The following is a 144,179-nucleotide window of genomic DNA, read 5'->3' on the forward strand; positions in this document are numbered from 1 at the left end:
GACAGGACAGACCTGGTGGGGGTAGGGTCACACCAGTGGGACCCAGTGGGGGGTAGGGGAGCATGCATGCAGAGGGGAGCTGACAGCACACAGAGCAGGGGCAGGGTGGAGCGGAACCAGGGGCAAACTGAGGTGAGCCATATCTCGTTTACTGGTTTTATAATACAAGTACAACATATTATTCTATACAACATGAACTGTACCATTATGTAGCATCATCCTTCTTCATAGGCGGATTAGCCATAGGGTTTGCAGAGAAGATTCCCAGTGGGCCGAAGCACCCGTGGGGCCTGTTTTGTTTGAGGACATGTGGTCATTTTTATAGACATAATGAATAAGATGCAAAATAATTTGCATATATGAAAATACTTTGCCGCTGATTGCAGATGATCTAGTGTATGCCCTGTCTGCCTGCTTGGCTGACATATAAGATTGAGTGAATAGTAATTGGGATAAGGTTGGTGTAATAAGCAAGAAAATATATATTTCTAAGGAATGATATGGGCCCTCATTCCGAGTTGTTCGCTCGCTAGCTGCTTTTAGCAGCATTGCAAACGCTAGGCTGCCGCCCTCTGGGAGTGTATCTTAGCATAGCAGAATAGCGAACGAAAAATTAGCAAAACTGCTACTAATTCTTAGCAGTTTCTGAGTAGCTCCTACTGACCTACTCACAGATTGCGATCAGCTCAGCCCGTTTAGTTCCTGGTTTGACGTCACAAACACGCCCTGCGTTCGGCCAGCCACTCCCCCGTTTCTCCAGACACTCCCGCGTTTTTCCCTGACACGCCTGCGTTTTTTCGCAAACGCCGGGAAAACGCTGAGTTGCCACCCAGAAACGCCCCTTTCCTGTCAATCATTTACCGAACAGCAGTGCGACTGAAAAGCGCCGCAGAAGCCACAGCAAAACTGCTAAGTTTTGTGTTAAATAACTAAGTGCATGCGCCCTGCGTGCCTTGCGCATGCGCAATTTGCAACAAATCGCAGCATAGCGAAAATTGGCAACGAGCGAACAACTCGGAATGACCCCATTAGTTTCCTTAATTCTGAAGGTGTATCATATAATGTGATCATAATATTTAATTTTATTTCTTTTTAACTTCCCCCTTGATGCTGGACATGCCCACTATCTGGAAAGTTTTGGGGGGAGGGTGCTGCTGCCATGGCCCATGGCTAGTCCTTACACCTCTGGTGCTGCCCATGTGGGGCCACTAGTTCAAATTTTTCCAGGGCCGCATTTTGTTTCCAATCTGCCCCTGTCCTTCTCGTATGTGCCTCTCACTGGCAAGGCATGCTGGGTGTTATAGTTCCACCACATTCTGAAAGCCAAATAATGCCTAGTAATTGGTTGCTATGGGCAACTTCTCCACTTTATATCTCGCAAAGGTTTGATACATCTCCCCCGAAGAATGCTCCCATTATCATAAAATATATGCTTTAGTATGTTTGAAGTTGGAAACTGTATAACTGCATTGATGCAATTGATGGGAACTTGAAATATCTACAAACAGGAAATATTTATATTAGATGTCGACCATATAACACATTCAGTATAAATCAGGTATGAACAAAACAGAAAAAGTTCATGTGAATTACTACTGGATTTCTATTGTGAGTTACAGGTGAGATAAATGTGACAAAAATGGTGACTGTCCTCAGAGATCCAGAACATACAGTCCTGAAGCCTGGGAACCAAACTGCTGAGTGCTATTCCTATCTCAAGCCAGTGAACCAGACTCCTTCACAATACCATAGTCTAATGGGTAAATGCACTAAGCCTTGGAGATTGATTCCTTTTTTTTCACTAAAATCCCAGGTCCGGCCATGGATTTGGAACACGGTTTCAATTCGGGTGAGACCTAGGGCAGACCCTATTCCCACTGCCACTCCAACCCGGGTTATTTTTTGGAGTGAGCTGTTCCCACTAACAAAAATCCCAGGTTGATGCGTGTTCACGTGCAAAAATATGGGATTTTGAAGGCAGTGGAAAAGGGGTCTGATAAAGTGGAGAGAGATAGAGTACCAGCCAATCAGCTCCTAACTACCATGTTACAGGCTGTATTTGAAAAATAACAGTTAGGAGCCGATTGGTTGGTAGTTTCTTTCTCTCCACTTTATCACTCTCTGAAGTTTAGTATATGTACTGTATTTCAATGCTATACTGATTTATTTGTATGTTTACTCAGATGTTCCCAGGGTCGGACTGGCCCACATGGGTACAGGGGAAACCACCGGTGGGCCCCACTGCCTGAGGGCCCACCTCCTCCTCTATGGATCAGGTCCCGACTGTGCACTTGAATTGTACATTATACATATTATCTACAGTGCATTGCTGTTATTAATCTGGTACATTATCATGCATGCACTAGCAGTATTTACTATATATATTTATCATGGGGCCCAGACCATGTTAGCAAAGCCTCTTTGGCAGCTGGCCACACTCCTAAGCATGGACAGTTACCTCTGCATTCTCCCGGTGGGCCCTCCATGCCCCAGTCCGACTCTGGATGTTCCCATCAGTTCCTAAATATCCACAAATCAGGGTTCAGTACTCGGACCATTGTTGTTTAACATATTCATTAATGATCTAAGAGAGGGACTGGAAAGTACATTGTCAATTTCGCAGATGATACTAAGCTATGTAGAGTAATTAATTCAGACAAGGATGTTGAGTCTCTACAGAATGACTTATCTAGACTTGAGGTCTGGGCGGATAAATGGAGAATGAGGTTCAATACAGACAAATGTAAAGTTATGCACTTTGGGACTAAGAACAATCAGGCAGCCTATAAACTAAATGGGGAAAATGTAGGGATAACAGTAGTTGAAAAAGATTTGGGAGTGCTCCTCGACAATTAACGTGGTATCAGTACGCAATGTCAAAATGCAGCAACAAAAGCAAATAAGGTGTTAGCATGCTTAAACGGGGAGTGGAGACAATGGATGAGAGTAATCCTGCCACTGTATAAATTATTGGTGCGGCCACACCTGGAATATTGTGTACAGTTCTGGGCAGCTCACTATAAAAACGATATCTTGGAACTCGAAAAGGCGAGCCACCAAACTGGTTAAGGGGTTAGAGGCACTGGATTATGAGGAAAGACTTAAAAGGTTAGATATGTTTACACTGGAAAAGAGGCGACTGAGAGGGGACATTATTCATATTTCTCTGACGTCCTAGTGGATGCTGGGGACTCCGTAAGGACCATGGGGAATAGACGGGCTCCGCAGGAGACTGGGCACACTATAAGAAAGATTTGGTACTACCTGGTGTGCACTGGCTCCTCCCTCTATGCCCCTCCTCCAGACCTCAGTTAGATTTCTGTGCCCGGCCGAGCTGGATGCACACTAGGGGCTCTCCTGAGCTCCTAGAAAGAAAGTATATGTTAGGTTTTTTATTTTACAGTGAGACCTGCTGGCAACAGGCTCACTGCAACGAGGGACTAAGGGGAGAAGAAGCGAACCTACCTACTTGCAGCTAGCTTGGGCTTCTTAGGCTACTGGACACCATTAGCTCCAGAGGGATCGACCGCAGGACCCGTCCTTGGTGTTCGTTCCCGGAGCCGCGCCGCCGTCCCCCTTACAGAGCCAGAAGCAAGAAGATGGTCCGGAAAATCGGCGGCAGAAGACTTCAGTCTTCACCAAGGTAGCGCACAGCACTGCAGCTGTGCGCCATTGCTCCTCATACACACTTCACACTCCGGTCACTGAGGGTGCAGGGCGCTGGGGGGGGGGGCGCCCTGAGCAGCAATAAAATCACCTTGGCTGGCAAAATAACCACAATATATAACCCCAGAGGCTATATATGTGGTAATTACCCCTGCCAGAATACAGAAAAAAGCGGGAGAAAAGTCCGCCGAAAAAGGGGCGGAGCCATCTCCCTCAGCACACTGGCGCCATTTCTCCCTCACAGTTCCGCTGGAAGGAAGCTCCCTGACTCTCCCCTGCAGTCTACACTACAGAAAAGGGTAAAAAAGAGAGGGGGGGCATAAAATTGAGGCGCAGTAAATATTATAGCAGCTATAGGGGACATAATTCAGTTAGTCCCTGCATTATATAGCGCTCTGGTGTGTGCTGGCATACTCTCTCTCTGTCTCCCCAAAGGGCTTTTGTGGGGTCCTGTCTCCTTTAAGAGCATTCCCTGTGTGTGTGTGCGGTGTGTCGGTACGGCTGTGTCGACATGTTTGATGAGGAGACTTATGTGGAGGCGGAGCAGATGCGTATAAATGTGATGTCACCCCCTGCGGGGCAGACACCGGAGTGGATGGACTTATGGAAGGAATTACGTGCAAGTGTCGACTCCTTACATAAAAAATTTGACGACATGCCAAATGCGGGACAGCCGGCTTCTCAGCTCGTGCCTGCCCAGGCAATCCAAAGACCATCAGGGGCTCTAAAACGCCCACTACCTCAGATGGCAGACACAGATGTCGACACGGATACTGATACCAGTGTCGACGACGATGAGTCAAATTTAATGTCCACTAGGGCCATTCGTTGCATGATTGAGGCAATGAAAGAGGTTTTACACATTTCTGATATAAACCCAGGTACCTCAAAAAAGGGTATTATGTTTGGGGAGAAAAAACTACCAATAGTTTTTCCCCCATCTGAAGAATTAAATGAAGTGTGTGAAGAAGCGTGGGCTTTCCCTGATAAAAAATTGGTGATTTCAAAAAAATTACTAATGGCGTTCCCTTTCTCGCCAGAGGATAGGTCACGTTGGGAAACTCCCCCTAGGGTGGATAAAGCGCTCACACGTTTGTCTAAAAAGGTGGCACTACCGTCTCCGGATACGGCCGCCCTAAAGGAACCTGCTGATAGAAAGCAGGAGGCTATCCTAAAGTCTATATATACACACACTGGTGTTATACTGAGACCAGCTATTGCTTCAGCGTGGATGTGCAGTGCTGCTGCTGCTTGGTCAGATTCCATGTCAGAAAATATTGACACCCTGGACAGGGACACTATATTGCTAACCGTAGAGCATATAAAAGACTCAGTCTTGTACATGAGAGATGCACAGAGGGAGAGCTGCCGGCTGGCATCTAGAATAAGTGCATTGTCCATTTCTGCTAGGAGAGGCTTATGGACTCGGCAGTGGACAGGGGATGCAGATTCTAAAAGGCACATGGAAGTTTTGCCTTATAAGGGTGAGGAGTTATTCGGGGATGGTCTCTCAGACCTTGTTTCCACAGCAACAGCTGGGAAGTCAGCATTTTTGCCCCATGTCCCCTCACAGCCTAAGAAAGCGCCGTATTATCAGGTACAGTCCTTTCGACCCCAGAAAAACAGGCGGGGAAAAGGCGGGTCCTTTCTGTCTAGAGGCAGAGGAAGGGGAAAAAAGCTGCACCACGCAGCAGGTTCCCAGGAACAAAAGTCCTCCCCCGCTTCTTCCTAATCCGCCGCATGACGGTGGGGCTCCACAGGCGGAGCCAGGTACGGTGGGGGGCCGCCTCAAAAATTTCAGCGATCAGTGGGTTCGCTCACGGGTGGATCCCTGGATCCTTCAAGTAGTATCTCAGGGGTACAAGCTGGAATTCGAGGCGCCTCCCCCCCGCCGTTTCCTCAAATCGGCCTTACCGACAACTCCCTCGGGCAGGGAGGCTGTACTAGAGGCAATTCACAAGCTGTATTCCCAGCAGGTGATAGTCAAAGTACCCCTACTTCAACAAGGACGGGGTTACTATTCCACACTGTTTGTGGTACCGAAACCGGACGGTTCGGTGAGACCCATTTTAAATTTGAAATCCTTGAACACATACATAAAAAGATTCAAGTTCAAGATGGAATCGCTCAGGGCGGTTATTGCAAGCCTGGACGAGGGGGATTACATGGTATCCCTGGACATCAAGGATGCTTACCTGCATGTCCCAATTTACCTTCCTCACCAGGAGTATCTCAGATTTGTGGTACAGGATTGCCATTACCAATTCCAGACACTACCGTTTGGACTGTCCACGGCACCGAGGGTGTTTACCAAGGTAATGGCAGAAATGATGATACTCCTTCGAAAAAAGGGAGTTTTAATTACCCCGTACTTGGACGATCTCCTAATAAAGGCGAGGTCCAGGGAGCAGTTACTGGTCGGAGTAGCACTATCTCGGGAAGTGCTACAACAGCATGGCTGGATTCTAAACATTCCAAAGTCACAACTGGTTCCTTCCACACGCTTACTGTTCCTGGGGATGATTCTGGACACAGAACAGAAAAAAGTGTTTCTCCCGCAGGAGAAAGCCAATGAGCTGTCATCTCTAGTCAGAGACCTCCTAAACCCAAAACGGGTATCGGTGCATCACTGCACACGAGTCCTGGGAAAAATGGTGGCTTCGTACGAAGCAATTCCATTCGGCAGGTTCCATGCAAGGACCTTCCAGTGGGACCTCTTGGACAAGTGGTCGGGATCGCATCTTCAGATGCATCAACTGATAACCCTGTCTCCAAGGACCAGGGTGTCTCTACTGTGGTGGCTGCAGAGTGCTCATCTTCTAGAGGGCCGCAGATTCGGCATACAGGACTGGGTCCTGGTGACCATGGATGCCAGCCTTCGGGGCTGGGGCGCAATCACACAGGGAAGAAATTTCCAGGGACTTTGGTCAAGTCAGGAGTCACCCCTACACATAAACATTCTGGAACTGAGGGCCATTTACAATGCCCTAAGTCAGGCAAGGCCCCTGCTTCAAAACCAGCCGGTTCTGATCCAATCAGACAACATCACGGCAGTCGCCCATGTAAACCGACAGGGCGGCACAAGAAGCAGGGTGGCGATGGCAGAAGCCACAAGGATTCTCCGATGGGCGGAAAATCACGTAATAGCACTGTCAGCAGTGTTCATTCCGGGAGTGGACAACTGGGAAGCAGACTTCCTCAGCAGACACGACCTACACCCGGGAGAGTGGGGACTTCATCCAGAAGTCTTCCTACTGTTGGTAAGCCGTTGGGAAAGGCCACAGGTGGACATGATGGCGTCCCGCCTCAACAAAAAGCTAAAGAGATATTGCGCCAGGTCAAGGGACCCTCAGGCGATAGCTGTGGACGCTCTAGTGACACCGTGGGTGTACCAGTCGGTTTATGTGTTCCCTCCTCTGCCTCTCATACCAAAGGTACTGAGAATAATAAGAAGGCGAGGAGTAAGAACGATACTCGTGGTTCCGGATTGGCCAAGAAGAGCTTGGTACCCGGAACTTCAAGAAATGTTATCAGAGGACCCATGGCCTCTACCGCTCAGACAGGATCTGCTACAGCAGGGGCCCTGTCTGTTCCAAGACTTACCGCGGCTGCGTTTGACGGCATGGCGGTTGAATTCCGGATCCTAAAGGAAAAGGGCATTCCGGAAGAAGTCATTCCTACGCTGATAAAAGCCAGGAAAGAAGTAACCGCAAACCATTATCACCGCATTTGGCGAAAATATGTTGCGTGGTGTGAGGCCAGGAAGGCCCCTACAGAGGAATTTCAGCTGGGTCATTTTCTGCACTTCCTACAGTCAGGAGTGACTATGGGCCTAAAATTGGGTTCCATTAAGGTCCAGATTTCGGCTCTGTCGATTTTCTTCCAGAAAGAACTGGCTTCACTGCCTGAAGTTCAGACTTTTGTAAAGGGAGTGCTTCATATTCAGCCCCCTTTTGTGCCTCCTGTGGCACCTTGGGATCTCAATGTGGTGTTGAATTTCCTAAAATCACATTGGTTTGAACCACTTAAGACCGTGGATCTGAAATATCTCACGTGGAAAGTGGTCATGTTATTGGCCTTGGCTTCGGCCAGGCGTGTGTCAGAATTGGCGGCTTTGTCATGTAAAAGCCCTTATCTGATTTTCCATATGGATAGGGCAGAATTGAGGACTCGTCCCCAGTTTCTCCCTAAGGTGGTATCAGCTTTTCACTTGAACCAACCTATTGTGGTGCCTGCGGCTACTAGGGACTTGGAGGATTCCAAGTTACTGGACGTAGTCAGGGCCTTGAAAATTTATGTTTCCAGGATGGCTGGAGTCAGGAAGACTGACTCGCTTTTTATCCTTATGCACCCAACAAAATAGGTGCTCCTGCTTCTAAGCAGACTATTGCTCGCTGGATTTGTAGCACAATTCAGCTGGCGCATTCTGCGGCTGGATTGCCGCATCCTAAATCAGTGAAAGCCCATTCCACGAGGAAGGTGGGCTCATCTTGGGCGGCTGCCCGAGGGGTCTCGGCTTTACAACTTTGCCGAGCTGCAACTTGGTCAGGGGCAAACACGTTTGCTAAATTCTACAAATTTGATACCCTGGCTGAGGAGGACCTTGAGTTCTCTCATTCGGTGCTGCAGAGTCATCCGCACTCTCCCGCCCGTTTGGGAGCTTTGGTATAATCCCCATGGTCCTTACGGAGTTCCCAGCATCCACTAGGACGTCAGAGAAAATAAGAATTTACTCACCGGTAATTCTATTTCTCGTAGTCCGTAGTGGATGCTGGGCGCCCATCCCAAGTGCGGATTGTCTGCAATACTTGTATATAGTTACTGCCTAACTAAAGGGTTATTGTTGAGCCATCTGTTGAGAGGCTCAGTTATATTTCATACTGTTAACTGGGTTTAATATCACGAGTTATACGGTGTGATTGGTGTGGCTGGTATGAGTCTTACCCGGGATTCAAAATCCTTCCTTATTGTGTCAGCTCTTCCGGGCACAGTATCCTGAAGTCTGGAGGAGGGGCATAGAGGGAGGAGCCAGTGCACACCAGGTAGTACCAAATCTTTCTTATAGTGTGCCCAGTCTCCTGCGGAGCCCGTCTATTCCCCATGGTCCTTACGGAGTCCCCAGCATCCACTACGGACTACGAGAAATAGAATTACCGGTGAGTAAATTCTTATTTTTTTTAAATACATTAAGGGACAATACAAGGATTTATCAAACAATTTGTTTATAAAAAAAAAACTACATAGGACACAAGGACACCCCCTGAGGTTAAAGAAAAAAGATTCCATACACAACGGAGAAAAGGTTTCTATACAATAAGAACAGTAAAGATTTGGAAATCTTTGCCAGAGAAGGTAGTATTGGTGGACTCAATCAAAAAGTTTAAAAATGGATTAGATAAATTCCTATCAGAAAAAAATATCCAAGGATACAGCATAAAATTAAGAGTAAAAAAAAATAAAAATTATGGTACAGGTTGAACTCGATGGACATTTGTCTTTTTTCAACCTCAACAACTTTGTAATATGACAAACTGAAAAATGCTTCAATAACTTTTTTTATCATAATTGGGAGCATCATACTTGCTTACCATCCCGGAATGGCCGGGAGGCTCCCCAAAAATTAGGTGCCACTCCCGGACCCCCAGAAAGGCAGGCAAGTCTCCTGCAGCAGCACAGCCCCCTGCAACACCCCTTCGGCCACCCACTTACAGACCACAAGTGGGCGGTCTAAAAGGTACCCGATGGCACGATTTGTGTTGTATCGTGTCATCAAAGCGCTCCCTTACCCCGCTGTGCAACGCGTATAATAGCGGCATTGTTTAGTGGGGCATGGCCATGCTGACATGACTGCAAATACCACACCCCTATGCTGTATGCCGCATCACACCCACCCTCTGCAGCGCCGAGCTAACTGCCCTCTCCCGGATAGGGCAGCCAAAATGTCAGCAACCCTGTAATGAATTTTTGGGGTGTGTGCAGTCATCCCAAAGCTATGCAGACTCAACAACAGGAGCAGACACACTACGAATCACGTGCCAAGCGAAGCCCACCCACGCTAGTCTCCGGACTCTAGCCCTATCTGGGATTCCTCCGAAACTCTGGACACCTCTTTGAGTGGCAGCATGGCCTGGCAATATCACTGTGGGCCACCCTCCCCCCTTAATGTGGTGGAGGGCAGTGGCACGTGCATATGGGGCCAGACTCAGCAGCAGCAGCAGCTCCAGACAGGACCAGGCGAGGTAAGTAAAATAATGCCCCTTTTACACCTAAATCCCGGGCTCAGCTCAGGACAATGAACACGGATTTCAAGCCGTGTCACTAGCCAGGTCTAGCCGTGTAGTGACTTGCGGGGGTCATTCCAACCCCATCGCATGCTGCAGTTTTTTGCAGCCATGCGATCTGGTCACAGCAGCGCATGCGCGTCGTTGCCCACAGCGACAAGAAGAATGAAGAAAGCATTCGCAGCAAGAAGATTAACAGGAAGAGGCCGGCCGGGGGTGTCAACTCACCGTTTTCTAGGAGTGACGAAGAAAACGCAGGTGTGTCCGGTCGTTTGCAGGGAAGGATCCTGACGTCAGCTCCAAGAAGATTTTTCGCAGCGGCTGAGTAAGTCTTGCTGCTCTCTGCACAAGCGATTGCTCCCCTGCACAGCCCAAACCCCCTTCCCTGTAGGTGGCGATTACCTGGTCTCAGCAGTGCAAAAAACGGCCTTCGTGCGACCAGGTCGGAATGAGGGCTTGAGTCCCATTTACACCATAGGCTAGACCTGGGATATTGCCGGGGTAACCTCTGTCGGTGCTTGAAGATAACATCATCTCCAAGTGTGGGAATGCGTCATCTCCCGATGTACTGAATGGGACCCGGGTCGATGCGTTCACACTGTCCTGTAACCCGGGTCCATCTCGGATTCCTATGTTACCGGACCCGGGTTAACCCTTTTACACCAAGCTGCGACCTGGGTTAACTGAGCAATAACACAGGTTTTTGAGATAAAATGGGTATAATGTGTAATAATAGGATTTTAATACCTACCGGTAAATCCTTTTCTCTTAGTCCGTAGAGGATGTTGGGGATGCTTCAAGAACCATGGGGTATAGACGGGATCCGCAGGAGACATGGGCACTATAAGACTTTGAATGGGTGTGAACTGGCTCCTCCCTCTATGCCCCTCCTCCAGACCTCAGTTATAGGAACTGTGCCCAGGGAGACGGACATTTCGAGGAAAAGGATTTATTTAATGTTTTTTAAAACTAAGGTGAGATACATACCAGCTCACACCTCAAACACGCCGTACAACATGGCATTCAACAACAACGCATGCAACGGCATGACCAACATCAGTCACAGACTGACTGAACTTAACATGAGCGGAATCATAACCAAACTGCAGATACAGCCCGCACTGGGACGGGCGCCCAGCATCCTCTATGGACTAAGAGAAAAGGATTTACCGGTAGGTATTAAAATCCTATTTTCTCATACGTCCTAGAGGATGCTGGGGATGCTTCAAGAACCATGGGGTTTATACCAAAGCTCTAGAACGGGCGGGAGAGTGCGGGTGACTCTCTAGCACCGATTGACCAAACAAGAGGTCCTCCTCAGCCAGGGTATCAAACTTGTAGAACTTTGCGAAGGTGTTTGATCCCAACCAAGTAGCAGCATGGCAAAGCTGTAATGCCGAGACCCCTCGGGCAGCCGCCCAGGATGAGCCCACCATTCTGGTAGAATGTGCTTTCACCGATTTCGGTAACGGCAATCCTGCCGTAGAATGAGCCTGCTGAATCGTATTACAGATCCAGCGCGCAATAGTCTGCTTGGAAGCAGGAGCCCCAATCTTGTTGGGATCATACAGGACAAACAGAGCCTCTGTTTTCCTAATCTGAGCCGTTCTGGCGACAGATTTTCAAAGCTCTGACCACATCGAGAGACTTCGATTCCGCCAAGGCTTCAGTAGCCACTGGCACCACAATAGGCTGGTTCACGTGAAACGATGAAACCACTTTTGGCAGAAATTGCTGACGAGTTCTCAACTCCGCTCTATCAGCATGGAAGATTAAATAGGGGCTTTTGTGAGACAAAGCCGCCAACTCAGACACCCGCCTTGCGGATGCCAAGGCCAACAACATGACTACTTTCCAAGTAAGGAATTTTAACTCAACCTTACGCAAAGGTTCAAACCAATGAGATTGCAGGAACTGCAATACCACATTAAGATCCCACGGTGCCACAAGAGGCACAAATGGAGGTTGGATGTGCAGTACGCCCTTTACGAAGGTCTGAAGTTCTGGAAGGGAGGCCAATTCTTTCTGAAAAAAGATTGACAAAGCCGAAATCTGTACTTTAATGGAGCCTAACCTTAGGCCCGCATCCACACCTGCTTGCAAAAAATGGAGCAAACGCCCCAGTTGAAATTCTTCTTGGTGTGAATCCAAGAAGGAGCTTTCTTGGATTCACACCAAGACACATATTTCCTCCAAATACGGTGGTAATGCTTTGCCGTTACTTCTTTTCTAGCCTGAAGAAGAGTGGGAATGACTTCACTGGGAATACCCTTCCGGGCTAGGATTTGGCGTTCAACCGCCATGCCATCAAACGCAGTAGCGGTAAGTCTTAATAACAGGTCCTCCCGAAGAGGAAGAGGCCAGGGATCTTCTATGAGCAACTCCTGAAGATCTGGATACCAGGCCCTTTTTTGGCCAATCCGGAACAATAAGTATCGCCTGAACCCTTGTTCTTCTTATAATCTTTATCACCTTTGGAATGAGTGGAAGTGGAGGGAACACATATACCGACGGAAACACCCACGGTGTCACTAGGTGATAATTGTGATTCCTTGCTTGCGCAGCAGAACCATCATTTCCGCCATTACTTTGGTGAAAATCCTCGGAGCCGTGGACAGACCAAACGGCAACGTCTGAAATTGGTAATGACAATCCTGAACAGCAAACCTCAGGTAAGCCTGATGTGGAGGATATATGGGGACGTGTAAGTAGGCATCCTTTATGTCGACCGACACCATAAAATCCCCCTCCTCCAGACTGGAGATCACTGCTCGGAGAGATTCCATCTTGAATTTGAATTTTTTTAGAAAGAAATTGAGGGATTTTAGGTTCAGAATCGGGCTGACTGAGCCATCCGGCTTCGGGACCACGAACAGGCTCGAATAAAAGCCTTCCCCCTGTTGTGATGGGGGTACCGTGACAATTACTTGATTTTGACACAACTTTAGTATCGCAGCGCACACTACCTCCCTTTCGAGAAGAGAAGCTGGCAAGGTCGATTTGAAAAATCGTTGAGGGGGCACATCTTGAAACTCTAATCTGTACCCTTGGATTACTATTTCTAATATCCAAGGATCCAGGTCCGAGTGCACCCAGACCTGACTGAAAAGTTTGAGACGTGCCCCCACCGGTGCGGACAGAGGAGCCCCAGCGTCATGCGGTGGATTTGGTGGAAGCCGGAGAGGACTTCTGCTCTTGGGAACTTGCCACAGCCTGTGACCTTTTTCCCCTTCATCTTCCTCTCGCAGCAAGGAAGGAGGACCCTCGTCCTTTTTTGAATTTATTGGGCCGAAAGGACTGCATCTGATAGTGGGCGTTTTCTTCTGCTGTGCAGGGACATAAGGTAAAAATGACGACTTACCCGCGGTAGCCATAGACACCAGGTCAGTGAGGCCGTCACCAAACAGGACACTACCGTTAAACGGTAACGACTCCATCGCCGTTTTAGAGTCAGCATCAGCATTCCACTGATGTATCCACAACGCTCTCCTTGCTGAGACTGCCATGGCATTGGCCCTTGATCCCAAAAGGCCAATATCCCTTACAGCTTTTTTTAAATATGCTGCAGCGTCCCTGATATGACCCAGAGTCAAAAGCACGCTATCCATGTCTAGGTTATCTATCTCAGATGACAAGTTATCTGCCCACTTTTCAATAGCGCTACTCACCCATACCGAAGCAACGGTAGGCCTGAGTGGCGAACCCGTAGTGACATAAATGGATTTTAGTGTATTTTCCTGCTTACGATCCGCAGGATCCTTTATGGCTGCCGTGTCAGGAGACGGAAGCGCCACCTTTTTGGATAGACACGATAAAGCTTTGTCTACCGTGGGGGTTGACTCCCACTTTTCCCTGTCTCCAAAGGGAAACGGATATGCCACTGGAATTCTTTTGGGAACCTGTATCTTCTTGTCAGGAATTTCCCAAGCCTTTTCAAAAAGAGCGTTCAGTTCATGAGAGGGAGGAAACGTTACCTCAGGTTTCTTTCCTTTATACATACAGACCCTAGTATCAGGAACAGCAGGGTCCTCTGTTATATGCAACACTTCTTTTATTGCCACAATCATGTACTGAATGCTCTTAGCCAGTTTAGGATTCAATCTGGCATCACTATAGTCGACACTGGAATCAGAGTCCGTGTCAGTATCCGTTTCTGCTATCTGGGTAAATGCACGTTTCTGTGACCCCGAAGGGGTCTGAGCTTGTGACAGTGCATCCTCCATGGATTTCCTCCATGTCTGGTTCTTATCAAATCTCTTAGTCAACCGAGCCACATTTGCATTCAAAACACTCAACATATTTACCCAATCATCCGTCGACGGTGCCGACACGGTCACTCCCACAGTCTTTTTTGTCCCCACTCCAGCCTCCTCCTGGGAAGAGCACTCAGCCTCAGACATGTCGACACACACGTACCGACACCCACAACCACACTGGGGCTATAGGAGACAGACCCACGACAAAGCCTGTTAGAGAAACACAGAGGGAGTTCTGCCAGCTCACAACCCAGCGCCTAACCCGGGACTGAAGCAAGTAAAAGACTGCCCAGACCTGTTAGTGCTTTTATAATTAAATAATTAGCACCAAAACTCTTGTGGCCCCCCCCCCCCCCCCCCCCGTTTTGCACCATGTTACTTGTACAGTAGTGTGGGAGGCCAGGCTCAGCGTCTCTGCATCTTCTGTGAAGAGAAAATGGCGGTGGTCAGAACTGTGAGGACTAAGCCAAGCCCCCTTAATGGCGCGCTTCAGTCCCGTTTAAATTACACATTTATACTGGCGGGGGTCCGTAATTAGTGCCCAGGCACTGTTTACACATCTGCCAGTGCTATTTGAGGCTCATATGCTGTCCAGGGCGCCCCCCCCCCTGCGCCCTGCACCTTGCAGTGCCGTTCTTATGTTGGAGCATGGCGCGCAGCGCGGCCGCTGTGCGGTACCTCAAAAGCCATCTTCTAACATCACTTAAGTCTTCTGATCTTCCTTTACTCACCCGGCTTCTGTCTTCTGGCTCTGCGAGGGGGATGACGGCGCGGCTCCGGGAACGAGCAGCTAGGCGCATCAAGTGATCGAACCCTCTGGAGCTAATGATGTCCTGTAGCCTAAGAAGCAGAGCCCTTGAACTCAGAGAAGTAGGTCTGCTTCTCTCCCCTCAGTCCCACGATGCAGGGAGCCTGTTGCCAGCAGGTCTCCCTGAAAATGATAAACCTAAGTCTTTTTTCTGAGAAACTCTGGAGAGCTCCTCAGTGTGCATCCAGTCTCACTGGGTACAGAATCTAACTGGAGTCTGGAGGAGGGGCATAGAGGAAGGAGCCATTTCACACCCATTCAAAGTCTTATAGTGTGCCCATGTCTCCATGGATCCCGTCTATACCCCATGGTTCTTGACGTATCCCCAGCATCCTCTAGGACGTATGAGAAATGGGTATAAGCATGGTCTAGGCAGCACTAAGGCTGGGTACACAACATAACATAGTGTCTCAGCCGATCTGCTGGCTGACATATTGCGTTGCCCGTACACACTGAGTGTTGCACTGGTAAGATGGCTGAATGCATATGGCATCAAAGATCAAACACAATGAGCCAAATGTAATAGAGTGAGCGTTTCAAAAAGTGAGAGATTTGGTAAGGTTTTGCAGTTGTTTTTTATTTTATTTTTTTAAGTGGCAATCATTTACACAGCTAGATCAACCTGGTTTTGCAGTGTAAATGATTGCCACTTTTTAAAAAAAAACTGAAAAACCTTACCAAATCTCTCACTTTCTGAAACTCTCACTCTATTACATTTGGCCCATGATCTTCTGATTGCAGTACGGCCAACCAAAAGATATAGGTGGTGATTCCGAGTTGATCGCTAGCTGAAAATGTTTGCTGCGCTGCAATTAAGTAAAAAAACGACACTTCTGCGCATGCGGCGCAGTGTGCACGCGCGATGTACTTTCACAACAGGCAATGTATTTTTACACAAAGTCTAGCGAAGCTTTTCAGTCGCAATGGCCGCCGCAGAGTGATTGACATGAAGTGGGCGTTTCTGGGTGTCTACTGACCGTTTTCAGGGAGTGATCGAAAAAACTCAGGCGTGCCAGGAAAAAACGCAGGCGTGGCTGGCCAAATGCAGGGCGTGTTTGTGACGTCAAATCCGGAGCTGAATGTTCTGAAGAGATCGCAAGCGCTAAGTAGGTCTGGAGCTACTCTAAAACTGCACAATTTTTTTTTATACGCTCTGCGATCCTTTCGTTCGCACTTCTGCTAAGCTAAAATACACTCCCAGAGGGCGGCGGCTTAGCATTTGCACGACTGCTAAAAACTGCTAGCGAGCGATCAACTTGGAATGACCCCATTGTGTATGAACTGCAGGAGTGCACAATCGGCTATACACACTGTGCGATTTGGTCAACATGTCGTTCTCATTTGGACAGAAATTACATATCGTGCCGAGATCATTCAGGTGTATACCTGGTTTAAGGCTGAGTACACATAAGGCCGATATCGGTATGTTTTGTGTATCAGAACGACAAATCATGCATATAATCTGCATATAATGTGTACACCAAACTGCGAGCTCTTGCAGTTCGCATGCAACATCTTCTGGTTGGCCACACTGCACGCCCATTGAGAAGATATTGTGTGCAACCCGCTGCAGTTTAATGAAGGTTTAAGATAAGATTTTATCAGCAAAGAACCATTTACTTCTGTAATAGCTGGGAGGCAAACTATGAGAAACAATTGTAGACCTCCTTTAAAAATATGTCTTGATATGACACAGACCTGCTGTAAAAGAACTTAAAGTACATTGTATTGCATTGGTTACATGCAATCTCACTCCTTACCATCAGACGGCGCTATGCAATAAAGAAAAACGGAAGTTCTTTCTCGTTCTTCTTTGTAGCGACGGTTATCTCTGCGGCTCCGGAAGCAGGAGGTCCTTTCCATTGCTGACGCAGCCATGGTGAGACTCGTTCTATGCTGTTCTGTAACTTTATCCAGCTCCATCCTCCGCTCTCCCCGCGTTCCTTGGGCCGCAGCTCGTTCCGTGACCTCAGACGTGTCCTGCCGATAATTGTTGCCCGTGTATCTCTCTGCAAGGGTTTGGGTGTTAGGGATGGGGCGATCTGATCCGCCATTGCCCCTATAGCAGAACCTGTGTGGGATGGGTGTTTGCACCATGGGACCGTGCTGTAGGTGCTTATGATCCCGTGCGGGATGTTGTTTTGTAGTAACATTGTCCGTGTGCTGCGCATAGAGCGGGATCCTGGGAGCAGTGCTGGTGATAGCCTCTGCTGAGTAACTCCTATACTATTGGACCTGCAGCCTACATGGGGAACAGTGTGCGCTTCCTGTAACATGCTGGGTGTAGAGCGGGTACTTGGGAGCAGTGCCGGTGATAGCCTCTGCTGAGTAACTCCTATACTATTGGACCTGCAGCCTACATGGGGAACAGTGTGCGCTTCCTGTAACATGCTGGGTGTAGAGCGGGTACCTGGGAGCAGTGCTGGTGATAGCCTCTGCTGAGTAACTCCTATACTATTGGACCTGCAGCCTACATGGGGAACAGTGTGCGCTTCCTGTAACATGCTGGGTGTAGAGCGGGTACCTGGGAGCAGTGCTGGTGATAGCCTCTGCTGAGTAACTCCTATACTATTGGACCTGCAGCCTACATGGGGAACAGTGTGCGCTTCCTGTAACATGCTGGGTGTAGAGCGGGTACTTGGGAGCAGTGCTGGTCATAGCCTCTGCTGAGTAACTCCTATACTATTGGACCTGCAGCCTACATGGGGAACAGTGTGCGCTTCCTGTAACATGCTGGGTGTAGAGCGGGTACTTGGGAGCAGTGCCGGTGATAGCCTCTGCTGAGTAACTCCTATACTATTGGACCTGCAGCCTACATGGGGAACAGTGTGCACCTCCTGTAACATGCTGGGTGTAGAGCGGGTACCTGGGAGCAGTGCCGGTGATAGCCTCTGCTGAGTAACTCCTATACTATTGGACCTGCAGCCTACATGGGGAACAGTGTGCGCTTCCTGTAACATGCTCGGTGTAGAGCGGGTACCTGGGAGCAGTGCTGATGATAGCCTCTGCTGAGTAACTCCTATACTATTGAACCTGCATGGGGAACAGTGTGCACCTCCTGTAACATGCTGGGTAAAGAGCGGGTACCTGGGAGCAGTGCTGGTGATAGCCTCTGTAAGTAACTCCTATACTATTGAACCTGCATGGGGAACAGTGTGCACCTCCTGTAACATGCTGGGTATAGAGCGGGTACCTGGGAGCAGTGCTGGTGATAGCCTCTGTAAGTAACTCCTATACTATTGGACCTGCAACCTGCATGGGGAACAATGTGCGCCTCCTGTAACATGCTGGGCATAGAGCGGGTTACTGGGAGCAGTGGTGTTCGCGAGAAACCTTGCATGAGTATCCGCTATAGTTTGCATGGGGGTCACTATGTGCCTCCTATAAAATGCTGGAGCCTGGTGGCGCACATTTGTCCTTGGATAAACTAATGTGCTCTATATAGACTAGCTCACAGTACATAACAAGTGTATAATAACTACCAGCATAAGTCATTGTCTTTGCACACTAGTTTTGTGCGTGCATTGGTATAAAATAGATATCATATAACCCTTCTATTTCCTAAAGGCTCGCGGACCCAAGAAGCATTTGAAGCGTGTTGCAGCGCCCAAACACTGGATGCTGGATAAGCTGACCGGTGTCTTTGTGAGTATCTACATGTACTTAGAGAAAGCGATTCATATAGTTTGTTTGGATCGATTATATGCATATAGTAGTGGGTGTGTTCTGCCCATATGTTGGTTATTCTATGTCTATATTTACTTTACAAATAAAAATGTTACACACCAATTTATATAATGTGATTGACCTTTTAGGACTCTTGAGTTACTCTTAAATATGATAATTTGGTAAGTTTTTATTAATGACATATCTTTATTCCAATTGTTTTAACTGTGTTGAATACCAAGAATCTAAATTAGTACTCCACATTGCATGATGTTGGACTAACTACTTCAGTATACTTAATGGCTACTAGTATTTGTCTGTGCAAACAATTGCTATCTGTTGTATCCTATAGATTGTAAGCTTGCGAGCAGGGCCTTCCTACCTCTGACTGTTATCACCCAGTTTGTTGTTATTTCAAATTGTAAAGCGCAACGGAATTTGCTGCGCTATATAAGAAACTGTTAATAAATATTATCTTACAGGCTCCACGTCCGTCCACTGGTCCCCACAAGCTTAGAGAGTGTTTGCCCCTGATCATCTTTCTAAGAAACAGGCTGAAGTATGCTTTAACTGGGGATGAGGTCAAGAAGATTTGCATGCAGCGCTTCATTAAGATCGATGGCAAGGTCCGCACAGACATCACATACCCTGCTGGATTCATGGGTGAGTTGCGTGCATTTACAGCATTTTAGTTACTGTACTGGTGTGTTTTTTTTTATATATATATATATATATATATATATATATATATATATATATATATATATATATATATATATAAAATATATATATATATATATATTATTATTATTATTTTCTCCTTCATCCTAGAGGATGCTGGGGACTCCAAAAGGACCGTGGGGTATAGACAGGATCCGCAGGAGACATGGGCACTTTAAGACTTTAAATGGGTGTGAACTGGCTCCTCCCTCTATGCCCCTCCTCCAGACCTCAGTTAGAGTCTGTGTCCAGAGAGACTGGACACACACTAGGGGAGCTCTACAGAGTTTCTTTAGAAAAGACTTTCTGTTAGGTTTGTTTTCAGGGAGCACTGCTGGCAACAGGCTCCCTGCTTCGTGGGACTGAGGGGAGAGAAGCAGACCTACTTCTGTGAGTTTAAAGGCTTTGCTTCTAGCACGGCTGTCCAAGAAGGTGGCTCTCCCGTACCCGGACACGGCTGCCCTAAAGGATCCTGCGGATCGTAAGCAGAAAACTACCTTGAAATCTATTTGTCACTACGGGTACACTGCTCAGACCTGCAGTGGCATCAGCATGGGTGAGTAGTGCAATTGAAAAGTGGGCAGTTAACTTATCATCTGACTTGGACACCCTGGATAGGGATAGCGTTCTTTTGACGCTAGGTCATATCAGGGACGCTGCAGTCTATCTAAGGGAGGCTGCGAGAGATATTGGTTTCTTGGGTTCGAGGGCCAATGCCATGGCAATCTCAGCTAGGAGAGCATTATGGACTCATCAATGGAATGGTGATGCTGACTCTAAGAGGTTTATGGAGGCGCTGCCGTATAAAGGTGGTGTTTTGTTTGGTGAGGGCCTCGCGGACCTGGTATCCACAGCTACCGCGGGTAAGTCATCTTTTCTACCGTATGTCCCTGCACAACAAAAGACGCCTCCTTATCAGATGCAGTCCTTTCAGTCTAATAAATTCAAAAAAGGACGAGGGTCCTCCTTCCTTGCTGCTAGAGGTAGGGGAAGGGGTAAAAAGTTGCCGGCTGGGGCAAGCTCCCAAGAGCAGAAGTCCTCCCCAGCCGCTGCCAAATCCACATGACGCTGGGGCTCCGCTGCTGGAGTCCGCACCGGTGGGGGGCACGTCTTCAGCCCTTCAATCAGGTCTGGGCTCGTTCGGCCCTGGATCCTTGGGTGCTAGAAATAGTGGTCCAAGGGTACAAACTGGAGTTTCAAGACGTGCCCCCTCACCGATTTTTGAAATCGGCCTTGCCAGCTTCTCTTCCGGAAAGGGAAGTAGTATGCGCTGCGATACAAAAGCTGTGTCTGCAGAAAGTTATTGTCACGGTTACCCAGTCACGACGGGGAGAAGGTTTTTATTCAAGCCTGTTCGTGGTCCCGAACAGGCCAATTCTGAACCTAAAATCCCTCAATTTCTTTCTAAAACAATCCAAATTCAAGATGGAATCTCTCCAAGCAGTGATCTCCAGTCTGGAAGGGGGGGATTTTATGGCGTCAGTCGACAATATTTCCTCCACATCAAGCTTACCTGAGGTTTGCTGTTCAGGATTGTCATTACTAATTTCAGACGTTGCCGTTTGGTGAAAATCCTCGGAGCCGTGGAAAGACCAAAGTAATGCGGAAATGATGGTGCTCCTGCGCAAGTAGGGTGTCACAATTATCCCGTACTTGGACGATCTCCTGATAAAGGCGAGATCAAAGGAGCAGTTACTAAAAAACGTGGCGCTCTCCCTGACAATGCTGCAACAACATGGTTAGCTCCTAAATTTGCCAAAGTCACAGTTGGTTCCGACAACACGGCTGTCATTCTTGGGCATGATCCTAGACACGGAACTGCAGGAAGTCTTTCTCCCAGTAGAAAAAGCTCTGGAAATCCAGTACATGGTCAAGGAGATTCTGAAACCGGCAAGAGTGTCGATTCATCAATGCACGCGGGTGCTTGGGAAGATGGTGGCAGCATACAAAGCTATTCCGTTTGGCAGGTTCCATGCCAGGGTGTTTCAGTGGAACCTGTTGGACAAGTGGTCCGGGTCTCACCTGCACATGCATCGGAAAATAAGCCTATCCTCCAGGACCAGAGTATCTCTCCTGTGGTGGCTCCACAGTTCGCACCTCCTGGAGGGACGCAGGTTCGGGATCCAGGACTGGGTCCTGGTGACTACGGATGCAAGTCTCCGAGGCTCGGGAGCAGTCACACAGGGGGAAAATTTCCAGGGAAAATGGTCAAGCCAAGAAGCTTGTCTGCACATAAACATTCTGGAATTAAGGGCCATCTACAACGACACTTCTACAAGCGGAACATCTTCTTTGCGGTCTGCCCGTCCTGATTCAGTCGGACAACATTACAGCAGTGGCGTACATAAACCGCCAGGGTGGAACAAAGAGCGGCGATGGCGGAGGCCACAAGTTCTCCGCTGGGCGGAGAAACATACAAGCGCTCTGTCAGCGGTCTTCATTCCGGGCGTGGACAACTGGGAAGCAGATTTACTCGGCAGACACGATCTTCATCCAGGAGAGTGGGGTCTGCATCAAGAAGTCTTTGCAGAAGTGACAAGTCATTGGGGAATTCCTCAAATAGACATGATGGCGTCTCGCTTCAACAAGAAGCTTCAGAGATACTGTTCCAGGTCAAGGGACCCTCATGCCAGTGCAGTGGACGCCCTGGTGACACCGTGGGTGTTTCAGTCGGTATGTGTTCCCTCCAATTCCACTCATTCCAAAGGTGATAAGGATCACAAGAATAACGAGGGTTCAGGCGATACTCATTGTTCCAGATTGGCCACGCAGAGCCTGGTATCCGGATCTTCAGGAATTACTCATAGGAGATCCCTGGCCTCTTCCTCTAAGAGAGGACCTATTACAGCAAGAGCCGTGCATGTTCCAAGACTTACCGCGGTTGTGTTTGACGGCGTGGCGGTTGAACGCCAAATCCGAGCTCGGAAGGGTATTCCCGGTGAAGTCATCCCCACCCTACGTAAAGCTAGAAAGGAAGTAACGGCGAAGCATTATCACCGTATTTGGAGAAAATGTGCTTGGTGTGAATCCAAGAAGGCTCCTACGGATGAATTTCAGCTGGGTCGTTTTCTCCATTTTTGCAAGCAGGTGTGGATGCGGGCCTCAAATTTGGCTCCATTAAAGTGCAGTTTTCGGCCTTATTGATTTTCTTTCAAAAAGAATTGGCCGCCCTTCCAGAGGTTGACTTTAGTGAAGGGAGTACTGCACATCCAATCTCCATTTGTGCCCCCGGTGGCACCATGGGACCTTAACGTGGTGTTGCAGTTTCTTATGTCACACTTTGAACCTTTACGAAAGGTTGAGTTCAAATTTCTCACTTGGAAAGTGGTCATGCTTTTGGCCTTGGCGTCCGCAAGGCAGGTGTCGGAATTAGCGGCTTTGTCTCACAAGAGCCCCTATTTGATCTTCCATGAGGATAGAGCAGAATTGAGAACTCGTCAATTTCTGCCAAAGGTGGTTTCTTCGTTTCACATAACCCAACCTATTGTGGTGCCTGTGGCTACTGAAGCCTTGGCTGTTTCAAAGTCTCTCGATGTGGTCAGAGCTTTGAAAATTTATGTAGCCAGAATGGCTCGTATTAGGAAAACGGAGTCTGTTTGTCCTGTATGCTTCCAACAAGATTGGGGCTCCTGCTTCTAAGCAGACTATTACACGCTGGATCTGTAATGCGATTCAGCATTCTCATTCTACGGCTGGATTGCCGTTACCGAAATCGGTGAAGGCCCATACTACCAGGAGGGTGGGCTAATCTTGGGCGGCTACCTGAGGAGTCTCGGCGCTTCAACTTTGCCGAGCAGCTACTTGGTCGGGTTCAAACACTTTTGCAAAATTCTACAAGTTTGATACCTGGCTGATGAAGACCTCATGTTTGCTCAATTGGTGCTGCAGAGTCATCCATACTCTCCCGCCCGGTCTGGAGCTTTGGTATAAACCCCATGGTCCTTTTGGAGTCCCCAGCATCCTCTAGGACAAAAGAGAAAATAGGATTTTAATACCTACCGGTAAATCCTTTTTAGTCCGTAGAGGATGCTGGGCGCCCGTCCCAGTGCGGACTCTATCTGCAGTACTTGTTCATAGTTATTGCTTTTGTTACACAAAGGTTGTGGTTTTGGTTTCGATCAGCCTGTTGCTGATTTTTTGGTTCATGCTGTTAACTGGTTTTAGTTAAATGCCATGTTGTACGGTGTGTTGTGGTGTGAGCTGGTATGTATCTCACCCTTGGTTAACAAAAATCTTTTTCCTCAATGTCCGTCTACCTGGGCACAGTTCCTATAACTGAAGTCTGGAGGAGGGGCATAGAGGGAGGAGCCAGTTCACACCCATTTAAAGTCTTAAAGTGCCCATGTCTCCTGCAGATCCCGTCTATACCCTATGGTCCTTTTGGAGTCCCCAGCATCCTCTACGGACTAAGAGAAAAGGATTTACCGGTAGGTATTAAAATCCTATTTCTCTAACGTCCTAGTGGATGCTGGGGACTCCGTAAGGACCATTGGGAATAGACGGGCTCCGCAGGAGACTGGGCACTCTAAAGAAAGATTTAGTACTATCTGGTGTGCACTGGCTCCTCCCTCTATGCCCCTCCTCCAGACCTCGGTTAGAATCTGTGCCCAGCCAGAGCTGGGTGCTTTTAGTGGGCTCTCCTGAGCTTACTAAGAAAGTATTTTAGTTAGGTTTTTTATTTTCAGAGAGCTTCTGCTGGTAACAGACTCTCTGCTACGTGGGACTGAGGGGAGAGAAGCAAACCTACTAAATGCAGCTAGGTTGTGCTTCTTATGCTACTGGACACCATTAGCTCCAGAGGGATCGAACACAGGTACCTAACCTTGATCGTCTGTTCCCGGAGCCGCGCCGCCGTCCCCCTCGCAGAGCCAGAAGTACAGAAGCAGCAGAAGCATGAAGACATCGAAATCGGCGGCAGAAGACTCCTGTCTTCACTTAAGGTAGCGCACAGCACTGCAGCTGTGCGCCATTGCTCCCGCAGCACACCCACACACTCCGGTCACTGTAGGGTGCAGGGGGGGGGGGGCCCTGGGCAGCAATTAAGATACCTGATGGCAAAAATATGCATATATACAGTCAGGCACTGTATATATGTACGAGCCCACGCCATTTTTACACATAAGAAGCGGGACAGAAGCCCGCCGCTGGGGGGCGGGGCCTTCTTCCTCAGCGCCATTTTGTGTTCACAGCTCCGCTGGAAGGACGCTCCCCAGGCTCTCCCCTGCAGTATACAGGTGCAATAGAGGGTAAAAAAGAGAGGATGGGCACATAAATTTAGGCGCAGAGGTATATAAAACAGCAGCTACTGGGTAAACACTAAGGTACAGTGTAATCCCTGGGTTATATAGCGCTGGGGTGTGTGCTGGCATACTCTCTCTCTGTCTCCCCAAAAGCCTTTGTGGGATCCTGTCCTCAGTCAGAGCGTTCCCTGTGTGTGTACGGTGTGTCGGTACGCCTGTGTCGACATGTTTGACGAGGAAGGATACGTGGAGGCAGAACAAGTGCAGATAAATGTGGTGACGGTGCCGACACCTGATTGGATGGATATGTGGAAGGTGTTAAATGATAACGCAAGCTCATTGCATAACAGATTGGATAAAGCTGTAGTCTTGGGACAGTCAGGGTCTCAACCCATGCCTGATCCTACAGTGCAGAGGCCGTCTGTCTCAAAAGCGCCCACTATCCCAGATAGTTGACACAGATGTCAACACGGAATCTGACTCCAGTGTCGATGACGATGATGCAAAGTTGCAGCCTAAAATGACTAAAGCCATCCGCTACATGATTGTAGCAATGAAGGATGTATTACACATTTCTGAGGAAAATCCTGTCCCTGACAAGAGGATTTCAGAGAAACTCAATCAGATGCAGTCCTTTCGGTCGCATAAATCCAAGAGAGTACGGGGATCTTCCTTTCTTGCCAGAGGTAAGGGCAAGGGGAAAAAGCTGCCAACTACAACTAGTTCCCAGGAGCAGAAGTCCTCCCCGGCTTCTACTAAATCCACCGCATGACGCTGGGGCTCCGCTGAGGGAGTCCGCTCCAGTGGGGGCACGTCTTCGACTTTTCAGCCACGTCTGGGTTCAGTCACAGGTGGTTCCCTGGGCAATAGACATTGTTTCCCAGGGTTGCAAGCTGGAATTCGAAAAGGTGCCTCCTCGCTGGTTTTTCAAATCGGCCCTACCGGCTTCTTCCCCAGAGAGGGAGGTAGTTTTAGCAGCAATTCAAAAATTGTGTCTTCAACAAGTGGTGGTCAAGGTTCCCCTGCTTCAGCAGGGTATGGGGTATTACTCAACCCTGTTTGGTCCCGAAACCGGACGGTTCGGTCAGACCCATTCTGAATTTAAAATCCTTAAACCTATACTTAAAAAGGTTCAAGTTCAAGATGGAATCGCTCAGAGCGGTCATCGCCAGCCTGGAAGGGTTGGATTATATGGTGTCCCTGGACATAAAGGATGCATACCTTCATGTCCCCATATATCCGCCTCATCAGGCGTTCCTGAGATTTGCTGTACAGGATTGTCATTGCCAATTTCTCTAACGTCCTAAGTGGATGCTGGGGTCTCCGTCAGGACCATGGGGAATAGCGGCTCCGCAGGAGACAGGGCACAAAAATAAAGCTTTAGGATCAGGTGGTGTGTACTGGCTCCTCCCCCTATGACCCTCCTCCAAGCCTCAGTTAGGTTTTTGTGCCCGTCCGAGCAGGGTGCAATCTAGGTGGCTCTCCTAAAGAGCTGCTTAGAAAAAGTTTTTTAGGTTTTTTATTTTCAGTGAGTCCTGCTGGCAACAGGCTCACTGCATCGAGGGACTTAGGGGAGAGAATTTCAACTCACCTGCGTGCAGGATGGATTGGATTCTTAGGCTACTGGACACCATTAGCTCCAGAGGGAGTCGGAACACAGGTCTCACCCTGGGGTTCGTCCCGGAGCCGCGCCGCCGACCCCCCTTACAGATGCTGAAGATTGAAGGTCTGGAAACAGGCGGCAGAAGGCTCTTCAGTCTTCATGAAGGTAGCGCACAGCACTGCAGCTGTGCGCCATTGTTGTCACACACTTCACACCAGACGGTCACGGAGGGTGCAGGGCGCTGCTGGGGGCGCCCTGGGCAGCAATATATAATACCTTTTATGGCAAAAGAATACATCACATATAGCCATTGAGGCTATATGTATGTTTTTAACCCATGCCAAATGTCTAAAACTCCGGGAGAAAAGCCCGCCGGAATAGGGGGCGGGGCTTATTCTCCTCAGCACACAGCGCCATTTTCCTGCTCAGCTCCGCTGTGAGGAAGGCTCCCAGGACTCTCCCCTGCACTGCACTACAGAAACAGGGTAAAACAGAGAGGGGGGCATATTTTGGCGATATTTTTATATATTTAAGCGGCTATAAGGAACAACACTTATATAGGGTTGTTCCCATATGTATTATAGCGCTTGGGTGTGTGCTGGCAAACTCTCCCTCTGTCTCCCCAAAGGGCTAGTGGGGTCCTGTCTTCGATAAGAGCATTCCCTGTGTGTCTGCTGTGTGTCGGTACGTGTGTGTCGACATGTATGAGGACGATGTTGGCGTGGAGGCAGAGCAATTGCCGATAATGGTGGTGTCACCCCCCAGGGAGTCGACACCGGAATGGATGGCTTTGTTTATGGAATTACGTGATAATGTCAGCACATTACAAAAATCAGTTGACGACATGAGACGGCCGGCAAACCAGTTAGTACCTGCCCAGGCGTCTCAGACACCGTCAGGGGCTGTAAAGCGCCCTTTACCTCAGTCGGTCGACACAGACCCAGACACAGACACTGAATCTAGTGTCGACGGTGATGAAACAAACGTATTTTCAAGTAGGGCCACACGTTATATGATCACGGCAATGAAGGAGGCTTTGCATATCTCTGATACTACAAGTACCACAAAAAGGGGTATTATGTGGGGGGTGAAAAAACTACCTGTAGTTTTTCCTGAATCAGAGGAATTAAATGATGTATGTGATGAAGCGTGGGTTAACCCAGATAGAAAAATGCTAATTTCAAAAAAGTTATTAGCATTATACCCTTTCCCGCCAGAGGTTAGGGCGCGCTGGAAAACACCCCCTAGGGTGGATAGGGTGCTCACACGCTTATCAAAACAAGTGGCGTTACCGTCTCCTGATACGGCCACCCTCAAGGATCCAACAGATAGGAGGCTGGAAACTACCTTAAAAAGTATATACACACATACTGGTGTTATACTGCGACCAGCCATCGCCTCAGCCTGGATGTGCAGTGCTGGGGTCGTCTGGTTGGATTCCCTGACTGAAAATATTGATACCCTGGATAGGGACAGTATTTTATTGACTATAGAACAATTAAAGGATGCTTTCCTTTATATGCGAGATGCGCAGAGAGATATTTGCACTCTGGCATCGAGAGTAAATGCGATGTCCATATCTGCCAGAAGGAGTTTATGGACGCGACCGTGGTCAGGTGATGCGGATTCCAAACGACATATGGAAGTATTGCCGTATAAAGGGGAGGAATTATTTGGCGTCGGTCTATCGGATCTGGTGGCTACGGCAACTGCCGGAAAATCCACTTTTTTTTACCTCAGACCCCCTCCCAACAGAAAAAGACACCGTGTTTTCAGCCGCAGTCCTTTCGTTCCTATAAGAACAAGCGGACAAAAGGACAGTCATATCTGCCTCGGGGCAGAGGAAGGGGTAAGAGGGCAGCAAGCAGCCCCTGCCCAGGAACAGAAGCCCTCCCAGGGTTCTGCAAAGCCCTCAGCATGACGCTGGGGCCTTACAAGCGGACTCAGGAACGGTGGGGGGTCGACTCAAGAATTTCAGCGCACAGTGGGCTTGCTCACAGGTGGACCCCTGGATTCTGCAGGTAGTATCTCAGGGTTACAGGTTGGAATTCGAGAAGTCTCCCCCTCGCCGGTTCCTCAAGTCTGCTTTGCCAACGTCTCCCTCAGACAGGGCGACGGTATTGGAAGCCATTCACAAGCTGTTTGCTCAGCAGGTGATAGTCAAGGTACCCCTCCTACAACAGGGAAAGGGGTATTACTCCACGCTATTTGTGGTACCGAAGCCGGACGGCTCGGTAAGACCTATTCTAAATCTCAAATCTTTGAACCTGTACATACAAAAATTCAAGTTCAAGATGGAGTCACTCAGAGCAGTGATAGCGAATCTGGAAGAAGGGGACTTTATGGTGTCCCTGGACATAAAGGACGCTTACCTGCATGTCCCAATTTGCCCTTCACATCAAGGGTACCTCAGGTTCGTGGTGCAAAACTGTCATTATCAGTTTCAGACGCTGCCGTTTGGATTGTCCACGGCACCTCGGGTCTTTACCAAGGTAATGGCCGAAATGATGATCCTTCTACGAAGAAGAGGCGTTATCCCTTACTTGGACGATCTCCTGATAAGGGCAAGATCCAGAGAACAGCTGGAAGACGGAGTAGCACTAACCCAACTAGTGCTGCAACAACACGGGTGGATTCTGAATTTTCCAAAATCTCAGTTGACCCCGACGACACGTCTGCTATTCCTGGGAATGATTCTGGACACGGTTCAGAAAAAGGTGTTTCTTCCGGAGGAGAAAGCCAGGGAGTTATCCGAACTTGTCAGGAACCTCCTAAAACCAGGGACAGTGTCTGTGCATCAATGCACAAGAGTCCTGGGAAAGATGGTGGCTTCTTACGAAGCGATTCCATTCGGCAGATTCCACGCACGAACTTTTCAGTGGGATCTGCTGGACAAATGGTCCGGATCGCATCTGCACCTTATCGCCACGGACAAGGGTGTCTCTTCTGTGGTGGTTGCAGAGTGCTCATCTGTTAGAGGGCCGCAGATTCGGCATACAGGACTGGGTCCTGGTGACCACTGATGCCAGTCTGAGAGGCTGGGGAGCGGTCACACAAGGAAGAAACTTCCAGGGAGTATGGTCAAGCCTGGAGATGTCTCTTCACATAAATATACTGGAGCTAAGAGCGATTTACAATGCTCTAAGTCTGGCAAAACCCCTGCTTCAGGGTCAGCCGGTGTTGATCCAGTCGGACAACATCACGGCAGTCGCCCACGTAAACAGACAGGGCGGCACAAGAAGCAGGACAGCAATGGCAGAAGCTGCAAGGATTCTTCGCTGGGCGGAAGATCATGTGATAGCACTGTCAGCAGTATTCATTCCGGGAGTGGACAACTGGGAAGCAGACTTCCTCAGCAGACACGATTTACACCCGGGAGAGTGGGGACTTCATCCAGAAGTCTTCCACATGATTGTGAACCGTTGGGAAAAACCAATGGTGGATATGATGGCGTCCCGCCTCAACAAAAAACTGGACAGGTATTGCGCCAGGTCAAGAGATCCTCAGGCAATAGCTGTGGACGCTCTGGTAACACCGTGGGTGTTCCAGTCAGTGTATGTGTTCCCTCCTCTGCCTCTCATACCAAAAGTACTGAGAATTATACGGCAAAAGGGAGTAAGAACGATACTAGTGGCTCCGGATTGGCCAAGAAGAACTTGGTACCCGGAACTTCAAGAGATGCTCACGGAGGATCCGTGGCCTCTACCTCTAAGGCGGGACCTGCTTCAGCAGGGACCGTGTCTATTCCAAGACTTACCGCGGCTGCGTTTGACGGCATGGCGGTTGAACGCCGAATTCTAAAGGAAAAAGGCATTCCGGAAGAGGTCATTCCTACACTGGTAAAGGCCAGGAAGGAGGTGACTGCACAACATTATCACCGCATTTGGAGGAAATATGTTGCGTGGTGTGAGGCCAGGAAGGCCCCGACGGAGGAATTTCAACTGGGTCGATTCCTACATTTCCTGCAAACAGGATTGTCTATGGGCCTCAAATTGGGGTCCATTAAGGTTCAAATTTCGGCCCTGTCGATTTTCTTCCAGAAAGAATTGGCTTCAGTTCCTGAAGTCCAGACTTTTGTAAAAGGAGTACTACATATACAGCCCCCGGTTGTGCCCCCAGTGGCACCGTGGGATCTTAATGTAGTCTTGGATTTTCTCAAATCCCATTGGTTTGAGCCGCTCAAATCGGTGGAGCTGAAGTATCTCACATGGAAAGTAACCATGCTACTGGCCCTGGCTTCAGCCAGGAGAGTATCAGAATTGGCGGCTTTATCATATAAGAGCCCATATCTGATTTTCCATACGGACAGGGCAGAACTGCGGACGCGTCCTCATTTTCTGCTTAAGGTGGTGTCAGCGTTTCACCTGAACCAGCCTATTGTGGTGCCTGCGGCTACTAACGAGTTGGAGGATTCCAAGTTGTTGGACGTGGTCCGGGCATTGAAAATATATATTTCAAGAACGGCGGGAGTCAGAAAGTCTGACTCACTGCTTATATTGTATGCACCCAACAAGATGGGTGCTCCTGCTTCTAAGCAGACGATTGCTCGTTGGATTTGTAGCACAATTCAACTTGCACATTCTGTGGCAGGCTTGCCACAACCTAAATCTGTCAAGGCCCATTCCACAAGGAAAGTGGGCTCATCCTGGGCGGCTGCCCGGGGAGTCTCTACATTACAACTCTGCCGAGCTGCTACTTGGTCAGGGACAAATACGTTTGCAAAATTCTACAAATTTGATACCCTGGCTGAGGAGGACCTTGAGTTCTCTCATTCGGTGCTGCAGAGTCATCCGCACTCTCCCGCCCGTTTGGGAGCTTTGGTATAATCCCCATGGTCCTGACGGAGTCCCCAGCATCCACTTAGGACGTTAGAGAAAATAAGAATTTACTTACCGATAATTCTATTTCTCGTAGTCCGTAGTGGATGCTGGGCGCCCATCCCAAGTGCGGATTGTCTGCAATACTTGTACATAGTTATTGTTACAAACAAATTCGGGTTGTTATTGTTGTGAGCCGTCTGTTCAGAGGCTCCTACGTTTGTCATACTGTTAACTGGGTTCAGATCACAAGTTATACGGTGTGATTGGTGTGGCTGGTATGAGTCTTACCCGGGGTTCAATATCCTTCCTTATTGTGTACGCTCGTCCGGGCACAGTATCCTAACTGAGGCTTGGAGGAGGGTCATAGGGGGAGGAGCCAGTACACACCACCTGATCCTAAAGCTTTATTTTTGTGCCCTGTCTCCTGCGGAGCCGCTATTCCCCATGGTCCTGACGGAGTCCCCAGCATCCACTACGGACTACGAGAAATAGAATTATCGGTAAGTAAATTCTTATTTTCAGACGTTGCCGTTTGGGCTTTCCACGGCCCGAGGATTTTTACCAAGATAATGGTGGAAATGATGGTGCTCCTGAGCAAGCAGGGAGTCACAATTATCCCGTACTTGGACGATCTAATGAAAGCAAAATCAAGAGAGCAGTTGCTGAGCAGCGTATCACTCTCCCTGAGGGTGTTGCAGCAGCACGGCTGGATTCTCAATCTCCCGAAGTCACAGTTGGTTCCAACGACCCGTTTGCCTTTCTTAGGCATGATTCTGGATACAGACCAGAAAAGGGTTTTTCTCCCGATGGAAAAGGCACAAGAACTCCTGAACTTGGTCAGGGACCTCTTGAAGCCAAAAAGGGTGTCGGTGCATCACTGCACTCGAGTTCTGGGAAAGATGGTGGCGTCTTACGAGGCCATTCCATTCGGCAGGTTCCATGCAAGGACTTTTCAGTGGGACCTTCTGGACAAGTGGTCCGGGTCGCATCTACAGATTCATCAGATGATCAGCCTGTCCCCCAGGTCCAGGGTATTTCTCCTGTGGTGGCTGCAGAGTGCTCACCTTCTAGAGGGTCGCAGGTTCGGCATTCAGGACTGGGTTCTGGTGACCACGGACGCGAGCCACCGAGGATGGGGAGCAGTCACACAGGGAAGAATCTTCCAAGGTCTGTGGTCAAGCCAGGAGGCTTGTATACACACCAACGTACTGGAATTAAGGGCCTTATACAACGGCCTTCGTCAAGCGGAGAATTTGCTTCGCGACCTACCGGTTCTGATTCAGTCAGACAACATCACCGCAGTGGCTCATGTAAACCGTCAAGGCAGAACAAAGAGCAGAGTGGCAATGGCAGAAGCCACCAGGATTCTTCACTGGGCGGAAAATCATGTAAGCGCTCTTGACAGCAGTCTTCATTCCGGGAGTGGACAACTGGAAAGCGGACTTCCTCAGCAGACACGATCTACATCCAGGAGAGTGGGGACTTCATCAGGAGGTCTTTGCAGAGATTCCAAGTCAGTGGGGACTGCCTCAAATAGACATGATGGCGTCACGCCTCAACAAGAAACTTCCGAGGTATTGCGCCAGGTCAAGGGACCCTCAGGCGGTAGCAGTGGACGCCCTAGTGACACCGTGGGTGTACCAGTCGGTCTGTGTGTTCCCTCCTCTTCCTCATCTCCAAGATATTGAGAATCATAAGACGAAGATGAGTACAGACAATTCTCATTGTTCCAGATTGGCCTCGAAGGGCCTGGTATCCGGATCTGCAGGAAATGCTCACAGAAGATCCGTGGCCTCTTCCTCTCAGAGAGGACCTGTTGCAACAGGGGCCCTGTCTGTTCCAGGACTTACCGCGGCTGCGTTTGACGGCATGGTGGTTGAACGCCGGATCCTAGCGGAAAAGGGCATTCCGGATGAGGTCATTCCTACTCTGATAAAGGCTAGGAAGGATGTGACAGCAAAACATTATCACCGTATATGGAGGAAGTATGTGTCTTGGTGTGAGTCCAGGAATGCTCCTCCGGAAGAATTCCATCTGGGCCGTTTCCTTCACTTCCTACAGACTGGAGTGAATTTGGGCTTAAAATTAGGCTCCATTAAAGTTCAGATTTCGGCCCTATCCATTTTCTTTCAGAAGGAATTAGCTTCTCTCCCAGAAGTCCAGACTTTTGTGAAGGGAGAGCTACATATCCAGCCTCATTTTGTGCCTCCTGTGGCACCATGGGACCTTAACGTGGTGTTACGGTTCCTTAAGTCTCACTGGTTTGAGCCTCTTCAAACGGTGGAATTAAAGTATCTCACTTGGAAAGTGGTCATGTTGTTGGCCTTGGCATCGGCAAGGCGAGTGTCTGAGTTGGCGGCTTTATCTCACAAAAGCCCCTATCTGATTTTCCATGTGGATAGAGCGGAGTTGCGGACTCGTCCTTAATTTTTGCCTAAGGTGGTTTCCTCTTTTCATATGAACCAACCTATTGTGGTGCCTGTGGCTACGCGGGACTTGGAGGATTCCGAGTCCCTTGATGTGGTCAGGGCGTTGAAAATTTATGTAGCCAGAACGGCTCGGGTTAGGAAAACAGAGGCACTGTTTGTCCTGTATGCAGCCAACAAGGTTGGCGCTCCTGCTTCTAAGCAGACTATTGCTCGCTGGATCTATAACACGATTCAGCAGGCTCATTCTATGGCTGGATTGCCGTTACCAAATTCAGTAAAGGCCCATTCCACTAGGAAGGTGGGCTCTTCTTGGACGGCAGCCTGAGGTGTGTTGGCATTACAGCTTTGCCGAGCGGCGACTTGGTCGGGTTCAAACACCTTTGCGGAGTTCTACAAGTTTTATACCCCGGCTGATGAGGACCTCATGTTTGCTCAGTCGCTGCTGCATAGTCATCCGCACTCTCCCGCCCGTTTTGGAGCTTTGGTATAATCCCCATGGTCCTTACGGAGTCCCCAGCATCCTCTAGGACGTAAGAGAAAATAAGATTTTAAACCTACAGGTAAATCTTTTTCTCGTAGTCCGTAGAGGATGCTGGGCGCCCGTCCCAGTGCGGACTAAATTCTGCAAGACTTGTATATAGTTTTGGCTTACATAAGGGTTATGTTACAGTTTTGATCAGTCTCGGGCTGATGCTGTTTTGTTTCATACTGTTAACTGGTTCGTATATTCCATGTTATATGGTGTGGGCTGGTATGTATCTTGCCCTTAGATTAACAAAAATCTTTTCCTCGTACTGTCCGTCTCCTCTGGGCACAGTTTCTCTAACCGAGGTCTGGAGGAGGGGCATAGAGGTAGGAGCCAGTGCACACCCATATCTAAAGTTCTTTTTAGTGCCCATGACTCCTGCGGAGCCCGTCTATTCCCCATGGTCCTTACGGAGTCCCCAGCATCCTCTACGGACTAGGAGAAAAAGATTTACCGGTAGGTTTAAAATCTTATTTTTTTTATTCCACACCTGCTCAAAACTTTTGCACAGTTCTGTACATGTGTACAATTCTTACTCAATCGTGTGAAATAATTGGCTTCAGAATGATGCCAGATTTATTATGGCGCCACATGGGATACGTAGCTGGCAATTACAGGGTACATAAAAAGCAAAATAAGCAATCGATCACTTACAATTCAAGACAATATAGGACAAGTACAGAGTATATAAACATGGCTGCGGCAGCAGATGACACTGGAATGCAGTAAGTATGGGGGTGGCAGAAAACTGAGTGATTTGGTGCCGTTGAAGGGCATATTGAATAGAAGATAGGTGAAGGGAAGAGGACACTGCTCATGGAAGCTTACTTTTTAAATTGGTGGGGCAGACAATCAGGGGTGACACAGATGGGGTAGAGAGAGTGTGGGACAGAGGTGTTAGGATGAGATAGTAGTAAAAAAAAAAATATTTGATAATTTCACTGTTAAAATAAACCTCTAGTTTGTATGGACACTTGTGGTTTAGCTCTTTTTGTCTGGCAAAGCATTAAGCTTGCTATATATGCATCCATTCAGTGTAACATGTGCATCAATCTGTTTTGTTTCACAGATGTCATTAGCATTGAAAAGACTGGTGAGCACTTTCGTCTAGTGTATGACACCAAGGGTCGTTTTGCAGTGCACAGGATCACAGCTGAAGAGGCTAAGGTAAAACACCTACCGTACACAGCTAATATCTAGTAGGACTAGCTTAACTTAATAGTCAAACAGAAATACTTCAAGTTCATGCCGTAGCAAAGATTACTCTTCCATTCCAGGGTGTGTTATACCTCGCCTCTAATTGACTTGGGGATTTTAAATAAGTCAAGCAACATAAGATTTGTGATTTATGTGAAGTTTAATACAGTTAATGTGAAGGCTTCTAGGATAAAGTTAGATATGTATTTTTTTTTTAATAGTACCAATGCTACTTTATTGGGGTAGATGTGAGCTATACGGTATATACCTGCTGCAGCATTTTTTGTACATGACATTCTAGCATGTCTTTCTCTTTCCCAGTATAAGCTGTGCAAGGTCAGGAAAACCTGGGTGGGAACAAAAGGAATCCCTCACCTGGTGACCCACGATGCCCGCACCATCCGCTATCCAGACCCACTGATCAAGGTCAATGATACTGTTCAGATTGACCTTGATACTGGCAAGATTACAGACTTCATCAAGTTTGATACTGGTAGGTCTAATGCTCCATTGATGAAAATAAAGATCTGTGTAGTGTTTATGGAAGCACAAAAACTAGTGTTCAGTTACATACTGGGATTTCCTCATTCCTGGTGTATGATCCAGAGATCATCTCGCAAACTTGCTGCGTTTACCATTTCTCCTTCGTCCTAGAGGATACTGGGGACTCCAAAAGGACCATGGGGTATAGACGGGATCTGCAGGAGACATGGGCACACTATAAGACTTTTGAATGGGTGTGAACTGGCTTATACTAGGGGAGCTCTACAGAGTTTCTCTAAAAAGACTTTTGTTAGGTTTATTATTTTCAGGGAGCACTGCCGGCAACAGGCTCCCTGCAGCGAGGGACTGAGGGGAGAGCAGCAGACCTACTTCTGTGAGACTGATAGGCTCTGCTTCTTAAACTACTGGACACCATTACCTCCAGAGGGTCTGATCACTTGGGTCGTCTACCTGCTCATTCCCTGAACCGCTCCGCCGTCCCCCTCACAGAGCCAGAAGATAGAAGACAGGTGAGTAACCGAAGCAAAGAAGACTCCAGTCTTCCTGAGGTACCGCGCACTACATGGGTGCAGCAATAAAAACCTCATTTCTTTATCATCCACTAGGGGTCACTGGAGTACTCTTGGGATATGGACGGGCGTAGCCGAACAAAGGCACTGAATATTCAAATTTAGGACTCTCCCCCCCTCCATATCCCCAAGTACCTCAGTGTACTGTGCCAGTGTTTTTTCGGTGCTCACAGCACGAACATAGGCTTGTGGTATAACCACACTTGGATTTTTATTTTTTAATTTTTATTTTTAATTTTTATTTTTACACTTAGCACATCCCTTCCCAGTTTCTGGAAAAACATGGGTCCGGGATAGTGCCGCTGCACGGGCAGCGAATGGCGTGTCGGTCCTCACAAAGAGCACCCTCACAGCCACAGGCGCTATAAGAGGAGCGCATGGCGTGTCGGTCCTCACAAAGAGCACCCTCACAGCCACAGGCAGCCACTGTCTCCTGCAAGCTGAACGGAGCTTACAGAAAGAAGCTCCGGCACAGCCAGGATGAGACAAAGAGCTACAGCTGCAAGGAGCTTACAGAAAGCCCGTCACAAGAGAAGCTGGAGGCTAAAACAGAGCTTGCAGAGAGAAGCTCGTCACAGCCAGGATGAAAACGGCACAAGGTATGGGTGTCAGGGCGGTCAGCGCACGCTGCCGCCCTACTGTGTGTGATGTTATACTGTAACGCCGCTGAAGGGGTCCTGCTTAACTACCCTACAGAGCGGCCGCACGTCACTCAGCCGCCGGCCGCTCTCACTGTACCCGCCGCTAAGCACGCCGCTGAAGGGTTCCTGCTTAACTACCCTACAGAGCGGCCGCACGTCACTCAGCCGCCGGCCGCTCTCACTGTACCCGCCGCTAAGCACGCCGCTGAAGGGTTCCTGCTTAACTACCCTACAGAGCGGCCGCACGTCACTCAGACGCCGGCCGCTCTCACTGTGCACGCTGCCGAGACTTTACCGTGTGCTAAAGAGCGGCCGCACGTCACTCAGACGCCGGCCGCTCTCACTGCGCTGATGGACCGGCACCAATACAGAGGCGCCGCCGAGAGTCTCCCGTGTGTTAACGAGCGGCCGCACGTCACTCACGGACGCCGGCCGCTCTTCCAGTCACCGCATGCTGATGCCGGACACAGAAACTGGGTACTATTGTTGGAAGGCCCGCCGCCGCCCGCTCTTCCGGACGGCTCCCCGGCGCTATATACAGCGTTCTCCTCCTCTCCCTGCACCCGATACCCGTACGCTGCAGGTAACATGGGGATGGGGGAGGGGAAGTAATGCCCATAGCAGCAGCAAAGGCTGCATGGGTTAAAAATAGACACAAGCAGCAAAGCGATTTTTATACAGTCAGGGGCTATAATATCACAGAACTGTGATTATACATGTTATATATATAATATATAATGAAGATTTTTGCTGCCAGAACTGTGTCTGATATCAGTATAAACTGTGATTTATATGTTTAAGCAATTTATATATATATAATATATATATGAGGCTTTGGTTTGCAATAGGCTATCAGTGGCATAATCTATTCCACGTTTAACCATGTTTTCTGTTATTTTCTGTTAAGGCTGCAAGATAATAACATTAACTGCAGGCAGTGTAATGGATAACTAAATTCATGTATTTTTACTGTATCCTACACCTGTTATCATTGTATAATCTGTATAATAGGCTATTAAGCCTATATATTAAAACTGCAGCAAATAACCTGTACGGTGATTTTATGTGAAAACATGGCATGGCGGCCATTTTAATCATTGCTGTGTTTCCAGTTATAATTCCAGAACATTCCGGCCATACACCTCTACTCCACAAGGAGGCGCAGGGGTGTTAGTGGGAATTTTTAGTTCAGGATAATGCTAGAACATTCCTGCCCTACATCTTTAAGCCACCAGAAGGCGCTGGGGTGTTAGTAGGAATTTGGTTCGGGTTTCATATGCCATGTGAACTACTTTTCACATAAAGAACACTTTAGTTTCCTAAAGATTTCCGTAGAGATAAATATGCTGTTCAGCAATAACATATTTATATATATATATATATATATATATATATATATATATATATATATATATATATATATATATATATATATATATATATATATATATATATATGCCATATAATAACTTCATTAAGTCGTGCAAGTGTCTGTCTGTTGCCGATTATGATGTCTGTCTACATAGCGAATAAGGCTCTAGTGCAGACTAAAAATATTTAATTATTTTTTTTAAGAAACCTATGTTAACATTGGCATTTCAAATTAAAAGAGCGGTAATCGGAGTCTCGAAATGACTCTGCCAGCTCTAACAAAAGACAGTCTTTACAAAGGGCCAATTTCCCTTTGGATACCAAAGGGTTTATGTCACTGGTCTTATAATTTAATGCACGATTCTATGTCAAATCTCACACCGAATAGTGCGGGGTTTTGGACAACCATACATAATCGTTTCCAAAAGGACGCGATCCACCATTGGAAGATGCGTTTCTGTCAAACATTACAAAAACCCAAGATACAGTTGGGTCACTAGAATCTATGTATGAAACCATGACGATCACTGTTAAAAGAAGCTGCAGAGTATATCTGTTAAGCTTCTGCTAACGCCGGTTATTTTCATTGTCGCTAGTTAAGCGCGACAGGGCCAGAGCTTGTTTGCTCCTAAAATAATATACTTGTAACGGCATTTTAACCCTTTATAACAAACAGTCACGCTTTGTAACGAAGGGACGTCACAGTCAGCAAGCCAGTGGTTTGATGACCTCTTTTATAATTGTGGAAGCGCGTCTTTACATGTTACTTTTGCGAGATTTCATGACTTCAACTCATATATGTCTCAGCTATTTACAGCTTAAAGTACAAAACTGATTCTGTCGAACGGTTTGGCAATATGTCATTTAGTCTTTGCTGGTTTATAAACCAGCCAATAGTACGCCAACAGAGTCAGAGTTACTTATTCCCCTCTGTTTGAGCAAAACCTAACAGCTCCGTTGCAGTATCAATCAGCAAGTCATTTACTACAGTTAGAAAATGGATTTTCTGTAGTTAGTATTTGCTTTTTGCAGCCACAAAATTGCATAATTGCATTTGAAATTCACAATGCGTATTTACCCAGTCCGGTTTCTTCATCACAGGTTCTAGCGTTTGCAAATCGCCACAACCATTACCCATTTCATTTCTACCGTTGCTTATCGCTTCCGGTATTTACCAAAGTGATGTTGGGATCATAGCTCATCTCACATAAGAACTATGTATCAACAAAGTTCTTCTAACTTGCGCTACTAAAGTATACTGCGGTAGCAGATCAAGTTCGAAAACAATCGCATCTAAGTCTGTCTAAACGATGTCAATTCCTAGGTAAGATTATAAATATGGTAAGTCAAAGACTTTTACCTACTACACCAGCAAGAACAAAAGTACACGCACTCTAGCGGTACATTGGTGTATTCATCTATTAAGAATAAAGATGTGTTTTCAATTTAGTTCGCCACCATTCACTCGCGTTTTCCACAGAGGGACAAGGGTGCTTATACTCTGGACGACAGTCACAGAGAGTCAGGATTTGTAGTTAAAATCAACTCAAAGGTTCTAAAACACGACAGATTGCTGTCGATAAATGTCCTAGAACTCTGTGCATTTTACAATGCAATAAATGATTCGCTTTCAGTCTGACCAGGCATAGACTCTGGTTTCTCTTCAGAACGAATACATCTTTCGCTTTTTACTAAAGATTTCCGTGGAGAGAAACAACCGTGAGTTTCATGTAATTTTGTTTTTTCATGCCTAGATCACGCTGGCCTTAAGCAGTCAAACAAAGCAACGCCAGTTGTATACACAACAACCAGTGAGAACCAAGAAGCCGCATGGCAATGCAGCAGGTCACTCAAATCTTCAATGGCTCAGAACGCCATTAGGTGAAAATGTCAAGAGATCAATCAGTGAGTGGACATCTGTTAGACAGATGATCTCACCCGTCAGGATTTGGATCTTGAAAACTGGACATTAAATCCAGAGGTGTTTCATATGTGAGTCCACAGAAGGGGGTTGTCCTCAAGTATACATGATGGCATCTCGCCACAATTACAAAAGCTCAGTAGGTGTACAAAACAGTTCACAAGGGCAGTGGCGGTGAAATCTCTCACATTCATGGGGTCATTCAGCATCGTGTATCTGGCTCCACCATTTTCCGCTCCTCTCTCCGTTGCCAAAACGGATCAGAAGACAGTTCGTCACAGTCATACTGGTGGTAGCTCATGGGTTTCGGAGAAGTTTGCTTCTCGAATTTTCAAGGAATACTTGCACACGATCTTAGCCCTCTCATAATACGTCCAACCTGTTACATCAGGGAACGTTCTTTTATCCATAGTTACCTATATACCTATTATCTGTATACCTATTATCTGTGTACCGCAGCTGCGGTTGACGGGGTGAGGGTTCAAACCGCCCTCTTAGAAAATAGAGCATTACAGTATCGGTTATACCAACCATGTAACGAAATAGTAAGCCGCTTAAGGCAGCTCATTATTAAAAAATTTCGTGTGCTTACATAGGTTGTAAACCTCGGAAGTTTCCAACATCATACTTCAAGTACCCGTATTCGGTTAAACGGGATGGGATGGAAAACTGCGTTCATCTGCACTAACAGTGCAGGTATCTGTGTGGTAAACGTATTTTCAAAGACGTTTGCCTCTATTTGCGTCTGTAAACATCTTTCTACAAGGTGTCACCAAAGTTCAGACTCTATTTATCCCACCTACAGCGCCAGGCGATTTGAGGTTGGGTTCAGATTTATTACAGTTTTCATATTTTGGAACCCTTTCAACAAAGGGGAATTAAGTTTCATATTTTTTGAACCTTTACAACAAATGAGAATTAAGTTTCTTACTTTGGAAAACATTTTTCTTCTAGCCTTGCCTTCGGCAAGGGTGCTTCGGCAAGGGTTTTGTTTTCATATTTGGGTGCCTTGTATTCCAAGCCACCGTATTTAAGTTTTCTCATGACAAAGCAGATCTTCGGACGAAATCCGCTTTCGTATTCTTCACATCAATATACCAATAGTGGTTCCTGTGGGGACAGCACATTCTAGAATTCTGAATGTGGTACACGCATTACGCGTTTATATATGTACCGAACGTCTACATTACGTGATATAAATACGTTGTTTGTTCTATATAATACTGCAAACTGGGGTTAGCCAGTTTCTCAGCAGACATTATCCAGTTGGATAATAATGACTACAAGTCAGGCTTACTTTAAGGCTAAGTTACAATCGCCTACGTCAGTAATAGTTCATCCCACAGGTTCTGTGGGAATGTCAGACCCAGCGGGTCGTGGAGCGTCTATGACGCGGCTACATAGCCTTCAGTGCACCACGTTTGTGCACGTTTACACGTTATGAATGGTGGCGCCATCAGCATTCAGCTTTGGCCTGCCTACTGTTACAAGTATCAAACAGCTCTCCCGCCCACGAGGGAAGCTTTGGTACGTCCCAAGAGTACTCCAGTGACCCCTAGTGGATGATAAAGAAAATAGGATTTTGGTACTTACCAGGTAAATCCTTTTCTTTGAATCCATAGGGGGCACTGGACGCCCACCCAGAGCAGTTTTACCTGGGTTGTTTTAAGCTCAAGGGAGCTTAGTAAACAAATTTTACTTGGGTGGTGTTAAGCTCAAAGGAGCTTATGGTAACACATTTTCACCGATTGGTTCAAATTATAAAGTTCTATCGGTTAAGGTGTCAACTGTTTAGTTGACAATAAGGTTACAGGTCAACTTTGTGGTTGTCTGTTATGTTATAGGAATTCTCCATTGTCAATCCTCTCTATATCCTGTTCGCTCAGTAAAAAACACTGGCACAGTACACTGAGGTACTTGGGGATATGGAGGGGGGGAGAGTCCTAAATTTGAATATTCAGTGCCTTTGTTCGGCTACGCCCGTCCATATCCCAAGAGTACTCCAGTGCCCCCTATGGATTCAAAGAAAAGGATTTACCTGGTAAGTACCAAAATCCTATTTTCTCTGACGTCCTAGTGGATGCTGGGGACTCCGTAAGGACCATGGGGAATAGCGGCTCCGCAGGAGACTAGGCACAAAAGTAAAAGCTTTAGGACTAGCTGGTGTGCACTGGCTCCTCCCCCTATGACCCTCCTCTAAGCCTCAGTTAGATTTTTGTGCCCGAACGAGAAGGGTGCAATCTAGGTGGCTCTCCTGAGCTGCTTAGAGTAAAAGTTTAAATTAGGTTTTTTATTTTCAGTGAGTCCTGCTGGCAACAGGCTCACTGCATCGAGGGACTAAGGGGAGAAGAAGCGAACTCACCTGCGTGCAGAGTGGATTGGGCTTCTTAGGCTACTGGACATTAGCTCCAGAGGGACGATCACAGGCCCAGCCATGGATGGGTCCCAGAGCCGCGCCGCCGTTCCCCTTACAGAGCCAGAAGAGCAGAAGAGGTCCGGAAAATCGGCGGCAGAAGACGTCCTGTCTTCAATAAGGTAGCGCACAGCACCGCAGCTGTGCGCCATTGCTCTCAGCACACTTCACACTCCGGTCACTGAGGGTGCAGGGCGCTGGGGGGGGGGGGCGCCCTGAGACGCAATAAAAATACCTTCGATGGCAAAAAAATACATCACATATAGCTCCTGGGCTATATGGATGCATTTAACCCCTGCCAGAATACATAGAAAAACGGGAGATAGGCTCCGCCCCCTTATCGGCGGCCTTATCTCCTCAGCACACTGGCGCCATTTTCCCTCACAGCTCCGTTGGAGGGAAGCTCCCTGGCTCTCCCCTGCAGTCACTACACTACAGAAAGGGTTAAAAAGAGGGGGGCACTAATTAGGCGCAGTATAAACAATACAGCAGCTATAAGGGGAAAAACACTTATATAAGGTTATCCCTGTATATATATATAGCGCTCTGGTGTGTGCTGGCAAACTCTCCCTCTGTCTCCCCAAAGGGCTAGTGGGGTCCTGTCCTCTATCAGAGCATTCCCTGCGTGTGTGCTGTATGTCGGTACGTTTGTGTCGACATGTATGAGGAGAAAAATTGCCTGTAATAGTGATGTCACCCCCTAGGGGGTCGACACCTGAGTGGATGAACTGTTGGAAGGAATTACGTGACAGTGTCAGCTCTGTATAAAAGACAGTGGTTGACATGAGACAGCCGGCTACTCAGTTTGTGCCTGTCCAGACGTCTCATAGGCCATCAGGGGCTCTAAAGCGCCCGTTACCTCAGATGGCAGATATAGACGCCGACACGGATACTGACTCCAGTGTCGACGGTGAAGAGACAAATGTGACTTCCGGTAGGGCCACACGTTACATGATTGAGGCAATGAAAAATGTTTTACACATTTCTGATAATACGAGTACCACCAAAAAGGGGTATTATGTTCGGTGAGGAAAAACTACCTGTAGTTTTCCTGAATCTGAGAAATTAAATGAGGTGTGTGATGATGCGTGGGTTTCCCCCGATAACAACTGATAATTTCTAAAATGTTATTGGCATTATATCCTTTCCCGCCAGAGGTTAGGGTGCGTTGGGAAACACCCCCTAGGGTGGATAAAGCGCTCACACGCTGGTAAGGGCTCTACCCTCTCCTGAGATGGCCGCCCTTAAGGATCCTGCTGATAGAAAGCAGGAGGGTATCCTAAAATGTATTTACACACATACTGGTGTTACACTGCGACCAGCAATCGCCTCAGCCTGGATGTGCAGTGCTGGGTTGGCATGGTCGGATTCCCTGACTGAAAATATTGATACCCTAGATAGGGACAGTATATTTTTGCCTATAGAGCATTTAAAAGATGCATTTCTATATATGCGTGATGCACAGCGGAATATTTGCCGACTGGCATCAAGTCTAAGTGCCTTGTCCATTTCTACCAGTAGAGGGTTATGGACACGACAGTGGTCAGGTGATGCGGATTTCAAACGGCATTTGGAAGTATTGCCTTATTAAGGGGAGGAGTTATTTGGGGTCGGTCTTTCAGACCTGGTGGCCACGGCAACAGCTGGGAAATCCACGTTTGTACCCCAGGTCGCCTCTCAACATGAGAAGACGCCGTATTATCAGGCGCAGTCTTTTCGTGGACAAGCGGGCCAAAGGTTCCTCATTTCTGCTCCGTGACAGAGGGAGAGGAAAAAGGCTGCAGAAATCAGCCAGTTCCCAGGAACAGAAACCCTCTCCCGCCTCTGCCAAGCCCTCAGTAGGACGCTGGGGCTTTACAAGCAGAATCAGGCATGGTGGGGGGCCCGTCTCAATGAATTTCAGCGCGCAGTGGGCTCACTCGCAAGTAGACCCCTGGATCCTTCAGGTGATATCTCAGGGGTACAAATTAGAATTCGAGACGTCTCCCCCTCGCCGTTTCCTAAAGTCGTCTTTACCGATGTCTCCTTCTGACAGGGAGACCGTTTTGGAAGCCATTCACAAGCTGTATTCCCAGCAGGTGATAATCAAGGTACCCCTCCTGCAACAGGGAACGGGGTATTATTCCACACTGTTGTGGTACCAAAGCCGGACGGCTCGGTGAGACCGATTCTAAATCTAAAATCTTTGAACACTTACATACAGAGGTTCAAATTCAAGATTGAGTCACTCATAGCAGTGATTGCGAACCTGGAAGAAGGGGACTACATGATGTCTCGGGACATCAAGGATGCTTACCTTCATGTCCAAATTTACCCTTCTCACCAAGGGTACCTCAGGTTTATGGTACAGAACTGTCACTATCAGTTCAGACGCTGCCGTATGGATGGTCCACGGCACCCCGGGTCTTTACCAAGGTAATGGCCGAAATGATGATATTCCTTCGAAGGGAGGGAATTTTAATTATCCCTTACTTGGACGATTCCCTGATAAGGGTAAGATCCAGGGAACAGTTGGAGGTCGGTGTAGCACTATCTCAGGTAGTGTTGCGGCAGCACGATTGGATTCTCAATATTCCAAAATCGCAGCTGGTTCCGACGACTCGTTCCTAGGGATGATCCTGGACACAGTCCAGAAAAAGGTGTTTCTCCCGGAGGAGAAAGCCAGGGAGTTATCCGAGCTAGTCAGGAACCTCCTAAAACCGAGCCAAGTCTCAGTGCATCAATGCACAAGGGTTCTGGGTAAAATGGTGGCTTCCTACGAAGCAATCCCATTCGGCAGATTCCACGCAAGAACTTTCCAGTGGGACCTGCTGGACAAATGGTCCGGGTCGCATCTTCAGATGCATCAGCGGATAACCCTGTCACCAAGAACAAGGGTGTCCCTCCTGTGGTGGTTGCAGAGTGCTCATCTTCTAGAGGGCCGCAGATTCGGCATTCAGGACTGGGTCCTGGTGACCACGGATGCCAGCCTGCGAGGCTGGGGAGCAGTCACACAGGGAAGGAATTTCCAGGGCTTATGGTCAAGCCTGGAGACATCACTTCACATAAATATCCTGAAGCTAAGGGCCATTTACAATGCTCTAAGCTTAGCAAGACCTCTGCTTCAAGGTCAGCCTGTGTTGATCCAGTCGGATGACATCACGGCAGTCACCCACGTAAACAGACAGGGTGGCACAAGAAGCAGGAGGGCAATGGCAGAAGCTGCAAGGATTCTTCGCCGGGCGGAAAATCATGTGATAGCACTGTCAGCTATTCCGGGAGTGGACAACTAGGAAGCAGACTTCCTCAGCAGACACGACCTCCACCCGGGAGAGTGGGGACTTCACCCAGAAGTCTTCCACATGATTATAAACCGTTGGGAAAAACTCGACAGGTATTGCGCCAGGTCAAGAGATCCTCAGGCAATAGCTGTAGACGCTCTGGTAACACCGTGGGTGTACCAGTCAGTGTATGTGTTCCCTCATCTGCCTCTCATACCCAAGGTACTGAGATTGATAAGATGGAGAGGAGAAAGCACTATATTCGTGGCTCCGGATTGGCCAAGAAGGACTTGGTAACCGGAACTTCAAAAGATGCTCACGGAGGATCCGTGGCCTCTACCTCTAAGAAGGGACCTGCTTCAGCAAGGACCCTGTCTGTTCCAAGACTTACCGCGACTGCGTTTGACGGCATGGCGGTTGAACGCCGGATCCTGAAGGAAAAAAGGCATTCCAGATGAAGTCATCCCTATCCTGATCAAAGCCAGGAAGGATGTAACCGCAAAACATTATCACCGCATTTGGCGAAAATATGTTGCGTGGTGCGAGGCCAGTAAGGCCCGACGGAGTAAATTCAACTGGGTCGATTCCTACATTTCCTGCAAACAGGAGTGTCTATGGGCCTGAAATTGGGGTCCATTAAGGTTCAAATTTCGGCCCTGTCAATTTTCTTCCAAAAAGAACTAGCTTCAGTCCCTGAAGTTCAGACGTTGTAAAAGGGGTACTGCATATACAGCCTCCTTTTGTGCCTCCAGTGGCACCTTGGGATCTCAATGTAGTTTTTGGGTTCCAAAAAGTCACATTGGTTTGAACCACTTAAATCTGTGGAGTTAAAATATCTCACATGGAAAGTGGTCATGCTGTTGGCCCTGGCCTGGGCCAGGCGCGTGTCAGAATTGGCGGCTTTATCCTGTAAAAGCCCTTATCTGATTTTCCATTCGGACAGGGCGGAATTGAGGACTCGTCCTCAGTTTCTCCCTATGGTGGTTTCAGCGTTTCACCTGAACCAACCTATTGTGGTGCTTGCGGCTACTAGGGACTTGGAGGACTCCAAGTTGCTAGACGTTGTCAGGGCCCTGAAAATATATGTTTCCAGGACGGCTGGAGTCAGAAAATCTGACTCGCTGTTTATCCTGTATGCACCCAACAAGCTGGGTGCTCCTGCTTCTAAGCAGACTATTGCTCGTTGGATTGGTAGCACAATTCAGCTTGCACATTCTGTGGCAGGCCTGCCACAGCCAAAAATCTGTAAATGCCCACTCCACAAGGAAGATGGGCTCATCTTGGGCGGCTGCCCGAGGGGTCTCGGCTTTACAACTTTGCCGAGCAGCTACTTGGTCAGGAGCAAATACGTTTGTAAAATTCTACAAAATTGATACCCTGGCTGAGGAGGACCTGGAGTCTCTCATTTGGTGCTGCAGAGTCATCCGCACTCTCCCGCCCGTTTGGGAGCTTTGGTATAATCCCCATGGTCCTTACGGAGTCCCCAGCATCCACTAGGACGTCAGAGAAAATAAGAATTTACTTACCGATAATTCTATTTCTCATAGTCCGTAGTGGATGCTGGGCGCCCATCCCAAGTGTGGATTGTCTGCAATACTTGTACATAGTTACAAAAATCGGGTTATTATTGTTGTGAGCCATCTTTTCAGAGGCTCCTATGTTATCATGCTGTTAACTGGGTTCAGATCACAGGTTGTACGGTGTGGCTGGTATGAGTCTTACCCGGGATTCAAAATCCTTCCTTATTGTGTACGCTCGTCCGGGCACAGTATCCTAACTGAGGCTTGGAGGAGGGTCATAGGGGGAGGAGCCAGTGCACACCAGCTAGTCCTAAAGCTTTTACTTTTGTGCCCAGTCTCCTGCGGAGCCGCTATTCCCCATGGTCCTTACGGAGTCCCCAGCATCCACTACGGACTATGAGAAATAGAATTATCGGTAAGTAAATTCTTATTTTATAGGGACTGGCAGCTATATACAGTGCATAGGCACTGTTAGGAGATCCCCGCCAGTATAATTAATAGAGGGACCGAAGCGTGCCATGTAGGGGGCGGGGCTTTGTCCTTCAGCTCTGACCAGCACCATTTTCTCTCCACAGCTTGCTGCTCCTGGCCCTTCACTGCTGTCGCAAGTAACAGGGTGCTAAAAACAAGGGGGCGGGCACATAAATTTGGTGTTCGTTATTTATATATAACAAGCGCTTACAGGTCTGGGGCATTGTTTTCTTCAGACCGGTGGGGCGCTGGGTGTGAGCTGGCAAACTCCTCTCTCTCTCTCTGAAAGGCCTTACTGTGGGTCTGTCCCCTTTAGCCCAGTGTGTTTGGGGGTGTCTGTACGTGTGTGTCGACATGGCAGAAACTGAATGCTCTTCCCAGGAGGAGGTACGTATGGGAGCTGACCAGAATGAAGGAGTGACTCCGTCGGCACCGCCGACTGCTGATTGGGTTGAGATGTGGAGTGTGTTAAATAACAGTGTGGCTTTATTGCATAAGAGGTTAGACAAATCTGAGTCTCAGAACCAAGCATGGAGACAATCCATGGGTGACGTGGTGCCACACACTCAGGCCCCCTCAGGGTCCCAAAAACGTTAATTTACCCATATAGCAGACACTGATACCGACATGGATTCCGACTCCAGTGTTGACTATAATGATGCGAAGTTGCATCCTAAAGTGGCTAAGAGTATTCAATACATGATAGTGGCGATAAAAGACGTGTTACATATTACGGAAGACCCCGCTGTCCCTGAGACGAGGGTCTGTATGTTTAAGGGGAAGAAACCGGAGGTAACGTTTCCTCCCTCTCATGAACTGAATGCCCTTTTTGAAAAAGCCTGGGAAATGCCAGACAAGAGGTGGCACATTCCCAGGAGGATTGCTATGCCATACCCGTTTCCTTCTCAGGATAGGGTTGGGTGGGAGGCGACACCCACGGTAGACAAAGCTCTAGCGCGATTGTTCAAGAAGGTAGCACTACAGTCTCCTGAAATGGCGACCCTTAAGGATCCTGCTGATCGTAGGCAGGAAGCTACCTTGAAATCTGTCACGACAGGTACGCTGCTCAGGCCAGCTGTGGCTTCGGCGTGGGTGAGTAACGCAATTGCAAAGTGGGCAGATAACTTGTCATCGAACATAGACACCCTGGATCGAGAGAGCGTTCTTCTGACACTAGGTCATATCAGGGACGCTGCAGTCTATCTAAAGGAGATGGCGAGAGATATTGGCCTTTTGGGATCAAGAGCCAATGCCATGGCAGTCTCGGCCAGGAGGGCGTTGTGGACTCATCAATGGAATGGTGATGCTGATTCTAAGAAGGCTATGGAGGGTCTGCCCTATAAGGGTGGCGTTTTGTTTGGTGAAGGCCTCGCGGACCTGGTTTCTACAGCTACCGCGGGTAAGTCCTATTTTCTGCCTTTTGTTCCTCCACAACAAAAGAAAACAACTCCATATCAGATGCAGTCCTTTCGGTCGCAGAAATTCCGGAAAGGACGTGGGTCATCCTTCCGTGCAGCGAGAGGTAAGGGAAGAGGAAAAAGATCGCCGGCTGTGGCAAGCTCCCAGGAGCAGAAGTCCTCCCCGGCTTCTGCCAAATCCACCGCATGACGCTGGGGCTCCCCTGCGGGCGTCCGCACCGGTGGGGGCGCGTCTTCAGCTTTTCAGTCAGGTATGGGTTTTCTCGGGCCTGGATCCTTGGGTGCTGGAAATTGTGACCCAAGGATACAAGCTGGAGTTTCAAGACGTGCCCCCACACCAATTTTTCAAATCCGCCTTGCCAGCTTCTCTTCCGGAAAGAGAGGTAGTATGTACGGCAATACAGAAGCTGTGTCACCAGTGGTCATTGTCGAGGTATCCCCGTCACAGTGGGGAGAAGGTTTTTATTCAAGCCTGTTTGTGGTCCCGAAGCCGGATGGCTCGGTCAGGCCGATTTTGAACTTAAAATCCCTCAATGTGTATTTGAAAAGTTTCAAATTCAAGATGGAATCTCTCCGAGCGGTTATCTCCAGTCTGGAGGGGGGGGGGGGGGGATTTTATGGTGTCAGTCGACATAAAGGATGCTTACCTACATGTCCCCGTTTTTCCTCATCAGGCGTAACCGAGGTTCGTTGTTCAGGATTGTCACTACCAATTTCAGACGTTGCCGTTTGGTCTTTCCACGGCCCCGAGGATGTTCACCAAGGTAATGGCGTAAATGATGGTGCTCCTACGCAAGCAAGGGGTCACAATTACCCCATACTTGGACGATCTCCTGATAAAGGTGATATCACAGGAGCAGTTAGTAAAGAATGTTGCGCTTTTCCTGCAAGTGCTGCAACAGCATGGCTGGCTCCTAAATTTACCAAAGTCGCAGCTGATTCCGACAACTCGGCTGTCGTTTTTGGGCATGATTCTGGACACCGAACTGCAGAGGATCTTTCTCCCGTTGGAAAAAGCTCAGGAAATCTAGAAAATGGTCAAGGAACTTCTGAAACCGCAAAGAGTGTCTATTCATCACTGCACTCGAGTACTGGGAAAAATGGTGGCGGCCTACGAGGCCATTCCGTTTGGCAGGTTCCATGTAAGAACGTTTCAGTGGGACCTGCTGGACAAGTGGTAAGGGTCCCATCTGCAGATGCACCGGAAGATAAGTCTGTCCCCCAGGGCCAGGGTTTCTCTCCTTTGGTGGCTCCAAAGTTCTAACCTTCTTCTAGAGGGTCGCAGGTTCGGGATCCAAGACTGGATTCTGGTGACGCGAGTCTCCAAGGTTGGGGAGCAGTCACACAGGGACAAAAATTCCAAGGAAAATAGTCAGGCCAGAAAGCTTGTCTGCACATAAACGTGCTGGAGTTAAGGACCATCTACAACGGCCTGCGGCAGGCGGAACATTTTCTTCATGACCTGCCCGTCCTGATTCAATCGGACAACATCACGACCGTGGCGGAACAAAGAGCAGAGCGGCAATGGCGGAGGGCACCAAGATCCTTCGCTGGGCGGAAAACATGCAAGTGCTCTGTCAGATGTCTTCATTCCAGGAGTGGACAACTGGGAAGCAGACTCCTCAGCAGACACTCTCCATCCAGGAGAGTGGGGTCTTCATCAAGAGGTCTTTGCAGAAGTGACAAGGCGTTGGGGACTTCCTCAAATAGACATGATGGCGTCTCGTCTCAACAAGAAGCTTTAGACATATTGTTCCAGGTCGAGGGACCCTCAAGCAATAGCAGTGGACACACTAGTGACACCGTGGGTATTTCGGTTGGTCTGTGTTCCCTCCACTTCCACTCATTCCAAAGGTGTTAAGGATCATAAGAAGAACATGGGTTCAGGAGATACTCGTTGTTCCAGATTGGCCACGGAGGGCCTGGTATCTGGATCTTCAGGAATTATTCACAGGAGATCCCTGGCCTCTTCCTCTGAGAGAGGATCTGTTACAGCAAGGGCCGTGCGTGTTCCAGGACTTACCGCGGTTGCGTTTGACGGCATGGCGGTTGAACGCAAATTCCTAGCTAGGAAGAGTATTCCCGGGGAAGTCATTCCCACTCTACTTAAAGCTAGAAAGGAGGTAACGGCAAAGCATTATCACCGTATTTGGAGAAAATGTGTGTCTTGGTGTGAATCCAAGCAGGCTCCTACGGAAGAATTTCAGCTGGGGCGTTTTCTCCATTTTTTTGCAAGCAGGTGTGCATGCGGGCCTGAAGTTAGGCTCCATTAAAGTGCAGGTGTCTGCTTTATCAATTTTCTTTCAAAAGGAATTAGCCTCGCTTCCAGAAGTACAGACTTTCGTAAAAGGCGTACTACACATCCAACCTCCATTTGCGTGGGACCTTAACGTGGTGTTACAGTTCCTTACATCACATTGGTTTGAACCTTTTACAAAAGGTTGAGTTGAAATTTCTCACTTGGGAAGTGGTCCTGCTATTAGCCTTGGCGTCCGCAAGGCGGATGTCCAAATTGGCGGTTTTGTCTCACAAAAGGCCCTATCTGATTTTCCATGAGGATAGAGCGGAGTTGAGAACTCGTCAACAATTTCTACCAAAGGTGGTTTCTTCATTTCACATGAACCAACCTATTGTGGTGCCTGTGGCTACTGAAGCCTTGGCTGATTCCAAGTCTCTTGATGTGGTCAGAGCTTTGAAAATGTATGTAGCCAGAACGGCTCGAGTTAGGAAAAGAGGCGCTGTTTATCCTGTACGCGGCCAACAAGGTTGGCGCTCCTGCTTCTAAGCAGACTATTGCGCGCTGGATCTGTAATACAATTCAGCACGCTCATTCTACGGCTGGATTGCCGTTACCGAAATCGGTGAATGCCCATTCCACTAGGAAGGTGGGCTCATCTTGAGCGGCTGCCTGAGGCGTCTCGGCATTACAGCTTTGCCGAGCAGCTACTTGGTCGGGGTCAAACACTTTCTTTTTCATCCACTAGGGGTCACTGGAGTACTCTTGGGATATGGACGGCTTCCGTAGGAAACAGGGCACTGAATATTTAAATTTAGAACACTCCACCCCTCCATATCCCCAAGTACCTCAGTGTTTTTTCTGTGCTCGAAGTAGCAACAGGTCAATGTGGCTGGGTCCACAATATTTTTTGACTTTTTTCTTTTTTCATACAAATCCCTTTCCCCCTTCCAAAAGGCAGGGTCAGGGATAGTGCAAGCTTCTAATAGCAGCTGTGGCGTGTCTGTCCTCACTGAATGAGCACCCTCACAGCCAAACAGATCCTCCTGCACAGGCTGGCCGGCGCTTGCAGAGAAGCCCCGTCGGAGCCTCACCACAAGCAGCAGGAGTCAAGGTATGTTGAACGGGGCGGTCAGCTTCCGCTGCCACCCCGCTGTGTGGGGACATTGTTTATATGATGCCGGGATCCCTCTGCAGACGCCCGCCGCCGCTGCTCCGGCCCTCGCCGCTGCACGGCCGCTGCTCACAGCGATTCAAGACGCGCTCCCCGCTCTGTCACGGCGCGTCCCGCTACCCGGCTCCCGCTGGCGGCCCCACACATCCGCAACGGAGCATGCAGGGGGGAGGGGGGGCATTATACTGTGATTATGTAACAAATGGGGCAATCAGCGGCATGAGAGGGAAAACCTGCAGCAACAGCAGTATGCTAGGCTGCAGGGTTAATTACAGGATTTCATATAAATGTCACTTTAACCTGCACTGTGATTATATGGGTAAGCATGGCAGCCATTTCTAACCATGCTTCCTGTGTCTTCCTGCTGTGATTCCAGAACTTTCCAGTACTACATCTCTACTCCACCGGAGGCGCAGGGGTGTTAGTGGGAATTTGGGATCACATTTCATAGTACTGGCCACGTGTACTGCACTTGGCCAGATATATAGATAGAGAGATATAGATATATAGAGACTCCTTGGTACTATTTTACGGAGTCGTGCAAGTGTCTGCTTTTTTTTTTGTGTGTGTATTGTATTGTCTGTCGCCATAATGAGTAAGGCACCAGCAAAAACTAAAAAGCATAATTGCAAAGTCTGTAGCAGTGTGTTACCGGATGGATCTACCACATGTACAGTATGTTTTGTGGATTTGGTTCCGAATAAAAATTCTGCTCTGGTTTTAAAGCCAATTTCCTCCCCGGACCCTCCATGGGAAATGCTAGCCAATGTACTGGCTGGGTTGCAATCAGAATTGACCGCCGCTCGACAGGAGCGGGGAACGGCAAGATCTGAGTCTAGGGTGAGACCACCAGAACTATCAGAGGGGTCTCAGCCTTGCGAAAGGTCCAAATCCATTTTGGGTAGAAGGGATAAATTTCATATGTCTTATGTCCAGTTTCTGCTATGTTGCATTCTGACAATTCCATGCCAGACCTCACGGCACAAGATGAGGGTGAGGAGGGTGAAGTGGAGTCAGATAGTGAGGATTTTAACAGCTCAGGAATTGATAATCTCATCAGAGCGTTGCGTCAGTCTCTGAAGTTTACAGAAACTGAGGAGCCTCTCACAAATGATCAGGTCGTATTTACTAAACGACAGAGAACTCCAATAAGTTTTCCTGTGTCGGAGTCTCTTAATAAGCTGTTAGTAGAAACTAGACAGGCTCCAGATAAACTGTTTTCTATACCTCGCAGATTTAAGTCTAGTTACCGGTTTCCAGACTCGGTGACATGTACATGGGAGAATCCACCAATAGTCGATTCGTCAGTGTCGAAGCTTACGAAGAAATTAACCATACCAGTGCCAGCGGCTACTACGCTTAAAGACCCTTCAGATCGCAAAATAGAAACTATGCTAAAGTCCATGTATGTAGCAGCAGGAGTGCTGCTGAGACCTGGCTTGGTTGGTATCTGGGTCACTAAGGCGCTCATAGTATGGATAACAGAACTTAAGTCTGCCCTCTATGACGAACACCTTATACTTCTTGCTGGTCAAATGTGTGAGGCTGCGGAGTATCTCTGTACAGCTTCTACTGACGCCTGTCAGCTCACTTCTCGTATTTCATCGTCGCTAGTTACGGCACGACGAGCACTCTGGCTGCGTTCTTGGCAAGCGGAGGCAGAGGTCAAATGAGGTATAGAGGCGTTACCTTACGATGGTAAGAAATTGTTTGGTCCTGAATTGGACACATGGATTTCTGAGGCTACGGGTGGAAAGTCTGTTTTCTTACCATTGCCTCCACCGGTACCAAGAAGCAGGTACTCTGGACCTTCGTTCAAATCCTTTAGACCGCAGTCCTTTCGCGGACGTGGCAGAGGAACAGCCACGCCTGGTAGACGTGGACGTGGTTTCCAACAAACCAACACAAGTCGTCAGGACGCTAAGGTCACTGACAAGCCAGTGGCATGACGGGCTACCAGCCCATCTCGGTTCTCCGATTGTGGGAGCACGCCTTCAGACGTTCCATTTGGCGTGGTTCCAGACATCCGCGGATGGGTGGATCCGCAATTTAGTGTTAAGAGGTTACAAAATAGAGTTCGACTGTCTTCCGCCACTGCGGTTTTTCAAGACAGGACTGCCTCTGTCGGACGACAAGAGAGCGGTTCTGCAAATTGCCATTCAGTCCCTACTGGATTCAGCAGTTTTGATTCCGGTCCCTGTACACCAACAGGGTCGGGGTTATTATTCCAGTCTGTTTGTGGTACCGAAGCCGGATAGCTCAGTCAAGCCGATATTGAACTTAAAGGGTCTCAATCGGTACGTAATTTACTACAAATTCAAGATGGAATCTCTGCGCTCAGTGATTGCAAGTTTAGAGCCAGGGGAGTTCATGATTGCGCTAGATCTCAAGGATGCGTACTTACACATTCCGATTTGGCAGCCTCATCAGAGGTTCTTGCGGTTTGCAATATGCCACAACCATTACCAGTTTCGGGCTCTACCGTTTGGCCTATCGTCAGCGCCTCGGGTATTCACAAAAGTGATGTCTGTGATGATAGCTCATCTGAGATCCCTGGGAGTGACAATAGTTCCGTATTTGGACGATCTGCTCATCAAAGCCCCGTCTCAACAGATACTTCTCCAACATGCGCTGCTAATGTACAATGTACTGGTTTACCACGGTTGGATTGTCAACTTCAAGAAATCACATCTAATTCCGTCTCAACGCCTTCAATTCCTAGGTATGATTTTCGATAGTCAATCAAAGAATTTACCTACCACAACAGAAAGTACAGATTATTCGCCATCTGGTACAATTAGTGCTCAAGCCACGCACAGTCTCGGTACATTTGTGCATTCGCCTCTTAGGCACAATGGTGGCTGCTTTCGAAGCGCTTCAGTTCGGAAGATTTCACTCACGTCCTTTTCAACTGGATGTGCTCGCACAGTGGTCGGGCTCGCATCTGCAGATTCACCAGAGGGTGAGGTTGTCTCCACGGGCCAGAGTATCTCTACTCTGGTGGCTCAAAGTACACAATCTAACCACAGGGAAACGGTTCGGCGCCTGGAATTGGATAATTCTAACGACGGACGCGAGTCTCAGAGGTTGGAAGCTGTAGTTCAAAATTGTCAGCTCCAGGGTCTCTGGGTGGATCACGAAAGATTGCTGTCTATAAATGTCCTAGAACTCCGGGCAATTTACAATGCGCTACGACAAGCAATGCGCATGCTTCAGTCTGAGAATAAGGGGTATATGCAATTGCGGTCGAATTCCCGAAATTGTCGAATTTCGGGAATTTTTTGCCCAAAAAAAAAAATAGTCAATGCAATTCAGTGCTTTCCGTCAAAAAAACGGACTTTCAAAATTAGACTTTTTGAAATTCGACTTTTGTCAAATTCGACTTTTCTGCAATGATACAAGTGCTGCAATTCGACCAAAGTGTATTCAATTGAAGTTTGGAAATTCGACAACAGTGCTTTTAGACAGTAAATTCGTCATTTTCAATCCGCCACACTTTGGTGGATGAAACTAATAAAAAAAATTTAAAACATGTTTTTTTTTTTTTTTTTTTTTTATTGATAATAGCATATCTATTTATATTAGAAGGGATTAGGTACTTGGTTCCTCTTTTTTGGAGGCACAAGTATTATTCATATATTTTTTTAAAACTATATATTTATATATATATATATATATATATATATATATATATATTTATATTTATATATATATATATATATATATATATATATATATATATATATACATACATATACACACACACACAACCAACTGCAGGTGCGGCACTCCGTGCGACGAAATCAACGGGACACTTACTTCAAGGTGGTGACAACGTTTCAATGCGGTTTATTCGTGCATTTTCATCAGGTCAGAGATGAAAATGCACGAATAAACCGCATTGAAACGTTGTCACCACCTTGAAGTAAGTGTCCCGTTGATTTCGTCGCACGGAGTGCCGCACCTGCAGTTGGTTGTATTTGAATCTTTGTGGAGGCACCCAGCGCTTTTGTTTGCTTTATTGGGAGAGCCGGACTCGCTTGTTTATATATATATATATATATATATATATATATATATATATATATATTTATATATATATATATATATATATATATATATTTATATTTATAATGATTTATTTTTTTTTTTTTTTTTAAGATGGAATGGTAAAAATCAGAAAAAAAATGGCGTGGGGTCCCCCCTCCAAAGCATAACCAGCCTCGGGCTCTTCGAGCTGGTCCTGGTTCTAAAAATGCGGGGTAAAAATTGACAGGGGATCCCCCGTATTTTTAAAACCAGCACCGGGATCTGCGCCTGGTGCTGGTGCAAAAAATACGGGGGACAAAAAGAGTAGAGGTCCCCCGTATTTTTTACACCAGCATCGGGCTCCACTAGCTGGACAGATAATGCCACAGCCGGGGGTCACTTTTATACAGTGCCTTGCGGCCGTGGCATTAAATATCCAACTAGTCACCCCTGGCCGGGGTACCCTGGGGGAGTGGGGACCCCTTCAATCAAGGGGTCCCCCCCCCCAGCCACCCAAGGGCCAGGGGTGAAGCCCGAGACTGGCAGTCGGCGTGTCATTCGGGGAAAGGGTGCTCATGTGTCAACATGGGACCCCTTTCAGTCCGGTGGTTCGGGTGTTCGTGTTTTTTTTTTTTTTTTTGCCAAGTACGAGGTTTATCTCTGGACGTGGATTTATCTCTGGACACTGGCAGGTGAGTATAATTTTTTTCACAGGTACCCTCGGATCGTCGGAGACTGGCAGTCGGCGTGTCAACATAGGTAAGTATGTGTGTGTCGGCAGTGTGTAATAAAGTTGTACTTGTCACGGTGTGTGTCTCCTGTTTTTATTTGGGTATTTTTTTTCCAGTAGTACTACAGGTACCAGCGGGCCTGTTTTTCTCCCGCATGCTGGTACTTGTGGTTCTCCAAGTACCAGCTTGTGGGGGAGGCTTGCTGGGACTTGTAGTACTACTGAAAAAAACTATATTCTGTCATTTTACTCAAGGCTATCCGCCTCCCATCCGCAGCCCTTGGATGGGGGGGACAGCCTCGGGCTTCACCCCTGGCCCTTGGGTGGCTGGGGGGGGGGACCCCTTGATTGAAGGGGTCCCCACTCCCCCAGGGTACCCCGGCCAGGGGTGACTAGTTGGATATTTAATGCCACGGCCGCAAGGCACTGTATAAAAGTGACCCCCGGCTGTGGCATTATCTGTCCAGCTAGTGGAGCCCGATGCTGGTGTAAAAAATACGGGGGACCTCTACTCTTTTTGTCCCCCGTATTTTTTGCACCAGCACCAGGCGCAGATCCCGGTGCTGGTTTTAAAAATACGGGGGATCCCCTGTCAATTTTTACCCCGCATTTTTAGAACCAGGACCAGCTCGAAGAGCCCGAGGCTGGTTATGCTTTGGAGGGGGGACCCCACGCCATTTTTTTCCAAGTTTTTCCCGTTTTTTTAAATCGCGGCAAAATCCGGCAAATCGGCCGGTTTTCGCCCGCGGGACTGTCGAATCCGTTTTTCATTGAATATGGTGAATTCCGGCAGCCACCTGCCGGAATTCACCTGTCTAATTGTGTCGAATTAAAAAACGGCGATAATTTGCCGCGATTCGCCGCTAATTGCATATACCCCTAAGTCTCTGGATGTGGTCAGAGGTTTAAAGATTTATGTAGCCAGGATGGCTCCATTGAGGAAAACAGAGTCTCTGTTTTGTATGCTCCCAATAAGATTGGGGTTCCTGCTTCCAAGCAGACCATTGCCCACTGGATATGTCAGACGATTCAGCAGGCTCATTCAACGGCAGGCTTGCCGTTGCCGAAATCAGTGAAGGCCCATTCCACTAGGAAGGTGGGTTCCTCCTGGGCGGCTGCCCGGGGTGTCTCGGCATTGCAACTTTGCCGAGCTGCTACTTGGTCGGGGTCGAACACGTTTGCTGAATTTTACAAGTTTGATACCTTGGCCGATGAAGACCTTAAATTTGGTCAATCGGTGCTGCAGAGTCATCCGCACTCTCCCGCCCGCTATTGAGTTTTGGTATAAACCCCACGGTCTTTTGAGAGTGCCCAACATCCTCTAGGACGAAATAGAAAATAGGATTTTAAATACCTACCGGTAAATCCTTTTTCTAGGAGTCCGTAGAGGATGTTGGGCGACCATCCCAGTGCGTACTGTATCTGCAGTTTAGTTCTGGTTACACACAGGTTGTGTTTTTTTGTTTTTTCTTCAGCTTGTTGCTGAGGTTTTGTCCATGTCCTTTGACATGTGTTCAGTTATCTGCCATGTTAATACGGCATGCTTATGGCGTGAGCTGGTGTTGGCTCACCTTGTCCTTTCCTCGTAATGTCCGTCTCGCCGGGCAGAGTTCCAAACTGAGTCTGGGGAGGGATACAGAGGGAGGAGCCAGGTCACGCCCCTTTGAAAGTCTTAAAGTGCCCAGGTCTCCTGTGCTTCCCGTCTATAACCCATGGTCTTTTGAGAGTGCCCAACATCCTCTACGGACTCATAGAAAAGGATTTACCGGTAGGTATTTAAAATCCTATTTTCTCCTAAGTCCACAGGGATCCCACCCTGATGCACCTGATTTGAGAATCTTTATACTCGCTAAACTTTTCCCTTTTGAATGGGAGAGTGTGCATGTGTTTTTTGCCTTAATTTGGTTCTACATAATGCTCCTGCCTAAATGCTTTGGAAACTGATCTGACTGAGTTAGTGGGCGGGATTATATGGACGAGCCTGGTTCATTCTGGGAGGCCAGAAAGCTTGTGATCGTTTGGTGCCAATCCGCTGTCACTCCATCATATCCCAATGTTATCCTATGGAAACCTGTGGACATAGGAGAAATACCATTAACAACGATAAGTTCTTACCATAACGTATATTTTTCTGCGATCTCTCTTCAACATGGCACACATACTTCAGCTACATTCATTAGAGAATTCCGCTTTCTGTAATGCAGATTGCAGCTTAGGTTTAGTTGGGAATTTGTTTCTAGCATTTGAACAAATGTAACTTATCTCTAAATATTCATACTTTTACAAGTGGTCTTCACATTATTACTCATTGTGACTTAATGAATTACCAGTGTAAAATTTGCTAATTACTTGGTTACCCAGTTATGCTGTGAACTGTACTTTGTCGCCACTTCATTATGTACCTTCATTCTATAGGTAACCTCTGCATGGTGACTGGCGGTGCCAACTTGGGGCGAATTGGTGTCATCACCAACCGCGAGAGACACCCAGGCTCCTTTGATGTGGTTCACGTCAAGGATGCAAATAGCAACACCTTTGCCACCAGACTTTCCAACATTTTTGTCATCGGCAAAGTAAGTTCTTTTCATCTTATACCCGGTTAATTTGTTTTATTATACTAGTAGTATGTGAAAGGATGGGACCACCAAACCCCTGTCCAACTAGGACAATATTTCCAAAATGCCGTCTTCTAAGGCACCTTAACTGTCCAGGTTTCACAACTAGCTGTATTTAAGCACAGGTGACAATTATTTCTTAAGTCAGTTTGATTTAACCATGTTCAAGCGTATATTCCATTAAAGTCTGATCCATTCCGACATGTATTTGTCGGAATGGATCCAACAACCCCTCAAGTAGAATTTAGATGGGATGTAGAGGAGAAGGGGGGCGAGCCGCGGGGGGACAGCCGGCAGGCATACAGGGAGACCAGCGCTACGGAGTAGGGCTGCAAGCAGGATGTCATTCAGCCGCCCGACCTCACGGCAGCTTCCACCCAGCTCCAGCAGCGTGCTGGAGCCGGGTGGAAGCTGCCGTGAGGTCAGGCGGTTGAGTGACATCCGGCTGCAGCGCTACTGTAGCGCTGATCTCCCTGTATGCCCGCCGGCTGTCTCACTGCGGCTCCCCTGGTGGATTTGGCCCGTTTTCGACATCAACACGTGGATCGGCAGCTATTCCGCCGATCCACTTGCTTTTCGACAAGTTTCAAAAATTTTGCAAAATATTGAACAGGTCGAATCTGGATTCGACCTTAAGTCGAAAACTGACGTCTTTTCGACAGACGGCAGTTTTCGACTTCAATTGAATATACCCCTTAAAGTCTGGACTGTTAGGGTGCTTTAAGGACAGAGTCGTGGAAACTCTGAGCTAGGAGGAAACATTGGGGCAGATGTATTAAGCCTGGAGAAGTGACAAAGCAGTGATCAGTGTAAGGTTATAACGCACCAGCCAATCAGCTCCAATATGTAAATTTACAGTTAGGAGCTGATTGGCTGGTGTATTATCACCTTGCACTTATCACTGCGTTATCTCTTCTCCAGGCTCCATACATCTGCCCCATTGTCTGTAGTATGTGTTTTGGTTGCTCCCTGCGGTTTCCCCCAGCCCTCTGAATAATACAACTTACACCACTTTCCAATTAAAATGCCGGTTTGCACCTGGGTCCATCCTTGGTGCGACCCGGTAGATTGGTGGCAGGGCCCAGCTTATTGCAGGTTGGCAATGCCACTGCTCAAATGTGCAGTGCCAGCGCTTGGACATATATTTCTCATACGTCCTAGAGGATGCTGGGGTCACATCAAGAACCATGGGGTATAGACGGGATCTGCAGGAGACATGGGCACTTTAAGACTTTGGGTGTGAACTGGCTCCTTCCTCTATGCCCCTCCTCCAGACTCCAGTTTTAGAATTGTGCTCAGGGAGACTGGTCACACACAGGGGAGCTCTACTGAGTTTCTCTGAAAAGACTTTTAGTTTTTTTATTTTCAGGGAGACTGCTGGCAACAGTCTCCCTGCATCGTGGGACTTGGTGGAGAGAAGTCAGACCTACTAATGAGTTTAAAGGCTCTGCTTCTTGGCTACAGGACACCATTAGCTCCTGAGGGTTTGGAACACTAGGTACACCTAGGGGTTCACTCCCAGAGCCCGCTGTCACCCCCCTTGCAGAGCCAGAAGACAGGTGAGTAGAAGAAGATCAGAAGACTTCAGTGACGGCTTTGAGGTACCGCACAGCGATCCCGCTGCGCGCTTTGCTCCCCCACACACAGAGGCACTACAGGGTGCAGGGGGGGCGCCCTGACCAGCATAAAAATGGTAATGTGGATGAGAAGTGCCTAGGCACCAGACCCTAACCCCCGCCAGTGTCCATTATAGTTAAAATGGGGGGGGGGGGGGGGGAAATCGGGGGGCGCAGTAAAGGTGGTGAAATATATGTTTAATATAAACTGCTGCAGGTTTGGGGCATTCTATAATGTTCAAAACCGCTATTAAGCGATGGGTTATGAGCTGCCAATCTTTTTCTGTGTCTCTGACAGAATTTACTGTGAGGCTGTCCCCTATATGTCGGTGGGTGTTTAGTACACGTGTGGCGGAGTGCTTCCCGCAAACGACTGGGAGGGACACTGTCGGCACTGCCGACTCCTTATAGTACAAGTGTCATCAGGTCGTGGGATGAATGTTTTTCCTAAGAGAAAAGTATATTAGGGACACAGACGTGTGTGGGTGACCCTGTCGGCACCACCAATATCTGACTGGGTAAAATAATTGCATGTGAATGTGATGCATATCAGAAAAGGTTATGTAAGTGTATGGATATATATATACAGGTTGAGTATCCCATATCCAAATATTCCGAAATACAAAATATTCCGAAATACGGACTTTTTTGAGTGAGATAGTGAAACCTTTGTTTTTTGATGACTCAATGTACACACACTTTGTTTAATACACAAAGTTATTAAAAATATTGTATTAAATGACCTTCAGGCTGTGTTTATAAGGTGTATATGAAACATAAATGAATTGTGAGAATGTAGACACACTTTGTTTAATGTACAAAGTTACAAAAAATATTGGCTAAAATGACCTTCAGGCTGTGTGTATAAGGTGTATATGAAAAAATGTATTCTGTGCTTAGATATAGGTCCCATCACCATGATATCTCATTATGGTATGCAATTATTCTAAAATAAGGAAAAATCCGATATCCAAAATACCTCTGGTCCCAAGCATTTTGGATAAGGGAGACTCGACATGTATGTATGTATGTATATTTCTTTTTCATCCACTAGGGGTCACTGGAGTACTCTTGGGATATGGACGGGCTTCCGTAGGAACACAGCACTGAATATTTAAATTTAGTAACACTCCACCCCTCCATATCCCTGAGCACTTACCCAGTGTTTTTTCTGTGCTGAACGTGGCAACACATGCTTAGCTGAAGTCACGGTTTTGTTGAAGAAACGTTTATTTTTAATTTTTATTTTTTCTACTGTTTGACCACATCCCTGTCCCCCTTCCAAAAGGCAGGGTCAGGGATAGTGCAGCTGCTGATTGCAGCACGGGCGTGTCGGGCCTCTCTGAAAGAGCTCCCTCACAGCCCTCACATCCTCCTGCACTGGCTGGCCGGCGCTTACTGAAAAGCCCCGTCGGAGCCTCCGCACGTCTGCAGGAGTGAGGTATGTGAAACGGGGCGGTCAGCTCCCGCTGCCGCCCCGACGTGTGGAGACATAGTGCTGGGTGACGGCAAGGAGCGGCTCTCCCCTCTCAGCCTCCGGCATCTTCCCGCTCAGGCGCCCGCCCATTCCACCCCGCTCAGGCGGCCGCACGTTCGTCCACAGACCTCCGTGCAGGCACCGCGGCTCTCTCCACTCAGGCGCCCGCACGTTCGGCCACAGACCTCCGTGCAGGCGCAGCGGCTCTCTCCACTCAGGCGCCCGCACGTTCGGCCACAGACCTCCGTGCAGGCGCCGCGGCTCTCCCCGCTCAGGTACCCGCCCGTTAGGCCACAGCCTCCGGCCAGGCACCTCGGAACGACCCTCACTTCGCCGCAGCGCTACCTTGGTAGCTGACACGCTATTATACAGGAGCCCACCGCTGGGACACACGAGGCACATAGCGCTCTACGATACCCGCTGGGGGCCCACACGCTGCGCTGCCGCTGTAATAAGATAAACAGCCATTACAGGGGGGACATATCAGTGAAATACTGCAGCAGCAGAGGGATTATTACAGTATAATCAGTGAATGCAGCACTGTGATTATATGTATAAGTATAGCAGGGCAGCCATTTTTAACATGCTTCCTGTGTCTTCCTCTGTGATTCCAGAACGTTCCTGTCCTACATCTCTTCTCCACCGGAGGCGCAGGGGTGTTCGTGGGAATTTGGGATCAAAATTTATAGTACTGGCCACGTGTATTGCACTGGGCCAGATATATATACAGAGCCACCTTATTGCTATTTTACTGAGTCGTGCAGGTGTCTGTGTTTTGTGTATTGTATTGTCTGTCGCCATAATGAGTAAGGCACCAGCAAAAACTAAAAAGCATATTTCTCCTTCATCCACTAGGGGCCACTGGAGTGTAGTTACAATGGGGAGATAGTAGGTGGTATTGGTAGCTGGCACTTTAAAAATTCTCACACTGTGGCTAGCTCCTCCCCTACTATCTCCCCTCCAAGCCAGTCTTAGTTAAGTGCCCGAGGTAGCTGGTTCACTTGGGTTTAGCTGAAGAATTTTCTTCTTTTTTCTTTATTATTTTATTTTTCTTACACACACTCACAGACTGGCAGCTCTGCCACTGCCAGTCTGCACCGTGGGAGCTGCCGGCGGGGTCCCATCGCAGCTGCGTGCGGCTAGGGATGGGCCCCGGCTGAGGGAGACACTGAGCTCTCCTGAGTTGGCGGACACCGCTGCGTGCGGCGCGTGTCGCGGCCACTCCATCCAGCAGAAGATTCCGGCAGCATGGCAGCGGTGAGTATCAAAAATGGTCGGACACCGCTGCGTGCGGCTTGTGTCGGGACCACCCCACCACAGAAGATTCCGGCTGGACGCCGCTGCGTGCGGCGTGTGTCGGGGCCGATCCACCAAGAACACAGTGGTGAGTGAAGTATACTTTATTTGTGGTGGCTATGTATGTTTTTAGAGCAATCTGTTTATTGTTGTACAACCCACTCCAGAAGGGCTCTCTGGGGCTGTAATGTACTTTATTGTATCCTTACCTGTCCTCCTCATGGAGAAACAGACAGGATGATTGGGGGAGGCTGAGTATGTGTTTATACAACCCTGACTGAAAAACGGGTGTGTGTCATTCTGATAACCCTCTGCTCCCCCAGCTCCCCGCACCCCCCGCACAGATCCCCACTCAGCGCGACTCACAGAGCCGGCACAGGGATCCCGCTCGAGCGCAAAGCAATGTTTAAATTTGGCGCCTTGTACGGAGGGGGCGGAGCTAAGTCCCGCTCTGTAGAGCGAGCTCAGCGCTCCCTGCTCCCAGGCGGCGACTCGCGCTCTGTTCAGCGCAACACTCCCCGGCGGCGGCTAGCAGATACAGGGCTCTACTAGCGCTGTATAGCGGGCTCAGCGCTCCCCGGCGGTGACTCGCAGGCCCAGCGGAGGGTACAGCTCGCTTCCCGCTTAGTTTTGCAATAAGGCGCCATAGCCGGGGGGCGGAGCTAACTCCTGCTCTGTACAGCGGGCTCAGCATTCTCCGCTCCCCGGCCACTGTTATAGTGTAATAGGCATTTATGTGAGTTTAATGCACATGGTGCTGGGGAGAATGTGATATAGTCAGAGTGGCTCAGCACTAATCCAGTTATCCACTATATAGATTTTATCGCATAGCCCAGAGGAGTTTCACTCTGGCGGCCATTTCCTCCCTGCACAGACCTGGCTTCATATTTGCAGTGTCTCCTATAGCCCAGTGGGCTAATCTTGCATACTCAGAGACAAATACAAATAAAGTCCCAGGTATATTAACAGTTAACCCGCTTTACTCAGTGGGCTCCCAGGTCTCCCCATCGCTAGGCAACAGCTCTGGGATTTGTAACTTTTCGATACTTCAGGCTGCTGAAATATAGATACATTCCTCCTGCAGTAGAGTCCTCTACCCAGCATTTTCCTACTTGCAAATCAGGGAACCTGCTCTATTACAGTAGCTGGGACTCAGCTCAATAATAATTAAAAGGATCTACTGTGCAGTATTTATTTACCTACGGTGTGTGTGTATATATACATATATAGTTATGTTTGTGCATGTATATATATAGATATATATATTTAGGTGCGTGTAGGTATGTATATAGATAAATCCATAAAATACCAGATATAGGGGATAAAAGCCTACGGCCACACCACCCTGAACACGCCCGATCTCGTCTGATCTCGGACACTAAGCAGGGTCAGGCCCGGTTAGTACTTGGATGGGAGACCGCCTGGGAACACCAGGTGCTGTAGGCTACTTCCGCAATGTTTTCTAATAACAACATCTTGCACATAACATTTTCCCCCATCTTTCTCACAGGCTGGTCACCATTTTGAAAAGCCAGCGGAACCTCAGAGAAACATCTGGTGCACCTTAATTAGCGGTACACTAAATACAGGGCGGGGTGTTGCCTTCCCTTTATTATTCCTTCTTGTCACTAGTTACTAATGCTATTTGTAATTGTGGAATGCGTGTAAGGCATCAGACAAATAGCGCTGCGGCTCAGTACGCTAGTAGCGGGTATCTGAACAGGGGTTTGAATCCAAACAAAACTTTAAGGAGAACTCCTATAGCCTAGGGCTAAGACTCCTGTCCCACAGCGCAGCGTTGCTGGTTCAGGTCTCCGCTGCTCCAGAAAGTTTATTTTAATCGTATCGGTCACTACACATAGTGCAGACCTTACGTAGGGCTCTGTTTATTTAACCCACCTTTTCTCCTTTCGTTTGTCTCTCCTGGGATAGTCGAAGAATTCCCTCTGAGGTGTGAGGTATGCGGCGGAGCCATCTGCTTCGCCCTCCACGCACCTGCACACCCCTGTTTGATCAATGATGCAGGTAATGTCACTATTATCCAGACAATAGCTCATCAGGTAAGCCCTTGGACTTTGGTTTCCAAGGTCACAGGATCAAATCACAGCGGGACCAAACACACCTTTCCAAAAATAAACTTTGCTAACATTCCATGCATTACTGATGTCTGTTTTCTGTGGATCTGAACCAGTGTCTCAGAATATACAGGTACATAATACAGCAGTTCATCTGATACTGCAGGTAAAGGAGGAGGACACGTCAAGTCCATCAGGGTTCCACGCCATTGACGAAAATGACAGCGACTGGTTCAGTTTCGGATGAGCTGGGCAGGCTCCGGTAGGCGGCCGACAGACACCCGAATACACAATATCAGGTATCAAACAAGGTTTGTTTTCCTATCTTTTCCCCGCAGATGGCAGGAGATGGTATCAGAACCTCTCTAAGGTATACACCTCGGTGTATCGCCGGTCCATCAAGCCGCCGTTTTCCTGAGGCAACCTTGCTCAGGGATCCATCGACATATGCGGCAGCATGGTTCTACCGTATCCGGAGCAGGTAGGTTGGGGAACAATTGTCCTCTAGGTTACAGGATGCTTCGCATCAGGATCAATTGATACTTTGATACAGGTCAGAATCACGATTCTGCTTTATGTTCCTTGGAGGTCTCCATGTCTACAGACTCGGACCCTGCATCTTCGCTTGGGCTGTCTTAACCCGACGACCTCTGGGGCTGCGACAGTGACAAGTAAACATGAAATCCTACGGGGCAGATGGTTCTGGGGAAGGAACTTTCTGCAGGATTTCTTGAACCAATGGAGGTAGGTCCACTTTGATTTCTCCTACTACTGCCCCAGCTCCAAGACAGACCTTTACTGGTCTTCCCTTTAGATTTTTTCGTGCCCTTTCAGGTTTTTGACTCCACACGGGTGATATCTTCGTCGCCAGGGGTTCTCAGGGTAAAAAGGCTGAAGCAGAGGTTCAACATCCTCAGTCCAGTCTGATTTTATGTCATCCTATACACCCATTACACCTGCAGGGTCCCAGGGTAGGCGCAGGTCGATGGGAGAAGGCTTGGGCGGTTACAACCGTCTCAGGAGTCCCTCGGCATGGGTCGGCTGATTTACGATGACAAGAGAGTCATACTGCAGGCTGCGCTCCATAGGTTTCTAACCGCAAAGGGTGTTGATCCCTGTTTTACACATATCATTTGAATTAGGACAGTTCTCAGGCCTTTGTTTTCTTTTCACGTTCCGAAGCCAAGTGGCTCGGACAGGCCTATTCTGGCCTTACAATCCTTTTAGTCTGTGATTGCTAGTTTAAACAAGAAAGGGAGTTTTACGTGTCCCTTGTCTTCAGAGATGCCTGTTTACTGATTTCCGTTGGACAGGCTTTTCTCAGATTCCCCCTTAACAGGATTCTCATTTTCACTGTAAGTCCTTTACTCTTCTCTCTTCCGCTCCCACAGAGTTTAGGAAGATAACAGAATAACTCTTTTTCAAGGGCAGTGGGTGACGTTGGTTCCCTAATGGGACAATTTACTGCTACTATCCCACTCTGTACATTAGGTGGCTTCTGAATATCCGGAGGATCCACGAGCTTCTGATTCGACACAGATCCAATTTATGCTCCGCATAGACGTTTCTCAACACGGTCCGTCAGAGGTTTTTTTCATTCCTCGGCACCAGAGACTCTATTTCTTCAGTCAAGTTGCGACGTAATGAGTGGTCGCCTCCATTCCTCTCGGAACGTGGGACAACAATCTTGTTTCCAGATCAAGCCACCAGGTCAGACTCCTGGGTGAGGGAACATGCCCCGGAGTTTTGTCAGCTGGTCCGCTGTGGGCGGAGATTTCGGATCGACCTCAGGGCGTTCTGACTGACTCTTTAACCCTTTATTACTCTCGGACGGCAGTAGCCGTGGAGGCCCTCAGGGCTCCGGGGAGTTTTCTGGTTATTCTATCCTGCCTCCTTTTCTATTTCTACTTCATGTTCAGTAACACAGGAGGGGATTATGCGTGCTAGTCCTCTCGGTGGCGCTGGTTGGGCCACGCATGACTTGAAGATACAGATACGCCTGTTGTCAGTAGAGGAGCCTTGGCTCCTACCTCGACTGGACTGTCTACTTCAACAGGCTCCTTTTTTTTTTCTCCTTGTTCAATTTTACACTGGTTTCGGTTACCCGTGTGACTGTTCACGAGACCTCAGAAGGGAGGAGTTCCCTAGTTCGGTTAGGCCTACTGGGCTCCGATTTCAGAAGTCTATTACCTCTTCTCGCTTTTGCCACTTTGGGAAAACTTTATGGAACATAATGAAGATAAAAGGGGGTTTTTCCCCCTTCTTCCAGTTACCATTCATCTTTGGTTTCTCTGGGAGGTTTTTTGCTCCGCTGCGCTTCAAACCACACTGACCGGAATTTTAGGTCTCTGCCTTTTTCGCTTTTCTTCCAAATGAGATTAGCCTAGCGGCCGTAAGTTCGGCCTCTTGTTCAGGGAGTACTCTATTGGCAACTCCCCGGGCTCGGCTTCGGCCTCAGCGGTCGTTTCTTCCAGAGGGGAGGTCCATTTTTCATATAAATCTGACACTAGTGGTTTTCAATCCTCTCTGAATGTTGTCAGGGCTCGTCAACTCTCTCTACAGAGGTCTCAGGCTATTCGATGAAGTGTTTTTTCTTCTTTGCTCTGGACGATGCTCCCGTACTAAATAGCCGGGGCCCCAGCATATGCTGGACAGTTGGATACATCTGATCATCAGACAGTCTTCTTGGCGGTTACTAGGGAACCTCCGTTTTCCAATTCAGCGCGCTTTACGCGCATTGTAAGACCTTCGTGGGCAGCCGCCCGCGGGGTCTCCATGAATATTTTGTCGGGCGGCTACTTGGTCAAACCGACATTCGTTTTGTCAAATTCTACAAGTTTGACACTTTTACGGCCTCTGCATCACTGTTTGGCCGAGCAGTTTTTACAGGACTCTCAGCGCTTTCCCACCCGTTTTTTGGGAGCTCTGGGACGTCCCCATTGTAACTACACTCCAGTGGCCCCTAGTGGATGAAGGAGAAATCAGGATTTTGGTACTTACCGATAAATCCCTTTCTCCGATTCCACAGGGGCCACTGGACGCCCGCCCAGCGCTGTTTCTCCTGATTTTTGTTTGATTAACGATTGCAGATCACCATATGACTGCTTGTTGGGTTCAGGCTAGCCTGGTTTTTTGTCAGGTTCTGTTCCAGGTTTAGTTTGTGTTCGCCTGGTTTACAGGGCGTCGTTAACCTCCTCTACCTTACGGTTTGTTTATTACAGCTCTCCTCGGGCACAGTTTAACGTAGACTGGCTTGGAGGGGAGATAGTAGGGGAGGAGCTAGCCACAGTGTGAGAATTTTTAAAGTGCCAGCTACCAATACCACCTACTATCTCCCCATTGTAACTACACTCCAGTGGCCCCTGTGGAATCGGAGAAAGGGATTTATCGGTAAGTACCAAAATCCTGATTTGCAAAGTATGTGGCAGTGTGTTACCGGATGGATCTACCACATGTAACGTATGTTTTGTGGATTCCGTTCAGAATACCATTTCTGCTCCGGTTTTGCAACCAATTTCATCACCGGATCCTCCGTGGGGTATGTTAGTAAATGTACTGGAGAAATTTCAGACAGAAATGACCGCTGCTCGTCTGGAGCGAGAAACGCTAAGATCTGAGTCTAGGGTGAGACCGCCAGAACTACCGGAGGCGTCTCAGCCTTGCGTAGGGTCCAAATCCATTTTGGGCAAACGGGATAATTTTCATATGTCTTATGATTTTCCAGTGTCTGCTATGTTGCAGTCTGACGATTCCATCCCAGACCTCACGGAACACGATGAGGGGGAGGAGGGCGAAGTGGAGTCAGACGGCGAGGATGTTAACAGTTCCGGCATTGATGATCTCATCAGAGCGGTACGGCAGTCGCTAAGGTTTCCTGAAGCTGAGCAGCCTCTCACCAATGATCAGGTCATATTTACTAAACGACGGAAGACGCCAGTAAGTTTTCCTGTGTCGGATTCTCTAAATCAGATGTTAGTAGAATCCAGACAGAATCCAGATAAACGGTTTTCTATACCTCGCAGATTTAAGTCTAGTTATCCGTTTCCAGAATCGGTAACGGGTACATGGGAGAATCCACCAATAGTTGATTCTTCAGTGTCAAAGCTTACCAAGAAATTAACCATACCAGTGCCATCAGCTACTACGCTTAAAGATCCGTCAGATCGTAAGATAGAAACTATGCTTAAATCCATGTATGTAGCAGCAGGTGTGATGCTAAGACCTGGATTGGTTGGCATTTGGGTCACTAAGGCGCTCATAATATGGCTTACAGAACTCAAATCGGCTTTACATGACGAAAACCTGATAATTCAGGTGAATCAAATGATTGAGGCTGTAGAGTATCTCTGTACAGCGTCTACTGACGTCTGTCAGCTCACTTCTCGTATTTCATCTTCGCTAGTTACGGCACGAAGAGCACTCTACCTGCGTACTTATCAAGCGGAGGCAGAGGTCAAACGAAGTATAGAGGCGTTGCCTTACGATGGCAAGAAGTTGTTTGGTCCAGAATTGGACGCATGGATTAAGGAGGCTACGGGAGGTAAGTCTGTGTTCTTACCATTGCCTCCACCTGCGCCAAGAAGAAGGTACGCTGGACCTTCGTTCAAATCCTTTAGACCTCAGCCCTTTCGAGGACGTGGCAGAGGATCAGCCACGCCTGCTAGACGTGGTCGAGGACGTGGTTTCCATCAAACCAACACAACTCGCCAAGACGCTAAGGTTACCGACAAGCCAGTGGCATGACGGGTTACCAGCCCATCTCGGATCTCCAATTGTGGGAGCACGCCTTCACACGTTCCATGGGGCGTGGTTCCACACGTCCGCGGAGGGCTGGATTCGCAATTTAGTGTTAAAAGGTTACAAAATAGAGTTCGACTGTCTTCCGCCTCTGCGGTTTTTCAAGACAGGTTTGCCTCTGTCGGACGACAAGAGGACAGTTTTGCAAATTGCCATTCAGTCCTTACTGGATTCGGCAGTGTTGATTCCGGTCCCTGTACACCAACAGGGTCAGGGTTATTATTCAAGTCTATTTGTGGTCCCGAAGCCGGATGGCTCAGTCAGACCAATATTGAACTTAAAGGGCCTCAATCAGTACGTAACTTACTACAGATTCAAAATGGAGTCTCTACGGTCGGTGATTGCGGGGTTAGAGACCAAGGAATTTATGATTGCGCTAGACCTCAAGGATGCGTACTTACACATTCCAATTTGGCAGCCTCATCAGAAATTCTTACGATTTGCAATACGCCAAAACCATTACCAGTTTCAGGCTCTGCCGTTTGGCCTGTCATCAGCGCCTCGGGTATTCACCAAAGTAATGTCTGTGATGATAGCTCACCTCAGATCCCTGGGAGTGACGATAGTTCCGTATTTAGACGATCTGCTCATCAAAGCTCCGTCTCAACAGATACTTACCCAACATGCGCTGCTAACTTACAATGTACTGGTTCACCACGGTTGGATTGTCAATTTCAAGAAATCACATCTGATTCCGTCTCAACGCCTTCAGTTCCTAGGTATGATTCTCGATACGGTCAATCAAAGGATTTACCTACCACAACAGAAAGTACAAATGCTACGCCATCTAGTACAATTAGTACTCAAACCACGCACAGTGTCGGTACACTTGTGCATTCGCCTGTTAGGCACAATGGTGGCAGCTTTCGAGGCGCTTCAGTTCGGGAGATTTCACTCTCGTCCATTTCAGCTGAACGTGCTTGCCCAGTGGTCGGGCTCGCATCTGCAGATTCACCACAGAGTGAGGTTGTCACCAATAGCAAGAGTTTCTCTGCTATGGTGGCTCAAGGAACACAATTTAACCGCAGGAAGACGGTTCGGAGTTTGCAATTGGATAATTCTAACTACGGACGCCAGTCTCAGAGGTTGGGGAGCGGTAATTCAAAATTGTCAGCTCCAGGGTCTCTGGGCGGATCACGAAAAATTGCTGTCAATAAATGTTCTAGAACTCCGCGCGATTTTCAATGCGCTACGACAAGCGGTGCACATGGTTCGCTCTCAGCCTGTCCAAGTGCAGTCGGACAATGCGACAGCGGTCGCATACATCAACAAACAAGGAGGAACGAGAAGCCGCATGGCAATGCGGGAAGTAGCTCGAATCCTCAATTGGGCAGAATACCACCAGGTGATATTGTCGGCCGTGTTCATTCCGGGAGTGGACAACTGGGAAGCGGATTATCTCAGTCGTCGGGATCTTCACCCAGGCGAATGGTCATTAAATCCAGAAGTGTTTCACATGTTGGTTCAGCGATGGGGTTATCCTCAGGTGGACCTGATGGCATCTCGACACAATCATCAAACGCCCCAGTATGTGTCCAGAACAAGAGATCCAAAGGCAGTCGCGGTGGATGCTCTCACTGTCGCGTGGCCGTACAGTCTGGTGTATCTGTTTCCACCGTTTCCGCTGCTCCCTCTGGTGCTAAAACGGATCAAAAGAGAGTCGCTCACAGTCATACTAGTGGCGCCTCATTGGCCTCGGAGAGCTTGGTTCTCGGATCTTCGAGGATTACTCGCAGACGATCCGTGGCCACTCCCGATACGTCCAGACCTGTTACAACAGGGTCCTTTTCTTTACCCCGATTTAGCGCGGCTGCGTTTGACGGGGTGGCTGTTGAGACCGCCCTCTTAAAAAGAGAGGGCATTCCAGATTCAGTTATACCAACCATGTTACGGGCTAGAAAGCCGGTTACGGCAGCTCATTATTACAGAATATGGCGTGCCTATATAGGTTGGTGTGAAGCTCGGAAATTTCCGACATCAGCTTTCAAGTTATGCCGCCTTTTGTTGTTTCTACAATCAGGCTTAGATGGAGGATTGCGTTTATCTACACTAAAGGTGCAGGTATCTGCTTTGTCAATTTACTTTCAAAGACGATTGGCTCTATTGCCGTCTATACGCACCTTTCTCCAAGGTGTAATCAGGGTACAGCCTCCTTTCATTCCACCTACAGCGCCATGGGACTTGAATCTGGTTTTGGAGTTCTTACAGTCTTCATATTTTGAACCCTTACAACAAGTGGATATAAAGTTTCTCACTTGGAAAACAATTTGTCTCTTAGCCTTAGCTTCGGCAAGGCGTGTTTCGGATTTGGGTGCCTTGTCCTGCAAGCCACCGTATTTGGTGTTTCATGATGACAGAGCGGAACTTCGGACGAATCCCGCCTTCTTACCAAAGGTAGTGTCATCTTTTCACATCAATCAACCAATAGTAGTTCCTGTGTTGACAGCACATTCTGGAACTCTGGATGTGGTTCGTGCGTTACGCGTTTATGTAACCCGAACGTCTTCAGTTCGTAAGACGGATACGTTATTTGTTCTCTATGATGCTGCCAAGATGGGTTGGCCAGCATCTAAACAAACTTTATCCAGATGGATAAAACTGACCATACGCCAGGCTTACCTTCATGCTAGGTTACAACCGCCTACGTCAGTAACCGCTCATTCCACACGTTCTGTGGGAACTTCATGGGCAGCTGGTCGTGGGGCTTCTGCGACGCAGCTTTGCCGGGCGGCTACATGGTCTTCAGTGCACACGTTTGTGCGCTTTTACAAGTTTGATACTTTTGCGGCATCAGCATCTAGCTTTGGCCGCCTAGTGTTACAAGTGCCAAACTGCTCTCCCGCCCACGGGGGAAGCTTTGGTACGTCCCAAGAGTACTCCAGTGACCCCTAGTGGATGAAAAAGAAAATAGGATTTTGGTACTTACCAGGTAAATCCTTTTCTTTGAATCCATAGGGGTCACTGGACGCCCACCCAGAGCAGTTTACTTACTTGGGGTTAGTTCTGAGGATCTTATGGTAACACATTTTCACCGACTGGTTCACGTTACAAGTGCTGGTTAGGGTGTCAACTGTTAGTTGTCAGTAACGTTATGGGTTAACTTCGTTATTGTCAGTTATGTTATATGTAATACTCCATTATTAACCTCTCAATTCCTGTTCGGCTCAGTAAAAAACACTGAGTAAGTGCTCAGGGATATGGAGGGGTGGAGTGTTACTAAATTTAAATATTCAGTGCTGTGTTCCTACGGAAGCCCGTCCATATCCCAAGAGTACTCCAGTGACCCCTATGGATTCAAAGAAAAGGATTTACCTGGTAAGTACCAAAATCCTATTATGTGTGTGTTGTACAGATAAGTTTATAATACAGCTGAAGTAACATTCCTCATTTTCATGCGCTGGACACTCTGTGGATTAGGTCTTGGTAGGCCCTGACATGATGGTTTCAAATCCTCAGGATGACTCCGATTGTTTATTCTTTTCCCGCTGCGGATAGAATAAAGTGGGAGTCACCCCCTGTTCTGCACGGGGTGCTGCCACAAAGCCAGTGGATCATATGTAGGAAGCTACGGTATATTCTAGTTGTCCACGCATACGTCGATTAGACCTGCCATTGCATGGGGAAGTAGTAGTAGTCAAAAATGGTCGGTTACCTGGTCATCCGTTACAGATACCCTGGGGAGAGATGAGATACTCCGTACATTGGGTCATATCAAGGACGCTGCAGCATATTTCCGTGCGACTGCAGGGGATATGGGACTCTTGGGTTCGCGACCCAATTCCATGGTGGTCTCGGCCAGGAGGGCGTGGTGGATTCACCAACGGAATGCTGATGCTGACTCTGAGAACAAATGGAGTCTCTTCCCTAGGAAAGTGAAGCCTGATTTGGTGACAGCCTAGTTATTTTGATCTCTGCAGATACTGCTGGTAAGTATATCTTCTTGCCATATGTTCCCTTACAACGGAGGATGACGCATCATTGTCGGATGCAGTCATTGAGGACCAATTGATACAGATTCCCTTTTCTTTGCAGGTAGAGGAAGGAGAAAAGGGAAGAGGTCCGCAACCACTTTAAGATCACAGGAGCAGACATCCTCTGTTCTGCCACATCCACCGCATGACACTAGGACTCTCTTGCGGGAGCCCACACCGGTGGAGCCACGTCTAAAACTCTCCAGTCGGTCCTGGAACGGACCTGGACCCTGGGGTTTTACGAATAGTGTCCCAGGGGCACATACTGGAGTTTCCAGACGTTTCCCCTCTCCAATTTTTCAAATAGATTCTCCTCCGGACGAGGAGGTAGTATTCGAGGCAACACACGAGTTGTGTTAGGATCAGCTCATTGGCCTGGTTTACCATATCACTACAGGGAGAAGGCTTTTATTCAAGCCTCTTTGTGGTCCCGAAGCCAGACTGCTCGGTCAGACCAATCCTAAATCTGAAATCACTCAATTTCTACTTAAAGAAATTCAAATCCAAGAAGGAATCTCTCAGGGCAGTGATCTCCAATCTGGAAAAAAGGATACAGGAGGTCGACTTACATTTTCCTCCGCATTAGATTTACCTGAGGTTTGCTGTTCAGGATGGTCATTGCCAATTTCACCAGGGTGATGGCGGTAAAGATGGTTCTCCTTCTCTAGTAAGGAGTCACATTTATCCCGTGCTGGGACGGTCTCCTGATAACGGCGAGATCAAGAAACCAGTCGGTGCAAAACATTGCACTCTACCTGACAGTTCTTCAACAGGGTGGGTCCTGAACTGGCCAGATTCACTGATGGTCCCATCGACGCGGTTGTCAGTTTTGGGAATAATACTAGACACAGACCTACAGAGTTTTTTTTTTTTTTTTTCTTTTTCTTCCAGTGGAAAAGGCACTGGAGAGCCAGAGTCTGATAAAACAAATTCCGAGACCAGCAAGAGTGTAAATTCATCAATACATTCTGTTGCTGGAAAAGATGGTTGCGGCCTACGAGGCCACTCTGGCAGGTTTCATACCAGGATGTTCCAGTGGGACCTGTTGGACATAGAGTCCGGTTCCCACCTACACATACACCGGAGGATAATCCTGTCTTCTAAGTCCAGAATCTCACTCCTGTGGTGGCTGCACAGTTCTCACCTCCTAGAGGGGCGCAGGTTCGAGATCCAGGACTGGATCCTAGCGACCACGGATGCAAGCCTCCGAGGTGGGGGGGCAGTCACACAGGGGGGAAAACTTCCAAGGAAGATGGTCAAGTTAGAAAACTTGTCACCACATAAACAGTCTAGCGTTAAGGGCCATTTACAGCGGTTTTCTACAAACGAAAAGCAGAACGGCAATGACAGAAACCCCAAGGATTTTCCGCTGGGCGGAAAAACATACAAGCGCTCTGTCGGCGATATCGTTCCAAGAGTGGATAACTGGGAAGCAGACTTCCTCAGCAGATACGATCTCCATCCAGGACGGGGGAAACCTCCTCCAAGTAATCTTTGGAGAAGTGGCATGTCGGTGGGATTTCCTCAAGTAGGAATGATGGCATCTCGTCTCAACAAGAAGCTTCAGAATTCTAGGTCAAGGGACCCTCAAACAGGAACAGTGAATGCACTGGTGACACCGTGGGTGTTTTCAGTCGGTATATGTATTCCATACGTTTTCTCTCGTTCCAAAAGTTCTGGGATCATACAAAGGAAATTTGAGTGAGCCTCATGGTCTCAGACTGGCCAAGAAGAGCTTGGTATCCAGATCTCAGGAATTACTCATAGGAGATCCCTGGCTTTTTCCTTTGCGCGAGGACCTGTAGCGGCATGGGCCGTGCGTGTATTAGGACTTACCGCGGCTACATTTGACGACATGGCGGTTGACTGCCAAATTCTAGTCCGTAAGGGTATTCCCACGGTATTTGTTCTCCACGCTTATTTGGGCTGGAAAAGGGGTAACGTCTAAACATTACTACCGTAGTTGGAGAAAATTTCTTGGTGTGAATCCAAGAAGACTCCTACGGCAGACTTGTCAGCTATGACGTTTTCTCCATTTCCCACAAGCCAGTGTGGATGCGGGCCTAACCTTGGGCTCAGTTATAATCGGACTTATTGGGTTTCTTTCAGAATAAATTGGACTCCCTTCCAGAAGTTCAGACTGTCGTGAAGGGTGGGTTGCACATCCAACCTCCATTTGTGCCCCAGTGGCACCATGGGATCTTAACGTGGTGTTGCAGTTCCTTCACTCATATTGATTTGAACCTTTACAAAAGGTGGAGTTGACATTCTTCACTTGGGAAGTGATCGTCAGGTTGGCCTTGGCATACGCAAGGCAAGTGTCTGAGTTAGCGGCCTGGTCTCACAAGAGACCTTATTTGATCTTCCATGAAGATAGAGCAGAGTTGGAAACTCGTCAACAATTTCTACCGAAGGTGGTTTCTTCTTTCCACATGTACCAACCTATTGTGGTGCCTGTGACTACCGACACCTTCGCTGAGTCGAAGTCTCTGCATGTGGTCAGAGTTTTGAAAATGTATGTCGCCAGGACGGCTCCGTTTAGGAACACAGGCTCTGTTGTCCTGTTTGCTCCCAACAAGATTGGGTGTCCTGCTTCCAAGCAGACTGTTGCGTGCTGGATCTGTGGTATGATTCAGCATGCTAATCTGACGGCAGGATTGCCGTTACCGAAATAGGTGAAGGCCCATTCTACTAGAAAGATATCAGACCTCTCCAAGGGTATACCCCTCGAGGTATCGCCAGTCCACGAAGCTGCCGGTTCCTGGGGCTACGTTGCGGAGGGAGCCATCTGAGAGAAATATGCGGCAGCAGAGGTTCTACCTTGTCCGGAGCAGGTAGGTTGTAGAACAATTATCCTCTGGGTTACAGGGTTTACATTAGGATTAACTGATTCCTTGGGCAGATCGGAGTCACGATTCTGCTTTATATTCTTTTGAGGTCTCCAGGGACGTCTTATACTCTGAGCCTGAATTTCCGCTTGGGATGTCTTAACCAGACGACCTTTGGGGGCTGTGACAGTGACATGCAGATATTGAATCCTAAGGGGCAGCAGGTTCATTAAGGACCTGGTCAGGAAGGATCTTCCTGCCTGGATCTCTCAGGCCATTGGGGGTAAGTCCACTTTTCTTTCCCCTACTGCTGCTCCAGCTTCAAGATCGACCTATACTGGTCTTTCCTTTAGATCTTTCCGTGTCCTTTCCTGGTTTCGAGTCCCATGACAGGGACGGTATCTCCGTCCCCAAGGGATCTCAGAGTAAGATGCCGAGGCAGAAGTACTCGGACCAGTCGGATTGTAGGTCCTCCAACACACCCACCGCAGGTCGGACCTTCCTCCCACCTGGGATATCCCAGGGGGAGCACATGTCTGTGGTTTTTCTTGGAAGCCTGGGTATTCTTGGGTAAGGTTTCTTATCACGGGCGGTTACATACTCTATTTTGGAGTCCAACCGCCTCAGTGGTCCCTCTTCAAGGGTGTGCCGGCTTCCGACGACAGAGTCATACTGCAGGCGGCATTCCAGATGCTTCTAACCGCAAGGGTGCTGATCCCTGTTTCCAGACAGAATTGGAATCTGGGCATTTTCTCATGCTTTAGTTTCTTGTTTTCTTTTTTCCGTGCTGAAGCCAGATGGCTCGGCCAGGCTTATTCTGAACTTAGAATCCCTTCAGTCTGTGATTGTTTGGAGCAAAGAGGGTTTAGGCGTCCTTAGTCATCATGGATGCCTGTTTACTGGTTTCCATTGGGCTTCCTCATCGGGCTTTTCTCCGATTTGTAGTACAGGATACTTATTTCCACTTTCAGACTTTTCCGTTCGGTCCCTCTTCCGCTCCCAGGTCACAGGATGGCCCTACTTCAAAGGCAGGGAGTGACGTTTGTTCCCTAACTGGAGAATCTACTGCTGGAAACCCACTTTGCAGATTAGGTTGCTTCTGAATATCCGAAGAATCCAGGATCATCGGATTTGACACGGGTTCCATTTATGCTCCTCGTACTGTTTTCTGTTTTTAGGAATGTTCTCAACTCTGTCCGTCAGAGGATTTTTCCGTCTTCGGGACTAGTTCCCCTCTCTTCAGCCTAGTGCGGCGCTGAGAGAGGTCACCTACATCCTCCTCTAAGCAGAGGACAACAATCTTCATTCCAGGTCAAGCACTCGGTCGAGTAGACATTCCCCGGAGTTTGGTCAGCTGTTGGAGAACTCAGATCGACCTCATGGCGTTCTGACGGACTCTTCAACTCCCCTTTACTACTCTTGGACGTGAGCTCTGGCGGCAGTAGCCGAGGATGCCCTCACGGCTCCTTGGCGCTTCTGGTTAGTCTGTCTTTCCTCCTTTTTTGTTACTACCTCACTTTCTGCAACGCATAAAGGGAGACTGTGCGCTAGTCCTCCCGGTACTCCAGTTTGGCCGCGCAAAACTTGGAAATCCACCCTGCACCTGTTGTCAGTAGAGGAGCCTTGGCCCCTACCTTTGTGGGAATGTCTACTTCAACAGGGCCCTTTTCTTTGTTCAGTCTTCCACAGGTTTCATTTAACGGGGTGGCCGTTCACAAGACCTTCTCAGAAGGAAGGAGTTCCCTAATTCGGTTATACCTACTGGGCCCCGATTTCGGAGTTACATCGTCTCACTTTTGCCTCTTTTGGGAACTTTGTGGCCTGGTGTGGATGACGAGGGTTTTTCCCTTCGGTTTTTCATTTAACCGCCTTTGGTTTCTCAGGGTGGTTTGCTCGGCTGTGCTTCGACTCTGTTGACCTGAGTTTCAGGTCTCTGCTCTTTCGTTTTTCTTCCAAAGGTTATTAGCCTGATGGCCGGAAGTTCGGGCTTTCTTGCACGGAGTTCTCTACCGGCACCCCCCCTTTTCGAATAGGGTTACGGCCGAGCTTCATACTCAGCTGTCGTTTCTTCCAGGGGTGATGTCCGCTTTTCATATAAATCTGACACTTGTGTTTTCAGCCCTCTCGGCAATTTCACCGGATTTGTGACCTTTGGATGTTGTCGGGGCTCTCCGACTCTGTACAGAGGTCTTCGGCGATTCGGCAACTTGATTTTGTCTTTGTTCTGTACGATGCTCCCGTCCTGAATGGCCGGGGTCCCAACAACAGTTGGGCCGTTGGATACGTCTGATCATCAGTCTTTCTGGCGGTTGCTAAAGAGCCTCCGTTTTCCATTTCGGCGCACTCCACGCGCTCTGGGGGACCTTCGGGGGCGGCCGCCCACGGGGTTTCCGTGAATGCTTTATGTTGCGATGCCGCTTAGTCGGGACATCACACGTTTGTCACGTTTTACGGCTTTAACATTTTTTCGTCCTCTGTGTCGCAGCTTGACCGAACGGTTTTGCAGGAATCTCAGCGCGCTTCCTCCCGTCTTGGGAGCTCTGGGACGTCCCCATTGTATCAGCACTCCAGTGGCCCCTAGTGGATGAAGGAGAAATCAGGATTTTGGTACTTACCGATAAATCCCTTTCTGCGATTCCACAGGGGCCACTGGACGCCCGCCCAGCGCTGTTTCCTCCTTCTACACTTATCGGGTTGCATGTCACTGTGTGACTGCACGTTTTGTTCCTATTACCCTGCAGCGAGGGACTGAGGGGGGGAGCAGTGTCCACCCTGCGGGGTCTGAGCCACTGTCTCCACTGACTGGACACTGAGCTCCAGAGGGGTCTGGTCGTTCTCCGCCACAGGGGACCGCTCACCCCAGCAGCATGCTGCCACCCCCTTGTAGAGCTGAAGAATCGGTGGCGAGTGAGACCGACCCCCCTAGCAAGTGGGGGGGGGGTCTGTGTGAAGATGGCGGCAACAGGGTAGGGGCTCGGTGGTAAATGGTGCGGTGCTGTGAGGGGTGCCCTGAACCAGCGCTACACCCTACACTGGTCCAGAAGCCTGTCGGGGTCCCAATATCTCAGCCAGCACTAAATCCTCAGGCCAGTATAAGCAGAAGAAGAGCGGGAAGACGGTGCCATTTGGGGGGCGGAGCTTCTCAGAGCAGACCCAGCAGCGTTTCAGCGCCATTTTCCTGCCTGCACAGCGGTGACTAGGAAAGAAGGTCCCTCCACAGCAACTCTAGCTATCTGTAAACGGTACCAGGGTGTTGTAGAGGGGGGGCTGCAATACAACTGTGTATCATATTATGGTGCACAGTCAGCGCTGATAAGGGGTCTCCCTTTGGTAAAAGCGCTGTGTGTGGGTTGGTACTAATGTGGACCCCAGCATCCTCTACAGCAGGGCTGGCCAAACCGGTCCTCAAGATCTACCAACAGTTCATGTTTTCCAGGCCTCCTGGAGATCTGTAGAATTGTCAGTTAGGAATGAATGCAGCACTTCTTAATTAGTAATGACTACACCTGTGCACCAGCTAGGTGGTCTGGAAAATGTGAACTGTTGGTAGATCTCGAGGACTGGTTTGGCCAGCCCTGCTCTACAGACTACGAGAAAAAGGATTTACCGGTAGGTAATTGAAATCTTATTTTTAGTATTGTTAGTCACGTACACTGGGATTTAGTTCACAAGTGTAATCTTACGCTGGTTGTGTACTTTGTCTGGCTTCATCGTACTAATAGCCTGATTGTTGCTTTATTACATTGTCTAACAATAAGGGCAGTTAAACTCTGGAGGCTCCTGTAAAATGCAAGGTATGCTCCAGAGGTTTACCTGAGGGAAGTATTGTGTGATGGTCTGTGGTCTAAATGTCATACACCTCCCAGTCAGCCTGCAGCTCCTGTAACTACAATGGAGCCACCCTGGGCTATGTTCACTACCCTCCTGGGGACTTTGATGGACCGTTTAGCCCCCCTTCCCTCCCATGGGACCTCCGGTGCCACAGCCACTACAAGTTGTCCCTATAGTATATCCGCCTTGGGTGAAAAACTCGTCTACCCAGCTGCAGCAGTTGAACCAGTCTTTGGTTAGACAAAAATCGACTCCAGGTCACTCCCGTGTCCCTGGGTCCTCTAAGCGGGCTGCTTCCTCCTCGCAGTCTGTTTCATATGATGACAAGGGGAAGCAATATGGTCCTGTCAGACTCTGAATCATGTGTTACTGACAAGGATTCTACCTTACAGGTTGATGTCCATGCCCTGGTGGAGGCTATTAAGCAGATCCTACAGATCACTGAGGATGAGGATTCCACTGCAGTAGCCAAGAAAAATTATATGTTTAAACAGAAGGTGGTTAAAACTGTATTACCCCATTCTGATCATCTTGTGGACATCAGGAAGGAACCTGTGTCTACCCTAGGTAAGAAATTCCCACTCCCTAAACGGTCTTTGGCTCGCTATCCTCTCCCTGCAGAGTTATGTAGTAAGTGGGGAAAATCCACTGCCGGAGGATCCTCACAACACCCGTCTCGTGGTGTCGTTTACTCTGTCACCTCCCTAAAGGAACCGACAGATAAGCGTGTGGAGGGATGCTTGAAATCTATATATTCCCTTGCAGAGGCCATTCATAGGTCCACCATAGCTGCCTCAAAAGGTATTGAGGCATGGGTTCAGGTGTTAGAGGCAGAGCTGCCAGAGGATATTTCTGACCAAGCCAGACCATACCGGTCTCTCATATGCACCGCCGCCTATTACATTCAGGAGACATCCTCTGAGGCGGGGGTACTGGCATTTAAAGCGTCATCCACGTCTGTCCTGGCTCGCCGCATTCTGTGGTTAAGGTTGTGGAAAGGGGATTTGGACTTTGGAGGTACACCCCTTTACTGGGGACATTTTATTTGGAGAGGAACTGAATATAAGTGTCGATTAGCAGCTGCTATGACTACTTTTCTTCCTCCTCCTAATCCTTCTCAGAAGGCGAAGACTTCCACTTTTCGTTCCTTTCGACCTCAAGGGAAAGCCAAGGGTCAGTCTTACCCCCAGACAATCTTGTGCTCCCAAGACCACCAAGCCCAAGACGTCGCAGTCCTGGGGAGCCCGTCAGCTTGCTTCGAAACAAGACAAGCCTGCTGCATGACGGGGCAGGGCCTCCCCCTGGGGGACCCCAGAGTGGGTGGCTGACTTCTACAGTTCGCCCAGGTCTGGTTAAGGACCACTTCAGACGCTTGGGTACTGAAAGTTGTCTCTCACGGGTACACAGTCTCCTTCAAGAGACTTCCACCTCACCAGTTCTGCACTACAGTACTCCCTTCGGACCCGGCAGGCTCTACAAACGGTGGTAGGTTCCCTCCTGGGTATAGGAGTGGTTGTGCCGGTACCTCAGTCCCAGCGTGGCAGAGGCTATTATTCGACCCTGTTTCTGGTGCAGAAACCCAATGGGTCTTTTCAGCCTATACTCAACCTCAAGGCAGTGAACAAATTTCTGAGGGTAGCCAAGTTTCGTATATAAACGTTGCGCTCTATTTGCTGGCGATGGAACCCAGAGATTACATGGTATCCCTGAATATACAGGATGCTTATCTGCATATTCCTATTGCCATATCGCATCAGCAGCTCCTGTGGTTTTGCCCTTGGCGATGGTCAATTCCAGGCTCTACCGTTCGGACTGACCACGGCTCCCCTAATCTTCACCAAGGTTATGGCCGTGATGACGGTGCACCTCCGTCGGCAAGGAGTCAGTATCCTGCCGTACTTGGACGACCTGCTGATTTTGGCGCGTTCCCATGATGTCCTCCTCAGTAATCTACAATTGACGGTGAGTTGCTTCCAAACCCACGGATGGCTGATCACTTGGAAGAAGTCCTCGCTGGTCCCAGCTCAGAGGATGGTGCACCTAGGGGCGCTTCTGGACACACCGTCAGACTGTTCTGGTCTCCAGCCAAGGTCCTGAAAATCCAGGGCAGGATAAGACACATCATCCGTTACCTCAGTGTCGATACGCTTGGCGATGCAAGTACTTGGTCTGATGTCGACATTCGACATGGTGGCGTACGCTCCATTTCATTCCAGCCCTCTAACGATTCATTCTTGCCAAGTGGGATGGCATGCCTCATCGGATCAGATCCCAAATGATCTTGTTGACTGCGGAGGTTCGGTTGTCACTGACCTGGTGGCTCCAGGACCAGCAATTGAGCAGGGGTTGTCCCTTCTGGATCCACAACTGGGTCCTCCTGACGATGGATGCCAGTCTGAGTGGATGGGGAGTGGTGTTGGAACAACACTCTTTTCGGGGTCGGTGGACAGAGGAAGAATCACTTCTTCCTATAAACATCCTAGAGCTGAGGGCAGTGTTCAGTGCATTATCACTTGCCCTGCCTCTGGTATGGAACCAACCAGTTCAAGTGCGGTCAGACAACACCACGACATTGGCATACATAAACCATCAATGCGGCACTCGAAACCGCATGACTATGTAGGTAGTTTAAAAAAATCCTTTGTTGGGCAGAACACCATCTGCCAAGTATATCAGCAGTGTTTTTTACAGGTGTCCTTAACTGGGAAGCGGACTACCTCAGTCGCCAGGACGTACACGCCGGAGAGTGGAATCTTCATCCTGAAGTCTTTCAACTCCTCGTGGACAGGTGGGGTCTACCGGACATAGACCTCATGGCGTCTCGACACAATCGCAAGGTTCTGGTCTTCGGATCAAGGACAAGGGATCCTCAAGCAGCGTTCACGGACACACTGGCAATTCCATGGAACTTTCGACTGCCTTACATGTTCCCTCCAGTGTCTCTCCTGCCCAGAGTTTTATATTGAAGTTCAAACAGGAAGGAGGAATGCTGCTTCTAGTCGCTCCAGCGTGGCCCAGAAGGCATTGGTTCTCAGACCTGCAGGGTCCATCGACAGGGCATCCCCTTCTACTTCCTCAACGACTGGACCTCCTTGTACAGGGCCTTTGTCTCTACCCATACCTGGCCAGACTGGCTTTGACGACATGGCTGTTAAAGCTTCACTCCTGAGAGCCAAAGAATTTTCATGGGTGGTTATTCAAACGATGTTCAAAGCCCGCAAACTGGCTGCTGCCCGGATTTACTACAGGATTGGGAATTCTTACTTCACCTGGTGTGCTGAGAAGAATTATGATGTCCATGGATTCAGATCTTCCAGAATACTGGCTTTTCTGCAAAGAGGCCTAGACTTAGGTCTTCGTCTGGCCTCCCTAAAGGTTCATGTATCTGCCTTGTCAGTTTAGTTTCAGCGAAAAATTGCCTCTCTACCTGATGTTCAGACGTTCGGTCTGGGCATTATTCGGATTCAGCCTCCCTATGTCCCTCCTATGGCTCTTTGGGATTTGTCTGTTGTGCTGAATGTTCTGCAAGAGTCGCCATTTGAACCACTTGAATCGGTGGACCTGAAATGGCTCACAGCCAAGGTCCTGTTCTTGCTGGCCATTGCCTCTGCAAGACTGGTGTTGGACTTAAGCGCTTTATCCTGTCGTCCACCCTTTCTCATATTCCACCAGGATTAGGTAGTGTCTTTTCACCTTAACCAAGAGATTGTGGTTCCGGCCTTTGTCTCTTTGTCTGTCTCACAAAAACCGTTCTTTGGATGTGGTTAGGGCTCTTAGTGTCTATGTGGAGAGGACTGCCTTCATCAGGAGGTCAAATTCCCTTCGATTTTCACAAACGTGGCTGGCCTGGGAATAAGCAAACCTTGGCCAGATGGATTAGAATGGTGATTCAAGTTCTCTTATCCGCTAGGCGTGTCCCCTCCCTTAAGGAACTGCTTTAGGACATCCCCGATGTGGAACAGTGTACCCTGCTGCAGAAAAAGAGTTATGGTAGACTTTCCATGGTTAACTCTTTCTGAGAGTTACACTGGGTTCCACAGGGCGCCCACCCTGACGCACCTAGCTTCTTTGGGTTGTATGGCATTAGCCGCTGGTACTCTCTCCTGTCGTGAGATGTGGTTCTATGTGACTAACATCTGCCTTCTTTCTTTTTCATCCAATAGGGGTCACTGGAGTACTCTTGGGATATGGACGGGCATTAGCAGGACAGGCACTGAATATTTAAATTAGTAACTCTCCTCCCATCCATACTCCCATATTACCTCAGTGTTTTTGCAGTGCCTCACAGGATAGAAGCACTAGTGGATTCTTCCACAATTACTTTATTTGAAAACCATTTTAATTTTCACTGTTACCAATCCCTTCCCAGCTTAATAAAAGCTTAGGTCCAAGATTGTGGAAGCTGCTGCAGGCAGCTCGTAGCTTGTCGGCGCTCAGAGAGGGGCACCGCCATAGACTATAGGCAGCTCGGCTATTTCCAGCTTAGGCTGCAGGAAGGACTGGACGGAGCTTGTGTGAAGAAGCCCCGTCATAGCCCAGGATCTCTGGTATTTATTGCACTGGTATCGGGGCGGTCAGCTCACGCTGCCACCCCGCCGCGTGTGGGGGCCGCCAGACCGCTAATGCCTGTTGGCTGCTGATACCAGCTCCCCACCGCTGCTCCCCGGCTCCTGGCCGCTATTCCGTCTGACGCTCCCCAGCTCCCGCTGCTGGAGAGGGAGAGAGTACGCAGCGGCAGCTGCTGCCAGCGCTTCCTGGCATCGCTCACTACGGGAGCTCACGCTAGGGGGACGGGGGAGAGAATGCCCATGCAGCACTATACAGGCTGTTGAACCGATTATAAGAAAAGGCTGCTTTATATTAAGGAAAGGCTGCTTTATATTTGAAAAGACTGTTTTATATTGAGAAAAGGCAGCATTATATTGAAATAAAGCCTGCTTTATGTTACCCTGTCACTGTTAAGGGCATGGTTTTAAGGACACATCTTTATAACCTGATATTGCTATGTTATACAGTGTAAGCACATGGTTGGAGGCCATTTTAACCATGCTTCCTGCTTCTTCCAGGAAGGTGCTGTCCTACAACAATACTCCACCGGATGGCGCAGGGGTGTTAGTAGGACTTTTGGATCAGGTTTCATATAGCTTGGCCACGTGCACTACACTTCGGCCGTATACACACACCTTAGTAACCGTTTACTGAGTCGTGGGACTTGTCTCTTTGTATATTTGTCTGTGTACATAATGAGTAAGACACCGACAAATTCAAAAAAGCAGTTTAACTGCAATGTCTGTAAGTGTGTTACCTGATGATCTACCACATGCACAGTATGTTTTGTAAATTCAGCTACAAATATGATTTCTTCTCCAATTTCGCTTCCTGATCCTCAATGGGCAATACTAGCAGATGTAATGGCTGGGTTGCAATCAGAATTGGCCGCCGCTCGACAAGAGCGGGAAGAGGCAAGATCTGAGGCTCGGGTGAGACCGCCAGAGATACCAGAAGGGTCTCGGGAAATGTCTCAGTCCTTGCAAAGGTCCAAGTCTAGTTTGGGTCACAAAGATAGTTGTCATTTGTCTTATAACTTACCAGTTTCTGCTATGTTGCATTCTGACGATTCAATGCCAGACCTCACTGCGCAAGATGAACATGAGGAAAGTGAATTGGACCAGCAGTCAGATAGTGAGGATATTGACAGCCCAGGCATTGATAATGTCATCAGGGCGGTACGTCAGTCTCTGAATTTTAGAGACTGGAGACCCTCTTACAAATGATGAGGTGGTATTTGCTAAACGACAGATCTCCAGTATGTTTTCCTGTTTCAGAATCTCTTAATAAGCAGTTCATAGAGGCATGGAAGAATCCGGATAAACTGTTTTTTATACCTCACCCGTTTCCAGAGTCTGTGACATCTAAATGGGAAAATCCTCCAATGGTGGATTCGTCTGTGTCAAAACTTTCTAAAAAGTTAACCATTCCAGTACCAACTGCTACTACGCTTAAAGACCCGTCAGAGCGTAAGCTAGAAGCCATGTTAAAGTCAATTTCTCTGACGTCCTAAGTGGATGCTGGGGACTCCGTCAGGACCATGGGGAATAGCGGCTCCGCAGGAGACGGGGCACAAAAATAAAGCTTTAGGATCAGGTGGTGTGCACTGGCTCCTCCCCCTATGACCCTCCTCCAAGCCTCAGTTAGGTTTTTGTGCCCGTCCGAGCAGGGTGCAATCTAGGTGGCTCTCTTAAGGAGCTGCTTAGAAAAAGTTTTTTATTTTCAGTGAGTCCTGCTGGCAACAGGCTCACTGCATCGAGGGACTTAGGGGAGAGAAGTTCAACTCACCTGCGTGCAGGATGGATTGGCTTCTTAGGCTACTGGACACCATTAGCTCCAGAGGGAGTCGGAACACAGGTCTCACCCTGGGGTTCGTCCCGGAGCCGCGCCGCCGACCCCCTTTGCAGATGCTGAAGATTGAAGGTCCAGAAACGGCGGCAGAAGGCTTTTCAGTCTTCATGAAGGTAGCGCACAGCACTGCAGCTGTGCGCCATTGTTGTCACACACTTCACACCATAGGTCACGGAGGGTGCAGGGCGCTGCTGGGGGCGCCCTGGGCAGCAATGTATAATACCTTTTATGGCTAAAAAATACATCACATATAGCCCTTGAGGCTATATGGATGTATTTAACCCCTGCCAGATATCTCAAACTCCGGGAGAAAAGCCCGCCGGAATAGGGGGCGGGGCTTATTCTCCTCAGCACACAGCGCCATTTTCCTGCTCAGCTCCGCTGTGAGGAAGGCTCCCAGGACTCTCCCCTGCACTGCACTACAGAAACAGGGTAAAACAGAGAGGGGGGGCACTTTTTTTGGCGATATTTTATATATTTAAGCTGCTATAAGGATACAACACTTATATAAGGTTGTTCCCATATATATTATAGCGCTTGGGTGTGTGCTGGCAAACTCTCCCTCTGTCTCCCCAAAGGGCTAGTGGGGTCCTGTCTTCGATAAGAGCATTCCCTGTGTGTCTGCTGTGTGTCGGTACGTGTGTATCGACATGTATGAGGACGATGTTGGTGTGGAGGCAGAGCAATTGCCGATAATGGTGATGTCACCCCCCAGGGAGTCGACACCGGAATGGATGGCTTTGTTTATGGAATTACGTGATAATGTCAGCACATTACAAAAATCAGTTGACGACATGAGACGGCCGGAAAACCAGTTGGTACCTGCCCAGGCGTCTCAGACACCGTCAGGGGCTGTAAAACGCCCTTTACCTCAGTCGGTCGACACAGACCCAGACACGGACACTGAATCTAGTGTCGACGGTGAAGAAACAAACGTATTTTCAAGTAGGGCCACACGTTATATGATCACGGCAATGAAGGAGGCTTTGCATATCTCTGATACTGCAAGTACCACAAAAAGGGGTATTATGTGGGGGGTGAAAAAACTACCTGTAGTTTTTCCTGAATCAGAGGAATTGAATGATGTATGTGATGAAGCGTGGGTTAACCCAGATAGAAAAGTGCTAATTTCAAAAAAGTTATTGGCATTATACCCTTTCCCGCCAGAGGTTAGGGCGCGCTGGGAAACACCCCCTAGGGTGGATAAGGCGCTCACACGCTTATCAAAACAAGTGGCGTTACCGTCTCCTGATACGGCCGCCCTCAAGGATCCAGCTGATAGGAGGCTGGAAACTACCCTAAAAAGTATATACACACATACTGGTGTTATACTGCGACCAGCCATCGCCTCAGCCTGGATGTGCAGTGCTGGGGTGGTCTGGTCGGATTCCCTGACTGAAAATATTGATACCCTGGATAGGGACAGTATTTTATTGACTATAGAGCAATTAAAGGATGCTTTTCTTTATATGCGAGATGCTCAGAGGGATATTTGCACTCTGGCATCGAGAGTAAATGCGATGTCCATATCTGCCAGAAGAAGTTTATGGACGCGACAGTGGTCAGGTGATGCGGATTCTAAACGACATATGGAAGTATTGCCGTATAAAGGGGAGGAATTATTTGGCGTCGGTCTATCGGATCTGGTGGCCACGGCAACTGCCGGAAAATCCACCTTTTTACCTCAGACCCCCTCCCAACAGAAAAAGACACCGTCTTTTCAGCCGCAGTCCTTTCGGTCCTATAAGAACAAGCGGGCAAAAGAACAGTCATATCTGCCCCGAGGCAGAGGAAGGGGTAAGAGAGGACAGCAAGCAGCCCCTGCCCAGGAACAGAAGCCCTCCCAGGGTTCTGCAAAGCCCTCAGCATGACGCTGGGGCTTTACAAGCGGACTCAGGAGCGGTGGGGGGTCGACTCAAGAATTTCAGCGCACAGTGGGCTTGCTCACAGGTGGACCCCTGGATCCTGCAGGTAGTATCTCAGGGTTACAGGTTGGAATTCGAGAAGTCTCCCCCTCGCCGGTTCCTAAAGTCTGCTTTGCCAACGTCTCCCTCAGACAGGGCGACGGTATTGGAAGCCATTCACAAGCTGTTTTCTCAGCAGGTGATAGTCAAGGTACCCCTCCTACAACAAGGAAAAGGGTATTACTCCACGCTATTTGTGGTACCGAAGCCGGACGGCTCGGTAAGACCTATTCTAAATCTGAAATCTTTGAACCTGTACATACAGAAATTCAAATTCAAGATGGAGTCACTCAGAGCAGTGATAGCGAATCTGGAAGAAGGGGACTTTATGGTGTCCCTGGACATAAAGGATGCTTACCTGCATGTCCCAATTTGCCCTTCACATCAAGGGTACCTCAGGTTCGTGGTGCAAAACTGTCATTATCAGTTTCAGACGCTGCCGTTTGGATTGTCCACGGCACCTCGGGTCTTTACCAAGGTAATGGCCGAAATGATGATTCTTCTTCGAAGAAGAGGCGTATTAATTATCCCTTACTTGGACGATCTCCTGATAAGGGCAAGGTCCAGAGAACAGCTGGAGGACGGAGTGGCACTAACCTAATTAGTGCTGCAACAACACGGGTGGATTCTGAATTTTCCAAAATCTCAGTTGACACCGACAACACGTCTGCTGTTCCTGGGAATGATTCTGGACACGGTTCAGAAAAAGGTGTTTCTTCCGGAGGAGAAAGCCAAGGAGTTATCCAAACTTGTCAGGAACCTCCTAAAACCAGGAAAAGTGTCTGTGCATCAATGCACAAGAGTCCTGGGAAAGATGGTGGCTTCTTACGAAGCGATTCCATTCGGCAGATTCCACGCACGAACTTTTCAGTGGGATCTGTTGGACAAATGGTCCGGATCGCATCTGCAGATGCACCAGCGGATAACCTTATCACCACGGACAAGGGTGTCTCTTCTGTGGTGGTTGCAGAGTGCTCATCTGTTAGAGGGCCGCAGATTCGGCATACAGGACTGGGTCCTGGTGACCACGGATGCCAGTCTGAGAGGCTGGGGAGCGGTCACACAGGGAAGAAACTTCCAGGGAGTATGGTCAAGCCTGGAGATGTCTTTTCACATAAATATACTGGAGCTAAGAGCGATTTACAATGCTCTAAGCCTGGCAAAACCCCTGCTTCAGGGTCAGCCGGTGTTGATCCAGTCGGACAACATCACGGCAGTCGCCCACGTAAACAGACAGGGCGGCACAAGAAGCAGGACAGCAATGGTAGAAGCTGCAAGGATTCTTCGCTGGGCGGAAGATCATGTGATAGCACTGTCAGCAGTGTTCATTCCGGGAGTGGACAACTGGGAAGCAGACTTCCTCAGCAGACACGATCTACACCCGGGAGAGTACATCCAGAAGTCTTCCACATGATTGTGAACCGTTGGGAAAAACCAAAGGTGGATATGATGGCGTCCCGCCTCAACAAAAAACTGGACAGGTATTGCGCCAGGTCAAGAGACCCTCAGGCAATAGCTGTGGACGCTCTGGTAACACCGTGGGTGTTCCAGTCAGTGTATGTGTTCCCTCCTCTGCCTCTCATACCAAAAGTACTGAGAATTATACGGCAAAGGGGAGTAAGAAGAACTTGGTACCCGGAACTTCAAGAGATGCTCACGGAGGATCCGTGGCCTCTACCTCTAAGACGGGACCTGCTTCAGCAGGGACCGTGTCTATTCCAAGACTTACCGCGGCTGCGTTTGACGGCATGGCGGTTGAACGCCGAATTCTAAGGGAAAAAGGATTTCCGGAAGAGGTCATTCCTACACTGGTAAAAGCCAGGAAGGAGGTGACTGCACAACATTATCACCGCATTTGGAGAAAATATGTTGCGTGGTGTGAGGCCAGGAAGGCCCCCACGGAGGAATTTCAACTGGGTCGATTCCTACATTTCCTGCAAACAGGATTGTCTATGGGCCTCAAATTGGGGTCCATTAAGGTTCAAATTTCGGCCCTGTCGATTTTCTTCCAGAAAGAATTGGCTTCAGTTCCTGAAGTCCAGACTTTTGTAAAAGGAGTACTACATATACAGCCCCCGGTTGTGCCCCCAGTGGCACCGTGGGATCTTAATGTAGTTTTGGATTTTCTCAAATCCCATTGGTTTGAGCCACTCAAATCGGTGGAGTTGAAATATCTTACATGGAAAGTAACCATGCTACTGGCCCTGGCTTCAGCCAGGAGAGTATCAGAATTAGCGGCTTTATCATATAAGAGCCCATATCTGATTTTCCATTCGGACAGGGCAGAACTGCGGACGCGTCCTCATTTTCTGCCTAAGGTGGTGTCAGCGTTTCACCTGAACCAGCCTATTGTGGTGCCTGCGGCTACTAACGATTTGGAGGATTCCAAGTTGTTGGACGTGGTCCGGGCATTGAAAATATATATTTCAAGAACGGCTGGAGTCAGAAAGTCTGACTCGCTGTTTATATTGTATGCACCCAACAAGCTGGGTGCTCCTGCTTCTAAGCAGACGATTGCTCGTTGGATTTGTAGCACAATTCAACTTGCACATTCTGTGGCAGGCTTGCCACAACCAAAATCTGTCAAGGCCCATTCCACAAGGAAAGTGGGCTCATCCTGGGCGGCTGCCCGGGGGGTCTCGGCATTACAACTCTGCCGAGCAGCTACGTGGTCGGGGGAGAACACGTTTGTATAATTCTACAAATTTGATACCCTGGCTAAAGAGGACCTGGAGTTCTCTCATTCGGTGCTGCAGAGTCATCCGCACTCTCCCGCCCGTTTGGGAGCTTTGGTATAATCCCCATGGTCCTGACGGAGTCCCCAGCATCCACTAGGACGTCAGAGAAAATAAGATTTTACTTACCGATAAATCTATTTCTCGTAGTCCGTAGTGGATGCTGGGCGCCCATCCCAAGTGCGGATTGTCTGCAATACTTGTACATAGTTATTGTTACAAAAAAATCGGGTTGTTATTGTTGTGAGCCGTCTGTTCAGAGGCTCCTACGTTTGTCATACTGTTAACTGGGTTCAGATCACAAGTTGTACGGTGTGATTGGTGTGGCTGGTATGAGTCTTACCCGGGATTCAATATCCTTCCTTATTGTGTACGCTCGTCCGGGCACAGTATCCTAACTGAGGCTTGGAGGAGGGTCATAGGGGGAGGAGCCAGTGCACACCACCTGATCCTAAAGCTTTATTTTTGTGCCCTGTCTCCTGCGGAGCCGCTATTCCCCATGGTCCTGACGGAGTCCCCAGCATCCACTACGGACTACGAGAAATAGATTTATCGGTAAGTAAAATCTTATTATATACAGCAGCAGGGGTGCTGCTTAGACCTGGTTCGGTTGAAATTTGGGTAACTAAGGCTATTATTATATGGATAACAGCTCAGGTCCGCCCTACAAGATGACCACCTTATACTTCTCGCTGATCAAATCTGTGAAGCTGCTGAGTACCTATGTATAGCTTCTACGGACGTCTGCAAGGTCTCTTCTCGCCTTTCAGCGTCACTAGTTACGGCACGACGGGCTCTCTGGCTGTGTTCTTGGCAGGCAGAGGCCAAACGAGGAATAGAAGCGTTACCTTACGCTGGCGAGAAGTTGTTTTGTCCTGAATTTGACAAATGGATTTCTGAGGCCACGGGGGGAAAGTCTGTTTTCCTACCTTTGCCTCCACAGGTACCTAGACGGAAATACTCTGGACCAGCGTTCAAATCCTTTAGACCTCAGCCCTTTTTAGGCCGTGGTAGAGGAACAACCACACAGGGTAGACGTGGTAGAGGACGTGGGTTTCCATAAACCACCACCCGTCGTCAGGACACTAAGACCACCGACAAGCCAGTGGCATGACGGGCTCCCAGCCCATCTCGGATCTTCAGTTGTGGGGGTACGCCTTCAGACGCTCCATTTGGCATGGTTCCAGACATCCACAGCTGGTTGGATCCGCAATTTAGTGTTAAAAGGTTACAAAATAGAGTTCGATTGTCTCCCTCCAGAGCACTTTTTCAAGACAGGGCTTCTGTGTCAGAAGACAAGAAGGTGGTTCTGCAGATCGTTATTCAGTCTCTGCTAGATTCAGCAGTGTTGATTCCGGTCCCAGTTCACCAACAAGGTCAAGGTTATTATTCCAGTCTTTTTTTGTAGTTCCAAAGCCGGATGGCTCTGTCAGACCAGTATTGAACCTAAAGGGGCTCAATCAGTATGTCACTTACTACAGATTCAAGATGGAATCCCTGCGGACAGTAATTGCAAGTTTAGAGCCACAGGAATTCATGATTGCGCTGGATCTCAAGGATGCGTGCTTACACATTCCAATTTGTCCACTGCATCAGAAGTAGTTAAGGTTTGCGGTACAGCAAAACCATTATCAATTTCAGGCTCTACCGTTTGGCCTCTCGTCAGCGCCTCGGGTATTCACCAAAGTGATGTCTGTGATGATAGCTCATCTCAGATCCCTGGGAGTGATAATAGTTCCTTCCTTGGATGATCTGCTCATCAAAGCTCTGTCTCAACAGATACTCCGCACGGTTGGATTGTCAACTTCAAGAAATCAAATCTGATTCCGTTTCAACAACTTCAATTCCTAGGAATGATTCTCGATACGGTGAATCAAAGAATTTACATGCCAGAACAGAAGGTAGAGTATTCGTCATCTGTTACAGTTAGTGCTCAAGCCATGCATAGTCTCTGTACATTTGTGCATTCGACTGTTAGGTAAAATTGTGGCGGCTTTCGAAGCGCTTCAGTTCGGAAGATTTCACTCACGTCCTTTTCAACTGGATGTGCTCGCACAGTGGTCAGGCTCGCATCTGCAGATTCACCAGAGGGTGTGGTTGTCTCCACGGGCCAGAGTATCACTACTCTGGGGGCTCCAAGTACACAATCTCACCGCAGGAAAAAGGTTCGGCGTCTGGAATTGGATAATTCTAACGACGGACGTGAGTCCCAGAGGTTGGGGAGCTGTGATCCAAAATTGTCAGCTTAAGGGTCGCTGGACAGTTTGTGAAAGATTGCGGTCTATAAATGTCCTGGAACTCTGGGCAATTTACAATGCGCTGCGACAAACCGTGCACATGCTCCGGTCTCAGACTGTCCAGGTACAGTCAGACAATGCGACGGCAGTCGCGTACATCAACAAACAAGGAGGAACAAGAAGCCGCATGGCCATACGGGAAGTTGCTCGAATCCTCAATTGGGCCGAGCATCACCAGGTGATATTGGCAGTGTTCATTCCGGGAGTGGACAACTGGGTGGCGGATTATCTCAGACGTTGGGATTTTCATCCTGGAGAATGGGCATTAAATCCAGAAATGTTCCAGATGTGGACCTCATGGCATCTCGCCACAATCAAACACCCCAGTATGTGTCCAGAACACGAGATCCAAAGGCAGTGGCAGTGGATGCTCTCACCATCTCGTGGCCGTACAGCCTCGTGCATCTGTTTCCACCGTTTTGCTGCTTCCTTTGTTGCTAAAACGGATCAAATGAGAGTCCACCACAGTCATACTAGTGGCGTCTCATTGGCCACGGAGAGCATGGTTCTCGGATCTCCGCGGGCTACTCGCAGATGATCCTTGGCCGTTCCCGCTACGTTTGACGGGGTGGCTGTTGAAACCGCCCTCTTGAGAAAAGAGGGTATTCTGGAATTGGTTATACCAACCATGTTACGTGCTAGGAAGCCAGTTACGGCAGCTCATTATCACAGAATTTGGCATGCCTATATAGGTTGGTGTGAAGCTCTGAAGTTTCCGACATCTTATAAGTTATCCCGTCTCTTGCTATTTTTACAGACGGGGTTAGATGGAGGGCTACGTTTATCTACACTAAAGGTACAGGTCTCTGCCTTGTCAACTTACTTTCAAAGGCGGTTGGCCCTTTTGCCAACAGTACACACTTTCCTACAAGGTGTCCTCAGAGTACAACCTCCATTTATACCACCTACAGCGCCATGGGACTTAACTCTGGTTTTAGATTTTTTACAGTCTTCATAATTTGAACCCTTACAACAAGTGGATGTTAAGTTTCTCACTTGGAAAACAGTTCTTCTGCTAGCCTTAGCAAGGCGTGTTTCTGAATTGGGTGCCTTGTCATGCAAGCCACCGTATTTGGTGTTTCATGATGACAGAGCGGAACTTCGGACGAATCCCGCTTTCCTACCAAAGGTAGTATCCTCTTTTCACATCAATCAACCAATCGTAGTTCCTGTATTATCAGAAGGTTCAGGGACTTCAGCTACTTTGGATGCGGTACGCGCGCTACGCGTTTTATGTAGCCCGAACGTCTACAGTACGTAAAACGGATACATTGTTCTCGATGATGCGGTCAAGATGGGTTGGCCAGCGTCCAAGTAGACCTTATCCAGATGGATTAAGCTGACCATACGTCAGGCTTATCTTCATGCCAGGCTACAGCCGCCGGTATCAGTTTCAGCTCATTCCACACGTTCTGTGGGAACTTCATGGGCAGCAGGTCGTGGGGCCTCTACGACGCAGCTTTGGCGGGCCGGCTACATGGTCATCATCAGTGCACACGTTTTGTGCGCTTTTACAAGTTTGCGGCATCAGCATCTAGCTTTGGCCGTCTAGTGTTACAGGTACTTACCAGATAAATCCTTTTCTTTGATTCCACAGGGGGCACTGGACGCCCACCCAGAGCAGTTTTTGCCTGTATTGGGGTAAGTTCAGTGGATCTTATGGTAACACATTCTCGCCGACTTGTTCAAATGTTCAGGTTATATCGATTATTGTGTCAACTGTTTAGTTGTCCGTTACGTTATGTGTCAACTTCATTGTTGTTCGTTATGTTATATGTAATTCTCCATTGTTAATCTTCTCTATCGCTCCTGTTCGGCTCAGTAAAAAAACACTGAGGTACTATGGGAGTATGGAGGGGAGGAGAGTTACTAATTTAAATATTCAGTGCCTGTCCTGCTAACGCCCGTCCATATCCCAAGAGTACTCCAGTGCCCCCTGTGGATTCAAAGAAAAGGATTTATCTGGTAAGTACCAAAATCCTATTTTTACCTGCACCTGCATTGGACTGGTTAATGAAACTGAGCTCTGTCTGGAGGTGGGGTTATAGAGGAGGCCTCAATGCATTTTGGAACAGTCAAAGCTTTGCCTGATGGTGCCTCTGCATCAAGATCTCAATACCCCAATGTTTTACCTGTGCAACCAATGTACCTCGCAGAAAGTTAACCATGGTAAGTCTACCATAACGCTCCTTTTCTCATTTTGTAATATACTATCCCCCAAGTAAAGTTCAGTCTTGCATAACGTGGGGAAAGTAAACTTTTAGAATTGTTTAACCACTTAACTATTTCGCCAAAAACTGCTCCGCAATTGTGTTTTTTAATCCGTGAATTAGGTGAAGAACATGAATTTAACCCTATCCCAAATGATTTTAGTAGAAAAAAAATAGGACAGAGAAATTGTATTTAAAAAAAGTTTTTTTTTTCTTTTCTTTCAAACATCAATCGGGAATATTGCAACCATCGGAAACATCGCTACCATCTCGGTTTTCATTTTGAAAGCCGGGACAGCATCCAGGTATACGGGGGGGAAGGTTGGGGGGGCTTGGGAGGGTTAATTTACACTCCCCAGCGGCTGCCATTGTCTGTAGCCGCTGGAGGGGGGGACTCTGCCGCGCTGACCGATCAGCAGCACGGCAATCGGTATGGGAGAGTGCGGGGAGGCAGAGGGACCTTCCGGTCCCTCTGACAGCAGCGGCGGAGGGAAGTTTCCCTTCCCCCGCCGCTGCTAACACTCTCTATTTGACTGGTCGCATCCTGTGCTGCCAGGTCAGATACAGCACTTGCAGGCATGGTCGCATCTGATGCAACTATGCCAGGCAAGTGGTTAAATGTGAAGCTACTAAATTCACATCTGAAATTGTTTACCCTCTCGTCTGCTGTTGAGCAGTGGTTGAGATCATTACTGCCAGTGTATACAGGGTGTATAATACACGTGTATGCGCATTCCTGATAGTGGGAGTGACAGAAGGCGTTGTTTTGATATCTTCTCTTTATTTGGAAAGCATTTTTGCCTGCTGTGAAATTGGTTTCAGATTACTTAACTGCATACAAATTTGAAAATTTAGTTCTACATTTTTCTCTGGACACTAAGGGACAATTCAGTTGTTTTGGGTGCCCATTAATCACACTTGTTGCACCAAAAAGAAGTGTGTTTAGCTGCATATAGTGTCTATTGTCCTGGCACCCAAACCATAGGCTTTTTTCGCACATTTATGCTTGCCACATCAGGAGAAAGCGAGCAGAAATATGGATGCCTTATGCATTTGTTCTTTATCAGAGAAGCAATCAAAATCCCCCATAAATGCTAAGATTAAGACCCAGATTTATCAAGCCTTTGGAGAGTGATAAATTGCACGATGATAAAGTACCAGCCAGTTGGCTCCCAACTGCCATGTTACAGGCTGTGTTTTTAAAATAACAGGAGCTGGTTTGTTGGTACTTTATCACCGTGCAGATTATCGTTCTCCAAGGCTTGATAAATCTGTGCCCAAGTTTTATGGGGTAATTTGTATATTTCCCCCTCTCCACCTTTCTTAAATATGACCTTGTTAAGTGTGTGTTTTTTTTTTTTTTTTAAGCAAAAATGGTTTCTACATAAGTTTTTCTATGACCAATAATCTCCAACAGGTCTTCGAGTATTTTGTTTTCATTTTCTTAATCTGTTAATGTTCACTCTATAGGGTAACAAGCCCTGGATTTCCTTGCCACGCGGAAAGGGTATCCGTCTAACCATCGCTGAGGAGAGAGATAAGAGACTGGCAGCAAAGCAGACCAGTGGTTAAACTCCAACCAAACTCTACCTTTATTAAATAAAACCTTGTTCTGACAACCTTGTGTACCCTGGTTTTATTTCATTCTGCACGACAATGTGCAAAAACTATGGATCATTGTTTCCTACTGAAAATAGAAATAAAACACTTCTGTTGTGAAATTGAGACTTATATTAAGATTTTGATAGTTCAAAATCAATTTTCATTTTAAAATGCTGTAATATATTGAATTTGTTCTGGGATATATTTGTTTTGTTACATCTCATGGAGGGATCTGATACAATTTGTGAATTGATGAATGTATGTTGACATCAAACCTTTTGAGAAACTGTGCTCTATAATGGTCTAAAACAGGCGTTCAGGGGCCACTAATACTGTATATATCCTTCTTCCATAAGAGAACAAATTGGTACAGATGTCAGTCTAATAATACCCCTTGGTTCAGCTTGGAGAGATATATCACATGTACTGTTAATGTCCACTGATCAGATCTGACATGCTGTTTTAGAGCGCTCCCCCTGTCATGTTTTAAGATACCTGCAAACCAGTGGTTCCCAAACTTTTTGAATCACAGTCCCCTAGAGTATCAGAATTTTCTTTTTCATCCACTAGGGGTCACTGGAGTACTCTTGGGATATGAACGGGGTGTAGCCGGGAATGGCACATTTAAATATTTAAATTAGTAACTGGTCACCTCCTCCATACTCCCATAGAGCCTTCAGTATTTTTCTGTGCATCCAGTCGGGAAGGTACAAGTGGACGAAGTCCACAGAAACTTCAAGATTGTTTTTAATTTTTTCTCGTCGATCCCTTCCCAGCTTATCAGAGAAGCTCGGGTCTGGGATCGTTGGTGCTGCAGATGGCCTGTCTGTGCTCATAAGAGGAGCCCCGCCATTGACTACGATCAGCAGAGCTGATTGCAGCCTCTGGCTGCACAAGGAAGCAGGACGGAGCTTAGCAGAGAAGCCCCGTCATGGCCTCCACGGGTGCTGCAGGTACGGAGCGGTTAGGCAGCTCTCACTGCCGCCGCTCCATTATTTTCTTATACTTTCTTTTTCATCCACTAGGGGCCACTGGAGTACTCTTGGGGATATGGACGGCCTCCATAGGAACAGGGCACTGAATATTTAAATTTAGAACACTCCACCCCTCCATATCCCAGAGTACCTCTGTTTTTTCTGTGCTCAAGTAGCAACAAGGCTTGTGTGGCTTAGTCCACAATTCTTTTGAATATTTTTATTTTTTTGTTAATATTTCTTTTTTCATACACATCCCTTTCCCCCTTCCAAAAGGCCAGGGTCAGGGATAGTGCAAGCTGCTACAAGCAGCTTTGGCGTGTCGGTCCTCAACAAAAGAGCACCCTCACAGCCATACAGACATCCTGCAGAAAGGCTGGCCGGTGCTTACAGAGAAGCCCCGTCGGAGCCTCACCACAGGAGTCCAGGTATGTTAATCGGGGCGGTCAGCTCACGCTGTGTGGGGATAATGTTTTCTTTAACAATATGGATCCCTAAACAGCCCGCCCGTGCTCCGGCCGCCGCCACTGATCAGAGCCGCTTCAAAGAGGCTGCAGGGAGGATACAACGGTGCGCTCCCCACCTCCAGCTGTCTGTTTACAGCGTGTCCCGCTACCCGGCTCCCGCTGGCCGTCCCACACTGACGCTGCCCGCTCCGCGTACTGCGTCTGCAACGCAGCATACAGGGGGGGGGGGGGGGGGTGTATTACAGGTGCACGAGGGGGGACAAGCAGCAGCAGTATGCTAGGCTGCAGGCATGATATACACAGGAGTTTCATACAGGGATATATATCAGTTTTAAAAGATTATAACCTGTGCTGTGACTATAAGTTTAAGCATGGCAGCATTTTAACCATGCTTACCTTGTCTTCCTGTTGTGATTCCAGAATGTTCCAGTACTACATCTCTACTCCACTGGAGGCGCAGGGGTGTTAGGGGAAATTTAGAATCACATTTCATAGGCCTGGCCACGTGTACTGCACTTGGCCAGATATATATATTTCTCTATCGTCCTAGTGGATGCTGGGGTTCCTGAAAGGACCATGGGGAATAGCGGCTCCGCAGGAGACAGGGCACAAAAAGTAAAGCTTTAGAATCAGGTGGTGTGCACTGGCTCCTCCCCCTATGACCCTCCTCCAAGCCTCAGTTAGATTTTTGTGCCCGGCCGAGAAGGGTGCAATCTAGGTGGCTCTCCTAAAGAGCTGCTTAGAAAAGTTTAGCTTAGGTTTTTTATTTTACAGTGAGTCCTGCTGGCAACAGGATCACTGCAACGAGGGACTTAGGGGAGAAGAAGTGAACTCACCTGCGTGCAGGATGGATTGGCTTCTTGGCTACTGGACATTAGCTCCAGAGGGACGATCACAGGTACAGCCTGGATGGTCACCGGAGCCTCGCCGCCGGCCCCCTTGCAGATGCTGAAACGAGAAGAGGTCCAGAATCGGCGGCAGAAGACTCCTCAGTCTTCTAAAGGTAGCGCACAGCACTGCAGCTGTGCGCCATTTTCCTCTCAGCACACTTCACACGGCAGTCACTGAGGGTGCAGGGCGCTGGGAGGGGGGCGCCCTGGGAGGCAAATGAAAACCTTTTTTGGCTAAAAATACCTCACATATAGCCTCCGGGGGCTATATGGAGATATTTAACCCCTGCCAGAATCCGTTAAGAGCGGGAGACGAGGCCGCCGAAAAAGGGGCGGGGCCTATCTCCTCAGCACACAGCGCCATTTTCCCTCACAGAAAGGCTGGAGGGAAGGCTCCCAGGCTCTCCCCTGCACTACACTACAGAAACAGGGTTAAAACAGAGAGGGGGGGCACTAATTTGGCGTTAGAAATATATAAAAAAGATGCTATAAGGGAAAACACTTATATAAGGTTGTCCCTATATAATTATAGCGTTTTTGGTGTGTGCTGGCAAACTCTCCCTCTGTCTCTCCAAAGGGCTAGTGGGTCCTGTCCTCTATCAGAGCATTCCCTGTGTGTGTGCTGTGTGTCGGTACGTGTGTGTCGACATGTATGAGGACGATGTTGGTGAGGAGGCGGAGCAATTGCCTGTAATGGTGATGTCACTCTCTAGGGAGTCGACACCGGAATGGATGGCTTATTTAGGGAATTACGTGATAATGTCAACACGCGCCAAGGTCGGTTGACGACATGAGACGGCCGACAAACAATTAGTACCGGTCCAGACGTCTCAAAAACACCGTCAGGGGTTTTAAAACGCCCGTTTACTTTAGTCGGTCGACACAGACAGGGACACTGAATCCAGTGTCGACGGTGAATAAACAAACGTATTCCTTATTAGGGCCACACGTTAAGGGCAATGAAGGAGGTGTTACATATTTCTGATACTACAAGTACCACAGGGTATTATGTGGGATGTGAAAAAACTACCGTAGTTTTTCCTGAATCAGATAAATTAAATGAAGTGTGTGATGATGCGTGGGTTCCCCCCGATAGAAAATATGGGCGGTATACCCTTTCCCGCCAGAAGTTAGGGCGCGTTGGGAAACACCCCTTAGGGTGGATAAGGCGCTCACACGCTTATCAGAACAAGTGGCGGTACCGTCTATAGATAGGGCCGTCCTCAAGGAGCCAGCTGACAGGAGGCTGGAAAAATATCATAAAAAGTATATACACACATACTGGTGTTATACTGCGACCAGCGATCGCCTCAGCCTGGATGTGCAGAGCTGGGGTGGCTTGGTCGGATTCCCTGACTAAAAATATTGATACCCTTGACAGGGACAGTATTTTATTGACTATAGAGCATTTAAAGGATGTATTTCTATATATGCGAGATGCACAGAGGGATATTTGCACTCTGGCATCAAGAGTAAGTGCGATGTCCATATCTGCCAGAAGATGTTTATGGACACGACAGTGGTCAGGTGATGCAGATTCCAAACGGCACAAAGGTGTATTGCCGTATAAAGGAAGAGGAGTTATTTGGGGTCGGTCCATCGGACCTGGTGGCCACGGCAACTGCTGGAAAATCCACCGTTTTTACCCTAAGTCACATCTCTGCAGAAAAAGAGCGTCTTTTCAGCTTCAGTCTTTTCGTCCCTATAAGAGTCATATCTGCCCAGGGATAGAGGAAAGGGAAGAAGACTGCAGCAGGCAGCCCATTCCCAGGAACAGAAGCGTTCCAACCCTTCTGACAAGCTCTCAGCATGACGCTGAGACCGTACAGGACCCCTGGATCCTACAAGTAGTATCCCAGGGGTACAGTTTGGAATGTCGAGACGTTTCCCCTGCGCAGGCTCCTGAAGGCTGCTTACCAAGGTCTCCCTCCGACAAGGAGGCAGTATGGGAAAAAATTCACGAGCTGTATTCCCAGCAGGTGATAATTAAATTACCCCTCCTACAACAAGAAAAGGGGTATTATTCCACACTATATTGTGGTACTGAAGCCAGAAGGCTAGGTGAGACCTATTCTAAATCTAAAAAAAATTGAACACTTACAAAGGTTCAAATCAAGATGGAGTCACTCAGAGCAGTGATAACGAACCGGGAAGAAGGGGACTATCTGGTGTCCCGAGACATCAGGGATGCTTACCTCCATGTCCCAAATTTGCCCTTATCACTAAGGGTACCTCAGGTTCGTGGTACAGAACTGTCACTATCAGTTTCAGACGCAGCCGTTTGGATTGTCTACGGCACCCCGGGTCTTTACCAAGGTAATGGCCGAAATGATGGTTCTTCTTCGAAGAAAAGGCGTCTTAATTATCCCTTACTTGGACGATCTCCTGATAAGGGCAAAGTCCAGGGAACAGTTGGAGGTCGGAGTAGCACTATCTCGGATACTGTTACAACAGCAGGGGTGGATTCTAAAGATTCCAAAATCGCAGCTGATCCCGACAACAAGTCTCCTGTGCTTAGGGATGATTCTGGACACAGTCCAGAAAAAGGTGTTTCTCCCGGAAGAGAAAGCCAGGGAGTTATCCGAGCTAGTCAGGAACCTCCTAAAATCAGTGCATCATTGCACAAGGGCCATGGTAAAAAAATGGTGACTTCCTTCGAAGCAATTCCAGTCGGCAGATTTCATGCAAGAACTTTTCAGTGGGATCTGCTGGACAAATGGTCCGGATCGCATCTTCAGATGCATCAGCGGATAACCCTATATCCAAGGACAAGGGTGTCTCTCCTGTGGTGGTTACAGAGTGCTCATCTTCTAGAGGGCCGCAGATTCGGCATTCAGTTTTGGATGTTGGTGACCACGGAGGCCAGCCCGAGAGGCTGGGGAGCAGTCACACAAGGAAAAATTTCCAGGGAGTGTGATCAAGTCTGGAGATTTTTCTCCACATAAATATAGCTAAGGGTAAATTTATAATGCTCTAAGCTTAGCAAGACCTCTGCTTCAAGGTCAGCCGGTATTGATCCAGTGGGATAAAACATCACGGCAGTCGCCCACGTAAATAGACAGGGCGGCACAAGAAGCAGGAGGGCAGTGGCAAAAACTGCAAGGACTTTTCGCTGGGCGGAAAATCATGTGATAGCACTGTCAGCAGTGTTTCATTCCGGGAATGGAAACTGGGAAGCAGACTTCCTCAGTAGGCACGACCTCCACCCGGCAGAGTGGGAACTTCATGGGGAAGTTTTCCACATAATTGTAAACCGTTGGGAATTACCAAAGGTGGACATGATGGCGTCCCGTCTGAACAAAAAACGGGACAGGTATTGCGCCAGGTTAAGAGACCCTCAGGCAATAGCTGTGGACGTTCTGGTAACACCGTGGGTGTACCAGTCGGTGTATGTGTTCCATCCTCTGCTTTTCATACCTAAGGTACTGAGAATTATAAGACGTAGAGGAGTAAGAACTATACTCATGGCTCCGGATTGGCCAAGAAGGACTTGGTACCCGGAACTTCAAGAGATGCTCACAGAGGACTTATGGCCTCTGCCGCTAAGAAGGGACTTGTTTCAGCAAGTACCATGTCTGTTCCAAGACTTACCGCAGCTGCGTTTGACGGCATGGCGGTGGAACGCCGGATCCTAAGGGAAAAGGCATTCAGGAAGAGGTCATTCCTACCCTGGTCAAAGCCAGAAAGGAGGTGACCGCACAACATTATCACCACATGTGGCGAAAATATGTTGCGTGGTGTGAGGCCAGGAAGGCCCCACGAAGAAATTTCAACTCGGTCGATTCCTGCATTTCTTGCAAACAGGAGTGTCTATGGGCCTCAAATTGGGGTCCATTAAGGTTCAAATTTCGGCCCTGTCGATTTTTCTTCCAGAAAGAAGTGGCTTCAGTTCCTGAAGTCCAGAAGTTTGTCAAGGGAGTATTGCATATACAACCCCCTTTTGTGCCTCCAGTGGCACTGTGGGATCTCAACGTAGTTCTGGGATTCCTCAAAACACATTGGTTTAAAACCAGTCAAATCTGTGGATTTGAAGCATCTCACATGAAAAGTGAACATGCTCTTGGACCTGGCCTGGACCAGGCGAGTGTCAAATTGGTGGTTTTTTTCTCAAAAAAGCCCATATCTGTTTGTCCATTCGGACAGGGCAGAGCTGCGGACTCGTCCCCAGTTCTCTCCCTAAGGTGGTGTCAGTGTTTCACCTGAACCAGCTTATTGTGGTGTCTTGCGCCTACTAGGGACTTGGAGGACTCCAAGTTGCTAGATGTGGTCAGGGCCCTGAAAATATAGGTTCCAGGACGGCTGGAGTCAGGAAAACTGACTTGCTGTTATCCTGTATGCACCCAACAAACTGGGTGATCTTGCTTTTAAGCAGACTTTTGCTAGTTGGATGTGTGATACAATTCAGCTTGCACATTCTGTGGCAGGCCTGCCACAGCCAAAATATGTAAATGCCCATTCCACAAGGAAGGTGGCCTCATCTTGGGCGGCTGCCCGAGGGGTCTCGGCTTTACAACTTTGCCGAGCGGCTATTTAGTCAGGGGCAAACACGTTTGTAAAATCCTACAAATTTGATACCCTGGCTAAGGAGGACCTGGAGTTCTCTCATTCGGTGCTGCAGAGTCATCCGCACTCTCCCGCCCGTTTGGGAGCTTTGGTATAATCCCCATGGTCCTTTCAGGAACCCCAGCATCCACTAGGACGATAGAGAAAATAAGAATTTACTTACCGATAATTCTATTTCTCGGAGTCTGTAGTGGATGCTGGGCGCCCATCCCAAGTGCGGATTATCTGCATTACTTGTACATAGTTACAAAAATCGGGTTATTATTGTTGTGAGCCATCTTTTCAGAGGCTCCGCTGTTATCATACTGTTAACTGGGTTCAGATCACAGGTTGTACAGTGTGATTGGTGTGGCTGGTATGAGTCTTACCCGGGATTCCTAAATCCTTCCTTATTGTGTACGCTCGTCCGGGCACAGTACCTAACTGAGGCTTGGAGGAGGGTCATAGGGGGAGGAGCCAGTGCACACCACCTGATTCTAAAGCTTTACTTTTTGTGCCCTGTCTCCGGCGGAGCCGCTATTCCCCATGGTCCTTTCAGGAACCCCAGCATCCACTACGGACTCCGAGAAATAGAATTATCGGTAAGTAAATTCTTATTATATATATATATATATATATTTCTCCTTCATCCACTAGGGGCCACTGGAGCGTAGTTACAATGGGGATATAGTAGGCAGTAATTGGGAGCTGGCACTTTAAAATTCTCAACCTGTGGCTAGCTCCTCCCCTACTATCTCCCCTCCAAGCCAGTCTTAGTATGTGCCCGATGTGAGCTGGTTCACTTGGGTTTAGCTGAAGAAATTTTTCTTTTTTCTTTATTATTTTATTTTTCTTTCTTACAGACTGGCAGCTCTGCCACTGCCAGTCTGCACCGTGGGAGCTGCCGGCGGGGTCCCATCGCAGCTGCGTGCGGCTAGGGATGGGCCCCGGCTGAGGGAGACACTGAGCTCTCCTGAGTCGGCGGACACCGCTGCGTGCGGCGCGTGTCGCGGCCACTCCATCCAGCAGAAGATTCCGGCAGCATGGCAGCGGTGAGTATCAAAAATGGCCGGACACCGCTGCGTGCGGCTCGTGTCGGGGCCACTCCATCAGAAGATGAGTTCCTCCCTGCAGGAGAGTCCTCTGACAGGCATTTCATACAGGAGCCTGCTCTATTACAGGAGCTGGGGCTCATCTCATAATGATTCAAAAATGTGCACAATTTATTTACCATACATATACTACAGTATTTATCTACCCTAATGGGTTCACATACAGGGTTGGATTCACTGTGGGTGTGTATATATATATATATATATATATATATATAGATGTGTATGTATGAATATATATATATATAGATGTGTGGAGGTATGTATATAGATATATGCATACAATGCCGTATATAGGGCAGTGCGGATGGTGTGGTGGTTGGCGTTGCTGCCTTGCGGCATGGAGGGCGTGGGTCTGGTTCCTACCAGTGCCCTACTTTTGTGTAGTTTGTACAGAGGTGTCCACATACATCTTTAAGATAAAACAAACCACTTCCGCAATGTTTTCTAATAACAAAATACCTCCTTGCCACATAACAATTTCCCCCATCTTTTCTCACAGTCTGGTCACCATTTTGAAAAGCCAGCGGAACCTCCGAGAAACATCTGGTGCACCTAAATTTAGCGGTACACTACATACAGTGTGGTCTTCCCTTTATTATTCCTTGGCTAGTTACTAATGCTATTTGTAATTTGGGGAATGCGTGTAAGGCATCAGACAAATAGCGCTGCGGCTCAGTACGCTAGTAGCGGGTATCTGTACAGGGGGACCAGGGTTTGAAAATAAAGAAACTTTAAGGGGAGCCCCTATAGCCTAGGGCTAAGACTCCTGTACCACAGCGCAGCGCTACTGGTTCAGGTCTCCGCTGCTCCAGAAAGTTTATTTGATGTCGGTCACTATATATTATAGTGCAGACTTTACATATGGCTGTGTTTCTTTAACCCACCTTTTCTCCTCTCACCTGGGATAGTTAAAGAATTCCCTCTTAGGTGTGAAGTATGCGGTGGAGCCATCTGCAGAGCCCTCCACGCGCCTGCAGGACACTCCTGTTGAACAGCTCAGATTATACAGGTAATGTCACTATTAACCAGAGATCTTGTACGTCATTTCACCTCTCCAGGTTTCTAAAGGAACCTTGCTAACCTTCCAGGTTACAATACTAATGATGTCTGTTTTCTGTGGAGTCTGAACCAGTGTCTCAGAATATCCAGGTGCATTATACAGCAGTTCGTCTGGTACTGCAGGTAAAGGAGGCGGACACGTCAAGTCCATCAGGGTTCGACGCCAATGACGAAATGACAGCGACTGGCCCAGTCTCGGATGAGCTGGGCAGGCTCCGGTAGGCGGCCGTCAGACACCCGAACACACAAAATCAGGTATCAAACAATGTTTGTTTTCCCTACCCTCTTCCCACAGTCGTCAGGAGATGGTATCAGAACCTTTCTAGGATATACCCCTCGATGTACCGCCGGTCCAACAAGCTGCCGTTTTCCTGAGCAACCTTGTTCAGGGACCCATCGAAGACATATACGGCAGCATGTTTCTACCTTGTCCGGAACAGGTAGGTTGTGGAACAATTGTCCTCTAGGTTACAGGATGTTTCACATCAGGATCAATTGATACTTTGGTACAGGTCCGAATCACGATTCTGCTCTATGATATTTCAGTCGCCAGGGGATCTCAAAAAAAAAAAAAAAAAAAAAGAGCTGAAGCAGAGGTTCAGCATCATCCTTATAAACCCACTACAGGTCAGACTTTCCTACCACCTGGAGGGTCCCAGGGTAGGCGCAGGTCGGTGGTCCTATGGGAAGAACTGAGAAGGCTGGGGCAAACTAGATTTCGGAACAACCATCTCAGGAGTCCCTCGGCAGGGGGCGGCCGATTTACGATGACAAGAGTCATACTGCAGGCGGCGCTCCATATGCTTCTAACCGCAAAGAGTGTTGATCCCTGTTTTTCACATATCATTTGAATCGGGACAGTTCTCAGGCCTTTGTTTTCTTCTCACGTTCCGAAGCCAGTTGGCTCGGCCAGACCTATTCTGGCCTTACAATCCTTTCAGTCTGTGATTGCTTTTTTTTTTGAACAAGAAAGGGAGTTTTTACGTGTCCCTTGTCTTCAGAGATGCCTGTTTACTGATTTCAGTTGGACGGGCTTTTCTCAGATTCACATTACAGGATTCTCATTTTCACTGTCAGTCCTTTCCTCTCGGTATCTCTTCCGCTCCCACAGAGTTCAGGAAGATCACAGAATAACTCTTTCAAGGGCAGAAGGTGACGTTGGTTCCCTAAATGGACAATCTACTGCTGCTTTCCCACTCTGTACATTAGGTGGCTTCTGAATATCCGGAGGATCCAGGAGCTTATGGTTCAACACAGATCCAATTTATGCTCCTCATAGACGTTTCTCAACTTGGTCCGTCAGAGGATTTTTCCTTCCTCGGCACCAGGTACTCTATTCCTTCAGTCAAGTTGCGACGCAAGGAGTGGTCGCCTCCATTCCTCTCTGAGCGGGGGACAACATTCCTCTCTGAACGGGGGACAACATCCCTCTCTGAGCGGGGGACAACAATCTTCTTTCCGGGTCAAGCCACCAGGTCAGACTCCCGGGGGAGAAAACATTCCCCGGAGTTTTGTCAGCTGGTCCGCTGTGGGCGGAGATTTCGGATCGACCTCAGGGCGTTCTGACTGACTTTTTAACCCTTTACTACTCTCGGGCGTGAGCTCGGGCAGTAGCCGAGGAGGCCCTCAGGGCTCCGGGGAGTTTTCTGGTTATTCTATCCGGCCTCCCTTTTTAATTTCTACCTCCGGTTCGGTAACACAGGAGGGGATTATGCGTGCTAGTCCTCTCGGTGGCTCTGGTTGGGCCACAGATGTCTTGAAGATACAGATACACCTGTTGTCAGTAGAGGAGCCTATGCTACTACCTCGACTGGACTGTCCACTTCAACAACTTTTCCTTGTTCAATCTTACACTGGTTCCGTGTAACCGTGTGACTGTTCACGAGACCTCAGAAGGGAGTAGTTCCCTAGGTTGGTTAGGCCTACCGGGCCCCGATTTCAGAAGTCTGTTACCTCTTCTCGCTTTTGCCACTTTTGGAAAACTGTATCGGACATAATAAGCATAAAAGGGGTTTTCCCCTTCTTTCAGTTACCATTCAGCCGTCATCTTTGGTTTCTCTGGGAGGTTTTGCTCCGCTGCGCTTCATACCACACTGACCTGAATTTTAGGTCTCTGTTTTTTTCGGTTTTCTTCCAAAAGAGATTAGCCTAGCGGCCGTAGGTTCGGCCTCTTTTTCAGGGAGTGCTCTATGGCATCTCCCCCGGCTGAGTTTCGGTCTCAGCGGTCGTTTCTTCCTGAGGGGATGTCCATTTTTCCGACAAATCTGACACTAGTGTTTTTTGGTCCTCTTTGAATGTTGTCATGGCTCGCCGACTCTCCCTACAGAGGTCTTCGGCTATTCGACAAAGTGTTTTCTTCTTGGTGCTGTACAATGCTCCCGTGCTAAATAGCCGGGGTCCCAACATACGCTGGGCCGTTGGATACATCTAACCATCAGACAGTCTTCTTGGAGGTTGCTAGGGAGCCTCCGTATTCCATTTCAGCGCACTTAACGCGCGTGGTAAGACCTTTGTGGGCGGCTGCCCGTGGGGTCTCCATAAATAGTTTGTCGGGCGGCTACTTGGTCGGACTGACATTCCTATTGTCAAATTCTACAAGTTTGACACTTTTGCGGCCTCTGCATCACAATTTGGCCGAGCAGTTTTTACAGGACTCGCAGCGCTCTCCCGCCCGTTTTTGGGAGCTCTGGGACGTCCCCATTGTAACTACGCTCCAGTGGCCCCTAGTGGATGAAGGAGAAAACAGGATTTTGGTACTTACCGATAAATCCCTTTCTCCGATTCCACAGGGGCCACTGGACGCCCGCCCAGCGCTGTTCCTCCTTGTTTTTTGCTTAACGGTTTGCAGATCACCATATGACTGCTTGTTGAGTTCAGGCTAGCCTGGTTTTTTGTCAGGTTCTGTTCCAGGTTTAGTTTGGGTTATCCTGGTTTACAGGGCGTCATTAACCTCCTCTACCTTAAGGTTTGTTTATTCCATCTCTCATCGGGCACAGTTTTACGTAGACTGGCTTGGAGGGGAGATAGTAGGGGAGGAGCTAGCCACAGGTTGAGAATTTTAAAGTGCCAGCTCCCAATTACTGCCTACTATATCCCCATTGTAACTACGCTCCAGTGGCCCCTGTGGAATCGGAGAAAGGGATTTATCGGTAAGTACCAAAATCCTGTTATATAATATAATGTCACCTTAGTACTATTTTACGGAGTCGTGCAATTGTCTGTCTTTGTATATTGTTTCTCTGACGTCCTAGTGGATGCTGGGAACTCCGTAAGGACCATGGGGAATAGACGGGCTCTGCAGGAGACTGGGCACTCTAAAAGAAAGATTAGGTACTATCTGGTGTGCACTGGCTCCTCCCACCATGACCCTCCTCCAGACCTCAGTTAGATTTCTGTGCCCGGCCGAGCTGGATGCACACTAGGGGCTCTCCTGAGCACCTAGAAAGAAAGTTTATTTTAGGTTTTTTATTTTACAGTGGGACCTGCTGGCAACAGGCTCACTGCATCGAGGGACTAAGGGGAGAAGAAGCGAACTTACCTGCTTGCAGCTAGCTTGGGCTTCTTAGGCTACTGGACACCATTAGCTCCAGAGGGATCGACCGCATGGAACTGGCCTTGGTGTTCGTTCCCGGAGCCGTGCCGCCGTCCCCCTTACAGAGCCAGAAGCAAGAAGAGGTCCGGAAAATCGGCGGCAGAAGACATCAGTCTTCACCAAGATAGCGCACAGCACTGCAGCTGTGCGCCATTGCTCCTCATACACACTTCACACTCCGGTCACTGAGGGTGCAGGGCGCTGGGGGGGGGGGCGCCCTGAGCAGCAATAAAAACACCTTGGCTGGCAAATATATCACAATATATAGCCCAAGAGCCTAAATATGTGGTAAATACCCCTGCCAGAATCCATAAAAAAGCGGGAGAAAAGTCAGTGAAAAAGGGGCGGAGCTATCTCCCTCAGCACACTGGCACCATTTTCTCTTCACAGTGCAGCTGGAAGACAGCTCCCCAGGCTCTCCCCTGTAGTTTGCAGGCTCAAAGGGTTAAAAAGAGAGGGGGGGCACTAAATTTAGGCGCAATCTTGTATATACAAGCAGCTATTGGGAAAAATTCACTCAGTATAGTGTTAATCCCTAAATTATATAGCGCTCTGGTGTGTGCTGGCATACTCTCTCTCTGTCTCCCCAAAGGGCTGTGTGGGGTCCTGTCCTCAGTCAGAGCATTCCCTGTGTGTGTGTGGTGTGTCGGTACGGCTGTGTCGACACGTTTGATGAGGAGGCTTATGTGGTGGCAGAGCAGATGCCGATAATGTGATGTCGCCCCCTGTGGGGCCGACACCAGAGTGGATGGATAGGTGGAAGGTATAAACCGACAGTGTCAACTCCTTACATAAAAGGCTGGATGACGTAACAGCTATGGGACAGCCGGCTTCTCAGCCCGTGCCTGCCCAGGCGTCTCAAAGGCCATCAGGGGCTCAAAAACGCCCACTCCCTCAGATGGCAGACACAGATGTCGACACGGAGTCTGACTCCAGTGTCGACGAGGTTGAGACATATACACAATCCACTAGAAACATCTGTTACATGATCCCGGCAATAAAAAATGTGTTACACATTTCTGACATTAACCCAAGTACCACTAAAAAAGGGTTTTATGTTTGGGGAGAAAAAGCAGGCAGTGTTTTGTTCCCCCATCAAATGAGTGAATGAAGTGTGAAAAAGCGTGGGTTCCCCCGATAAACTGGTAATTTCTAAAAAGTTACTGATGGCGTATCCTTTCCCGCCAGAGGATAGGTTACGCTGGGAGATATCCCTTAGGGTGGATAAGGCGCTCACACGTTTGTAAAAAAAAGGTGGCACTGCCGTCTTAGGATACGGCCACTTTGAAGGTACCTGCTGATAAAAAGCAGGAGGCTATCCTGAAGTCTGTATTTACACACTCCGGTACTAGACAGACCTGCAGATAGTGCTGCTGCAGCGTGGTCTGTGACCCTGTCAAACAGGGATACTATTTTGCGAACATAAGAGCATATTAAAGACGTCGTCTTATATATGAGGGATGCACAGAGGGATATTTTGCCGGCTGGCATCCAGAATTAATGCAATGTCCATTCTGTCAGGAGGGTATTAGAGACCCGACACTGGACAGGTGATGCTGACTTTAAAAGGCACATAGAGCCTTATAAGGGTGAGGAATTGTTTGGGGATGGTCTCTGGAACATCGTATCCACAGCAACAGCTGGGAAGAAATTTTTTTACCTCAGGTTTCCTCACAGCCTAAGAAAGCACTGTATTATCAGGTACAGTCCTTTCGGCTTCAGAAAAGCAAGCGGGTCAAAAGCGCTTCCTTTCTGCACAGAGACGAGGGAAGAGGGAAAAAGCTGCACCAGTCAGCCAGTTCCCAGAATCAAAATTCTTCCCCCGCTTCCTCTGAGTCGACCGCATGACGCAGGGGCTCCACAGGCGTAGCCAGGTACGGTGGGGGGCCGCCTCAAAATTTCAGCGATCAGTGGGCTTGCTCACAGGTGGATCCCTGGATCCTTCAAGTAGTATCTCAGGGGTACAAGCTGGAATTCAAAGCGTCCCCCCCCGCCGTTTCCTCAAATCTGCCTTGCCGACAACTCCCTCAGGCAGGGAGGCTGTGCTAGAGGCAATTCACAAGCTGTATTCCCAGCAGGTGATAGTCAAGGTGCCCCTACTTCAACAAGGACAGGGTTACTATTCCACACTGTTTGTGGTACCGAAACCGGAAGGTTCGGTGAGACCCATTTTAAATTTGAAATCCTTGAACACATACATAAAAAAATTCAAGTTCAAGATGGAATCGCTCAGGGCGGTTATTGCAAGCCTGGAGGAGGGGGATTACATGGTATCCCTGGACATCAAGGATGCTTACCTACATGTCCCCATTTACCATCCTCACCAGGAGTACCTCAGATTTGTGGTACAGGATTGCCATTACCAATTCCAAACACTGCCGTTTGGACTGTCCACGGCACCGAGGGTCTTTACCAAGGTAATGGCAGAAATGATGATACTCCTTCGAAAAAAGGGAGTTTTAATTATCCCGTACTTGGACGATCTCCTTAAAAAGGCGAGGTCCAAGGAGCAGTTGTTGGTCGGAGTAGCACTATCTCGGGAAGTGCTACAACAGCACGGATGGATTCTATACATTCCAAATTCACAGCTGGTTCCTACCACACGCCTACTGTTCCTGGGGATGGTTCTGGACACAGAACAGAAAAAAGTGTTTCTCCCGCAGGAGAAAGCCAAGGAGCTGTCATCTCTAGTCAGAGACCTCCTGAAACCAAAACAGGTATCGGTGCATCACTGCACACGAGTCCTGGGAAAAATGGTAGCTTCTTATGAAGCAAAATTCCATTCGGCAGGTTCAATGCAAGAACCTTTCAGTGGGACCTCTTGGACAAGTGGTCGGGATCGCATCTTCAGATGCATCGGCTGATAACCCTGTCTCCAAGGACCAGGGTATCTCTACTGTGGTGGCTGCAAAGTGCTCATCTTCAAGAGGGCTGCAGATTCGGCATACAGGACTGGGTCCTGGTAACCACGGATGCCAGCCTTCGAGGCTGGGGGGCAGTCACACAGGGAAGAAATTTCCAAGGACTTTGGTCAAGTCAGGAGTCGTCCCTACACATAAATATTCTGGAACTGAGGGCCATTTACAATGCCCTAAGTTTGGCAAGGCCTCTGCTTCAAAACCAGCCGGTACTGATCCAATCAGACAACATCACGGCAGTCGCCCATGTAAACCGACAGGGCGGCACAAGAAGCAGGATGGCGATGGCAGAAGCCACAAGGATTCTCCGATGGGCGGAAAATCACGTCTTAAGCACTGTCAGCAGTGTTCATTCCGGGAGTGGACAACTGGGAAGCAGACTTCCTCAGCAGACACGACCTACACCCGGGAGAGTGGGGACTTCATCCAGAAGTCTTCCAACTGTTTGTAAACCGTTGGGAAAGGCCACAGGTGGACATGATGGCGTCCCGCCTAAACAAAAAACTAGATATTGCGCCAGGTCAAGGGACCCTCAGGCAATAGCTGTGGACGCTCTAGTGACACCGTGGGTGTACCAGTCGGTTTATGTATTCCCTCCTCTGCCTCTCATACCAAAGGTACTGAGAATAATAAGAAAACGAGGAGTAAGAACGATACTCGTGGTTCCGGATGGGCCAAGAAGAGCTTGGTACCCAGAACTTCAAGAAATGATATCAGAGGACCCATGGCCTCTACCGCTCAGACAGGATCTGCTACAGCAGGGGCCCTGTCTGTTCCAAGACTTACCGCGGCTGCGTTTGACGGCATGGCGGTTGAATTACGGATCCTAAAGGAAAAGGGCATTCCGGAGGAAGTCATTCCTACGCTGATAAAAGCCAGGAAAGAAGTAACCGCAAACCATTATCACCGTATTTGGCGAAAATATGTTGCGTGTTGTGAGGCCAGGAAGGCCCCAACAGAGGAATTTCAGCTGGGTCGTTTTCTGCACTTCCTACAGTCAGGAGTGACTATGGGCCTAAACTTGGGTTCCATTAAGGTCCAGATTTCGGCTCTGTCGATTTTCTTCCAGAAAGAACTGGCTTCACTGCCTGGAGTTCAGACATTTGTAAAGGGAGTGCTACATATTCAGCCCCCTTTTGTGCCTCCTGTGGCACCTTGGGATCTCAACGTGGTGTTGAGTCTCCTAAAATCACATTGGTTTGAGCCACTTAAAACTGTGGATTTGAAATATCTCACGTGGAAAGTGGTCATGTTATTGGCCTTGGCTTCGGCCAGGCGTGTGTCAGAATTGGCGGCTTTGTCATGTAAAAGCCCTTATCTGATTTTCCATATGGATAGGGCAGAATTGAGGACTCGTCCCCAGTTTCTCCCTAAGGTGGTATCAGCTTTTCACTTGAACCAACCTATTGTAGTGCCTGCGGCTACTAGGGACTTGGAAGATTCCAAGTTACTGGACGTAGTCAGGGCCTTAAAAATTTATATTTCCAGGACGGCTGGAGTCAGGAAAACAGACTCGCTTTTTATCCTGTTGCTCGCTGAATTTGTAGCACAATTCAGCTGGAGCATTCTGCGGCTGGATTGCCGCATCCTAAATCAGTAAAAGCCCATTCAACAAGGAAAGTGGGCTCATCTTGGGCGGCTGCCCGAGGGGTCTCGGCTTTACAACTTTGCCGAGCTGCAACCTGGTCAGGGGCAAACACGTTTGCTAAATTCTACAAATTTGATACCCTGGCTGAGGAGGACCTTGAGTTCTCTCATTCGGTGCTGCAGAGTCATCCGCACTCTCCCGCCCGTTTGGGAGCTTTGGTATAATCCCCATGGTCCTTACGGAGTTCCCAGCATCCACTAGGACGTCAGAGAAAATAAGATTTTACTCACCAGTAAATCTATTTCTCGTAGTCCGTAGTGGATGCTGGGCGCCCATCCCAAGTGCGGATTGTCTGCAATACTTGTATGTAGTTATTGCCTAACTAAAGGGTTAGTGTTGAGCCATCTGTTGAGAGGCTCAGTTATATTTCATACTGTTAACTGGGTATAGTATCACGAGTTATACGGTGTGATTGGTGTGGCTGGTATGAGTCTAACCCGGGATTCAAAATCCTTCCTTATTGTGTCAGCTCTTCCTGGCACAGTATCCTAACTGAGGTCTGGAGGAGGGTCATGGTGGGAGGAGCCAGTGCACACCAGATAGTACCTAATCTTTCTTTTAGAGTGCCCAGTCTCCTGCGGAGCCAGTCTATTCCCCATGGTCCTTACGGAGTTCCCAGCATCCACTACAGACTACGAGAAATAGATTTACCGGTGAGTAAAATCTTATTTTTGTCTGTCTCCATAATGAGTAAGGCACCAGCAAAAATTAAAAAGCATCACTGCACGGTCTGTAGCAGTGTGTTACCGGATGGATCTACCATATGTAAAAGTATGTTTTGTGGATTCAGTTACGAATACAATTTCTGCTCCGGTTTTAAAGCCAGTTTCCTCCCCGGACCCTCCATGGGAAATGCTAGCCAATGTACTGGCTGGGTTGCAATCAGAATTGACCGCCGCTTGACAAGAGCGGGAAGCGGCAAGATCTGAGTCTAGGGTGAGACTGCCAGAACTATCGGAGGCGTCTCAGCCTTGCGAAAGGTCCAAATCCGTTTTGGGTAGATGGGATAAATTTCAAATGTCTTATGATTTACCAGTTTCTGCTATGTTGCATTGACGATTCCATGCCAGACCTCACAGCACAAGAGGAGGGTGAAGTGGAGTCAGATATTGATGATTTTAACAGCTCAGGCATTGATAATCTCATCAGAGCGGTGCGTCAGTCTCTGAAATTTACAGAAACTGAGGAGCCTCTGACAAATGATGAAATCGTATTTACTAAACGACAGAGAACTCCAATGTGTTTTCCTGTTTCGGAGTCTCTTAATAAGATGTTAGTAGAAACACGACAGAATCCAGATAAACTGTTTTCTATACCTCGCAGATTTAAGTCTAGTTACCCGTTTCCAGACTTTGTGACATATACATGGGAGAATCCACCAATGGTTGATTCGTCGGTGTCGAAACTTACAAAGAAATTAACCATACCAGTGCCAACTGCTACTACGCTTAAGGACCTTTCAGACCGAAAAATAGAAACAATGCTAAAGTCCATGTATATAGCAGCAGGAGTGATGCTGAGACCTGGCTTGGTTGGCATCTGGGTCACTAAGGCGCTCATAGTATGGATAACAGAACTCAAGTCTGCCCTACATGACGATCACCTTATACTTCTTGCTGATCAAATGTGTGAGGCTGCGGAGTATCTATGTACAGCTTCTACTGACGTATGTCAGCTCACTTCTCGCATTTCATCATCACTGGTTACAGTACGACGAGCTCTCTGGCTGCGTTGTTGGCAAGTGGAGGCAGAGGTCAAAAGAGGTATAGAGGTGTTGCCTTACGGTGGCGAGAAGTTGTTTGGTCCTGAATTGAACAAATGGATTTCTGAGGCCACGGGAGGAAAGTGTTTTCTTACCATTGCCTCCACCGGTACAAAGAGGGAGATACTCTGGACCTGCGTTCAAATCCTTTAGACCTCAGTCCTTTCGCGGACGTGGCAGAGGAACAGCCACGCCTGGTAGATGGGGTCGAGGACGTGGTTTCCAACAAACCAACACAAGTCGTCTGGACGCTAAGGTCACCGACAAGCCAGTGGCATGACGGGCTACTTGCGCATCTCGGTTCTCCGATTGTGGGAGCACGCCTTCAGACGTTCCATTTGGCGTGGTTCCAGACATCCGCGGATGGGTGGATCCGCAATTTAGTGTTAAGAGGTTACAAAATAGAGTTCGACTGTCTTCCGCCACTGCGGTATTTCAAGACAGGACTGCCTCTGTCGGGCGACAAGAGGGCGGTTCTGCAAATTGCCATACAGTCCCTACTGGATTCAGCAGTTTTGATTCCGGTCCCTGTACACCAACAGGGTCAGGGTTATTATTCCAGTCTGTTTGTGGTACCGAAGCCGGATGGCTCAGTCAGGCCAATATTGAACTTAAAGGGTCTCAATCGGTACGTCACTTACTACAGATTCAAGATGGAATCTCTGCGCTCAGTAATTGCAGGTTTAGAGCCAAAGGAATTAATGATTGCGCTAGATCTCAAGGATGCGTACTTACACATTCCGATTTGGCAACCTCATCAGAGGTTCTTGCGTTTTGCAATACGCCAGAATCATTACCAGTTTCAGGCTCTACCGTTTGGCCTTTCGTCAGCGCCTCGGGTATTCACCAAAGTGATGTCTGTGATGATAGCTCATCTCAGATCCCTGGGAGTGACAATAGTTCCGTACTTAGACGATCTGCTCATCAAAGCCCCATCTCAACAGATGCTTCTCCAACATGCGCTGCTAACGTACAATGTACTGGTTCACCACGGTTGGATTGTCAACTTCAAGAAATCACATCTAATTCCGTCTCAACGACTTCAATTCCTTGGTATGATTTTAGATACGGTAAATCAAAGAATTTACCTACCACAACAAAGTACAGATTATTCGCCATCTGGTACAATTAGTGCTCAAGCCACGCACAGTCTCGGTACATTTGTGCATTCGCCTCTTAGGAACAATGGTGGCGGCTTTCGAAGCGCTTCAGTTCGGAAGATTTCACTCACGTCCATTTCAACTGGATGTGCTCGCACAGTGGTCGGGCTCGCATCTGCAGATTCACCACAGGTACACAATTTAACCGCAGGGAAACTGTTCGGCGGCTGGAATTTGATAATTCTAACGACGGACGCGAGTCTGAGGTTGGGGAGCTGTAGTTCAAAATTGTCAGCTCCAGGGTCTCTGGGCGGATCACGAAAGATTGCGGTCTATAAATGTCTTGGAACTCCGCGCAATTTACAATGCAGTACACATGCTTCGCTCTCTGACTGTCCAAGTGCAGTCAGACAACGCGACGGCAGTCGCATACATCAACAAACAAGGAGGAACGAGAAGCCGAATGGCAATGCGGGAAGTAACTCGAATCCTCAATTGGGCAGAATACCACCAGGTGATATTGTCTGCAGTGTTCATTCCGGGAGTGGACAACTGGGAGGTGGATTATCTCAGCCGTCGGGATTTTCATCCAGGAGAATGGGCATTAAATCCAGAAGTGTTTCACATGTTGGTCCAGAGGTGGGGTTACCCTCAAGTGGACCTGGTGGCATCTCGCCACAATCACCAAACGTCCCAGTATGTGTCCAGAACGCGAGATCCAAAGGCAGTGGCGGTGGATGCTCTCACAATCACTTGGCCGTACAGCCTAGTGTATCTGTTTCCACCGTTTCCGCTGCTCCCTCTGGTGCTAAAACGGATCAAAAGAGAGTCTGTCACAGTCATACTAGTGGCGCCTCATTGGCCTCGGAGAGCTTGGTTCTCGGATCTCCGGACTACTCGCACACGATCCTTGGCCGCTCCCACTACGTTCGGACTTGTTACAACAGGGTCCGTTCCTTTACCCCGATTTAGCGCGGCTGCGTTTGATGGGGTGGCTATTGAGACCGCACTCTTAAGAAGAGAGGGCATTCCAGAATCTGTTATACCAACCATGTTACGCGCTAGGAAGCCGGTTACGGCAGCTCATTATTACAGAATTTGTCGTGCCTATATAGGTTGGTGTGAAGCTCGGAAGTTTCCGACATCATCTTTCAAGTTATCCCGTCTTTTGTTATTTCTACAGAAGGGGTTAGATAGAGGACTGCGTTTATCTACACTAAAGGTGCAGGTATCTGCTTTGTCAATTTACTTTCAAAGACGATTGGCTCTATTGCCGTCTGTACACACTTTTCTGCAAGGTGTCTTCAGAGTACAGCCTCCATTCATTCCACCTACAGCGCCCTAGGACTTGAATCTGGTTTTAGATTTTGTACAGTCTTCATATTTTGATCCCTTACATCAAGTGGATATTAAGTTTCTCACTTGGAAAACGATTTTTCTCCTAGCCTTAGCTTCGGCAAGGCGTGTTTCAGATTTGGGTGCCTTGTCATGCAAGCCACCGTATTTGGTGTTTCATGATGACAGAGCGGAACTTCAAATGAATCCCGCTTTCTTACCAAAGGTAGTGTAATTTTTTTCACATCAATCAACCTATAGTAGTTCCTGTGTTGACAGGAAATTCTGGAACTTTATATGTAGTACGTGCACTACGCGTTTATGTATTCCGAACGTCTACAGTTCGTAAGACAGATACGTTGTTTGTTTTCTATGATGCTGCCAAGATGGGTTGGCCAGCTTCTAAGCAGACCTTATCCAGTTAGATTAAACTAACCATACGTCAGGCTTACCTTCATGCTAGGTTACAGCCACCTACATCAGTAACAGCTCATCCCACACGTTCTGTGGGAACTTCAAGGGCAGCTGGTCGTGGGGCTTCTACACCGCAGCTTTGCCGTGCGGCTACATGGTCTTCAGTGCACACGTTTGTGTGCTTTTACAAGTTTGATACGTTTGCGGCATCAGCATCTAGCTTTGGCCGCCTAGTGTTACAGGTACCAAACAGCTCTCCCGCCCACGGGGGAAGCTTTGGTACGTCCCAAGAGTACTCCAGTGACCCCTAGTGGATGAAAAAGAAAATAGGATTTTGGTACTTACCAGGTAAATCCTTTTCTTTGAATCCATAGGGGGCACTGGACGCCCACCCAGAGCAGTTTTACCTGGTTTGTGATAAGTTCAGGGGATCTTATGGTAACACATTCTCACCGACTGGTTCAAAGTTTCAAGTTCTATCGGTTATGGTGCCAACTGTTAAGTTGTCCGTAACGTTATGTGTCAACTTCATTGTTGTTCGTTATGTTATATGTAATTCTCCATTGTCGACCTCTCTCTAGCTCATGTTCGGCTCAGTAAAAAACACTGTGGTACTCTGGGATATGGAGGGGAGGAGACTTCTAAATTTAAATATTCAGTGCCTTGTTCCTGCGGAAGCCGTCCATATCGCCAAGAGTACTCCATTGCCCCCTATGGATTCAAAGAAAAGGATTTACCTGGTAAGTACCAAAATCCTATTTTCTTTGTTTTTGTACTGCCCAGTTTTCACTGTTGTAGTTTAAACACGTGCACGGTAATGCGGATTTATACACACTTTACTGACATAGTGCTAAGTCACGATACTGGTCTGTCCTTCTGTACTTGCTGGTCGGTGTACGTAATGAGTAAGTCTAATGCAAAGTCACACAAGCAGCTTGGCTGCAAAGTCGGTCAGACAGTGTGTCGGACAAATACGACTGCACAGACGGACCCTTGCCGATCCTCTTTGGGGGGAATGCGGGCGCATGTACTGCCTAGGCGGGAAAATTGTGATTATTTGTCTTATACAATTGACTGTTTCAGCTACATTGCTTGCTGTCGATTCGCCGCCAGTCCTCATAGCACATAGCCGACAACAGGGCAGTACCTCAGGTTCCTAACGAAGGCTGAACACTTTCCAATGAGACACAGTTGGAATTATTGGTGTTATACCTTGCCAGTTTCAGCCTACGACGTTTACCCGTCGGAGCATACCCTACAGTATACATCGCCATGCTTTGGTGGGGGGTTTGGGTTAACAAGGCTGTAGTGGCATGGCACTCCAGTTCACGTTTGGCCTACAAGAAGAACACCTTACACTTCTCGCTGATCACATTTGGTGATTCTGCTCAATCTCTAGGGCTTCTGTGGACGTTGGCCAGTTTAGTTGCGGCACGACGTGCACTTTGGCTACGTTCATAACAAGGAATAGAGGCATTACCTTACGCTGACTAGAGGTTTGGACACGGACCACGAGGGGGAAAATCTGATTTCCTACCATTGTCTACGCAAATTCCTGAATGGAAATACTCAGGATATTGTCTTTACGCCTCAGTCCTTTCGGCGCCCTGCTACAGGAGCAGCCAAATACGGTGAAGGTACTGCCACCTACTTCTAGACCTTTCTAACCAAGTTTCAGTGGCCTTTACACCTGAGCCCACTGACAAGCCAGTGCCATAATGGGTTTCCAGCCCATCTCCTATCGGCAGTTGTGGACCTCCACAGTTGGGTGGATCCACAGATTATGAAAATACAGTTTGATGGTTTCCATCATTGGCATTTGCTAGACAGGTCTGCTTGGGTCAGCGGACAACACGGCAGTTCTGCAGACAGTGACACAGGCTAGTAGTCTCAGTAGTTTGATACCGCAGTCAACACCCGAGTCGCGGTTTTATTCCGGTTTGGGATGGTTCCAAAACTGGATGACTCTGTCACTCCGATACTGACCCTGCAGACAGTACATCGCTTGCTACAGATTCAACATGGAATACTTGCAGTCGGTGACTGCAGGTTCGAATCAACAGTAATACCGGATTACGATGGATCTCGTACTTAGACGAATCAGGCCTACTTATGGTTTGCTGTCCAAACCATTCTTACTTTCAAGTGCTACCGTTTGGATGTAGTCACAAGTAAAGGCTGTCATGATAGCTCATCTCAGATCCCTTAGAATGATAACAGTTCCGTACTTTCGAGATCTGCTCATAAAAGCTCCGTCTCAACACTTATTCCTGCAACGTGCCTTACTAACGTTCAATGGAGTCGTTCAGCATGGTTGGATTGTCAACCTCAAAAAATCATCGCTCATTCCGTCAGAGAATCATGCATAGGAATGATTCCGTGGATAAACTGATTTCCCTGCCTGAACACAACACACAAAGTGTGCGTCATCGCGTACAGTTAGTACGCAATCCACGGACTGTCTCGGTGCATTTGGACATTCGACTATTAGGAAGGAGGGTGGCGTCTTTGGACATACTCCAGTTCGCAAGAGTTCACTCAGGTCATTTTCACCTGGATGTTATGCATGCGTCTACAAAAGGGAGAAGGTTTGGTGTCTGGAATTAGATAATTCTTACAACGGACGCGAGTCTCAGAGGTTGGGGAGCTGTGGACCAAAATTGTCAACTTCAGGGTCTCTGGTCAGATCACGGCAGATTGCTGTCAATTAAATGTCCTGGAACTCAGGGCAATTTACAACGCTGCAACAAGCAGTGCACATGCTCCGGTCTCAGACTGTCCAGGTGCAGTCAGACAATGCGACGGCGGTCGCACTCATCACCGAACAAGGAGGAATTCGAGGTCGCATGGCATGCGGGAAGTTGGTCGAATCCTCAATTGGGCCAAGCGTCACCAGGTGATATTGTCGGCAGTGTTTATTCTGAGAGTGGACAACGGGGAGGCAGATTATCCCAGCTGTCAGGATTTTCATCCAGGAAACTGGGCATTGAATTTAAAAGCGTTCCAGATGTTGGTCCAGCGGTGGAGTAACCCATAGGGGGATGGCATCTCTTGAAAAAATAAATAAATAAAACATCCCAGTATGTGTCCAGAACAAGAGCTCCAAAAGGCAGTGGCAGTGGATGCTCTCACAATCGCGTGGCTGTACAGCTTTGTGAATATCTTTCCAACGTTTCCGTTGCTTCCTCGGTTGCTAAAAGTGGACCAAACGAGAGTCCACGACTGTCATACTAGTGGCGCCTCATTGGCCTCGGACAGCATGGTTCTCGGATCTCCGTGACCTACTCGCAGCCGATCCTTGACCGCTTCCGCCACGTCCGGACCTGTTATAAAAGGGTCCGTTCCTTTACCCCGATTTAGCGCGGCTGCGTTTGACGGGGTGACTGTTCAAACCACCCTCTTAAGAAGGGAGGGCGTTCCAGAATCCGTTCTACCAACCATGTTACGTGCTAGGAAGCCAGTTATGGCAGCTCATTATCACAGGATTTGGCGTGCCTATATAGGTTGGTGGGAAGCTCGGAAGTTTCCGACATCTTTAAAGTTAACCCGTCTTTTACAATTTTGTTTTTTTTACAGACTGGGTTAGGTGGACGACTACGTTTCTACACTCAAGCTGCAGGTCTTTGCCTTGTCAATTTACCTTCAAAGGCGTTTGGCTCTTTTGCCGATTGTACACACCTTCCTGCAAGGTGTCCTCAGAGAACGACCTCCATTTATAACACCTACAGAGCCTTGGGACTTGAATCTGAGTTTAGATTTTTTACAGTCTTAATATTTTGAACCCTTACAACAAGTGGATGTTAAGTTTCTCACTTAAAAAACAGTTTCTCTTAGCCTTAGTCTCAGCAAGGCGTGTGCTAACATTGGGTGCCTTGTCCTGCAAGCCACCGTATCTGGTGTTATGATCATAGAGCGGAACTTCGCACGAATTCCGTTTTCTTACCGAAGATGTTACACATCACTTAATCAATCGTAGTTCCTGTGTTATCAGTAGGTCAGGAACTTCAGTTACTTTAGATGTGGTACGCGCACTACGCGTTTATGTAGCCCAAACATTAATTGTACGTAAAACAGACATTGTTTCTTCTCTATAATGTAGTTGATGGGTTGGCCAGCTTCCAAGCAGACCTTATACCATACGTCAGGCTTAGGTTCATGATAGGCTAAAACTGCCTACATCAGTGTCAGGCCATTCCACACATTCTTGTGAACGTCATGGGCAGGCTACAACCGCCTACATCAGTGTCAGACCATTCCACACGTTCTTTGGGAACGTCATGGGCAGCAGGCCGTGGAGCTTCTAAGAAACAACTTAGACCAGCTGCTACATGGTCATCTCTGCATGGCCATCAGTGCACACATTTGTGCGCTTTTACAAGTTTGATACGTTTGCGGCATCAGCATCTAGCTTTGGCCGCCTAGTGTTACAGGTGCCAAACAACAGCTCTCCCACCCAAGGGGAAAACTTTTGTACGTCCCAAGAGTACTCCAGTGACCCCTAGTGGATGAAAAAGAAAATAGGATTTTGGTACTTGCCAGATAAATCCTTTTCTTTGAATCCATAGGGGGCACTGGATGCCCACCCAGAGCAGTTTACCTGTCTTGTGGTAAGTTCAGTGGATCTTATGGTAACACATTATCACCGATGGTTACGGTGATATCTATTATTGTCAACTGATTAGTTGTCAGTTAAGTTATGTGTCAACTTTAGTGTTGACCGTTATATTATAATGTTATATGTAATTCTCTATGGTTCATCCTCTCTATCGCTCCTGTTTGGCTCAGTATAAATACTGAAGGCTCTATGGGAGTATGGAGGGGGTGACCAGTTACTAATTTAAATATTTAAAGGTGCCATTCCCGGCTACGCCCCCGTCCATATCCCAAGAGTACTCCAGTGCCCCCTATGGATTCAAAGAAAAGGATTTATCTGGTAAGTACCAAAATCCTATTTTTTTTCGTGGCACCCCTAGGCCAATAGTTTATTACTGAAAAATATAGAAAGAAATATTAAATTTAGTAAATTGTTTATATGTCATCCTTAGTGTGATGAGGGACAGGATTTGCTTGTTTGTCCACATATTCTATGACTGACAGCCACCAGCACTGGTTTTGCTTATTACATTAATCATAAATAATTTGAATTTGTCCTGGACCACCAATCCAAGGCACCCCTGAAAGTGTTCCGAGGCACCCTAGGGAACCACTGCTGTAAACTATAAGATTCTGGTTGGTAAATCTGGGAAGTTTGTATTGGGAATGTAACCACTGTGGGTACTTGCATTGCTCAATGCACAAGTATATGCAGACAAATGAGGTTGTTGAATTAGGCTGGCTTGTGTCTGTTTACAGCTATAGTTCATTTCAAAATACACCAGGTTCCTTTCGCTATTACATTTTATTGGCAAACTGGTATTAAAATGTGAAAACCAAAACCTCCCTGGTTTCAGATTACTTAACTGGAATAAGTGGAAACTGGAAACCTTAGAAAATACTTGAACACAACCAAAATAGTTAAAGCTACAGAAAATAGTGTCCAATTTACGGCATTAAAATAATGTTTTTTTTTTTTTTTTTTTAATGCAATATTTTTATTGAAAAGAAGTTGAGTAAATCAGTACAGGTCAAACAAGAGATGATGATACCCAATAAGTTCAACAGAACATACATTATATCCCGTAGGATATGTTGAGGCACAAAAAGAAAACAGGTGCATCAGCAATACAAAATAAATATCGACAACAAATTTTCTGTAATTTTATGAGTCGAAAAGAGCAGAGATGAAAAGAGGGGGGGGGGGGGGGGGGTGGTGGTAAAGGAAGAAGAGACCACTAAGGAGGGTATTCATGGTACACTTGCGGGGTTTGACACCCAACCATTAAGGCTGCAGCATAATATATCACACCCGGACAATAGAGGTTTTAGCATAAGTGAACCAGGGTTCCCAAATCCTCATATATTTATCCGATCTATCACGCAAGGATGCTGTAATTTTCTCCATCGTGGAGATATACCATAGTTTGGACAGTAACATGCTCATAGGAGGGTTAGTGGGCTTCTTCAGCACTTAGCTAGCACACATCTAGCTGCATGAAGAATGTGGAGAACAAGACTATTCGCATGACTACTGATTTTAGACAAAGGAAGGCCCAACAATGCTGTCCAGGGACCCAGTGTGCCTTGGGTGCCAAGAACAGAACCAATCAATTGCTCCACTTGGATCCAGAAGGAGCAAATTTTGGGGCAGGACCACCAGATGTGTTTGATGTCGCCAGTCTGACCACACTCCCGCTAACACAGTGGGGAGGACCCAGGGAAAATCCTATGCAATGTCGCCGGGACCAGATACCATCTGGTATATACTTTATAGGAGTTTTCCTTAATTAGCGAGGATATGGAGGACTGGGTGACATTCTGCCTAATGACCTCCCAGGAATCCTCCCCAGATGGGGGGCCCAAGTCCTGCTCCCATTTACTCTCATGCGGCAGTGTGCTGATTTTAGGGAGCGTAACAAACTATACAATATAGAGATAATACCCTGTTGCATAGGAGAGTAGACACAGAGTCGTTCAAAAGGGGTAAGTTGGCGGATAACCTTGGATTTTGGCAGGTAATTTAAAAAAGAGCGGAGTTGTAGAAATTCGTATAGAACAGGTTGGGGGATATCATATATGTCACTTAGAGCGTTTAAAGAGCGCTACGAAGAACCTTCAATAAAATAAAAAAAACAGTTCCGGGCGTGGGTTCAGGTGAAACCACGAATGGGAACATAAGGCGGAGCCATGGGGGAAATCCTGGTTCTCCCAAATAGAGGGATGGGAACGTAGAGAGACCGTAATGTCGAATGCAGAAAGACCATAGGGAGCAAGTGAGTTTTGTAGTGTGAGCACATGATTGTATCTTCTGATTAGGTATAAGGGGGTGCAAGTAGGGAAACCAGGGTAGAGACCTTGGCCGACAGGAGTTCAATTTGTATCCATGGCAGGTGGGGTGTACGGGAGAACCAGGTGAGGGCCTGGCTCAAATGAGTGGCATGATAGTATTTGCGGATATCCGGTAAGCCTCTGCCACCCGCCACCGGATCCCTTATCAAGGTAGAGATCTTAACTCTGGGAGGTTTATTGGCCCATATAAATTTTAGGAAGAGTTTCTGCATTTGACATAGAGCCGCTGCGGGGATGCGTACCGGTATCGTTTGGATCAGATATAAAAGCCTGGGTAAGATGTTCATTTTCACTGAGACTATATGTCCAAACCAGGTCATCACCTGTTTGTCCCACGCTTGTAGATCCGATTCAATACACTTAAAAAGGGTTGGGAAATTTTCTGAATACAGAGACCCATAGGAATTCGTGATGAACACACCTAACTATTTAATTTTCTTGGAGCGCCAAGTGAAGTTAAAGTTAGCGGAAAGGAGAGACCTGGTTTCCTCACTAAGATGTAAGGGAAGGGCTTCCGATTTGGAGTAGTTAATGCGGTATCCCGAATAAAAAAGAATATGATGACAGAGTTCGGAATAGATTGGGGATAGATGTATGGGGGGAGGAAAGGGTCAACAAAACATCATCCGCAAATAGTGATAATTTAAACTCCACATCTTCGACTAGTATACCCCTAATATCAGGGTTCGCTCTAATCATACACGCCAAGGGCTCGATAGCAAAAATCAATGGTGACAAAGGACACCCCTGGCGCGTACCGTTGGTAATTTGGAACAGACAAGAGTCCTTGCCATTTACCCGAACCCTGGCTGAAGGGTTAGAAGAAAGTGCCTGGATGCCCTGGAGTAGGCTTCCCCCCAGGCCGAACCTACGCAAGGTGGCAAACATAAAGGGCCACAGGATTTTATCAAAAGCTTTCTCTGCGTCAAGCGAGAGAAGGATAGAAGGCATTTTAACTTTGTTAATGAGGTGAACTAAATTAATAGTTCTTCTGGTATTGTCTCTAGCTTGTCGACCTGGGATGAAGCCCACCTGGTCAGCATGAATCAATTGCGGGAGAACTGAGTTCAGTCTCAGCGCTAGGATCTTGGCGAAAAGTTTAATATCATTATTTAGCAGGGAGATAGGGCGGTAACTAGAACAAGAGTTGGGTCCTTTCCTGGTTTATGGATTAAGACAATCCGAGCCTCCAAAGTATGCGGGGATAAAGGTTCACCCTTAAGGAAACCATTAAAGAGCCTACAGAGATGGGACAGAAGAATCCCCTTGAATTTCTTAAAATACATAATAGACATGCCATCAGGTCCCGGGGCCTTACCTGGCTTCTGGATCTTGAGAGCATTGTCTATTTCTTCAATAGTTATCTCTGAGCCCAACTGAGACACCACAGAGCTACTCAGCGACGGTAAATTGCATTTATCTAAAAGGGACTCAATCCCCTCGCTGAATCTTAATGAAGGTGAGGAAGCCACATCCGCATTATATAGCGATTTATAGTATTCCTCAAATTCACCAAGAATGTGGTCAGGCTCATGCGTCCATACCCCTTGTTTAGTGCGGATAGACAGAATGTTCTTGGAGGAAATGTGGGCTCTCAGTTTCCTGGCAAGAAGTTTGTCTGCCTTGTCCCCTTTTTCGTAATACACCTGGTTGAGGCGCCTAAGGCATTGTTCCGTCTTGTGAGACAACAATATGTTAAGTTCACCCCTAACTTTAAGTAACTTATCAAAGTCAGCTGGGAGCAGGGAAGACTTGTGAGCTTCCTCCAGACGATGGAGTTGGTCAGTCAACTCCAAAATCTTTTGCGAGCGTTGTTTGGTGAGCCTAGCTGCGATTTGTATGAAGTGGCCCCGAAGGACCGCCTTATGAGCTTCCCACAAGGTCATATCGGACATGTCCGGGGTCTGATTCAAACTAAAGTAATCAGTCAGTACCTGAGTGACTTGTGGCAGGACATCGGTATGTGTCATTAAGGGACCAGGAGGGAGGAGAAAGAGTGCGGGATAAACCGGAGAGAGTCAATGATACCGCATGGTCAGCCCATGTAATTGGAAGAATAAGACATTTTTGGATCTTGGAAGTTAAGTCTCTCCCGATCATAATCATATCAATCCTCGTATAAAGATTATGTACCGGTGAGAAAAAAGTATAGTCTTTGATTAAGGGATCCAGAGCTCTCCAGGAATCGAAGAGAAGATGGTTTTTAAGTAAGGACAACAGGGCTCTAGAATTACGATTGCTGGTATGGGACTGGGAAGGTGGGAGGGAATGAGAGCGGTCGAGGCTATGGTGGAGTATGGTATTGAAATCCCCTGCCATTAAAATATCGCCCTTTCTATATTGGGCTATCTTAGAATCCAAGAAAGCGAAGAAAGAGGCTTGATTAACATTAGGGGCATAAACATTAATCAGAGTGATAGGAACATTATTAAGCCTGCCCACAATAATGAGAAATCGACCCCATTTGTCTCTGATAATTTTTTCTGACTCTGAGTGTAAATGGGCGGGAATCAGTATGGCGACCCCCCGCTTCTTCTGGGTACGATCGCATGCATGTATAACTACCGGGTGACGCTTTGATCGCAATTCGGGGTGGGCGGTACCTCTGAAATGCGTCTCCTGAAGGAACACCAGATCTCCCCCAACCTGTTTTAGAAAAATAAATAGTTTAGTCCTCTTTTGGGGGCTATTAAGACCCTTCACATTGTAAGTTATAACGTTAACCGACATAACAGTATATATGAGCACAGCGCTATAGCATCCCTAAAAACCCATGGTTGGCCTCCTGTGGAAACAGAGGGAAGGGAAGAGGGGGAAGGCAGGAAAAAGGAGAGAGGAGAAGAAAGACATTGAGAACAATACAAACAGAACAAATATAACAATAAACCGAGCCAAGGGCCCGCTGTACTCGCCATGCGGGACCACATGTTTGAGCTCCCGTATGGGGTATTAAGGGAGAGAATGTCTCCCCAATGCTCAAAACCGGCTATAATGGCTCGGCAGAGGGCATGGCGTCACACGTCAATGAATCTGCGTGAAGAAGACAGAAACACTCAAAAAAAGAAAAAAAAAAGGGAGAACGAACGGGGCGACCCAGGGGGGTCGGAGCAACATTTGATAACAATAAAACGCATCAGAACCTGAGGAACAGTAACAACAGGGGTTCGAACAGGGAAGCTCAGGAGAGAGAAAATAGAGAACCTCTAAAATGCAAAACACAGTAGTATTTAGTAATATACAGTAACCCATTACGATAACACGTGGAACAAAGTTCACGGAGGGTCACTTCTGGAAGAGGCTTTTGCCGGGACTGTTGACCAAAGACGTCGGGGTGCTCGCTGCGGGAGAGGTGAGCTTGGGGTGCGTGGAGGACCCGGTACTGCCTGTGGAGGAGAAGGCTTGTCAAGCGCCGGGGGGGGGGGGGGGGCAAGTTCAGTTGCAAAAGAAGCCGATGGGCATCCTTGGATCGCGCCAGTAGTCGTTTCCCGCCAAGCTGTACTATCAAGGCAAAAGGATAGCCCCACCGGTACCTGATTTGATTCTCCCTGAGGATCTGGGTGTATTCCTTCAAATCAAAGCGCCTCCTGAGAGTAATAGGGGATAAGTCCTGGAACACCAGCAACTTGTGCGTTTCAAATAGACACACGTTACGGGCGGCAGTCAGGATTCTGTCCTTAGTTTTAAAGTAATGACAGCGTAACACCACATCACGCGGAGGGGATGATGAAGAAGGTTTTTGGCGTAGGGAGCGGTGAGCCTATCCAAGAGGAAGAGCTCAGGCGGAGTGTCCGGCAGGAGATATTGAAAGAAGCGGATGAGGAAATCCTCCAGCTGGGCAGGTTCCACCGACTCCGGAATATATTTAATGCGGAGATTATTACGTCTGGCGCGATTATCTGCGTCTTCCTGCTGATCTTGAAGAAGGTAAATGTCCTCCTGCATAGCATAAACAGAGTACTCGATCTTCTGCTGGAAGTTGATAACCTCGTCAATTTTTTGTTCGACGTCATTACTACGAGCACCAAGGTCCGATATCTCATCCTTGAGACCAGAGATGGCCTTATGTATCTCCGAGTGGAAAGCCTGTTTCAGCGACTTCATCTCATTGAGAATAGAGGAAATACAGTCTTTCATGGAAGAGTCAAGCACAGGCGTTCCTTCCTCAGATTCTGAGATCGGAGCAGGCTCTAGAGCGGACGGTGGTTTAGATGGAGTAGGCTTCATTTTAGAGATAAAGGAGGTCAAATCCGCGGATAGCGTTGATTTTTTGGACCGCGGCATGGCATATGACAGTCCCGGAAAGGAGGGGTGAGCAAAATTCAAAACTGAGCAATAGCGTAGAAAGTTAGTGTTCCATTATATTACGTGAGATGAGAGTGGACATGAGGCCCCCAGGGTGGCATCCAGTACGCTTTAGTAGAGCATTCCCCTGCGTAGCAGTATCATAGAGGGCTGAAGCATGATTCTGTGGTAGTAGACTGCATAAGCCAGGAGATGGCGCACCCTGACCAAGGAGTATAATGTGAGAAGGCCTAAAGCCTTAATAGAATATTAGGGAGTCTCAGCAAAATATAGCACCACAGAGATGGGGGACCAGCAGTGATAGCCCATGTAGAGGAAAGTACAGGTGATCCCAATAAGTAGGTGTAAACACTGGTGCAATGAGAGGAGAGGTATCTTACTTGTGGGTGAGGGAAAATGGCCGCCAGCAGGGAGCCCCTCCAGGGGAAGCAGCAGATATCCGGCCCTCCAGTGGCTGTGGAGGGGGGCCTTGAAATACAGAAGCACCCCTAGGTGCTAGAGGCCGGCCAGCAGCACGGAGAGGGAAGAGCCGGGGTCCTGGGGGGCCCGTCACGGCCGCGCTACTATCCCGGAGCTCACGGCCGGGGTGTCCCCAAACTCGAGGTCCCGGCTGCAGGTCCCGGCGGCCGGAGGCAGCAGAAGGCCGCAGGTCCGTCTCGTCAGCCACACAACACCGCCGGGAGGACCCACGGGAGGATTGGGGCGACAGGAGGCAGCAGCAAGCAGTCCGAGGGGGGGGGGGGGGGGGAGTCCCGGCACCCGCTATCAGCTCCGGAACCCGGCCCCGCAGTGCACCGAAATCGAGGCCCCGGCTTCACAGGAGGGGGAAGGCCGCAATCCGCGAAGGCATAAATCCTCTATAGCGACTGGCAGAGGCGGATTGGCCATAGGGTCTACAGGGAAGATTCCCGGTGGGCCGACGCACCAGTGGGGCCTGTTTGGTTTGAGGACATGTGTTCCTTTTTATAGACATAATGAATATGATGCAAAATAATTTGCATATATGAAAATGACTTTGCCACTTAGCCCGTGATTGCAGATGATCTAGTGTATGCTCTGTCTGCCTGCTTGTCTGACATATAAGATTGAGTGAATAGTGATTGTGATATGGTTGGAGTAATAAGCAAGAAAATATATCTTTCTAAAGAATTATATAGTTTCCTAAATTCTGAAGGTGTATCATATAATGTGCTCATAATAGTTAATTTTATTTCCTTTTAACTTTCCCCTTGATGCTGGACATGCCCACTATCTGGAAAGTCTTGGGGGGAGGGTGCTACTGCCATGGCCCATGGCTAGACCTTACACCTCTGGTGCTGCCCATGTGGGGCCACTAGTACAAATTTTTCCAGGGCCACTTTTTGTTCCCAATCTGCCCCTGGCGACTGGCACAAGTGTATACAGTGCCTAGGCACTAAATACAGACCCCCGCCAGTATAAATATGTAAAATTAAGTGGGACTGAAGCGCGCCATTAAGGGGGCGTAGCGTAGCCCTCACAGCTCTGACCAGCGCCTTTTTATCTTCACAGAAGCTGCAGAGATGCTGAGCCTGGCCTCCCACACTACTGTACAAGTAACAGGGTGCAAAATGTGTGTGTGGGGTGGGGGGGGGGGGGGGGGGGGGGGCACAAGTGATTTGGTGCTATTTTATTGAATGTAAAAGCGCTAACAGGTCTGGGCAGTATATTACTCGCCTCAGAACCAGGATAGGCGCTGGGTTGTAAGCTGGCAGAACTCCCTCTGTGTTTCTCATACGTCCTAGAGGATGCTGGGGATGCTTCAAGAACCATGGGGTATAGACGGGATCCGCAGGAGACATAGGCACACTTTAAGACTTTGTGTGAACTGGCTCCTCCCTCCATGCCCCTCCTCCAGACTCCAGTTTAGATTCTGTGCCCAGTGAGACTGGTCACACACAGGGGAGCTCTACTGAGTTTCTCTGAAAAGACTTTGTTAGGTTTATTATTTTCAGGGAGACCTGCTGTCAACAGGCTCCCTGCTTCGTGGGACTGAGGGGAGAGAAGCAGACCTACTTCTGTGAGTTCAAAGGCTCTGCTTCTTAGGCTACTGGACATCATTAGCTCCAGAGGGTCCAATCACTTGGTACGCCTAGCTGCTCGTTCCAGGAGCCGCGCCGTCACCCCCCTTACAGAGTCAGAGGAAAGAAGCCGGGTGAGTAAAAGAAGAGAAGACTTCAGTGACGGCAGAAGACTTCAGTGTTGAGGTACCGCGCAGCGGTTGCGCTGCGCGACATGCTCCCACACACACAGCGGCGCAGGGGGGGGCAGCATGAACACTGAAGTTTTTAAACTGGCTAACAAGTATATTAAAAGTGCCTAGGCACTGAATATAGACCCCCGCCAGTATAAAGATTTGAGCGGGACTGAAGCGCGCTGGTGAGGGGGCGTGGCTTAGCCCTCACAGCTTTCTCCAGCGCCATTTTCTCCTCACAGAGACGCTGGTCTTTCCTAAACACTGCTGTATAGTTCAGAGTGAAAAACGAGGGGGGGGGGCACAGTTGTGTTGGTGTAATATGAGCTGAAATAAACAAACTATATCATGGGCGCTGGGTGAGCTGGTAAACTCCTTCTGTGTGTCCATGACAGAATGTACTGGGGTCTATCCCTTATAGCCAGTGTGATGTCGGTGGGTGTTTGGTACACGGGTGTCGGCATATTTGAGGCTGAGAGCTCTGCCACAAAGAGAATGACTGTCGGTGCTGTCGACTCCTAATGATACTTGGTACATGTAAATATGTCAACATGTCAGTAGAGGTATATTTTTCCCAAGAGAAAACTATATGGGAGACACAGACGAAGGGGGTGTCCCTGTCAGCACCAACAGTATCTGACTGGGTGGATATGGACATGATAATGTGATGCATATCAGATAAAGCTATACCTATATGTAATATGTATGTATAGTAAGATTATATAGGTCTGTGGCACGATCACAGACGTGATAATATTTATGGAGGGAGTCATATTCATGGAATGGATTTCTCTCAGACCCCTCAGGGTCGCAAAAATGTTACTTTGCCTAGTTACTACTCCCTGAGATCGACTCGAATAATCTTTTTTAGGTCGACCATAATGTTTCCTGATCAGATCCTCAAAAATTGGCATTCAGTACCTGTTCATACACATTAGAATATTAACGTCACTAGTGACCTTGCTGTTTCCGACAAAAAATATGTATACGTATTAGATATGTATATGTAATACAGGTTGAGTATCCCTTATCCAAAATGCTTGGGACCAGAGGAATTTTGGATATCGGATTTTTCTGTATTTTGGAATAATTGCATACCATAACGAGATATTATGGTGATGGGACCTAAATCTAAGCACAGAATGCATTTATGTTTCATATACACCTTATACACACAGCCTGAAGGTCATTTTAGCCAATATTTTTTATAACTTTGTGCATTAAACAAAGTGTGTGTACATTCACAGAATTCATTCATGTGTCATATACACCTTATACACACAGTCTGAAGTTCATTTAATACAATATTTTTAATAACTTTGAGTATTAAACAAAGTTTGTGTACACTGAGCCATCAAAAAACAAAGGTTTCACTATCTCAGTCTCACTCAAAAAAGTCGGTATTTCGGAATATTCCGTATTTCGGAATATTTGCATATGGGATACTCAACCTGTAATAATAATAATAATTTTATTTATATAGCGCTCTTTCTCCAATAGGACTCAAGGCGCTTAAAGATACATAGCATAATATAGTACAGAAAATAATGAAGAACATTTTCATAAAATACAGAAGCATGAAGATACTAAAAGGGACACTATGGAAATGCTTGAGTAAACAGGAAAGTCTTGAGTCTACTTTTGAAGGATTCTATAGTTGGGGCCTCTCGCACCGTGCGGGGAAGTGAGTTCCATAGAGTCGGAGCCGCGTGACTAAAAGCTCGACCCCCAGATGAATTACGGGAGATTCTAGGTACTGCTAAAAGTCCTTCATCTACAGATTGCAGTAATCGAGTGGGGCAGTATGAGTTCAGAACAGGGACGTGCAGTCAGGGGAGGCAGGGGAGGCAGTGCCTCCCCTGTCATTCTCCCCTGTCATTAATGATTACAATAATATAAAGAAGATACTTATGACACATATTCTGTGACATAAGTATATGCTTTATATTATTGTAATCATTTTAAAACATGTTCAAATTTGTTTTGGAGGCACCTAGAGCGGTGCCTCCTGCGGATAATGGCAAAAGGCTGGAAGTGGGGGGCGGGCAGGGGGCGGGGCCAAAGACAGGGCTGTAAAAGCCCATTAAAAAAAGCAGGTCAGGCGGCACTAGTGTGAGTGCCTCAGTGACAGGGGCGTGCTTTCTGCCCATATGAAAGCCCGCCCCTGTCACTGATGCAAATATGATTGGGCAAAATAATTTGAGTTTCCCTTCACTTCCGCTGACGATCAGCGGCCTGCAGCCCGGGTCGGGTCCCTCTGCCATTCATCCGGCCAGCAGCCAGATCCTCTAAACTTCTTGTAAGTCCCTGGCCGTCTCTGCTCCCCTGACTACGCGGCTGCATAGAGCAACGGGCGCTGCTGAATTCACTCCCCGACGCTCATCACCGCCGCTCATTCCCCGATCACCGCCGCTGCCGCTCATCACTGCTCATCATGCCCCCCCGCTCATGACCCCCAGTACCCGTCTCCGCCGCTCATCACCCTCAGCCCCCCCAGTCACCGCCGGCGCTGCTCATCACTGCTCTGTGCTCATCACGCCCCCCGCTCAACACCCCGCTCAACACCCCCATCACCCCTCCTCATCACATCATCACCCCCAGCCCCCCTCCCCGTTCACCACCACTCATCACAGCTGCTCCTCCACCCTAGCTCACCGGTCATCACCCCCATCCCCCCCCCCCCCCTCATCCACCCTAGCTCACTGGGCATCACCCCCAGCCCCCCTCATCACAGCAGGTCACCGCTCATTACTCTCAGCCCCCCCATCACATCATCACTCCCAGCCCCCATCACAGCAGCTCACCGCTAATCACCCCCAGCCCCCCCACTCATAACAGCAGCTCACCGCTCATCACTCCCAGCCCCCCGCTCATCACATCATCACTCCCAGCCCCCCCCCGCTCACCGACGCTCATCACAGCTGCTCACTGACCAACACCCCCCCGTTCAGCGCCGCCCATCACCCCCAGCTCACCGCCAGTCACTGCTCATCAACTCCCCCCCCCACTCAGCGTCACTCATAACCCCCAGCTCACCCCCGCTCACTGCTCAAAACCACCCCCCCGCTCATCACCCCTAACACACCGTCGCTCACTGCTAATCACCTGCACCCCCTCCCCCGATCAGCACCGCTCATCCCCCGACCAGCGCCCGCACGCTCCTCCAGCAGGGACATCAAGACGGACCCCGGATCAGCGCCTGCACGCGCCTCCAAGCAGGGACATCCAGTCGGACCCCAGACCAGCGCCCGCATGCGCCTCCAGCAGGGACATCCAGTCGGACACCGAACCAGCGCACATACGCGCCCCGGCAGGAACATCCAGTCGGACTCCAAGGGGGTCATTTCGGACCAGTGCGGACAGGCACCTCCAGCAACGGAGAGTCCGTAAGTAACAAACTATAAAGGTATCCATTTGAACTGAGACATTGTGACTACTACCATGGCTTTGGTTGAGACATAGTATCATTATAAAGGAAAATACCAAAAAAACAAGAAGATACCAAGCAGGTAAAAATACCTTTTGGATCGTTATAACCAATATTATTTTTACTAAGAAACAACATACATTATTGGTGGGTAGAGTAAAACGCACACTAGCGTTTCTACCCACTCCATCCTATTTTATTTTATTTGTCTCAATAATCTACTCTATTCTCTCCACTCTGAATCTTCAGTTAATCTTTTTCATACTATTTGTCTGTCCATATATGTGAATACCGGTACTAGGATTTTTAATACAACAAACATACATGTTATATTTATTATATGTATTTATTTTTTATAAATAAAATAAATCAGTTTATTTTAAAATATACATAAGGCTCTTCTGTGGTCTATCGTGTATAAGCGGATCTTCTGTGGTGTACCGCTCCTGATAGGCTGCCGGTCCGCAGCAGATTTGAAATAGTAGCGCTGCAGTCATTGGAGCCGCAGTGCCGCCGCCCTCTGCCTCCTCCTCGCTACATCTCCACCACCCTGAGCCGCACCGCCGCCCTCAGTCTTTCACTGCACCTCTGCCTCCTCCGCACCAATGCCAACCACAGCCTCCTCATCCACCGCACCGCAGACCATAGCATCCTTAGCACCTCCGCTGCTAAATAGGTAACCTTACCCTGCTGCCTTTCTCTCTCCCTAGTCCCTACAGTATGCCCTTGCTGTCCCTCTCTCTATCACTCTCCCTGTCCCTATGTCCCTGCTGTCACTTTCCCTGTCACTCTCTGTCACTCTCCCTGTCCCTCTGTCACTCTCCCTGTCCCTGCTGTCACTCCCCCTGAATTTTTTCTCATTCCATGTGGCATAATATGAATTTTGGCTCATATTGTGTGCTATAGTGTGAATTTCGGCTCATACCATGTGCTATAATGTGAATTTCGGCTCATACCGTGTGCTATAATGTGAATTTTGGTTCATTCTGTGTGCTATAATGTGAATTTTGGCTCATTCTGTGTGGTATAATGTGAATTTCCGCACATACTGTGTGGTATAATGTGAAATGGGCACCAGTACTAGACAGTATAAGGGGTCCTACTATTGTGGTGTATAAGGAGTATATGGTGTGGTAAACTACACTGAAGGATACACCCCCTTGTGAGTGACCATGCCCCCTTATCCAGGGCGTACATGCCTTCGGTGCGCACATAATTGCAACCTTCACTTTTCCATATCCCCACTTCAACCACTGTGAGGGATGGTATTAGAATTGTGGCGCTTGAGATGACGATGGTCATGATACCGAAAACTGCTAGGTTATTACCCTAACCCTCCCTGCCTGCAGCTTGTTTCTAAACTGCGCTAGGTAGAGCCCATTCCTAAACTGGTACTGCTGGCCAGGTATGACTCTGCTTGTTTCCAGCCTCCACCACAAGCAGAGCTCGCTGGCTACTTTTAGCAGCCGTGCAAACGCATTGTCGCCGCCCACTGGGGAGTGTATTTTAGCTTTGCAGAAGTGCGAACGCCAGAGCGCCTGCAAAATCATTTTGTGCAAAACAAGACCAGCCCTGTAGTTACTCTTCGTGTGCATTGATTCTAATGACGGAGGGACAGCTTTTGACATCACACACCCGTCCAGCGAACGCCCAGCCATGTCTGTGTTTTTTCTGCCACGCCTGCGTTTTTCTAAGCACTCCCTGAAAACGGTCAGTTGACACCTAGAAACGCCCACTTCATGTCAATCTTCCTGCGTTCGGCCATGTGACTGGAATGTTCGTTAGATTCTGTGCAAACCCACGATGCTCATTGTACCCGTACGACGCACCTGTGCATTGCGGTGCATGTGCATGTGCATAAATGCTGATTTTTAGCCTGATCGCTGTGCTGCGAACAATGGCAGCTAGCGATCAACTCGGAATGACCCCTAGAGTGCTATGGATTGTATGAGGAAGGGGGCCCCAAATTGGTGTGTTGCTTAGGGCTCCGTGAGGTCTAAACTTGCCTCTGGCAGCGGCCATAGCAGCAGCTTTAGTGGGCATGCCTCACCAGCCACTGACCTCACTGCACGCCACTGGTTCAGAAGCTGTTTCAGGTACCTTGGGCCTTGGTCATGTAATGCTTTGAAACTCAGTAAGCCAATCTTGAAGATGATTCGCCATCTTACAGGCAGCCAGTGAAGGGAGTAGAGGATGGGTGTTATGTGGCTAGAACGGGGCTGGTTGGTTAACAGCCTGGCAGCTGTGTTTTGCACCAGCTGTAAGCGTTGCAATTCTTTTGCTGGTAGACCAAGGTAGAGGGCATTACAGTAGTCTAATCGAGATGATACAAATGCATGTATGACTTTTGGCATATCATCTGAGGGAATTAAGTGCTTGATTCTGGCTATGTTCCTCAGGTGAAAGAATGAGGATTTGATTGTGGCTGATATCTGATGTTTAAGTGTCAAGCCACCATCCAGGACAACGCCAAGATTCCGCACACGATCACTGGTCTGTAATTCTGAATCCCCGAGTGTAAGTCCAGTTGGTTGGCTATGCTGCAGTCTTGTTCTTTGATGTTGCGGTCATATCATAAGGACCTCTGTTTTATCCGGGTTCAGTCGCAGCCAACTGGCGCTCATCCACTCCTGTAGTTCAGCTAGACAGTCATTTAGGGTTATCAGTGCCCGGAGCAAAGGACAAGTACAGTTGTGTATCATCTGCATAGCAGTGGTAGACCAGGCTATGGCGCCTGATTATTTCGCCCAATGGGAGCATGTATACTGCAAAAAGCATGGGGGATAGTATAGAATCTTGTGGGACACCACATGGCACTGGTGGTGATGAGACAATACTCTCTGTGACCTGCCTGTGAGAAATGATTTGAACCAGCTTAGGACTGTGCCATCCAGACCACAGAAATGTATCAGTCGCTCAATCAGAAGCCTATGGTCCACGGTATCAAATGCTGCCGAGAGATCCAGAAGGATTAATATTGAACAGTTACCTCTGTCTTTTGCCATCAGAAGATAATTTAACACACACCAGGGCTGTTTCAGTGCTATGTCTTCTCCTGAATCCTGATTGAAATGGATCATAAATATCATGGGTTGTCAGGCGGGTTTACAGTTGATTTGCAACCACTTTCTCAATAACCTTTCCTAGGAAATGAAGGTTTGATACCGGTCTGTAGTTGGTCATGCAGTCGGGATCTAAATTAGGTTTTTTAAGAAGCGGTCTAACAATTGCTTCCTTTAGGGGTAGATGTATATGTGTGTGTATATGTGTGTATATGTATGTATGTGTGTGTGTATATGTGTATATATATATATATATATATATATATATCATATACAGGTTGAGAATCCCATATCCAAATATTCCGAAATACGGACTTTTTTGAGTGAGAGTGAGATAGTGAAACCTTTGTTTTTTGATGGCTCAATGTACACAAACTTTGTTTAATACACAAAGTTATTAAAAATATTGTATTAAATGACCTTCAGGCTGTGTGTATAATGTGTATATGAAACATAAATGAATTGTGTGAATGTACACACGCTTTGTTTAATGCACAAAGTTATAAAAAATATTGTCTAAAATGACCTTCAGGCTGTGTGTATAAGGTGTATATGTAACATAAATGCATTCTGTGCTTATATTAAGGTCCCATCACCTTGATATCTCCTTATGGTATGCAATTATTCCAAAATACGGAAAAATCCGATATCCAAAATACCTCTGGTCCCAAGCATTTTGGATAAGGGATACTCAACCTGTATATAGATAGGTATAGTGTCAAAGTCGAAAAATATCATGATGCATATGCCTTGTACTAACCCCTCATGCACATGCCCGCTGCGCGTGCACTCGCTCTGCCGTGCATGCGCATATTCGCACTGTGCGTAACGGAGCTTTCACGGCCATGCGCCTGGCGCGTGGTATGCGCATTTACGGTAGGGTTTGTGAGCGTGTAGCGTGCGACTCGATCATAGCATATTTAACCCATATAGTGCATTTTGTAGTTAATATTCCCCTAGACCATGTCAGCGAGTATGATTAGTTTAAACTGTTCCTGGACAGAGAGATTCCTCTTTGCATGATAGGAAGGGTCAGATAAAGGTTGAAAGGTAGTGTCTAGTATCCAGCTGTAGGGTATTTTAAGGGTAACATTCCGATGTTAGTTAGGAAAGGATCGCTCGCTTCTGCGTAAAGTTATGTACAAAAGTAGTTCATGAACATTAACTGTATTTGCTGTAAATTACACATGCGGCGGGAATCCTGAGGATACCTCCCACCAGAGCAGTTGGGGAAAGACACAGCCCACCTGTTCAAATCCACCTATGGCCTTTGCTGTAATGTAGAGACACATTCCTGTGTCCAATGAACAATGAGATTACAGGGACCATTGTATTGTGAATGTATGTTATGTATATAAAGACCACTGTTGCCTGGCCAGCCTCATGTCTCTGAAGGCTTTCTTCCTGAACTGCTGAGGACTGGATTCCAGGTCGCGCTTGTGAAAGATTCCCCACGTATGTATATTTCTCTGTAGCCATTGTTCGCCCTTGTTTGCAATTATTCGCCATTGTTCATGTTATTTTCTGTTATTATGTTAGATTTCTGTGTTAGCTTGTAGTGTATAACTTGTATTGTTTTTCCCCTTTTCTCTGAATAATCCACGGCGGTGTTAGAGCTGCTGTGGTTTTAACCAAACCCGGTCTTGTGTTTTCACTTCTCTCCAAAGGGCTTTTATTAACGTCCTTATCGCTCAAACAGCATACACATTGTTAGGGGTTTTTAAGCGTTACATCATTGTAGTATTTGACTACTAAGGTATAAGCATATTCTTACTGTGTTTAACAAGGTTTAAAGGTTATCAACTGTGTGTGCGCCCGCTGTATGTATTCCGTTCACTCAGTGCAGCTTGTGTACGCCAAGGGCGTACCACGTGCGGGACTCTGTACGCAAATAGCGCACAAAGTGCGTAGCACGTGCACGTGGTCTAGCGGCCATAGCGGCTCCAAGGTAATAGTATATAGCTTTATGTTTAAAGGTAATATTGGACATTATCAATTGGGGGTTCGTCCGGTTCTCCTCATATCGGCAGCCTAGCAGGACAAGGCAGACTTTTATCTATCAGCAAAGGGCGGGAAGGTAGTATCCCCTGTTTCCGTTTTGTGGTCGGGGATACATTAGTGCTGATTAGATAAGCGTCTCCTCCGCTTGGTTTGTAGGGATGCTGGTGGGATCCGGATCCGAAAGGTGTAAGAACGTAAAGCTATTGTCTTTTAAATCTGTTAAATTTCTGGTCGGTGCCAACTGCGCACGCAACACACGTAACACACGCACACACCTGTATTTCATTTGTGTATTTTCGCATATCTACCCTTTTGTTTGCCATTAGCATTGATCACGTGCTGGGAAATTTGTTGCTATTTAGTTAAAAGTAAAGAGTAATATTTAAGGGAGTAATTGTAAAACACACACGCAGCCTGACCCAGTTATAAAGGTTTATACAGGAAATACTGTGTGGTGTTTGGTAAGCGATTATAGTTAAATATCGTTTGCATTTATAGAAGCGTGTTATTTGTGTTACTGCGGACGTATCCGGCCTTTGTACACGTGTCTTGGACCGTGTGAGAGACTGCGTACGCAACGCAAAGGCCTACACACGTGGCGTATATTATGCAACGTGCGTACAGATACGCCCACTAAATACAAATCACACGATAGCATTGTTTTAGTTTAGGCGATACGGTAGCCACGCGATAATAGCACAAATTTGTTCAGTTTCCAAAATTTTAGTTTAGAAGATCCTTCTCTTATTGCATCACCTCTGGGATTAGCCTGTTTCACCTGAATGAAAGTAATTTTCTGTACAGAAAAATCAAAGTGTATATGAGTGAGCAAGAGTGAGTGTGCAAATAAAGGTTTTGTGAACCCAGAATTTGGGATCCCGTCGGAGACCACATCAGGTGAGTGGACACTTGGTGGCGTGGGAGTGGCTTTCTCACATTAACATTGTATAAGGTATAAAGGAGCAATTAGTATTACAGCAGACCAAAAGGTCGGCGAAGTCAGAAATCCGCTTACCAGACCTAGCAAAGTTCTGAAAATCCTGGTCTGAGGAAGGTCAGAGGTAGTGAGCGCAGCCCCGGGGGTTTGCGTAGTACCCATATAGGCACGTTTTGAGAATACGCTCCGGCTGAGGTTTCACAGCCTAACCAATCGATTCCGCTGGTCGTTTGGCGGATAAGTAATAGTTACTTATAAGCAGTGCAACTGTACCGCACATTACTGTGTGCATTAG

At 48.0% G+C, this 144,179-nt stretch overlaps 1 protein-coding gene and 2 non-coding genes across 3 annotated transcripts; all 3 read left to right on the forward strand.

Moving 5' to 3' along the window:
* Positions 1 to 16,817: 16,817 nt before the first annotated feature.
* On the forward strand, positions 16,818 to 99,199 carry RPS4X (ribosomal protein S4 X-linked). Its single transcript, XM_063937036.1, has 7 exons — positions 16,818 to 16,890; positions 18,579 to 18,656; positions 19,160 to 19,340; positions 35,085 to 35,182; positions 35,534 to 35,705; positions 59,885 to 60,042; positions 99,051 to 99,199. The coding sequence occupies exons 1-7, from the start codon at positions 16,888 to 16,890 to the stop codon at positions 99,150 to 99,152; spliced, it is 792 nt and encodes a 263-aa protein (XP_063793106.1). The 5' UTR covers positions 16,818 to 16,887; the 3' UTR covers positions 99,153 to 99,199.
* Positions 39,945 to 40,064, forward strand: LOC134953766 (U5 spliceosomal RNA). Its single transcript, XR_010185767.1, has one exon. It is a non-coding gene; the product is annotated as a U5 spliceosomal RNA (small nuclear RNA).
* On the forward strand, positions 65,801 to 65,919 carry LOC134950207 (5S ribosomal RNA). The gene has a single exon (XR_010183205.1). It is a non-coding gene; the product is annotated as a 5S ribosomal RNA (ribosomal RNA).
* Positions 99,200 to 144,179: the final 44,980 nt, after the last annotated feature.

The sequence above is a fragment of the Pseudophryne corroboree genome, chromosome 8 (genome assembly GCF_028390025.1).
Source record: "Pseudophryne corroboree isolate aPseCor3 chromosome 8, aPseCor3.hap2, whole genome shotgun sequence".
Taxonomy (NCBI): Eukaryota; Metazoa; Chordata; class Amphibia; order Anura; family Myobatrachidae; genus Pseudophryne; species Pseudophryne corroboree.

What these genes read in the sequence shown, in the direction of transcription:
- RPS4X (XM_063937036.1), top strand. An exon ending in ATAAGCTGACCGGTGTCTTT is followed by an intron (nt 18,657 to 19,159) that starts GTGAGTATCTAC and finishes ATTATCTTACAG; the next exon opens with GCTCCACGTCCGTCCACTGG. An exon ending in ACATTTTTGTCATCGGCAAA is followed by an intron (nt 60,043 to 99,050) that starts GTAAGTTCTTTT and finishes TTCACTCTATAG; the next exon opens with GGTAACAAGCCCTGGATTTC.